The following is a 144,179-nucleotide window of genomic DNA, read 5'->3' as shown; positions in this document are numbered from 1 at the left end:
AAAAAGACAGAGTAGAACTGGAAAAAATACAACGAAGGGCAACAAAAATGATTAGGAGTATGGAAGAGCTTCCATCTGAGGAGAGATTAAAAAGACTGGGACTGTTCAACTGAGAAAAGAGACGACTGTGACACAGGCAGACGAGGAGCCAGATCAGGCCGAGCCCCTAGGCCCCAACTGAACAATGACGAATGTATCGCTGGAAACCAGTTTGGCTCACCTGTCTGATCCATTATGGCCATTCTTAGGTGCGTAAGGAGCCAGTCATCCTGTTCCCTAGTGTAATCTGGTGGTCTGCAGCAGACAGCATCTAGTATCCCACTTTGTGCTTTATTGGTTAGGACATTGATCCATTAGACATTCAAGATCCTTTGCTTCTGAACTGTCAGTGACTAGAAAACAGGAAATGCCATTTTGGACAGAGTGCTACTCCCTCTCCCCTATTGCCCACCTGATCCTTCCTAAACAGGTTATCTAAATAGCACATACTCAGTAATTTTAGCATTCCAAGCAGGCAAATCTTCCCACCAGGTTTCAGTTATACCAACTAGGCTGAATTTATGAGCATAAATGAGCAATTCCAATTCCTCGTTTGTTTCCCAGTCTCCAATCACTGGTGCATAGGCAATTCAATAATTTCTTCTCTTCACATCTGTTGGTGAGGACTTTTGTTCTCAACATCACAATTTAGTTTTAAATGAGTGCACATTCGTTCCCTCTTTTCACCCTCCATTTTGATTGTTAATCTGATGTCCTGACGACTAGTCTGGCTAGTCTGTCCCTGAAGAGATTGGTTCCTCTTCCTTGAGATGGACATAATCCAAATCATGTAGGCCCCTCTCCTCATAGAAGGTGGCTCATTATTCCACAATACCAAAACCGTCCACCCTATACCATCTACATAGCCAGTGGTTTACTTCCAAGCACTTCATTCTTCTGTGTTCCTTCATTTATGGGACAGGAAGGATCTTTGAAAAGTTCACTTGGACATTCTTCTCCTTCACACCCCTCACAGTTCCCTGAAGTCATCTATAATCTGTGAGCTACACAGTGAAGCAGCGTTATTAGTGCCAGTATGCCCCATCACCACTGGATCATTGCCTGACAACTTCAGAAGCCCGTCTAATGTTAGCGCAAAGTGTCATTTGTGGCTTTGGAAGACAGCTCACCATCCTACCGTCTGCCTGTCCCCTGCAGAACAGCTTGTCCTGTTCTTCTTAATATAGAATATCCAATAAGGATCATCTGACTTCCTTGGACAGTTGGGGATCTCTTTGTGACAAACACTGGAGCTAACCAAAGACCCACAGTTACACGGCCCTTACTGAGACACAAGCAAACTGACTTGTCTCACTTGGCCTGTTCAGGGGCCAGCACAGAGAACAAAAACAACAGAGGGACCAAACACACCACTCATCAAGTCCATCAACCTCCAAGGTCAAAATCCACGGATACTCTGTCCAAAACACCCCTGTTGGATGCTCCTCTTGTTTGACCATCTCTATTAAGGATATATGTAGCGGCATTGATTTCCACAGTGTCCGTGCATTGGATGGGGGCTTGGGTCATCTAAGGTCAAAGACTGGCTCAGCCACAGATTGCCTATGTGAGACTGGTCAAGTCACGTCATCCCTCTGTACCTCTGCTCATCAAACGCAAGACGGGGATCCTACATCACAGGGCTGTTGTGAAAATAAATACATCAGTGAGATCTGTGCCACTGGGAGCAGGATCGGTCCCCTCTCCCCTCATAGAGTGTAGTCTTCCTTGTTAAAATGTTAAGCATCAGGACAGAAGAAATTAGGGCCAGAGTCTCAGCAAGTATAAAATGAGGATAGCTCATTAGTTTCAGATGAGGTGCTGACCCTAAATCTGGCAGCAGAATACATTTTCTATGCTAAATTTGTAGCAAGGGAAAGGAAATAAAATGACTTTAGAAGCATAATATGACTTTGTACCTCCAGAAAGATTTCTATTTTTTTTTTTAAAAGGAAAACATCAGTGCTACTTGCAAAGTAGGAAGGAAAAATACATCCTTTCCCCACCCACGAGAGCCACTAAGACTGGGTTCTTGGCCAGTGGTTCTGCAGTATCATGTTTTAAAAGAACAAGGCAGGTCTCCATTTAGTACCTGTCCTAAACCTCAGGTATTTTAGAAGGAAAATGCTTGTCATGGTTTAACGAGTAAGGTCATTACGTGGAGGTCAAAAGAGAAGGATAGAAGAAGTTTAAGCATCTGAATTTATGGGTTGCTAAGGACGTATAAGACAGAGTTGAGAAAACATGAATGGAAATGAGGACATTGGCTCAGCGGAAACACAGTTACTGCTTGTACCCTGGGGATAACCTCTAAAGAGGTCTCATAAGCTGGCAAAATTACTGCAGTGTAGGCTCCAAGCCAGTCCTCTCATTCCCCTCAATGGGAGTTGGATCAGGCCCTTTGCCCAGAGGCATGATGTTTTTATTACAAAGGTGAATGTGCTCACATGCCTCGGAGGAAACGGGCAGCAGGAGCCAGCAGGAAATCCAGACCTTTGCAAGTGTCAGTGTGGGAGCCAAGTGAAACGAGCGAGAACCAAAGCACTTGGGCATCGCCTTGTTCTGGGCCATGGAGGGAGGGGTGTGTGGAATTTTAGCCAAACGAATGGGTGTAGCAGGAGCACCCCAACTCTGTAGCACCAACAATCACCCTGGCAACCTGCCAAAATGCCAATGGCTGGATTTAATTTGCATATCTATTTACATAAAACTTAAAGCGAACGTGAATCCTCGCTGCCATGGTGTTTGCTTGTCCTCGTATCTCCCCAGATAAGGCAGCTAAAACTCTGGTCAATGGGGTTTGCCCTTAACCCGCAGTGAATGGGGAAGGGAAGCCACAGGCTGTGTTTTACAATGCTGCAGGCTCTATATGACCTTCAGGCCCATACTAGGAGAACTCCCCGGGAAGAGCTTCCATTGAGCTTTGCACAGCATCCGTAGGACTGGGGAAGCAGGAAGAACCCCACAGGGGTGCCTTGAAGTATTGCTTTCTTTTGAAAAGCATTGAAGAGCTACAAAAGGAGAGCTGGAAATTATGCCCAAGAGGGTGCACATTCTGCCCCAGCCCTTGCCACTACCATCCCCAGCTCACCCAGTGAGGACCCACAAGCCCAGTGAGCTCTCTCAGAGGAAGCCAGAGCGATGATGGAGTCATGCCATGGAGATACCCACTTCCATTTGTTCCATTTCCTAGGAATCCATAGGCTTGGTCTTGCAGAAGCAATTAGCATCTGGACCTACGTTGTTTCTCTTCTTCTTGGTCAAGTATCTATTTCTCAATCATATTTCTAATGGACCCATCACCATAGTATCTAGGTGTTTTTAGGGAGAGGAATGGAAAAGAACATTTCACAGCAGTGGTTCTGCTTCCACACTTGAGGACTGCACAAATTTAACTACATTGGTTTTTCTACTCATTTAATTAAATTGGTGCAAAAGCCACGCATAGATAATTCATAGATTCCAAAGCCAGAAGGGACCTCCTATGTAACACAGGCCAGAGAATGTCCCCAAAATAATTTCAAGAGCAGAGCTTTTAGAAGAAAATATCCCATCTTGATTTAAATATTGTCAGTGATGGAAAATCCACCACAACCCTTGGTAAATTATTCTAATGGTTAATTATTCTCAGTATTAAAAATTTATGACATCATTTTAGTCTGAATTTTTCTAGCTTCAACTTCCACTCACCGGATCACTTTACACCTGTCTCTGTTAGACTGAAGAGCTCATTGTCAAATATTTGTTCCCCATGTAGATACTTACAGGCTGTAATCCAGTCACCCCTTAACCTTCTCTTTGCCAAACTAAATAGGTTGAGCTCCTCAAATATATCACTATAAGATGTGTTTTCTAATCCTTTAATCACTCTGATGGCATTTCAAGCCCTTGACCATGCCCCTTACAGATCATGGAGGGGAAACAGAGGAAAAAATGAGAGTGGATGTGGGAAATATAACCAGATCCCAGTTTAAACCCTAGTGGATAGGGTACTGGCCTGGGAAAACTAGGTTGTGTTCTCATCTCTGCCACTGATAAACCTGCCTGACCTCGGGCAAGATACTACACTTCTCTGTGCCTTTGTTTCCCCTGCCCCACTTTGTCTGTCTGTAGACTGGTGCAGGGACTGTCTCTCTGTTTGTACAGTGCCTAACACCATGCAGTGCTGATTCTGGCTGGGGCCTGACATTCTACCACTATATTGCTATTAACAATACTAATCCAGAGGCCTGGAAAGACAATTCAGTTACAGCAGGACCCAGCTTTGTCGATATTAGCCGATGAAATACTCAGTTGTTTTATCTTATAATGCTGGAGAATATTGTAGGTCTGTTTGTTTACAGCGAATAGCTCTGCCAACAGTTATAACTTTGTCTTCCAAATCCTTAATGAAGGAGACCCAGGGCACCTCCACTGACAGAATTCTCTTTCTTTGCCCAACATTAGTGCCTTTAACTGTATGGTCCCTAACACAACCCTGGAATGCTTTTAACACACAGGGCTTGCACTAGTTTAACTAAAACCAATTTAGTGAAATGGGTGCAACATTCCAGTGTGGAAGAGCCACCATTGCCAGCAAATAGTCTTTTTCATTCCTCTCCCTAAAAACATTTATCATAGAATCATAGAATATCAGGGTTGGAAGGGACCTCAGGAGGTCATCTAGTCCAACCCCCTGCTCAAAGCAGGACCAATCCCCAATTAAATCATCCCAGCCAGGGCTTTGTCAAGCTTGACCTTAAAAACTTCTAAGGAAGGAGATTCTACCACCTTCCTAGGTAACGCATTCCAGTGTTTCACCACCCTCCTAGTGAAAAAGTTTTTCCTAATATCCAACCTAAACCTCCCCCACTGCAACTTGAGACCATTACTCCTTGTCCTGTCATCTTCTACCACTGAGAATAGTCTAGATCCATCCTCTCTGGAACCACCTCTCAGGTAGTTGAAAGCAGCTATTAAATCCCCCCTCATTCTTCTCTTCTGCAGACTAAACAATCCCAGTTCCCTCAGCCCCTCCTCATAAGTCATGTGTTCCAGACCCCTAATCATTTTTGTTGCCCTTCGCTGGACTCTCTCCAATTTATCCACATCCTTCTCGTAGTGTGGGGCCCAAAACTGGACACAGTACTCCAGATGAGGCCTCACCAATGTTGAATAGAGGGGAACGATCACGTCCCTCGATCTGCTCGCTATGCCCCTACTTATACATCCCAAAATGCCATTGGCCTTCTTGGCAACAAGGGCACACTGCTGACTCATATCCAGCTTCTCGTCCACTGTAACCCCTAGGTCCTTTTCCGCAGAACTGCTGCCTAGCCATTCGGTCCCTAGTCTGTAGCTGTGCATTGGGTTCTTCCGTCCTAAGTGCAGAACCCTGCACTTATCCTTATTGAACCTCATCAGGTTTCTTTTGGCCCAATCCTCCAATTTGTCTAGGTCCCTCTGTATCCTATCTCTGCCCTCCAACATATCTACCACTCCTCCCAGTTTAGTATCATCCGCAAATTTGCTAAGAGTGCAATCCACACCATCCTCCAGATCATTTATGAAGATATTGAACAAAACCGGCCCCAGGACCGACCCCTGGGGCACTCCACTTGACACCGGCTGCCAACTAGACATGGAGCCATTGATCACTACCCATTGAGCCCGACAATCTAGCCAACTTTCTACCCACCTTATAGTACATTCATCCAGCCCATACTTCTTTAACTTGCTGACAAGAATACTGTGGAAGACTGTGTCAAAAGCTTTGCTAAAGTCAAGAAACAATACATCCACTGCTTTCCCTTCATCCACAGAATCAGTAATCTCATCATAGAAGGCGATTAGATTAGTCAGGCATGACCTTCCCTTGGTGAATCCATGCTGACTGTTCCTGATCACTTTCCTCTCATGTAAGTGCTTCAGGATTGATTCCTTGAGGACCTGCTCCATGATTTTTCTGGGGACTGAGGTGAGGCTGACTGGCCTGTAGTTCCCAGGATCCTCCTTCTTCTCTTTTTTAAAGATTGGCACTACATTAGCCTTCTTCCAGTCATCTGGGACTTCCCCCGTTCGCCACGAGTTTTCAAAGATAATGGCCAATGGCTCTGCAATCACAGCCGCCAATTCCTTTAGCACTCTCGGATGCAACTCGTCCGGCCCCATGGACTTGTGCACGTCCAGCTTTTCTAAATAGTCCCTAACCACCTCTTTCTCCACAGAGGGCTGGCCATCTACTCCCCATGTTGCGATGCCCAGCGCAGCAGTCTGGGAGCTGTCCTTGTTAGTGAAGACAGAGGCAAAAAAAGCATTGAGCACATTAGCTTTTTCCACATTCTCTGTCACTAGGTTGCCTCCCTCATTCAGTAAGGGGCCCACACTTTCCTTGGCTTTCTTCTTGTTGCCAACATACCTGAAGAAACCCTTCTTGTTACTCTTGACATCTCTTGCTAGATGTGCTATAGCGATGGGTCCTTTAGAAATACTGTCAAGAGAGAGACTCATAACCTCTGATTACCACAAGCCAAGAATAGAAGACAAGGATGGATCACTCTAAAATTGCCCTGTTCTGTACACTCTCCCTGAAACTCTGGTATGGCCGCTGTCAGCAACAGGATACTGGCTTCTATAGACCATTGGTCTGCCCAGTATGGCCATTCTTATATTTTTGTTTTTAACCAGTTGCTCTGAAGTTTCCTCTAGCATGACTACACTCTCTAGAGGGAGATAAAGGATGGCCCAGTAGTTAAGGCCCTAGCCTAGGACTTCAAAGACCCCCCTACAGCTCCCTTCTCAACCACAGACTTCCAGCTTGAGCGGCCACTTCAGAGCACTGTCTACTCAGCAGTTTTTAGAGCAGACGCACAAGGCCCGCTAGCCCAGGTCAGTCAGCTTGGACTAGGAGACTCGCTTCCATGGGCTGTGTAGGCTTACTCTTAGCTGCTCTTTGCCTCAGAAAATTGAAGGCGGTAGCGTGTCCTTACCTCACAGGGCGTTGTGAGGAGGAATCCATTCAAGACTGTGAGGCATTCAGATACTGCAGTGAGGGGGCCATATGTGCCCCTTAAAAAGAGAGGGGTAAGTTTTGCAAGTATACTTGTAGATTTAAAATGAATCACAATAAAACTGTGCATTATATATGTGCTCTGCAGTGGTCTATTTTAAAGAAGCAACTAACTGGTTAAGTGATTCTTAAGGTATGCACATGGGTTAAGAGTTCAGGTGAGCTACTCTATTCCTATTGGCCAGAGCTGTGTCTACACCCCAGAAAGTGTTAGACTACCGGTATCTATTTTGTTTTGCTGCATCCCTACCACAGGGTCAACCATTTCTAACAGCAGCCTTCAGGCAGACACACCTGATATCAAACCAGACCATTTCGGTCCGGTAGGCAGGGTTTAGAACTCCCTGGGGTCATTGCAAGGGGAAAGTTGTTTCTTCAATGGAGGAGAATCAAGTCTAAGTTATTTTCAGCCAGTTTCAGCTAGAAGATTTTTCTTCTGTAAATTAATGTGAGCTGCCAGGGACCATAGAATGGTTTCTCTGACTCGTAAATTAATCTATGTCTGATACAATAATGGGATTTTCCTCTAAGTGCTTTACAAAGGAGGCCAGTACCATTATCACCCTTTTGCAGATGGGGAAACTGAGACATGGAGAGGGGAAGTGATTTTCTCACAGTAGGCTAGAGGCAGAGCCAGGAATAGAACCCAAGTCTCTTGGGTCCTTGTTCAGCGATCTATCCACTATGCCACACTGCCTCTACCGCTACTTATTAGCATTAGTTTGAAAATGCAGGTGGCTGCTTGTGCCCCTTCATTATGCAAACATGGTCAAAGCTTAGCCTTCCCTAGCAATGTGGTGCAGCGACCGCTGGAGCCAGGAGGCTTTATGTCCTAGGTGTAGCCTCTTACAGCCTGATTTTCAAGGTGCTAAGCTCCCACAGCTCCCAAAGAAGACAAGTGGGAGCTCTCACCTCTGGCAAATCAGCACCATAGTGCTTACAGGGGCAGAGGTTCTGAGTCCACCCCACCTGAGAGCCGGGGGATGCTGTCCAGGAGGCATTGAGCATGGGCAGCAGCTCCCTGAGATGGGTGTGACAAGCTGTCTCAAGACTGATTGACTGGCAGCTGGTGAAACTGCACACACTGTCCTTGCTGACTGTTCCAAACCAGAGCTGTCACTAAGGGAAGAAAGAGGAGATGCTCCTGAGGCATACAGAGCACCCCCCCACATACACACACACACTGGTTGTAACAGAAAAAGAATCATGGTTCCTTCCCTCCCGCCCCAGGTTTTTGCACAGAGGGGACCAAGGACCAGCAGAGAGCTGCTTAGTGGGTGGATGGAAGGTTGGGGACTTTACATGCACAGCCTCACTTATCCCTGAGCAGCTCTGCTCATTACACCCACACAACAAGTTTTCCCACCCTTCCCTTTCCTTCCCAATTGTCCTCAGGGCTGTGTGGTTCGAATCCCAATTCAGAGTTGTGCTGGAGACCCTGGCACCTGCTCCTGCTTCACTTGTGTGCTTTATGATGTCACCAAACCCCCTTGCTGGAATGGTAGCCCAGTGACTCCCAGTCATCCCACACAGGGCAGAAGGCTCTGACATCATCATAGACATGAAGGACTCGACTCCACAAGTCCTGAGTGCCCACTGCTCCCAAAAACTGCAATGCTGAAAACCTCTCAGGAAAGACTAGGCCCTTCAACCAAACCACAACATCCCCCCCACCCCCCCCGATGGTGAGGATGTTGTCCAAACACATAGTGACATGAGCACTCCTATGGGAAGACCCTGGAAGAGCTCACCTGATGAAGGGTTGGCAATGGTAGACCTGTAGGGCTAGAATTTGGTTCTAAGGAAATCCCTAAACAAGGGGTGATGCCTAAAGTTGCATGGGCCTAGAAGTAACCCCCAGGAGATCTAGTTCCTCAGCACCATAGCACCCCTCTTGCCCCATGGGGGAAGTAAGTTACTGCAGCCCTTGAGAAGGCACAACTTATTACAACCCCCAAAAATGTCTGGTTACTAGTCTGGCCAGCAAGTATGGCAGCGCAGCCAATGCTCTGTCTGCTCCCACCACTCTTTGCTCCCTCTCTCCCAGGTGGAATATTCAAAGCGCAGAGGCAAGACCAGGGCCCAAGATCTGAGTAGATTGAGTGAGGGAATGGGAGCCTGCTTGGATGAGAAAAGCAAGGGCACAATCTCCTTTATCTCTTACCAACCTTGCTCAGACTGAAACCCATAGAACTGCTGACAAAAGAAGGTAGATACAGCACAATGGGATGTAAGCAAAGGTGGTAGGAGAAAGTGGCCCTTTGTCTGAACCAGGCGAAGAATCTAAGAGCTCCATGCTCCACTCATTAGACATGTTTGCATTCCTGTAAGTCTAGTGACATGTGTGACATATACATTTATGCGGACTGCGGGTTTGCAATCTGATATTTGGGATTTTTTTCCCTTAGCATCTGGTAAGAAATGTTTAGAAAGGAAACCTGCAATATATAATAGCCAAGAGCATAAAGCCAAAACCACTGTACACAACCCCCAAGCCACAGTGCTAGGCTGACAGATTTGCAGCTGTAACATACTTGTGAATAAAGAAATACAGGTAGATTCCACTCTCTCATTGGCCTCCCCTCAATTGCATTGGCCTCCTCTTCAGAAGGTAGCTGCACATGGTAGTGGATAGGGAACTGGGCTTAGCATCAGTTGGGCTTCTTCTTGACTCCAACAGTGACCTGTTGTGTGACCTTGGTCAGTCTGTGTCCCTTTCTTTGTCTTGCTTATTTTGTCTGAACGGTCTCTTAGTAAATGTTTATACAGGATCTAATATAATGGGATTCTGACCTTGGTTGGGTCCACTAACACTATGTAATATAGCCAATAAACAGCATCTATTCCTACTCCTGCTCCAAATTGCATGTCCACTATGCAGTGTCAATGAGGGCTGAGCCCTAGCACACTCCTTAGTCACTCCAGACATACCCCTTTCCTCAGCTTTCTACTCAGGAGGCACATAAGTTTGACTACAACCAGAAAAAGGCAGGCAGGTGGTTAGGGCTTTAGCATAGAACTTAGCAGATGGATCCAGGGTGAAGTCCATGCTTTCCTACAGGCTTACAATGTGACTAGAGGACCAGATTTTCAAAGGTATTTAGATGCAGATTGTAATTAGTGGAATATTCAAAAGGCACCTTTCTGTATCATTTAAGCACCTTTCTGCATCATTAAGTGCCTAAATACCTTTGAAAATCTGTCATAGAATATCAGGGTTGGAAGGGACCTTAGGAGGTATAAGAGAGATAAGTTATGAGCAAGCCAGTGCCACATGTGGAATTAACTGTATTCCAGTGGGTAGCCAACACCTGTACTGTAAGTGATGGGCAAGTTATTTTCTCCAGGGATACACATGTAGTTACCTTGTTCATCCCTCCACTCCCCCCCGCCCCCATATTGAGCCTTCTATTCGGAATAGCATCCTTGTGATAAGAAGAACATAAGAGATGTATGTTGCCTTCAGTAATGTAGGGATCTCATTGTGTGACAATAAACCTGCACAATCCCCACTGCCCTTTTGAGCAATTAGACACAGTTGTATGTGGATGGGAATACACATCCTTGTAGGAGGAATTTCATTGGGACTTTAACTTGCACAGCATCTCTCAGGATCTGACCCAACAGTAGTTTTGCTTGAGGAAGGAAGTCAGGATTTGGCTCCACCATGAATACAGAGCAGGTGAATGTGTCACAGCCCTAATACCGTATAGGCCAAACTGTAGAGTCCGCACAGAGTCCTTACTCTGGCAGAACGCTCGTTGAAATCGGTAGGAATGCCATCATTGCTTTCAGTGGGAGCCGCAGGAGCTCAGCCCCTCTGAAAATCTGATTTGTTATTTTGGCACTTAAATACAGAGTTAGGTGCCTAATATGAGGCACTGATGTGCAAAGGGCCCGATTCTGCTGCCCTTACTTAAGTTGAGTAGTACCTTACTATGCGAGCAGACTCATTATTGTCAGTAGGGCCACTCAAGGAGTAAGAAGAACAGGAGTACTTGTGGCACCTTAGAGACTAACAAATTTATTTGAGCTTAAGCTTTCCTGGGCTACAGCCCACTTCACTGGATGCATAGAATGGAACATGTGTGTGTATATATGTATATATATATATATACATATATATACACATATATATACACACACACACACACACACACACATACATATACACAAACACACAGAGAGAGAGAGAGAGAGAGAGAACATGAAAAAGTGGAGTAAGAGGCTAATTAAGATGAGCTATTATCAGCAAGAGAAAAAAAAACTTTTGTAGTGATATAAGCCATCATGTGCCAGCAATGCCCCTCTGCCATGTACACTGGCCAAACCAGACAGTCTCTATGCAAAAGAATAAATGGACACAAATCTGACATCAGGAATCATAACATTCAGAAACCGGTAGGAGAACACTTCAACCTCTCTGGCCACTCAGTAACAGACTTAAAGGTGGCAATTTTGCAACAGAAAAGCTTCAGAAACAGACTCCAGTGAGAAACTGCTGAGCTTAAATTAATATGCAAACTAGATACCATTAACTTGGGTTTGAATAGAGACTGGGAGTGATTGGGTCATTACACATATTGAATCTATTTCCCCATGTTAAGTATCCTCACACCTTCTTGTCAACTGTCTAAATGGGCCATCTTGATTATCACTACAAAAGTTTTTTTCTCCTGCTGATAATAGCTCATCTTAATTAATTAGCCTCTCACTCCACTTTTTCATGTTCTCTGTATATATATCTTCTTACAGTGTTCCATTCTATGCATCCGATGAATCGGGCTGTAGGTCACAAAAGCTTATGCTCAAATAAATTTGTTAGTCTCTAAGGTGCCACAAGTCCTCCTGTTCTTTTTGCGGATACAGACTAACACAGCTGCTACTCTGAAACCTGTCAAGGAGTCAGGTTCTTCTCAACGTGAATATATGCAGCAGAATCGGACCCTAAATGTTGGCCCTACTGCCAAGCTCCTTTCTTAGGTGGGCTTCCCACTGACTTCACCAGGAGCATTGTCTGAGTAAGAAGTAAAGGCTTCAGCTCTGCACACAGCTGAGGCACCATTCTATGCCCAGTGAAGCTAGAACATCATCTTCATTCACTATGAGAGCAAGGTCAGGTCTTTACAGCCTGGCAAGAATGAGAACAAACCTGCCTGTAAAGGGGTCCCACTCACCGCAGCTGAGCCTTCTTGTGACTAGGTCTGGGAAGCAGCTCTACGTGCTGGATGCCCTCTTCTATCAGTTACTCACGCTCTGACCCCTCTCTCTCTCTCTCTCTCTCTGAGACACAGGGTGTTTCCTCTTCATGACTCAGCCCTCTGGCCAGGTCACTATGCAGTCCCCTGCCCTTCTGGGGTAACAAAGTCCCACCAGACAAGATGTCTGGATGCCACTTTAGATGGTTTTCCAGTCCACATCTCCCACTCCTGTGTCACCTTCCCGGTGGCTGGTAGGGGAAACCCAGGCCTTTCCACTACTCCAGGTCCCAGCCCAGAGGCCCTATGACTTGCCATTCATACCCTGTTGCTGCTCCCTGGATTCCTTCCTACCCCATATCTCTATCTCCTTGCCTATCTCTGGTTTACCCCTAGAGATTCCCCTGTACCCCATAGCTACTTCATCCTGCTCAGCCTCTTGCTGGACTCCACAGTCCAGGGCAGTACCCGAAGGCTTACTCTTCTCCTAGATCGCCTCCTTATCCCCAGACAACTCACTTTCCATCTACGGAATTATTTCAGACCTCCCCCCTGCTGCCCCCTTCTACTGCCAGCTCCCTGGTTTTACAGGGCTGTCCCAGCTCTTCCCCAGCTGGGTTCCATTCTCAGTTAACCCTGGTCCTCCCCCTCTCAGGTGAGGCCAGGTGACCTAATTGGCCTCAAGGCTGGTGTGGGACGCACACACCCATCGCACTGCCCCGTTCACTTTCTTTCTTTCTTATGTTTGAATCTATTGCCTTTACTCCTTCAAAAAACCCTGTAAGGTGTAGTTACTTTTCTTAAAGAAGGGGAAAGCACAGTTAATTTTCCAAACAGCTTGATATGGTGGTAAGGATGTATACTCTAAACATCATTAGAAGACTTTGCATCATAAAGCTTCGCCATGTGTTCTCTATAAAAAACAAACATCCTTTAGCCATGTTCACGCTGCTAGCTTCCAGTTATGGGCCTGTTTGAAAAGCTCTCATTATAAATGCTCTTTGTCCCAACCACACTTCTTGTGTCAGTGTTTTTATAATGGCCCTTTTGGACTTATTTAGCCAGAGAACCTTGCAGTCTTTCCTTATTATGTGTCCTTATAGGACGCCCAGCTCCCACGGTTAGTCAGTGAATGTATCCACACTATTAGCCCCACTTGTCTATAATAGCAACCAAATGTCTTCAGATATTCAAGCACCATTTTATTTGTACTGCCCTGGCAATGAGCCTTTACATGTTAACTTTTGGCCTTGCTGGGTAACCTCTTATTTGAAAGTGATTTAATTGACTTTACCAGGCTTTGACCATTTTTCATTTCTTCCTAAAGGGCTCATTATTAGAGATGGATATCTATTAATTGGATTACTCTCTCTCTCTCTCATGCACACACATACACCTCCTTTATCCTCCCCCATTGTTCATATTACCAGTCCATACTCATATTCATGGCTTCACAGGGTTTGCTAAACATTGATGGTAATGACACAAATAGATACAGGGTTTTCATTTAATAATTAAGTCTTAGGTGTTAAAAGGGAAAGAAAGAAATGTTAAAATAATCAACCACTTAGGGAAGAGCTGTTAAAAACATAATTGCAAAATAAATGGACATGATCAGAACTAAGATAATGGACCTAATTCACAACTGTGTTAGTCCAATTTCATGCTGGTGTAATTAATTTCAATGGAATCAGAGTCTTTCAAATGGGTGTAATGCAGTAGTTAATTGGGTCCATATTTTCTCTTTGCCTTTTGGAAAAGGTGGGCTCATTATCACTTATAAAAGGGGGAAAGAATTATATTAGATTTGATTGACCTACAATGCTACAATCTTTAGGACAGATAGACAGATGTATGTGCTAAAATACAGTGGGCCAGATCCTCAGCTGGAGTACATCTATGAAGGTCTGTTGATGTCAATGGATCTATCTTGATTCACGTCAGCTGAGGAGCTGATCTGATAAATGTAAGTGTTGTGTCTGGGTTTGTTTAAATCCTATGACCCGTAATTCATGAAGGAACTTAGAATGTCAAATGTGTAGATGTGTTCTAGTCCTGTTGGTCCCAGGATATTAAAGAGACAAGATATTACCTCATCCACCTTGTCTCTCTAAACGTGCATGAGTTTGCTCTGTAGCTAAACCCCACTGTTCTTCTTCTAACTGCTGAGAAATTATGTGTGGCTTCTTTGTACCCATTTCTGTTTTAAATACCAAAATGGCTATCCCCAAAAAAAGAAGTGGTAACACCTATTATATCATCTTCATTTCCCCACCAAGACAGGATCTTTGTCTTTATTCTTCTTTTACTAGTGCCTTTTCTAATCTATGTTCAAATGCCCAAGCAATAGGGTTTGCCAACACTTTCCTATGGAGGCTATAACTCACTCTAATAGAACTCACTGTCAGGAAAAGTTTCCTGCTATTCATCTTCAGTGTTCTCGTGCTTAGTTTTATCCCATGCCTTTTATTCTCATCCTCAATAATGCCTGTTTATCTGCCTTATACAGACCCCCTTTCCCATAGCCACTCCCCTCTGAAGTAAGGAGGTGCTATTTTCCCCATTGTACAGATGAGACACAGAGAAGCCATGATGCTTGGTCAAGAAGTATGGGGGGAGCTGGGACTTAAAATCAGGTCTGTCTACTCCTAAGCCATGTCTACACTACATGAGCGTCTCCCACCGGCATAGCTACCGCTGCTGGTTGGGGGTTATATAATTATGTCAGGAGAGCATTGGCACAGCTGTGCTACTGTAAGGTCTCTAGTGTAGGCATATATATAATGCAAGGGTGGGAGCATTATCTTCCTGCTCCATACATTGTACCCCTGTGGGTACAGCTCATAGCTGTGTTGCCCCTTTGTGTTTCTGCAGACATTTTGCACCACAAACGCGAGTCTAATTTGCTGTCCACTGCTTTTTCAGCCTCTGGGCCTGATCCTCAATGTCACTGGGCCCCAGTTGAAAATCTGTGTTGTGGGTGATTTTCTCCCAGCTTATTAGCCTACTATTTTTCTAATTCGAGTATAATATATCATTTTCTACCAACATTTCTACTCTTTCTAGGTCCCTTTCCCTTATTTCCAAGTCCTTGCAGTTGTGCACAACTCCTCCCAGCTAGGAAGCATCTGCCAGTTTTATTAATGAGCTGCATACTCCTTTCACTAGATCATTAATGAAAATATTAGCTAAGACCTGACCAAAGATCCTTGCAAAACCCCACGAGATGCCTCCCACAAACATAATGCTTGGCTTACAGTCCTTTAGCCGGTTTTCAATCCACAGGATAGTGTTGGTATTAGGTGACAACAAGAAGTCCCAGCCAAGATCAGGGCCCCTTCTGACTGCACACACACATTATTAATTAATGAATCATTCATTATTATTATTAGAAGTCTGAAATGTTAAAATATCTTAAATAGATGTGTGTGTCTGGATGGGTGTATATAGATACAGATGTGTATACACATATACCTGTATATGTGGGGGGTGTTTGTGCGTGTGTTAAACACTAGGAAGATGTACATGTGTATCAGACTTAAGACTTAAGGCCTCTGTTCTTGTTCTAGGAGGAGACCTGTCCTAGTTATTCATAGATAGAGATGAATGACTGCACATAAAACACACACATATACTATCTTGTGTGTGTGTGTATGTCTCGAATGTCTAGGACAGGTCTCTGCACAAGAAAGACAAAGGCATCTCAGTGTGAGTAACTTTCAGAGCAGGGCATTTTTCGAATTTCCCCCACCACCCAAACCCAGCAACGCTGCTTACAGACTCTGCTATTAAACCCAGGCGAAAACAAACAGGCATTCTCGGGGGGGCGTGGGGGAAAAAGAAGAAAGTTCCTATTGAAAAAGAAGTTTCTGGCTATGTTGGTTTTATTGGCCTGGTGGAACCCTACAGATTAACAACCAGCAGCAGCAACCCACCCCCCAAGCCCGGACCTAAGAAATCCAGTAGAAGGTGTGACTTCAAATGTGGTGGTAGGGATAAAGAGAAAGGAAGCCGGAATGTAGGCATTTGTGTGATGTGATTGTTACCAGAAATACCTCGACATCTCCCGGCTGTCCCGGAACGGCGGCCAGTGGTCCCGTGGAGCTCAGAACTAAGGTGCTGACCGCGGAGGAGAGACACACTCTGATACCTTATCAGCAAAACTCATTGGGTCCCCTAGTAGTTACAACCGGAAACGGGGCCAGTGGCCAAATGAAACGGCTGTCAGGGGAAGTGCAGTGCCAGTACTTATCATCCATGAGCCCTCTGCCCTGGGGCCGACTCCCTGCTCAGCAACACTGTCTCTAAGGTAATGTTGGCCCGCTTGGGCCCTTGATCCTTTCCAAAGCAGAGGCCGGGGGTGGTTACCTGAGTCGCTGGCGATGAGCGAGGGGTCTTCGGCAGGGGATGGACAGAGTGAAATAACCCCAGCTGTAGGGAGAGATGGGAACTGGTTGTGAATCCCCCCTAGGGAGGACACTGAGCGCGCCGCTTTCAGTGCGGTGTTTGTGTGCATAGCTGCGCGCCAATGTTGTGTGCGCGTTTGGGTAGCGATATCTAGAGGCCGGCTTGTGTGCATCTGAATACGTTTTGGGGGCGTGGATGCGTTTGTGTATTCGTGTGTCGGGAGTGGGTTTCTGTCTCGTCTCTGTGTGTAGCTGTCTGTTTGCTCACATGTGTGTGTGGATCTGAGTGTGCAGGGCAAAAGGTGACCTGGTAAAGGTCCCATATTTGCTTCCCGAATGTATTGTTATTAATGAGTTCAACGAAGCGATTCGGAGCTCACAGGTCAGGGGAGAGAAAACCAATACATTTATCCTTGTTTTTATTTAAATGATTCCATTTACAAGGGGGGGGGGAGCAGGATAATCTGCAACAGGTGTTTTGATTCAGGGCTACTCCTTGAAAGACGAATATCACAAGTTGCGCGCTGTTTTCTTTCTTTCTTTTTTTCTTTTTCACCCCTGGATGCCAAAAGACCCCTGATATTGTGAATTGTTTAGCGTCTGAAGGAATTCACCAAGGAAAATCCATTTCCCGCTTAATACACAATAAGTGGGATCGGTCATCCGGTGTTATAAGCATTGTAATAATAAAACAGGTGCAAAAATAAAAAAAGATTCCGTTCCATGGAGTGAATTTACAAACCTAGCTGCCTGTCTGCGCTGGTGTATGGGGTGACTGTGGAGGACCTGCCTTTCATGGCTGTTATACTTCTGAAGATTGAAAGAAACCGTCTGAGTGGGGCAAGGTTGGCCCACGAAAGCGGGGGGGTGGGGGGGATGAAAGTCCTCAATGGGAATTCCAGAGGCTTTGGGATAAGAAGGAGCAGGCTGGGTCTTACAGGCTTGAAGCACACGGTACTGCTGAGGATCGCAGTTTGAGTGGGCAGAAGTTTGCTTTCCTAGCCAAGGCTTCACGTTCCTGACATACACATTCTTCTTCCTCGGTTGTCCTAAACTTGAGGGCAGCGGGACTGTTGGGTTGGTCCAGAGTCCTAGTACTGAGGGGCAGGTTGGTGGATGTGGGGGACATGTAGGTAGAACCAATGCTGCAGTCTGCTGTCTTAGGGAAGCGGTCCATTGCTAATGTCATCTAGACAGAAATTACAGAGAGGAAGAATGTCAGGGCCAATACTTGCACATAAAGCAGAAGTCTCTCGCAGGAATAACATTTGGAGTATACTAGCCAGACAGTGATCAAATATTTTCAGGGAGGTTTGGACTATATCCATGAAGTTCTATGTTTGCTTCTGTGAATGTCTAATACATATGACAACATGCAAAGGTATATTTTCTGAAAATAATGAAAGCCATTATTCATATAACCATGGGCCCAGGCCTGCGATTCCCACTATGTCAATCAATCAATCAATCAAATCAAATCAGCAGGGAGGAACTATGCCTGAGTGAGGATAGTAGAAATGGGCCATGCTTTGCACAGGTATATAGAAATATAAACATATGGGTTCAATTGAATATGAAATGTATGCAACAGATGTAGGTATGCTTAGAGATTAACTTTAAATAATCAAGACAATGCTCACAGATGGTGCTCAATCTAAGACAAAAATAATATAAACCTTCACTTTAGAAAGGCACTGTGGTATTGAATAGGCTTGTGAATATGGATGGAGAAATTAGGTGTGTGATATACACACGATATGTGTGGGTACCCACAGAAGTACAGTAATTACACTGGGAGAAAATAGTGGTACATTGCGTTGATGTTCAGCTGTGTTTATTTTGCGTACCAATCGATGTAACGACATATTAATGCGCTAAAGGCATGGGGCAATGTTTTCGAAAGCGCCTAAGTGGCAAGTCCCGTTTCTTTCTATGAGACCTCGGCTTTTAAGTGTCTGAGTCACTTTTGAAAATTGTACCCAATATCTGAGAACTCAAGGGCCCAATCCTGCAAACGCATGGGAGTCACTTTGAGTGTCCCTGTGAGCAAGCCCACGGGTGTCGCTGATTATATACTCTCGTGTGCATCAGTATTTTCAGGATCGGACCCTCCTTTTGTTTGTTTGTTTGTTCTTGCTTTAGATTTTCAAAACCCAAACATATTTTTAAAAATCGCTGTACAGCTGTAGAGGCGACCAGTATATTTCTGAAACCCTTGCCAGTCTCCTGTACCCTCCTCTTCATCTTTCTCACAATCCAGGCTGAGCAGCACCCTAGAAAACCGGGGGAATTTAAAAAACCATTTTTAACATTCGATGCTACGTTTAATGAATGAAACCTGCTTCTTTGTTTTTTGTTGCTTTGCTGGGAAGTTTGGGTCAAAGCTTTTATTTTGTGTGTGTACGAAGCCGTTGTAACAAATCGGCACCCTCCTGATTTTGAAGCAGCGGAAAGGAAACCAGGAGTGATCGCCTTCAACCTAATTTGGAGAGAAAGCCCTGTGAAAACTCTTCAGACACTCAGACCCACAAGGGATCTGAACGGGGAAAGGCACAGTCAGGACTTCTCTGCGAGGCGAGCAAGTGCATTGCAAGAGCTCACCGACACAGATGATGTATGTGGTTTAGATTATGGAAGACAGAAAAGAAAAGAAAAGAAAAGAAAAGAAAAGAAAAGAAAAGAAAAGAAAAGAAAAGAAAAGAAACGAAACGTGTTCTCCTTCTGTAAAGCAGAAGGGATTAATTTCCTTAAAATCAGATAGATAGATAGATAGATAGATTAGATAGTTTTGCTCTTGTGATTAAGTAACATAATTTATCATTAGAAAGAAACTGAATTAATTGAGGGAATAAAATGATGAATTTTTTAAATACATTGTGTGTGACCAGTGGCCTGGTTTGCTCATTCGTGCTCTAACTGAGAAGCCAAATACGATAATCAAAACAGGCAGGTAAGTATCTCCTTTGGACCTCTTCAGAAATAAGGGAGTCGAGTTTATTCCTGCAGTAACCTAACGGGCATACACCCAAACACTAAGATCAAACCCAGACTTGAATGTACCAAGGAAATCTGTAATCCCGACTTGCTAAGTGAAGAAATCATTCGTCAAAGTTACTTCGAACTCGAATTTGTAAAGCGTTCCTTAGAACTCTTCTTCCTTTCTGTGTGATAGCCGTGGAAATAAAGTCTCCCTCCTTCCCCAGCACACACACACTTGTCAGATAAATCTTTGTGTTTCTATCCTTCTAAAGGATTCCAGGTTTGGCGTGAGGGAGAAGTAAATGTAATTTCAAAAGACGATTTATACAGCCCAAACAATGGAAACCATAACACGAGATGACTTTAGAAAGTTGTCGGGAGGGATTTAGGGACCACAAACACATTTTTTCGTAACCATACAATATGGAAACTCTTAAAGAGCTGTATCTGCAGACATCTTGCAATGACTGGTCTTCCTTGTCATCTAGAGGAGAAAGGGTAAAATATATTAACTGAAGACACAATCTAAAATTACTTATACATTTTAAACATGCTGGCAGAGGTAACTGCCTGAAAGATTTCCTTCTTCTGGGGTAAATTAGTTCAAGCCGTTTCGCAAGGATCTGTGTGTGTGTGTGTGTTAGTTTTATAAACATTTTAATTTCAAGCAAAAGAAAATCCTTCCCACAAGTGCAAGAATTCAGATTATTTCAAGAAGAACATACCGGAGTAATCATATGACATATAGATAGACCCGATCCTGCAAGCATGTGGGAAAAAAGTATTCACCTGAGTAACTTTACTTACACGTGCAAGAACTGTTCCCAAGGCAGAGTTACACACTCACACACACCCCACTGGTGCACGTGAAGGTTGTGCGTGAGTGTGTACACATATACATATTATCTACCATCATATGCATGCCATATGGTTATATGTTACATGCGTGTGTCCAAAATTCACCAAATGTAGTTTTTCTCCGCAAACAAATATTCTATCCAAGACAACTTTGCCCAAGACAAACAAAAATACATGCTCGTTTGAAAACTGCCCTCTATAAACAACTAACTGCACTATAATAGTACTTCAACTAATAGATCTGAATTTTCAAATACCTTTTTCCCATTAATGCTCTTAAGGACTTTTTTATTGGAATTTCCAGTAGAGAACAGTTTAAGGAGCAATTGCTGAGCTTCTGCCTCTTTTAATATATCCAAAAATTCCCCAGAGTCTCCTAGAAAATACTTTGAGCGAAGGTGAACGGAAAGCCCCTGTTTTGTCCCCAGAACAAAACACTGCACCGGCACGTGTGTAGGGCCCCGTAATGCAGCGTATAAGGACATTTTGATCACTTTATGAAATCATAATTATTAGAGTAACGCATCCACAGTGACAGATGGAGGCTAAGGCACGGACAGAAAGTGTTAGCATCCTGTACCAAACTTTGGGGCTTATATAAACTGGTCCCGAACTAGGGGCTACGGGAAGACGTGACTAAGGCGTTGTGAGATACAAAAAAGATGGGCCACACTAGATTTCCTTACTTAGGGGCCGATCCTGAGCCTATTGAAGTCAGCCACAAAGCCTGCATTGACTTCAGAGGCGCCAGTAGCATGAGTGACCCCATGAGTTCCATGGGGCTATTCCTGTGCGTAAAAACAGCCTGATCCAAAAACCCACTGAAATCCATGGGTGTCTTTCCACTGAATTCAATGGGCCTTGGATCAGGCGTGTCAGGATCGGGCTCTGGCTTTGTCAGCTTTATCCCTACCCTACACCTCCATTTAACCCTTTTCAATTGCCAGCATGTATATACGAAAATCTCCCCCCGGTTGGTCTTCAAACTGCTTGGCATTGAACAACAAGAGGATTTTTTTAAACCTCTTTCAAGCTGAATTTATGTTGGTGTAATGAAATGCCCCTCTGTGTTTAACATTTCCAATGATCATTTGTTTCATTTGCTCCGTTGGCCCTTTATGAGAGCGCCTTTCGCCCGGGCATGTTGATCAGCCTCACTTACGTAATATTTTCTTTGGGATAGATTCACTCAGCCTAGGACCTATCAATGATTTCCTTACAGCTTCGTTGCACACCAGCTGCCTTGTTATCTGACCTTGCCCGAAAGCTTGTGATGGGAGAAAATGTTTGTTTTTTCTAGGGAGGGGGAAAAAAAACACAACCGCATATTGAGTTGAAACAGTAAAGAAAACCCGACTGAAGGGTCCCTAGCAAGCAGGGCTTGCAAGTGTCCCTGAGAGATGAGCGTGATTAAAAGGGGCTGCAATAGTGTTAAGAGGATCTGAGTCGTGTTTGAAGGATTGGGCCCAGATGTGTGCCAGGTTTCCTTTGAGAGATCTCTGCAACGACTCCAACCAGCTTTTATACCAGCAGGAGACCCGTGTACTGTACAAAGCACCTCACTCCCCCATCCCCAACAAGGAGAATAAGACCTCCACAGATTTCTATACAGCCCTTCCTCACTCCAAGCGGCCCCATTAATTCTCTCTTCAGGGGAGGGATTAGCCCCTACTAACTGTAAGGCTGGCAAAACGGAGGCTCTCAAATAACCAACTGAACCTTAGCCTCTTCCTGGAGTGAGATCAACCAGGGGCCCTATCCTGCCTTCCTAGCGCAAGGATCTACCTGGGTGGGCTTAGTCGTGCGCTCCAGTTTGGTCAGTTCCACCCTGTTTGCGCTCTTCTATCTGCTACGCTGTGGGCTGGCAGAATGAAGAGAATCTGTCTTTACAATTCCCCAGGAGAGTGTGGATACATATATATTTAAATGTGCCCCCTCTGGCTTGTCTTCTAAGCATCTAATTCTACCAAAGCCCAGCTACCACCAAGCCCCTCTGGAAGGTATATTTGGGGAAGAGGGAGGGAGAGATAACTTTACTATAAGTTTTATCAGGATCTTACATCGTAAACACGCTGCCAGAGCTGGCTTCTATTTGCCGACATTCGGGGGTGTCTTTCTTCTATTTCTTGTGTCTGCAGATTGTTTCACCACCACTCCCCCCTGGCGTATAAAATCTCCGAGCGCAGCTATTTCACTTATTGCAAACCAAAGGTGCAGCTCCAAAGGGCACCTACATTGCACCCGATCCGGCAAATGTTTTCCCAAGCAAAAGGCTCTTCGACCTATTGACTTATGGCCCACTGCAGCTATCAGGTATTTCGTGTTGCCGAAAGAGCTGCGTCTCATCGCGGCCTTATTCCAAACTCCGCGGGGGCGCTTGTTTAAAAGCTTCGCGCTGCCGCTGAAGAGGGCAGGAGAGAGAAACCTTGCAAAGAGCAGAAAAGTGTGTGCCGAGAATCCCAAACATCGGCGTGAGGAGGTTCAGGGGAAATGCATGGGGAGCCTGCAGGGGTCTGTCCCGCTCCGGTGCCCCATGGAGACGCACAATGGAGCCTTGATGGTATTCCCCCCCCCCCCCCCCCCAGCCCCAGGTTTGTCAAAACGTGCAGCGAGAGCTACACATGCTGGATTAGTATAGATAGGAGGTACATACACAGATCCGGCCCCCTTCCACCACGCTCACACACCTATGCTTTGTGCCACACACACAGAGTCACATGTAGACACACATCTGTGAGGACTCACAAGCATTCACAGCAACCACACAACCACTCGATTGGACACGTGCACGTTCCCACGCTCTTTTCACACTCACATCGCCTCTCCAGGAAGCCCTTTGGGAGCAGGGATGGACGGTGTCTTCCCACGGGATTGTACAGCGCCTGGCACAATGGGGCTCAGTGCTGCATTTAGGCTCTGCAGCAACACAAATAATAACGAACTATATCCCATGTTTCATCGACAACGTTCCCCCATGTGTGGGGGATGTGCTTTTAACTAAGCAAAATGTAAAAGTTACAACCACCTGTTAAAATAGCCCCTCCTCCAGCCATTATTGTATTGCGTAAACGTAAGCGCTGGGCCAGATCTTGCTCTATTATATCGGTGCAAATAGGACGTGCTCCGGATTTACGCCGCTGTTCTGGAAAATTGAATTGGGCCTATGGTGTCCTAAGCAGCCATAATAGGATTTGACGTGCTTTGGTAGCTGCCTTTCAGGACATTCGGTGCCAGGGCTGGGCTAGACATGGGATCGCTCTAGTGGGGATGTCCTATCAGCGTCTGGACTGCGCTCAGGTCTGCGGAACAGAGCCACAGACAGACTATTACAGCCGCCGTGTAGGGTTACGAGTTCGGGCTCTCTGCTCTCCCAATAAAAACTTCTCTTCCCCCCCCTAAAATGCCTGTTTCAGACAAACCAACAACACCACAATTTCCCTTGTACCTTTCAGTTTCGCTGTTCACGTTTTACCCTCTGGCTACACAACCAGAGAGGCTAAGTGAAATATCTGATTGACAGGCTAGATAGTTAGTGGGCTTCCAGGCTTTCTGTAATCATATTAATTCTCAGTTTAACGAGTCCGAATCATAGCACAGAGATTTTCGACTCCGAAGAGCATGGCTGAAGATTAATCAATTTAAGATACGTCTTTATGGGGGAAATGTGCCTTTGTACGTGCTATTAAGTGCGTGAGCCCCTATGTATGGGGGTCGCTTATTTCAGCGTGAACATCAATATTCCCTTGAGCCAGGCTGTGGGTTAATAGAATACATTGATTTATAAACAATGCCGGTTGAATGGCTCGATAGCGCAGTGCTTACTTCAATTAATCACCCATTGATTTAATTGGGGCAATCTCCTGCAGGACCCAAGGAGCGAGCGTCAATAAAAATTGTTTTGCAATCTATTTGCATCCGCATTATAAACCTTTGTCACCATTCCCTGAAGGTTGTTTTCTTTTTCTTTAAATGAGTACATGGGTTGAAACAACATTAGACTTGCCGCACAAACTGACCAAAGCCAAGAAATTCAGTGTTAAGACTTTCGACTTTGCCTACCGGTCTTTCCAGCGACAAAATGTGTTGGTGAGTTGCAAGTTTCGGAGTTAATTTGAATTTCCTCTCTTCTGTGCGGTTGTATCTCAAGCATTTTTATGTGCAGACAGCCATACACACTGACACACACACACACACACACACACACACACATTATTGTCTGTAATCGGGTGATCTGGCTTTATTAAAGTATTGGCTGTATTCTTTCAAACGTGTCATATATATGGATATCACACGTGCCACTCGTAAGCTTTTACTAGCGGTAGGTCATTTGATCACAAATACAGTATTTTGTGAGTGTCTGTCCATATATAAATGCGTGTGTGTGTATGTGTGTGATCTTAGTGCAGAAATAAATCCCCTAATGGATGGTTGTGGTGCTGTTAGTTAGTTAGTTAGTTTTTGTGCGGTTTTTGGTTGTCGGCTTTTTGGGTGGGGTGTGTGTGTTGTTTTTTGTCCTTTGAAAATAAAAGCACACCAGGCTCCAGTAAAGTGGGAAGCCTGTGTCAATTTCCTTGAGCAGCTCTGGCACTTTAAAATGTGGAGACTTAATTAAACATCTACACTAACAGTTGCATTATAAAAAGGCATCCGTAACCCAGGTCAGTTTCTTTGGGGAGTCCCACTAGATCTTCTGTTTTAATTTCCCAAGCTCACCCAACAGCTTCTCAAAACGAGATTATAAATAAAGCCGGGCTGCAAACGGCAGGGAATGAGGAGACATGTTTATTTTTCAATCATTGTTGGCTCCTCTCCATTCGGTGATTTTACTGCTGCAGCTTTAAGCCCATTATTTATTCTGATTCTCTGGCGGTGCCTTATGCAAGCTCTCGGGCTCTGCGATTTGTCTCTATCCCGGGTCTCAGAGCAGTGAAACTACAGGGCATAATAGAAATGTGCAAATTATAGGTTTATTAAAATGTAGGCAACGCAGCTCTCCAGCCTAAGCAGATGTAGGGTGGCTTTAAGTCAGCCCTCCTGACAAACAGCAGAACACAAAGGCAGTGGGATCATTAGAGGGCTATCCCCGCAGGGAGAGAGGAAGCTAAATCTTCCAGTGGGAGTCTGTCAAGAGGGGAACACATATTGCCCTTTAATAAGGATACCCAGTGCCATAGTTGGAGTTACTCTACCTGCCTCGGAAAGAAAGTTAAGGCTGCTTTGAGGCTAATAAGAAATGGGAAAGGCAGCTTCAAACGGAGTTCTTTCCTATTACAGATAATGATCGTAAAACAGCCAAGCCCTTTACCATGGGGCATTGGGGCTCCAGAGAAGTCAATGGAGAGGCGGGCTAGTTTGCTCCTAAAGATCCCATTTGTGAATTCAAAAACCCTTGTCAGAGTGCATTGTATCTCCACACAACTTCCTCAGAGCCACCCGTCCCGGTGGGTTTGACTAGGAGCAAATGAAAGGACGTTGGTGTTTCCCCCCTCCTCTCTCTGATGCTAGCACTGTAATAGAGTCTGGGGCACTGATTCCTTTTGGCTAATTCTCATTTTATAGTTTGGCTTTCTCCAATATTAATCACAAACGCGGTTATAGTCCTCTGGTGAAAAATAAGAGTTACTGATGGCGAAGGAAGTTTCTACAGCAACAGCAAGTTATTGAACGCACCGCGATTTTTAAGCCACAAAAGGACGTGTGTGAGTGTGTGTGTGTGAGAGAGAGAATGGGGCAAACTTTTCCAGCAATGTTAAGGGGCATAAAGATAAGAAGGGGATTGGATTCCTCAGTATATTTTCACGGAATGGGAAATTAATCAGACAAAAAAAAATCACCTCCAAGAAGGAAATGTGCATGGAAACCGAGCACAGTGCGTTTCAGAAAACACCTTCCCCCCTGTATCTTTCATCTTGCTCTCTTGATCCAGACAAGCCCGCTGGCTGCCGGTATTAGCACAAAGAAAAACAGAGATCACAAGAAATGCTGAAAGATCCCAGACTGAACCTCTGTCCTGGATGTTTCTCTGTTCTGAGCTAGTGGTTCCTCCCCACTCACGCCAGGCAGCTGGGGAATCCTGCCTCCTTTCTGATATGCTCACAATATAAGGTTTCAATATTCCAAATGGCCCCAGGCTGATTGACTTTACTGCTAAATAGGAGCGGCCATGCCAAATCTCTCATTGTTAACAAGCATGTTTTCAATCGCCTATCTTCTTCCCCATTGCCAGGTTACATACATTTGGACTTGTAACTTTTTGATTGTGTAGCAATCCGAGCAATCTGATGTTCATACAGAGCTAACCTCTCCCCCCCCCCCTGCCCTTTGATTGGACACTGCGACCACAAGCGTTGTGGGCTTTGCTACTGCCAAGCATAGCACAAAGGCAATGTCACTTATTCCGTAGCCTAGGGCCGTCGTCCCGGATGGGACGCCCAACGCATAAGGACCCGTGGCAGCATGGGCATTTGGGGTGGGATTTTCTAACGAGACAGAGTCTTGTTGAAAATCAGTCCGATTTGGGCTCCTAAAGAGGGAAACTCCACCCTTGGAGCCTGAGTCAGAGCCCTGCAAAGCTCAGGAAAAGACTCCAGTTGCGTTTAGAGCAGGCTCATGGCGCATTTCAGGAGATCCAGAGCTGCGGGTCTGGCTGCAGCCAAGGTTTCAATCACCGAACCCCCCTGACCATCAGTCAAGCAAACATGGTCAGATTTCAACACATACTGGTGCCCTTATCTAACATTTGAACTCCTGGCAATTGTCATCATCATCTTATTAACTGTGAATACAACCCTCTGAAAATCGAGCAGAAACAAGGCACATCAAGAAACTCTCTAATTCATTTATTCTAATTTCCCTTTCTTATGGACGGCCCAAAGTAAATATCGAGGCAACACCCATTATTATTACTAGGAATGAAAGGACAGATTCTGAATGTGACTCCGAATGAGTGGTAGGTACCTTATTCCCTGACTAGCTCCCATTGAAATCAATGGGGCTACTCACAGAATAAAATACTAGCCAACATGAGTAAGGGTGGGCAGAATCTGGTCCGAGGATATTACATTAAGAGCTCTACAGTTCTCACAGCGCCTAGTGCAGGGAATCCTGATCCATGACTGGGGGGCGGGGGTGGGGGCTTTAGGTAATACAAATTTGTGGCTTCCTAGATAGAATTCTGGCCTGAGCTCTGGGGTCTATTCCTGCCTCTGACAATCAGCGAGGGTGGGCAAGTCACTTCGCATCTCTGTGCCTCCATTTGTAAAATGGAGCCCATAATACTTACCTCCTTTTTAATGTACTTGTAGGTCTACTAATGAAAAGCACCGCGTCAGTGTTGGGTACTATACAAGGTTTTCAACCTTTGGGCCATTGATTCCACAGAGAGATTATTTTAAGGGCACCTTCCCATCTGTTCCAGATGATCGCAGGAACCACGCCCCTGAAATCATCAGATGATGCGCGTACATTCCTCTAGCAACTACAGCACGGGCTTACATGGAAACGTATTAGGAAAGCATTTAATGCATTCTTAGCTCCCTATATCATGCAATTTAGCAAGTCCATTCAAGGAAGAAAGCCAGCTAGGTGACTAGCTCTTCAGACCATCAGCAAGTTCTTCGTGAATCATTGTGGTCCAAAGAACATCATTTGAGAACCGTCATTTTATGGTCATGGGTTTCTAGTCCTCTTGGGAGCTTTGTTAGTCTACACCTTATCTCAGGGAGCAAGAGGATGTCATTGACTCTGCAGAATTTCATATTGAGAGCTACGACAGATCCCTATTGGTTCCCAAGTGGTTGAACATGTAAATTGTTACAATACCAAACAGCTGTTATTTGATTTCTGTAGATATTCCCCAATATTTGACAAAAAGTTGAAGCAAACATTCTTTCCAGTAAACTTGTTCACATGGGGCCCACTTTGACACCTCTCTGAGTCAAAGTGTGGCTTCATTGGACATTGGGTCAGATCCTGGGACATCTGCAGAACAAAGCAGACACAAAAGGGCACAGTCAAAGAGAATGTATTTAAAAAATCCAACTAGCATCCACTGAACATTCAAAATAGATAATAACATGCTGTAAAAATAAGCATGATTGAAAATATTTTCAGGCAATCACATGGTCATTCTTTAAAAGTCTGATACCAAGATGTCATGCCCACTTTGTAATTTTTGCATCAAAATTTACCCATCAGACATCTCAGCTCCTCTCAGTGAAACAACTGGAAATTCTGTGAATACCCCTGGCATTCTCTGCTTGCTCCACAGCGCTGATTCTCAAACTGTGGTTCAGGAACACTCACTGGTGTGTTTCAGAGGGGTGGCCGGTCACACGGTGTTGTCTCCTCCTCCTTGTTTCCAGCTGCTACATCACATTCAAACACACATTAAAAAATTAAACCCTTTTCTAATATTAGTTTTCCATGTAAGTAATTCCCATAGTTGCCACAGGGGTGGTATGTGCTCACAAATGGGAAAGGAGGTCATTCACATAACCATGAATGGAAGGGGGCATGGTGTCCACACAACCATGAATAGGAGAGGAGGTAATGGGGCAATTGGGAATAGGAGGGGAGGTGGAGCTGGTTGATGGGCTGTAATACTTTGATCTAATTCTGGTTGCTGGATTTGGTGTGGGGGTGGCTGGATGATGTTTAGTAGCCTGTGATAGACCAGGTCAGACTAGAAGGTCTGGAGGTCCCTTCAGGCTTTAAACTTTACGACTCTGTGTCCACCATCATGTGAATTAACTATAGCAAGGCTGTTAGAGGAACAATGCCCAGTTATAAGACATCCCCTTCTGACTCTGTATGGTGGGGCATGGACTAGTCTAGTCCTCTGCACTCATGGCAGGACTAATTATCTAGACCATTCCTGACAGGTGTTTGTCTAACCTGCTCTTAAAAATCTCAAATGATAGAGATTCCACAACCTCCCTAGGCAATTTATTCCAGTGCTTAACCACCCTGACAGTTAGGAAGTTTTTTCCTAAAGTCCAACCTAAACCTCCCTTGCTGCAATTTAAGCCCATTGCTTCTGGTCCGATCCTCAGAGGTTAAGAAAAACAATTTTTCTTTTTCCTCCTTGTAACAACCTCTTATGTACTTGAAAACTGTTATCATGTCCCCTCTCAGTGTTCTCTTTTCCAGACTAAACAAACACAATTTTTTCAATCTTCCCTCGTAGGTCATGTTTTCTCGACCTTTAATCATTTTTGTTGCTCTTCTCTGGACTCTCTCCAATTTGTCCACATCCTTCCTGAAATGTGGCGCCCAGAACTGGACACAATACTCCAGTTAAGGCCTAATCAGAGCAGAGTAGAGCGTTGTATTATAGAAAAGCTTGAGAACCCCTCTTTTAAAAGAATGAAAAGCTCGATGAGTGCTTTGATTTTAATTAATAGTTTGCTATCAGAAAGGCCTTTGGAATGGTGGGTTTGAGGATACTGGAAAATCAGCACCAGTTCTTGAATTAAAATCTCCATCTTCTTCTGAATGGAGGTAGGAACAGAAAGGTGCTGCTTGCTGAATGAAAATAGGCATGTTGTTGTATGAAAACTGCTCACGCATTGAACAATTGCATATTCAGTGCAAAGAAGGTCATTACACTGAAATTTTAAATGAACCAAAAGTTTGGGAAGAGGAAGTCCCTGAGACATAGTGTTAAATTGACCACCATTAACATATGAAATTCTGAAGAACAAAAGTTGTGAATTTCTCCCAGCTGTAGTAAAGATAGCAAGTTGTACAGCACAGAGCACCATCAACCTAAATTCCTTGACTGAGGCTCCTAAGTGCTACAGCTACTCCTTCTAGTAGGGAAGCAATGTTCATTCCTAGAAGAGGAGGGATTTGAGGTACTGGGAATCTATATAGTGAACCCACAGTTTTGGAAATAGTCAGCCATATACATTTTTAAATCAGCAGCCCAAAGGCTATTTTCAACTTTCCTCTGCAGCATGGGACATGGGTCACTTGTCAGGATCATCTGGGCATATCTCACATAATCAATTCCCTGTCATTGCAGGGGCCTCACACATTGGTGGAACCTTGGTCTCTCCTGTTCTCAGACTCTTGCACACCACCATTTAGTCTCCTGAGGGCTGTAATACTTTGATCTAATTCTGGTTGCTGGATTTGGTGTGGGGGTGGCTGGATGATGTTTAGTAGCCTGTGATAGACCAGGTCAGACTAGAAGGTCTGGAGGTCCCTTCAGGCTTTAAACTTTACCACTCTGTGTCCACCATCATATGAATTAACTATAGCAAGGCTGTTAGAGGAACAATGCCCAGTTATAAGACATCCCCTTCTGACTCTGTTTTACTCACAGTGAGAGCGGATAACATTTCTCGAGTAATATGGCAATGCCCTCAAGCTGAAGTTGTAAAAGTTTGGTTATGTGTACTGAGGCTGACACCTGCATTATTTCAAGGGCAACTGCACAATAGAAGGGAGATTTTGCTTCACTATTGATCTCAGCTTCCACTTGCAAAGACAAATGGATTACTCTATGACAGTCACCCAGGCTTCATAGTTGCGTTTATACCCCACAGGAAGGCTTCTTATGCCACAAATGCATCCAGGATTTGCTGGCTTCTTGTTCACTCTTATGCCAAGCTTGCCCATCCAAGTCACAGTGCAGGAAAATAACAAGGTCACACATTCTTCCATTGTCTTTCCTTCAGACACAGATGTTGGCACATCTTTGAAGAACTATGTTGCATTTTGATCATCTGCCAACAGAGGCCACTTTTGTCATGACTGTAAATGTTTATAGGTTCAAAGTCTCTTAACAACAGATCTGTTGTTACAACAATTTCTTGTCTCCATGCAATGGAAACAGTTGTCTCTGCATTAGTTTCTTTTGAAAATAATGCTTCTTTCCTGGTTCAGACAGGCATCTAAGGCAGTTTTCTTCATGATAAAGGCAATATCTGGTCATTTATACATCAGCTGGACAACTGGAGGAAGGGCAGGGGTGTGTGTGTACATACTCTGCACGTCACTTCTGGTCAATAACTGCTTTGTCCATCTTAACAGTTCATTTCCCACATAGAAATCCATCTCCTTTTTCTTCCTACCTGGGTTCTGGTTCCTCTTCCAGTTACTCATGATTTGTTCCCTGTTTTATATAAAGACAACATAGACAGAGGGACTTTATTATGTGGTACTAGATTCCTTCAGGGTGAATTAAGGCAGGATTCCCAAGGCCAGTAGTCAGAGACAGGTACAGTTAATTTGATGCAGAATACCAAGTAGCAGTGTAGCATACAGCTAACTTTTGATGGCTGGAGTATCTGCAGGCATGGTTTTGCTTCCCTCACTTGGGAAGAAGATCCAGGATTCAAGAATGGGAGGTATATAAGAGTCCATGGGCGGAGCAGAGAGGGAAGAGTTTCAAAGGAGAACCAAAATTGTTTTATAATTTGGCCCTGGATCCATCCCTATATTGCCACTGACTGGTTTGGGGCATTATCTCTATTTTCCCCTTTCAAGTGACATCACTGACCTCTTTCCATCTGATAGGATGGCAGGTAGGTGAATACAAAATACGTAGCACCAAGGAGACCTTTTCAAAGTGAACAAGTGAAACCAATCAGATTTTTCTGGAGCAGCCATGGCAGCAAGTGAAAACAATCCCCAGACTTGGCAAGGAAGTGGCAATTACACTGCTATGATACTCTTTTCCTAGTTAGATAGCTAATCACAATGCATACCTACCTATCAATCAAGTGACCATTACCATAGCATCTAAAGCATTAACGATGCGATTACTAATGATGCAAGGTATCCAGACACGTGGAAATCATCATTACATTATTAACAGGGTAATCCTTAAAGCCAAATCCCAGTACTGTACTGTAAGGTGTCAGTTTGTGACCCCACACTGTCAAATATTAGCCTATGAAATCAACATTATATAAAACTATTGATTTTATTTTACTGATTGTAGAGATGCCATGGTCCTGTTTCAGATGACAGATAAATAGATAGATAGATATAAATTCACCACTGGTGCAATGTCTAATGGATGCTATAAACTCATACTGCCCCAGGCTGGTGTAACAAGAAGTAATAAGGCTAATATTACACCACCCACCCACCCAAAGTTCCTAAAAAAACCCAACCTTAAAAACTAAGTCACCACACCCCCAACGTTATAGTATAAACGGGGGGGGGGGGAGTGGACTTGCAACTCCCTGAGATGCCTGCTAAACACTGTAAAACAGAGTCTGAGACCCAGCATTCCCAATATACACACAGGATCCTTGTCCCGCAGCTTCACAGTCAATTGAGACATGAAATCAACCCAAAATTAAAAGTTACCTTGAAACCCCTGAACATTGATCTGCCCAGGGTGGCTGAGATCAAGGACTCAGGGCTAAAGAGTTCTAGGTCCATCCCATGGGGTATTTGAACATACAAAGTTCAATCTGGCTCTTAGAGGAACACCTTGTATGGACTCCTCCACACACTGTACCTCCAAACCCACATGAAGCACCTCATGATTGCACTGAGATACAAAATGTGGAGGTCTGCCCTTATGGGGAGAAATATAGAGAATGCAATAGTAATTTATAATCCTTCTGTAGAATTCTATAGGGTGTTTAAACAGAAAAACAAACAAAAAATATAGAAAATAAATTATTCCCTATTAAATGTTGTAGACCAAGTTCTGATCTCACTTCTACCAGTGTAAATCCAGAGAACCTCCATTAACTTAACTTGTGTTGCTCCAGATTTACACTTTGGACTTTGGAAAATTCCACCAGGCAACTACCTGCACTTTTAGATGTCTCAATATGGCTCTCAGGCCCACAGTCATCTTGACACTGAACTCCCAGTCATTCCAATGGGAGTTAGGCCTCTAAATACCTTTGATGATCTGGCCCTAAGTGCCTGAGTCATAGCTGACCATGGGACCTGGCGCTTTTGAAGGTTTTGCCAAAGGTGCCAGCCTAAGCAGTTTACCCCACAGTTTGTATATACATTACAGCTGATGCTGCATTCTAAATTTACATTGGCCATTTGGGCTTCTTAACTTGTCTGTTTTGGGAGAAATTAGCCCCTGTGCAGAGGGCTTGTGCAAATTCTAAGCAATATGGCCATCCCACTTAAGGATAATGAAGGACTTGCTCTTAGGGCAAATTTACTTTGGATTTCCTGCAGTCTCCACCCCATTTTACCCCTTTCCTTCCATGTTCCCTTTTATTTGATTTTTCACACACACTCATGGCAGTGTGTGCAATTATAATGACATTTAGCTGAACTGCAATGTAAGCATATGGGTAGCCAGAACAGGACAGTACAATCTCCACCTATAAGAATGCACAAAGTAAGATGGGTGCTTGATGTCATAGCTAGATCATAATTTGACTTTTCATGTTGTCAGCTGTATTCTGGGGGCAGCGTCAAGAATGTGTGCATGTGGCCAGAGAGAGCATGAATGCATGATCAAATGAAGTTAGACTGGGATCAATTTTAATAGTTTGTGATTAGATAGATGAGATAGATGCTGAAGTCCTCCATTTATACAAAGAACATGTACAACTAGTGACTTCCAAGTTGTAGGCCTGTACCAACATATAGTAAGAGACAGTTCCTTTCCCAAAGAGTTTACAGTCTAAATACACAGGGTAGACAAAAGAAGTATTATTATCCTCATGTCACAGATGGGGAACTTAGACACAGCGAAATTCAGTGACTGTCCAAGGTCACAAGGACTCTATGACAGAGTCAGGAACTGAATTTAAATCACCTGTGTTTTAGCCCATTGCCTTAACTACAAAATCCACCATTGCCCTCTCAGTAGGCCCTACCTCACCCCTTATCTGGAGGGACTTTTAGAGCCCAGGAGGTAAATCAGTCTCTAATGCCCATTCAGCCTTTGGCCTCTGGGCTGAACCTCCCAACAAGCCTGAGACAAAGACAGTCGTGCACTAGGGACTGCACAGAGACCATGCCACTACTTCCGCATAGGGTACAGAACAGGATTTTCAAAGGAACCTAAGGGAGTTAGGTGCCCACATCCCATTGAAATTGAGCGAAGCACCTAACTCCTGTAGCTGAATTCGAACCCCCCAGTCTCACCTGCTTAGAGCGCGTCCCAGAACTGCACCGTGAGATCGAATTGCCAAAGCTCCTTGGAAGACAGAGTGGGAGCGGTAATATTAGCCCCGCAGACCCCGTATTATTAACTGACTGTATAGCTCACTGGAGGGGGAGCACATTGGAACTATGATGGGTGGGGTAAGATCTTCTACCCAGGACCCTCAGCTGTAGTTGTACCTCGCTACTTATGTGTCTCTTTGGGAACAGGGCAGAGGACAATAGACTTGAAGGCCCCCTTCGGGATTGTCACTATCAGCAGCACAATACAACACCCTGCTTTCACTGCGCTAATGGCAACGACAAAGACAAACAAACAAAATTCCAGCCTTCCAGTGGGAGCAGGTCTGGACACAGAGTTTGCAGCATAACGGGATATATGGATGGTTAAAGGGGGAAGAGCAATAATTATTTTGACGGGACAAATCTTTTCCCTCTGCTATTTCTGGGTCCTCTCTTGGGGTCCGTTGCTAGGCAGATCTGGTCAATTCCCACATCACCTGGCCATTGTTTTTAAACGGGATCAGGGGGAGTTTGGCATTTGATTTCACACGGGATCAGGATCGGGTCCAAAGCTATTCCCATTGAAATAAACAGGAGTTTAGCCATGGGTTTGAAGAGGGACAGGATCCGGGGTGGTCCCACTGCCGCTGAAGTCAATGGCAGGGTTGGCACTGATTGCAAACGGGGGCAGGATCGGGCCCGCTCTCTCTAGCAGCTGCAGTAAATCGGGGCGCGCCCCTCTCCATCCACGTCCCACCCATCGGGCTGCAGCGCTAAACAACGATGTAATCGTCACTAATGTATTTAAGCTGCTACAGAGGCTGATGCCACTGGGGGGGGGGGGGTTCGTTCTCCCGCCTCCCGTTCCCCATTTATAAGGCGGGGTTTTTTTTCCACCCGGGGCAAGTTAAAAGCAAGTGGAGAGTTAAGTAAAAGCTCTTTATTACAGAAATAAAAATAGTCCAGGTCAGCCTGGGCTGGGGGGGAGGGCTCTTTCCATTAAAACTGCCATTTAAACCGAGGTTGAACTTGAAACTTTGACAGGGCAGTGAACGTCCTACTTCAGCGATCGCTTCTGCCGGAGCACTCCGGAGTGAGACCTGTTCCGCTAAGTCCCTCGCTGGGCCCTTCCCTGGGGCTGGGGGCAAGAGGAGAGAGAGAGAGTGAGTGTGTGTGTGTGTGTGTGTCGGGGGAGGGGGGGCTGGGCTAACTCGGCCAAGTTTAGCTTCCTCGCTCAGGCCAGCATTCAGGGAAGACTCTAGCAAGGGCTTATGTTCATTCCTGTCCAGGAGGTGCTTCATCCATCCCTAGACAAGAAAGAGTTTGAGCACGTGCTTAACTTTACGCACGAGCACTTCCTTAAAAGCTGGTCTGGATTGGCGATCCTAGTCCTATTGGAATCACCATTGGCACACCCCCACTGGGTTCATTAGGGCCAGAATGCTCACCCCACTCTCATGGGGCCTGATCCTGCAGCTCTTACTCAGGAAAATCTGTTTGAAATCGATGATCTCAAGCGGGAGTGTTGCCTGGCGATTGGCTGCAGAATGAGACCCGCCGTATCCCCACCCCTCCTTTCCTTTTCGGGATAGGAGCAAGAGGGCAGAACAATCAGCACGTGTTGTTTTGGGAGGTTTGCTCTGTGATGTCTTTCCTTTCCTAATCCCCAACCCCCATTCCTGTCTAAACAATAGCTCGCCCACTGAGGTGCGTAAAGCAAAGGGAACAGAGCGTGGAATTGGCAGGGCTATTTTTCTTTCTTTGCAAAATTAAGCAAATTTTACACAGAGAGAGAGAGAAAAAAAAACCACACACAGCTCACTCATTTCCCAGGACTCATGATTTTTATTGGATAATTTGAACCAGAAATACCCTTATTTTATTTAAATGCATTTTGAGAATTTAGACTACTTCATAAAGAAGCAACAAGTGGAGCGGATTCTGGCTGGGAAAAACGTGAAACCCGGGCTCCAATGAAATCAACGGGAGAATTCCTCCGACTTCAATGGAGTCCGGGTTTCACCCACTGCCTCTCAGCAGGTCCCACTCCGGATTCCATTCATGCCAAAGGGGGCTTTGCTATTAACTTTAGTAGGAGCCGGATGGGGCGCTTAACGGACAACTGGCCTCTCTCTGCAGAAATAAAAAAGCCCAGAGAGAATATCAGGGTTGGAAAGGACCTCTGGAGGTCATCTAATCCAACCCCCTGCTCAAAGTACGACCAATCCCCAATTTTTTTTTTTTTTTGCCCCAGATCCCTAAATGGCCCCCTCAAGGATTGAGCTCACAACCCTTGGTCCAGTAGGCCAATGCTCAAGCCACTGAGCTATCCCTCAAATCGTTGCAGCTAATTGCTTGAATTGGGAAATAAATGAATTATAATTATTACATACACACACACTATTCTGGAGCTTTTCAGTACACACCAAAACAAAGAGAGAAGCTCGATTTCGCAGGACCAGCCCTAAAATACACAACCCGCAGTAACACCCCCCCCCGCCCCCCAAGCCCGGCATCTCTGAGTGTAACACTAAACCAAACCGACCGTTGAGTTCATTCAAAATTCATTAATAAGCTTATTACCAGCCGGTAAGTGTACAGGGCAGCGGGAAATGGGTCTAGCTTGGCCGGAGCAGCCCCCGCCCTGCATGGGAGCCTCAAAGCATTGACTCGGTAGTAGGGGTCAGAGTAACCTTCACACCGGGCTCTTTGAATTGGTTTGATTCATGGGCCTGCAGCAGCGATAGGTCATATCGTCCATCAATCCCCCCCCCCCTTCCCCCAGGAAAAGAAAAGGGGGCTCAGCAATTAGTTTAGCGGGAACTTTCCAAGATCCCTTTGGGGTTTTCACACTGAGTGGGACCCGATCAGGGAGTGTAAGGAAACATATATGAGTCCAATGGCCGTTTACTCTTCTGTGTAGGGGAAAAGAAAGGGGAGCCGTCCCAGGCAAAGAACCGGGACTGGGCGCAGGTCTCAGACCCGTGGTCTCCCGTACAGTCGCTCGGGAAGAAGTAATAAAGGAGCAATTAACAAACGGGGAGAGCGCGCAGGACCCGGGGGCTTGCTGGGTGCGTTCGCGAGGCTTGTGGAGCGGGTCTGTGTGGGCGTGTGTTTGTGTCTGGGCCTTTATTAGTGTGGATGTCTGTGTTTGCCAGGGTGGGCGTGTTGCGTGCACATGTGGCTGTCGAGGCGTGTTTGTTTGTGTTCCTGTGTGCTTCATAACATTGCGGAGACAGCACACCCGGGAAAAGTCAATGCATTCACACAAGCCATCATTACAGACTCAAAAATAAAACAATCGTCAGCGAAACCCTAATGAGTCCAAGGGAGGAAAAGTGTCCCATGAAGGTAAAATAACTAACTCAGAGTTAAGCAAATAACCTTCCCACCACTCCCCGCCTGAAAGAGGAGCTATTTTGGGAAGTAATCGTTTGATACCTTCCTTCAGCCGTGGGGCTGCTTCTTGCCTGTGGCACACGGCTATTTTTTGTCCGCATCTTTAGACGAAACAAAATCACTAAACTGAAAGACGTCATTTTAATCTTGGACAAACCCTCCAGCGCTGTCCTGTCTACCAGGCAGGGATGGTAGATTCGCTTTAATTCGGGATTCGATGGTTTCAGGTGATTGGTGGTTTCCCTGCGTTTCACAAAGATTGGGCGCATCCGGCCGGTTGAGGGGGCTGAATTCATTTATGACTGTTATGACAGAGAACATGTCGATCAGGCTCGATATCTATATCAAACACCGTGACTAGATCTGGCCCGTTTAGTGTAGAATGACAGACCCCACCGAGAAGTTTGGGTTCCTGTGACAATGGGGAATCTTTGACTGTGGAGCAAAGGTCGGAAAAGGAAGGTAGCTTTCCCCAACACCACCAAACTCTAGCAGGAAATGGAAACAACGTCAAAGTTTTCATTATTGTGCCGTTGATGTCACTGACAACACTTCGGTTGACTGATGAATCAATCAGATCCATACCTACCCATCCATCTGTAGAGTTGGTACAGGTATACACCCTTCGGAAAAGACTCGCTACTTTCAGATTAAGAACCTGGAGCGTGTCCCCGTTTTGGCTTTCAGTTCCCCCTCCTTCAAGCCCCTTGGGTACCCCTAGCTTCAATAATCTCTCCGTTTCTAACAGCAAAACTATTTCCCCCATGGCCATGCTGCATATGGGGTATCACTAATGAGAGGTTACAGGGTCAGGCGTCAGTAAAACGGTGGGAATAGAAACTATAAAGAAAGCAATCCGGTCTCTTTTCCGAAAAAAAAAAAAATGGAGCGGGGGTGGGTGACCAGAAAGAACACAAGGAAATCGGTTTGGACCCCACCCCCCACCCCCACTCGGCCTAGAAGCTAAACCATGTACTGCTTTTTACTACCACTATTATTATTTCTTCTTGTTATGATTATTTTAGTGCCCCGAAAGGCCATAAACGAATTTAAAAGACTGTGAGTGTATATAATTTAATGTGGTTGGCACCATTAAATCGTATGGGAGGGCAAAAGTGTCGGTACAAGACACTCCAGAGCAAAGGGGGAAAGACTGGAACTTGTCATGCTCCCAGGCTGGGAGAAACAGCAGTCCCTAGACACAAGGGTGGGGGGAGGGGGCGGAAGACGTCCCTTTTGCAGCTGAAAATAGTGTATAAGAAGAATCAGCACTTCGGAGCCCGTACTGGGCAAATGACCAATTAGGGAATCTTTGTGAGATTCAGAAAAGCCCAGATAAGTATGTTTTATCAGCCTATAAAAATACCACTTTCACTTATCTGGAGCTACCTTCGCCACACAGCTGCAAAATATAAGAAGGAGGTGGGGGCAACCCTGTACTTGCATAGAGGAGGAGTTATGGAGTGTAACTGACCCCCGAGGGGTTGGAAATAAATGTTCTCTTTGCAGGGAGATCGTTTCCCCGAGATCAACATTTCAGGATTTTAGCCACCTAAAGCTCCCACCGTTGGTGACATGTGTTTTAGGAGGTCTCCCCCAAAAGTGCAGTTCTGTCACTATGGAGGTGTGCCCTGCTCTCTCTGGGTGACTTGTCAGTACAGGAGAACGCTTGATGCCCTGTCTCAGGTCCACATACCAGACTGGGAATCAATCACACGAAGCAGAAGGGGGTGAATTCTCCAGGCAATGTAAATGTATGAGATGTATATGTGTGTAAACACGGATACACATCTTCTATGCATGGTATGTAGACACATACACTTGATGTGCCTGACACATTTATATACACCCATGCACGTGTGTACACACACACACGTGTGTATCTGTGTATATAGGCACACACACATACATATGTGTGCATATATGTATGGTATATACATACAAACACACATTTCTATAAAAAGAAAAGGAGGACTTGTGGCACCTTAGAGACTAACCAATTTATTTGAGCATAAGCTTTCATGAGCTACAGCTCACTTCATCGGATGCAACAGACTAACACGGCTGCTACTCTGACACATTTCTATGCACACATATACATGTATAAATATGTGCTTTGGTATAGACACACATGTGTCTGTAATGTATCTGTCTGTGTATATATGCACACACATATGTATGTGTGTATATATACGAATGTTGAATGCATACATATGTTTTTATGTATACACACACATACACACACATATATGTAAACATCTATGTACACATATACCTGCTCTCTCTCTCGCCACATACACACATCTCCATGTTTTAGCAGTGATAAATATATATATATATATATATATATATATATAGGTGATTATAGATAAAATATTAAATACATAATCACTGCTTATCTATATCACTGCCAAAATATGGAGCTATATGTGTCTGTATGTATATGTGTGTCAGTATATATACATATATGTCTGCATATATGTACATAGATGTTTATATGCATATATATGTGTGTATACTTACAAACATACATTTGCATTCACATACACACGTATATATGTGTACCTACATATATACCTATATATAAATATAGACAGATGCATAAATAAATATATTTGTATATATGTGCATATATATAAAAGCACATATTTATACAGGTATAGGCATGTACATATCTATGCATATAGAGACATGTGTGGGTATATATACACTCAGACATACATCTCTCACCGATACAAACGTTCCCTACGATTGTTCAGACAAAAATGTACTTACGCTCCTTGTTCTGAATGATTCCCGTCTGGTATGTGAGTTATAGGAAAGCGATCACAGAGGTTTTCTATGCGGACCATTTAACCAAGGATAACTCCAGGCAAAGAGAATCGAGAACACTCCAGTCCCGACAAAACACCGCAACTAGGGGAAAGATTGATGGAAATTGCAGGCAAATATCACATTTTCATTTTTCAAAAAACAAATTTGCCCACGTGCTGGCTCTGAGCTATAAGCAAACGTGACTAATACTTGCATGTGTGTGCGTTTAACTGTCAGTGCAATGTTCTGCCCCTTGACTGGGGGCTCCTGGGATGTGAATAACTATACAAGGACCCCTGACACCTTACAGGTTTTCAGCACAGTAGCCGGAGAGTGCAGGGTTTGCAAAGGCAGTAAACGGAAGACATTTTAAAGGTAACTTGTCACACTCTGATTCGAAGTTCTTTTCCCGAGTCTAGAGTTTGCGGCTGCAGTGCCTCTCTGGTGCAGGGCGTAGCATTTAAAAATAAGAGTTGGATGGAAAACTAAGATCAAGGTAAGTGACGCTCCCCAAATGCTGCTTTCTTTCCACTTCTGAATAAAGCAGGCTTTTGAAACCTGCAGGGAGACGGGTTGTTAACTGGGCGCTCCTTAATTCCCGTTTAGCACACTCATATCCAGCATTTACGGAGGGAATTACCCGTACTCTCTCTTTATATCACGAAGAATCTGTATCCAGCGATTAAAAATGAACCAAACAACTCAAAGAGCAGCTCGAGTGGTGGTAAAGCGTCGCAGCGCACTCTTGGCTTATGCTGGCAAGACTGGTTGTGGGTCTCTAGCTCTCTTTTACTAAATGAGAGCTCCACTTATTTCAGGATTTAGCTCTTGGGAATCAGGTTCCCGGTATTCGGAGAGAGGTGGGAAGAATGTAACATTGGGTGAGAACTCTCTCCGGGCAAAAAGAATTCAAGTAACAAATGTGTACCGCGAAATCTGCGTGTCCTTACTGAGGATGTCTCATGATGCAACGTGTCTTTTGCTTAAAAAATACCCCGGGAGACAGGAAACGGGCATTTTCTAATCACGGGGGGAAGATGTAGCCCCTCGGTGGGTCTGAGTGGAACAGTGGGGGCTGTCTGTCAGCCCAGGAGTGTTATAACGCAGCCCACCCGCCGCCTTGCCTGCCTGTCGGATTTGCCTGGTACCTTTTGCACAGCTTTGCTGGAAGGGCTTCTAAATTCTTTTCCAAATATAGCCCAGGAGCGACCCTCTTCCCTTCCGCCCCTCCCTGCGCGTGCCCTTCACAAATATAAACCGCCAACTCCTGAGTCAGGCAAGGCAAAGAGTAGGCAGAAAACTAGTAATAACAACAATAAAAACAAACACCATGCAACCCCGGGGAAAAAAATAAAGAGCTAAATATTGCTGCATGTCTGTCAAATTTTATGACCTCTGATTGTTTCCTCCCATACCCTATCCCCAACCCACACTTACTTACTTTATTCCTTGCACTGCAATCGGGCCAAGACATCCCTGGACTGTGAGTCGGTAGGTAGAATACAGTAGACTCAGAGTCACATATTCTGTGAAATATGATTCAAATGTAAGAAGAAAAAAAGAGTTTTACCCAATGTTCCGGCGGCAACCAGCAAGAAAAGCCATTCCAGTCCGCGGAAGGCAAACGCATGTGTAATTAGGCAAGCAAAGATTACATTTAAGATTAAATCTCAGATTAAAAATGTACCCACATTCTCAATCTCACTATAATAAGCTTTTCTTTTGGCGAAATAAACCCCGTTCCGGTGGTTTCTAAGGGCAGCTTCCACAGCTGCGAAATAGGCTAACGCAACTTTCCGAAGGCAAGAAATAATGTGCAGTGACAGGGGAAAATCCAGCTTTGAAGGTTTTAAAAATGCAAAGATTGGGTTGTAGCTTTTTGATGTATAAAGCGGGATCAAACTATGAACCAGAAATAAAGGGAAGGGCATTTTGAACACCGTGTATTTTTATTAAATTATATTATTTCTTTATTTGTGGTTTTCTTTATTAGTATTCTTTAAACTTCGGTGAGATTTTCTTTATATTTTAGATCCTATATATACCATATGGGGGGAAGGGTACTTAATTTATTTCAGTAAATCGGCTGATTGCGTTTAAATCATTTCTTATTCTGACCACCGAACTTAAAATAAAGACAGAAAAAGTTCTACGGAAAAGTAAAGCAAAGCAAACAAATTGCTGGATATTTTGTAGTCTGAATAAATGTAGATAGATAGATAGATGATAGGGTGTATGGGGATAGATAGATAGATAGATAGATAGATAGATAGATAGATAACGAAAGAAACACCCGTGTTATCTCTAACTACAAATATTTCCATAATCAATATTAGTTACTAATGTGGAATTAGCTACAATCAGCTGTATAAATAAACTAGTTTATTTATTTTAATTATATCCACAATTATATCCACAAGAACATTGGCGGCTCTTTTAAAAAATAGATCTGATTTGTCGCATTTCAAGGGAAAATATGCCTTTGAATAAAATCAGAACCATGAACTTTTTCAAGTTATGTGAAAGGAGAAAGAACCTTCGGGCCGCAGAAAATATCTGTTGTCTACACAGAAAAAGATCGCTATGGTCTCCTACATGTCCCTTTCCTTTCATTGTATTGACCTTCCTTAATCTGCAAACAGACAGCCAGCAAAACTCGAGGAGCCGGGTTTACACTTGCAGTGCAATTAAGCAGGCGCAGCGCTCCACAGTGACAGTTAAAATTGCGGCAGGCTCTGCCTTGGGCTTTTCAAGCGGCAACCCACCGCAGCCTTTTCACCGCCGAGCAGGGGCGCGGACCGGAGCGAAGCCTCGCGCTGCGATAGGCTCTCGTGCAGCTAGGTCACTTTTTAAAATTTATTTTTCATTATAAAATTCTTAAACTGTATTATTTCCCCGTCCGCTTTTAGAGCAAGATCAAGGCAGGGATATTTTTTTTAAAGAGCTTTTCAGGTTAAACCTCTGAAAAGTTCGCAATTTGTTTGGTGCATTTTTTTTAAAAATAAAGAAATAGTTGATTGCCCCCACTAGTTGAGGGGAATGGGGGTGGGAATTGATTCTAGATTTCTCTTTTATGTTGGGTCTGGTTTCTGGTGATTAAATTTCTCTCTTATGTGTACTGGACCTATGGACAATTGATTAATAACATGCCACTTGGCGCCAACACAGAGGCTCCAATGAGGTCCGAGGCCTTTAATCCGCAAGATGCTCAAGAGAACAGAGAGAAACAGAGCAGGAGAAAACCAAAGCAACCTACATCAGCCTGCTGCTCTCCGGATTTTTTTTTTTTTTCCTTCATCTATCCAGTATTTCCTGCTAAACTCGTAAACTTTATTTGATTTACAGCTATTTCATGAACCTGCTTAAACTAACATGTGTTCCGTCTTGTCCAACTGAACCATAAAAAACAATCTTGGATCCAAACAAGAATCTTTTTTTAATGTGTTATTAATGACAGAAAATAAGCATTGTCTTGAAAACTAGTTATCTAGGCCCCTGGCAGTCTGGAAATGTGGGTTCTACACGCAGTCAGAAGCGTTTTGAGTGTTTCAAGGTAAGGAGATTGTACCTACCAGAGGCTTATGTGTAAAAGTTTGGGATGGGTTAGGCTTTCAATGTGATCATTATTAATTAGGAATTGTTTATCACACACACACCCACAAATGCATAGCAAAACAGACACACACGCCTATATATAGACACACACATATGCAAAAATACACTCACACATATACACACACACAAAACCAGCCCCCCCCCACAAATAAGATGAAAGTGAGGATGAGGTCCTTACTAAAAAAACAAAACAAAACACTATAGCTACCTCGTGATCAAACTGTCTTACGGAGTTTTAAATTGATTTTTCCTACAGGGACATTTGCCCAAAGTTGAGTGTGTATGTGGAACGAGTGCCTATACCTACGGATGCCCATATAAGCAGGAAAACCCCGGGAGATAGGGGAGATGTGGCCTCTTAAAATGGTTTTGCTCCTCAGTAAGCATATTTTTAAAGGAATTCTAGTCTTAAACATCTCTCCTGGCCAGGGAAACGCAACACGCTTTGGGCGAGGAAAGGGTGTTTATTTTTTTCCCAAATGAGATTCCTGTTGGTTGGCTTTATAATTAGAGTCTGTTTTTTTAAAAAATAATCTATTAAAATTTGGAGGGGAAATCGGGCCTTCCACAGGGAAATAAGAGGCAAAAGGAAACACCTATGTGCTGAGGTCGTGAGGCCAGCTGAAAATTTGGTGCACTCTTTTAGCAAAAGGAAAGAGATTTTCCAAAGGTATTTATAATTGAGAGAGAGAGAGAGAGAGAGAGAGAGAGAGATCAGTTATATGTCTGAGTACATATATTCGCTCAAATATTAACTGTAGAAAAATATTTTGCCTAAATACGATTGAAACTTCATCCTTTGGACACACGAATCACACGTAATGTAACAGAAGAATTCCACACCCAGTTTAAGATGTTATGTGTATATGTATATTATTGAGTTGTTTATGCTATTTGGGAAAGAAAGAAAGAAAGAAAGAAAGAAAGAAAGAAAGAAAGAAAGAAAGAAAGAAAGAGCTGGTTTCCCCAGATGACAAAGTTGTCTGAATGACCTTCACGTGTTCTCTCCCCCCCCCCCCCCCCAGTGCTTGTCTTTCAGAAATAGCTGTACCGCAAATGGTATTAAGAGCCGTTCCTGACTCGTGTTATGGAAAAGGGAGAAAGAAAAATTGCAGGTGTCACTGGTGCAGCGTTTTTCAGTGAATGATTCTGACCACTTTACCTTGGTTCCCTCCCCCCTCCAAGATCATTACAGAAGAGATCACTCTCAGGAAAAGGCACAGGGCACTGAAGACTTTAGCCCTCATTGCCCCTTTAACGTTCTTTCTGGGGCTGGAGTGATGGCCTTATCTTATTTTATTTTCTTCTTCAGACCAAGATAAAGTACTGATTGACACTGTGTTTGGCAATAGAAGATTAGCGTTGCTATTCTGGCATCATTAACATGCTTTTATCCAGCTGTAGCGTTAGTAATTGATTCAGGAGTTGGGGGGGGGGGGGGCGGGGAAGAGAGGTTGTAATGGGGAGAGATGGATTCTATGCAGATAAACCCAACAAAGCATTACCTTAAATGACGCAAATTATTAAGGGTCTGGTTTAAATGCACAGAAGTTAGAGACATACCCTATACCTTGTGCCTACCACTGAAGCCCCTATGGGCTATGTACCCATAGAAACACTCTCCACAGGCAAAACTCCTTGAGTTATGTACAGGAGGGCAAAATTAACCCTGGTTTTTCCTGGCTTTAAACCAGACCTTTAATACCATTTGAACTCTGGTTTATGCTCGCGCGTGTATTTAATTTCCGGGGGGGTGGTTTCCTTAAGATCAAGGGAGGGAAAAATCTATCACTGAGATGTGTCTCATACTGTGCACTGAGCCAGATGAGCTCTGAATCAACAAATCCTTTATATTTATTCCAGTCTGTGTCTCTGACCCTTCATCTGAGAGTTATTGACAAAAGACCTTAACATTGGTGCGCTCTGTCCTATCAACAGGTATTTTAGTGACCCGTAATCAACAGACTGTGGATATGAGAAAGCATAGTGTCTGCTTGTGGGTTCCAATAGCCTGTGGTATCCATTTATTGTAGGGAGTCTTCTAATATGGTCAGGACAGATGACAAAGTTTTTTACATAACTATACCGTCAAAACCTACCATTAGGGGCAGTTTAGCCGTGGATTGTTGATTATTCTGGTCTCTTGGCCGGTCTGTCATATCAGTGTACATGATTAGGGACCCAATGTTGCAGTTATTGACACAATAGCCCCCACACTGTATTTCCGTGGGCCATCAGAAATGTATCCCGCAGAACCCCCGTCGCATAGGAGGAGTTATGAACGCTCTGATAAAGTAGCTACTGTATCTGTACAATCTACTCTTTCTAGCCCTCAGTGTATTTGCTATGTGCTTATTTTTCATTTTCCTAACTATGCTACAGCTTCCGTTCGCACGGGGAATTAATGGACTGCAGGAAAATGTGTTTCTAAATATATATATATTTAAGTAACAAGGGAGGAGGGAGGGAGGAGGAAAAAAAGGTCACTTGGAACCACAAACAAACAACATGTTGTCCACCTGTAATTTAAAAATGATCAACGCAAAGTGCCCTAACCCCAGAAGTTTCACTTTGGAGCAGTCGAGTTGTATACCACAGAAAAACGTGATTTTGTAATGGAAAGACTGACACGGCTTGAACCAGTGTGGGCGTTATTTCGACACAGGCATAACTGTGACTATCCTCAAATTAATGCATTAAGTCAAAGCCCCAACAATTTAGGCAAGAGTGAAGTTCTTTAAATACTTAAGGAACTTTAAAAAGACATATTTCCACCGATGCATAAACAGACAGGTGTTGTAGCCCACTTCCGAGAAAGAAAGAAAGAAAGAAAGAAAGAAAGAAAGAAAGAAAGAAAGAAAGAAAGAAAGAAAGAAAGAAAGAAAGAAAGAAAGAAAGAAAGATTGCTCTCATGTTTCGGAGAGAGTGATTGTTTCAGAGAAGTCGAAAGAGAAAATGGAAAACGGAAAAGAGCAGTAGTTATTCCTTGATACACTCCCAGTGCATTCTGGTACACTCCCTTATTTCGTGAATATCATGCTGTTCCTAAAATGTTCAAATATCACCCTAAAATGTGAAACCCCTTACCAAACAGGGGATCCCAGGTAGGCATTAGTTCTTTTTCTTGATATCTCGACCCACTGCAAGGCATCAGCTTTGCCATCTCTCTCTTTCCTTCCCTGACTAAATATTTAGATAAACAAGTAACTGATGCGGCTGACACAATATCAAGTTGTCGGATGAGCTGCATGGGTGCTGCCGCTGTTTCCAGCTAAATGGAATACCATTGCAATGTACGCGGGGCATTGTGGGCACTACAGGGTCCCCAAAGGCTCCCCCGTTCAAAGGTTATGTTTGTAGGCCTGACCCTGTAATCTTTACTCAGGCAGCATGCCCATTGAAGTCAATGGGTGTTATTGCTGGAATAGAGAAGACAAGGATCCAGGCCTGTGAATAAAGTGAGCGAATGTCACAGTATATTCAGATGTATATGCACACACACACACACCCCCTACGTATATACATACACAAAATGTGATTACCTCTGTATCTAAATATATGCGCGCACACACGCCGAGTATGAGTAAACAAATGAGCAACAGAACACACACAATGTGTGTGTGTGTAGATATAGATGTATGTGCTGAGGTGCGCGCAGGGGTGCGAACCCATAGGCACACATATATGTATCTCCTGTTGCGTAGTTTTTAAGCATATTTGACATTGTCTGCGAACACTAAAGGAAAATGATCAAAAATCTCCAGACTGCTTCAGTAGAAAGGTTCCTTGCTGGAATGAAAAGGCAGAAAGTAAACTTGTTCATTGTCAAAAGAACAGGAGTACTTGTGGCACCTGAGAGACTAACACATTTATTAGCGCATAAGCTTTCGCGGACTAAAATCCACTTCATCAGATGCACTGTCGACTCTAGCAGTTGGTCTGATTATTTTAGTGTTGGGAAGAAGGCTTAAAAAGTAATTGCAGCTACTCTGTACCACCTTCTCCTCTAGCTAATAGGAATTTGTAAATTTCAATATCTGGGCCGGGAGTGAGGGGGAATACCAGAACCAGCGCAGTGTGTGAAGGGACATTGTTTTCATTCTAAATAAAACAGCGTCAAGACCCTTCGAGATGAAGAGCACACTTAAGGTTAAAACTGAAATTGCATATATACACAAGTAAATGCCAGCCTCAGCCTGATGCAGCCTAGGGCAAAGTAGGACCCTTTGTAAAGCAAAACGTTTCTGGTGAGATTGTTGCTAAATTGTCCGACATTGGCTCTCCATGAAAAGGGACTAAATCCACTCTGGGCAAACGAGCGTGTTTGTATATTATGAACTCGATCGGGGAGCACTGCGCCGGTTTTGCTGGTGATTAAAAGCGGCGATCGCCCTGCTGTGCAGATCTGTGGGGGTGCCCCCCCCCCAGAGTTGGGGTTGCATTGCTTTTTAACCGGCCCCCACTCTGTTCTGCTCCTGGAATGCTGAAGATGGGCTTGGAATGCTGCAGTTCGCACCCGCTGCTTCGTTAGCCCAGAGCGTACCGGGACGCACTAGCCCCAATATGGTTCTCTGGGTGAAAATCTAGGGGGGTGGGGGATGGGGAGGCGGGGAACAAACTCAACCACCAGAAAAAGCCAGGTCACTTGCATGAAATAGGGGAAACTGTAGGGCAGAGAATCAGTGAAACAATAGCTGGGAAGCTCACTGGGTCTCTGCTGTATTCACTTACCTTGAAGTCCACAGATCCTGCAACAACTTCTTGCTTTGTATCTAGGGTTTTCCTGAGGGCCGCAGGGTGTCCAATTTATTTTCTCTCCTCTTGATTTCTCTTCCGATCTCTCTCTCTCTCTCTGTTGGGGGACACAATGTTTTAGCATCTTTTGGAAAATCTTTGTGCCCCAGAGAGGGTGAGGTGAAATGCAACACAAAATTGTACCAGCTTAACAGATCTGGTTTACATGCTCTGGCTATTAATTTGCAGCGACTGATTAGAGTTTGAGAGGAGAAGTAGTTTTTCGGGTCAGTTTCTTTTGTCAAGAAACAGCCTCCATTTACCACTTTTATTATCATGAATCCTGGCAGATAATAGTTCTCCGAAGCACACTCGAATCTGTGCCAATAACCCGGCTATCCTTTACTATACACAGCCCAGTGCCCTGGCTTTCAGAGACGCCTCAACATTCATTTGACAAGTTTTCCTATTAATACTAATTGTATATTTTTTAAAAGTAAGCTGCACCGTGCCAGTACCATTGGATTAAAGGAGTTGATCTTGGTTTGATAGTCATTTTCTGCTTCCATTCCAAGACAGAACTGGACTCTGATTTTCCAGTCCTTCCCCTTTAAATGTATTAAGCACGTTTGTTTGGTTATATTCCCCCCCCCCCGCCCCCCACCCAGGCTGGCTGTATTTTGCATTGCACTGAGTGGTTTCTTTGCAAAGGGGGAAACCTAGCTGATAGGGCTTTAAAGGAAAAGAAGAATACAAATTAACCTTCCATTACTGCCGCAGTCAACCATGATAGAATGGGCCAGTTGCGTGTATGATGACGTCTCTGAGTCCTATAGGTGCAAGGGCTGGTGAGATAGCAGCTATCGCCTTGAACTCTCTTTATTTTATTGGAGTATGGCTGGTAATAAACAGTAATATTTAATTTGTCTGAGACCACAAATCGGCTTTAGCTGGAAGGCTCCTTCTATATACAGTCCTATAGCGCCTGGACTTGAGGTCCTTTTCCTAGATTATTGTTTTTTCCAACCTGCAGAAGGAAATAAACGCGATTTATTTGCGTCGTTTTCAACTTTTCTTCAAGGTCCTTGAAAAAGCTAGTTTGGATTTGGAGAGGTGAGTGTTTACATTGCAATATTAGAGCCTAAACGCAGCAGCATTGCCTGGTGTTTGATCGTTATGTCCCAGGTTGTGGATTGCACCTTAGATTAGATCATCTCACTTTGCATTTCTTTCCATTCATGCTACTTTGCTGTCCACTGAAAAACAACCATTCTATGGATGCAACTTTCTAACTTTATTTTTTTAAATCTCAAATTTCACTAGCAGAATTCCTTTTCTGATCCTCACTATTTTGAGATCATGTGCAATTCTGGGATTTTATAAACAAGCGAATGGTTACAAAATATACCAGAGACCTGACATGGTGCCTCCAAGTTGCTTACCTGGAAACTTTCATCCAGAAAGCACTTGGGGGCTGCAGAAAGGCAGAAATGTCATTCTCTTTACTTAACAGCAACATAGATTTGAGCTAATCAATTTTACAAGATAAACAGCAGGCATGTTCATGCTAAGGCCAAAGAAGTAGCTTGATTTATTCTGACATTTACAATATTTATAGAATAATACTTTTTTTTGCATCGCTCTGCATATAATTTCCCCTTTAAAAATAATAAGAAAATAATATGTTATAATACCAGTCTCTAATTTGTTGGTTGTAACGGTAGGTTCAGCTATGCACAATTTTAAAAGAATTGACTACTACTTTGCTGATTCTTTGCAAGTTGCAATTAAACTGGAGGACACGTGAAGAGGTTTAAGCAGATGCCAAGCTGCACACACACACACACACAAACACAAACTTTTGCACAACGTTGTCTTATCCCCATTTCACCTCAAACTTTCATAGGAATCCAGAATTAGCACTCCAGGGGCTTGTTGGTGGAAGTCTGGGTCGATTTTTCAGCTTCCGTGAAACCCTAATTGAAAGAAAAGAAAAGAAAAGAAAAGAAAAGAAAAGAAAAGAAAAGAAAAGAAAAGAAAGAGAAGGTGGGCAGAGATCTAACCCATGCCATTTATTCCAACTCTTATCAAAAATACAACCCACCAATCTGGTTCTCTTCAGGCTGTAGAATGCGACAGGACGGCTGTTTACCCTGCTTTGACCTATTCAACTTTACCCTCAAAATAATACATTAAAAAGAGAGAGCGAGAGAGAAGGAAGATGCAGATAAAAACACATCCCCGCTTCTCAACTGACGGCTTGATTATTTTAATACAGCAGAGCCTCTGAGCTTTTGTATATATTTGCATCTCGCCGTGGAAAGGCTGGAGAATTCCTGCTCGTTTTGCAAAGGTGGGGTAGGGTGGGGGTCAAAGAGGGGGGGGGGTCTATTTTGTAAAAAGAGCTTTGATCTTTCTGCAGATACAATACAAAATGCTAGGCACCCCCTTCATGTTGTGTTAAACCCATTTGAATTTAAGGAGGTTGAATAACGAGGTGCCTTGGTTCCTTCTTTGCCTTGGGTATCCCTTTTATCCAGTCTGGCTTGGGTCAACGAGTCCCTTTTTCATATGTCAAAGGCCCCCAAGAGAACTAAGAAATATTTTTCGTGAGTTGGTTTAAAATACTAACCTATATATTCAGGGGTGTTTGGGGGAGTGCGTGTTGGGGGGATGGGAGGGAGGCCGATGTATGGTTTGTGTTAGGGAAGCCAACTGCTTCTTTGGGGGATTCACAAGCTTTGAATTTTCTCTCCGGTTGGGGAAGATGGATGGAATAGGGAGGGAGTGGGGAAGGAGGCGGGGGGGGGGGGTTTACTGGTGAGTTTGATGGTTGTCTTTGTGCCTTGTTCTTGTTTGCCTGCCAGAAAAATAAGCGGGGGGCGGGGGGGGGCTGGAGAGAGAGAGAGAGAGACTCGGAGCAGGATCAGAGCTGGTTGGACAGAAGATCTCAGCACTTTGCGAGCAAAGCTGAGCCCGACCCCACGTCACCGCACTCCGCGCTCCGCTCGGCTTCTATTTCCTATGTGCAACTCGCTCTGCCCTCCAGAGAGAGGGGACTCGAGCCAAGATCACAAACCTGCCGGGGGAGGCTGCTCCTGCTACTCAGCGACAGCCCTCTCTAAACTTTCTGTTGTCGTCTTCCCCCGCCCCTCTCCCCCCACCCCGTCCTTAGGAGGGGGCTGGGTGCGGGGGCTGGCTGGGGGAGAATCCGGATCCACCCGATCAGGCCGAGAAGGAAGGCTTTATCTCGGCCTCAGGATCCTTTCTCTGGTGCGTCTGACAACCTGGAAGTGTTTGGCGAGAAAGAGGGCCAGAGGCACTGTTGCATTGGAGAGCTTTTTTCCCCTCCAGGCTGTGTTTTAAAATAATAATAATGCGGGTCTGAACATAAATAAATGCAAGGACATGCAAACCAGAAGCCTGATGCCACTCATTTCCATTGCAAGGGGGGGAAACATTAAGGAGATGCGTTGATTGCATGGAATTCAACAAGCAAGGTAACGGTTCTTCCATTGCCCTGTCTGTCTGTCCCTGTCTGTCCGGCGGGGGGCGGGGGGGAGTGGGGAGAGACAGCGAGAGGAAAGCGCTGGCAGGGGGTCATTGTTACACAGGCAGTGTCTTTCCCAAGGAATGCCAAGGCCTGTGGGAGGAAATCAGCAAAGGGGTTTCCTCCCAGGTAACCTCCGCGGGGGGTGGGGGGGGGGAGAGAAACACAAATAAATGATGGAACAAAAGGAAAGGGTTGGGGTTGTTTTTTTTGCTAACCCACTTTGGTGCTAGCTAGTGGCGCAAGAGGCATTTGTCATACAGCGATCGAGGCCTGGTTCTGTCAAGCCCCATTTCCTCTCTGGCGCTCTTGGGAGGGGGTTGATCTCAAAGTGGGCTGAGTCGCTGTGGTTATTTTTCCACCCCCCCGCACCCCACTTCTGCTTAACTATGTTTAAAACTGGCGACGTGTGGCGCAAGCCTGCCCGAGAAATTCTTCTCCGCGGCCGCGGCCGTCGCCGTGGCTCTGGGCTCGTTGTTTCAACGAACGTGCCCCGTTTCTAAGCTCGCCGACTGCCGGGGACCGGCGCATACCCGCGCGCCAGAAGCCGAGTCAAAATGGGTCAGGGAGGGTGGCCAGAGCTCGCCGAGAAGCGGAATGAAAACAACAGCCCAGCGAAGGGAACCTTAAATGGTCCCTGCCTCTGGCGTGCCTAGCACAACATCATTGCCATTAGCGTGCCTGGGCTTTGGGGGGCCCGGTGAGACATCAAATCCAGCAGCCGTGTCTCATCCCTTCTGCCCGGCGCACACCTTCGCTGCACGGGGACCTTCCCCCTCCCCCTTCGCCCTTCAGCCACTTATTACAAACCATCTGCCTTGTGTGTGTTATGGGAAAGGAGCATTTGAAGGGGGGGGGAGAAGAAAGCCAGATAGTTTTATAAAATGATGTTTGGAGAGAGAAGTGGCATGTGTCCCCCCTTCACTTTTTGTTTTAATTCATCTGTTTCTCCCCCAAGCACCAGTGCAAACACACCACGTCGTGTCTCAATATTTAAAGGCGACTATAACTAGGAATTAATATTTAAAGAGAGTGCTTTAAATACGGTTCGAGAAGAAAGAGCTTATGGAGAAGCAATTATTTTATTATGCTTAAAACATGTCACTTTCTCCCCCGACATGGCTGTTAAAAACGGACCTGGTACTTTATTTTAAATATTTTTACATATTTAAAATAAACGACACCAAAGTTCTGAATCCTAAAAAAAAAAAAAAAAAAAAAAAAATTAAAAAAAGAGAAAGAAACCAGGCAATTTAATCGCTTATATCCCTCATTGCAACCTAAAGGACAATTTAAAAAATCTTTGAAATTCGCTTTTTACTGTTAGTATCTGACTGAAGTTTTTCCTCTCAGTTTAGGTTCTCTGGTTTTGCATTTCTGCTGTAATATTGTAGGTTAGATCAATGTAGCTGCAAGTGTAACTGACAGGTACATTTAATACATGAAATTATACAATGGCTTGATTTTATGTATTAATTCGTGACTTTGTATTTATTCTACTTCTACTGTGCCATATGATCTATTAAAGGCAACTTCCCACGTTGCTTGCACCTGAATGGAGCAGTCACTTTCATGTGAAAATGCTGATTGCTTCCCGGTTTGCTTTTGCAAAGGGACTTTATTTTTCTTTGCACGCGAGGTTATATCGTTTGCTTCACGTCTCCATGAGGTTAAAGCACCCCTGGAATGAATTCAGTTCTCTCAAGGAAACATTTTAAGCAATATCAGCTGTAGATGGCTCCATAAATGGGGAGCTAGTATAAAAACAAAAGTCAAGAGTGGTCAGTAGTTCACCAGTCAGGCTTGTGCATTTTCTTTAAAAAGGTGAAATTTGTAATGAGCTTCCCCCAAAAAACAAAATACCCGGTTTCTTAGCTTTATAGGCCTTTCCAGATATATTTAGCCAACAGTTTACTAGGAGGGCAGCTAAACTATATTGTTAATCTTTTTCGTGTGTGTTGATTAATCAAAAATCTCTCTCTCTCTCTCTCTCTCTCTCTCTGTGTGTGATGTTTGATAAAAATTTAATCTCCCCTGCGGACTGGAATAATAAATCGAGGCTTCTCTTTGCCCCCACCGATATTTTCTCTCCAAGCAGCTGAAGAGGAGTTGCTGCCAGAGGGCGTGTTGGGGGGGGGGGGGAGAAGGTGGTCTATATCTATAGCTCTCTCTATACATTTTCTTAAATGCCAGCTTTGACTTATGTCTCTCTTATCTTCCCTCTCTGCTGTGCGCGCCTGCAGCGGGAGACTCAGCGGAGGAAGCTTGTAACATGGCGGATGCTGAAGAAGGCTTTGGGCTTCCCAACACGCCGGCTGATTCAGAGTCGAAAGAGCTTCAATCTGAAACCAAACAAGAGAGTCAGCTCGGGGCCAGCAGCAAGTCGCCTTCCTCTCCCCAGGCAGCTTTCACCCAGCAGGTAAGCGGAGGAGGAGAGACCTGACGAGAAACAGTCGCTGCTCGCATGGTCTTTCCCCGGTTTGGGTTTTTGTTGAATCGTTGCCGAGATTTGTCCGGGTTTCTGTGCTGAAGAGATGGGTAATTCTAGGCATACAGGGCCAAGTGATGAGACTGGACAGTAGCGTCAGACTATCCTAGCTATAACTGCTGTAATAACAATTAGCTATGGTAATTACAAGCAAACACCCATCTAGATACAAACAGGCACACACACACAAATATAGAAACATTCACGGACACAAAGACACACACATATCCTGAAACACACTCACATATCCACGACGCACACATCCATACACACACACGAACACGTACACAAGGCACACACATCATACACATATACACAGACATGCATATTTCAGTGTCTCCCTCTCCCTTCCTTGACTTTCCACCTCTCTTCCTTAATCTGAAGGGTTTGGGGGGCGTTGGAGAAGTCCTGTGCCCCCCCGTGTTGCTGGGAAGGGGTGCTGATCGTTTCTTTTGAGACTCTCCAGCATGCACCCGCCGGTGGACTGATATTACTGTGTCGCTCTGCCTTTGAACCGAACCATTTAAGAGGAAAGTAGGCCAGGACGCCGGCGGCCCAGTTAACGGATTGTTTTGGTTTTTTAAACTCCAGCCTACCACAGGGACTCGGCTCGTGTGGACTAGAACAAACCATTGTTTGTCTAAAACCACCCCATGAGATGCAGGGCAGTTTTTGTTAAGGCTGGGGATTAAGCGAATATTCCCCTTTCTTTAAATGAGAACAGAGCACAACACGGCTGACGGGGCAAAGGCAGTCTTGAATACATGTTTAATGTAGCTCTGTGTTTACATCTCAGGTACATCTAGAAAAGGAAAATTATTAGTGTGATGAACAATAGAGGGGAGAGAGATTCTAGCATAAATCTATCCTTATTCAGATCTTAATTGTGTTTGGGGGGGGGGGGAGGCGCAAAAATCATGTAGGAAGAAGTGGATTTAAAAAGAAACAATTCATGAAATGCCATAGGATTATTATTTCTTTCGGGACATGTGTGTATATAACAATACACTGTTGACAATAGAGCACCCCGATCTTGCTTTTCTTGACCCCCCCCCCCAAAAAAAAACTGCACCAGGAAAGAAGGCTCGGGCCTCAAAACCGGTTTCCCCCCGTCACAGAATTAACATTAATACACACACACACGTAATATATATACACACACATGTTAATTCTGTGACGGGGGGAAACCGGTTTTGAGGCCCGAGCTTTCTTTCCTGGTGCAGTTTTTTTTTGGGGGGGGGTCAAGAAAAGCAAGATCGGGTGCTCTGTTGTCAATAGTGTATTGTTATAGGACTTCCATTGCAATCTGTATAAATGTAACGGGCTACACGCTCGGCTGGTCCTACGCATCGTTTGTGTGGAGCTAGGGCCCATTTACACCACTAGAGGAATTGAAGGGTGCGGGGCACCTCCCTGGCTTTGCAGACGGTGTTTTATTCTCTTTCTTTCTGTGAATCGCCTCTGCCCAGGATCGTTTTCCTTCTAGTAAACTCACGCATTGTCTTGCCCTCACGCATTGTCTATTTTGATGCATTTGGCCCCGTGCCTATCTCTAGCCCTATATCAAAAGGCTACAAACTTCTCCTACGAAAGCGGGTGCCGTGCAGAAATCCGTCTCCTTTCTGCAATGCTTTGCAAGAGCTTCTTTGAATTTTTTTTTTCCTGGAGATTTCCCTTCAATGAATCATTCCTTTGCGCTGGTCTGGGAGTTACAGTCTTTTAATGTCACGTCAGTTAGGATTGTATAGAAAGCAGAAGCGCTCGGTGCTGACATGCCAAAGTTCAATCCCTCTTCTGGGTCTCCTGTTTTCCCCCAGCTCTTGGAAAGCTCGGAGCTCGTCCTCTCCTGGGTTCACTCATTAACTTATTTATTTGCAGGGCATGGAGGGGATCAAAGTGTTTTTACACGAACGAGAATTGTGGCTAAAATTTCACGAAGTGGGGACAGAAATGATTATAACAAAGGCTGGAAGGTAAGGTTAATAAAAGAGCTCTTCTGTTTTTAAAATGAATATATATATATTGTATACACAGATGTATATTCTGTACACGCAGACGTTTATGTACAAATACACACATTCGTGTGTGTATACAGAGTTGAAAAGAAACTTTTTTATGAACATCTCTCCTATGACACACAACACACACACATATATATTTGTCTATTTGTGTGTGTGCCTTATGTATGACACACGTGTCATGTAAGAGTCAAAGTTCATTTTAAAATCAATGTAAAATCTCAATAATTATGAGTTACGGAGGCCGTTTCGCAAAATTGAATGAAAATAAGCAGGAAGAAATAAAAGAAGATGATTGCCTAATTGAAGCTACCAGAAATGTTGAAGACATTTTTCGATTTGAAGGTTTCGGAGTAGATCAGCGAGAAAGGCTGGTTGGGATATTTTCAGGAGGGAGGCCTCCAATACAGCGTATACCAAAAAGATTTGTTTCTTCTGGCTTCTTATTTAACCAGGACGGGGTTCTCCCTAATCCAGTTCATTGGAGTATTTCCAAACTCATGCTGGTTGCAATCAATTGGCCAAAATCTTACATTGTTTCATGTAATACAACTCGGTGGACGATTTTGTGGGTTTTTTTTTTTTAAATACAAGGAGTAGTTAAATATTTGGAAAAGCATATTTCTGTGCTTCTAGACATTTATTTTGTGTTCAGCTCTAGGCAAATACACACATGCAGAAACATCTTCCAGTCATTCTGTAAAAAAAGTATACAAGATCCTGAGCTACTGTTTGTGTCTCTATCTAGACCAACATAAGGTTTGCAAATCTAAGTGTACGGAGAGAGAGAGAGAGAGAGAGAGAGAGAGAGAGAGAGAGAGAGAGAGAGAGAGAGAGAGAGATCACTTCCATGGTTGGCCTGGTAAATCTAATCACTTAATAAAACCCAACCTCTTTTAAGTGTATTTGGTGCGATTTACCATTTCCCTTGATATTAATGCTTTGGGGCACTGCAGAGCCCCTTTTGCTGAAGAAGCACTGAAATAAAAGTTAAGGAGAAGAGGAATTGGTGATCGATTGAGACGCAGTATTGGCTAGCACCATGCAGACTCCCATCAGTTAACTCCGGGAATCGAAATATATTTCCCTTTGCATACTACATTGAACAATGTGCATGCCATCATCATAGGTAGGGGTTCGTTCGATACAGGAAACAAGTCACCAGACAGAAAAATAATAATAGTTCAAAATTATATTTGCACTGCAAACCATCTAGAAATCAAACCTGCTTTCTGTTCTGTTATATAGTTCTCGGTGTGGTCTCCCAAACTGTGCTTTAGAGAAACAAAGCTCTAGCCATACAAAGTTTTGCAGTGGATAACAAATAGGTCTGTCTAACGGCTCGGCTTCCCTTTGAACATATCTATTGTTGAAAAGATGGTATCGTTTTAAAAGGAGAATATTCCACAAATAAAGAGACAGGAAATAAACAAAGGGCCGGAGCTCTCTAGAACCATTAGGGAGTAGGTTTGCACAGAACAGAATTGACTAAATTAATTGTCCTACTGAGAAAAGGGAAAGGAGCAAATAGACTATAGACTCCAATGCTGTGAAATGAACCAGCACATTGACTTGTTTCAAAATGCCAGGAATAAGTTGCCTTGCAAATGATCAGAGTGTACAAAGCAGTGAAGAGAAATATAAAACACCTTGCATAAAATTCCAGTGCAGGCGTGGATAAAAGTCTCGTATGGGTAGCAGTGAAAAACATTTACAACACAGAGCTTCTAAAGAAGTAATTGCATACATCACCCCCAGAATAAACCAAATAGTTTTAACTATTTATGTAACACTTTATTTTTATTATGACATAAACATATAATTTATACAATATTTTGTTAGTTATATATTTAGGGATATAGCTATATTTCATTGTTCAGGTCTTTTTTCTTTTCCTGCAAAATATTAAATATCAGGTTTTGCTATTTTTGATGAGTAACTTTGGTCTGTATAGCTTTCTTTTTCCTGTTTTTCAAATCACTCAGTCTGAACTAACAAATGGGTCTGATTTCATATTTCAAAGATCTGAAAGCAAATATAATTTCAGAAATAAGTAAGTTTAAGTTTTTTTTTAAATTAAAGGATACAGTTTCATATGCTTATTTCTAAACATTGGGAAAGCTCAAACCAAAATAATACTGCTTGTAGTAAAGGAAAAGATTTCTAAAAGTCATATTTTCAAGAGTGTTTGCATGTTTCGAAAGATTTGTCAAGTGTGTTTATGTAGATATGTACACATAACCTATGTAAGCGTGTATATAACACTTCATACATGTGCTCAAATACGATATATGTACGAGCATGTGTTTGATTCAAAGGCCAATATTTTAGAAAAAAACATCCACTATATAATAGCTCATACTTACATAAGTGTAATTTATTCTTTGTAGGGCTATAAATATAACTATCCCTGAAAGAGATTATGTGCTCTTGTATTGTAAAAGAATGAAGAATGTAACTACTGGACTGATCACAGACAAAAAGAAGAATTAAAAAAAAATGCCTCTTAACTTTAATTAATTAATTAACTATTTTGCCTGAGATAGGAACTATAACAGCGGAGCAATACTCAGCAGAAAGAAAAAAGTCCCGGTTGGACCATAAAGGAAAAGTTATGTTTCGTGTGTCTGTGTTTGAAGGGTGCGGAATAGTTTCTCGTTTAATATTGCCGATTACCGTAGCGTATACTTCCCTCACAATTGCCTGAGTTTGCGCTCCTCTTGTCATGTTTTCTTCTCTAGATTTATGTTTATTTGTTTATTTTTTTTAGGCGTATGTTCCCCAGTTACAAAGTGAAGGTCACTGGACTCAATCCAAAAACTAAGTACATACTGCTCATGGATATTGTACCAGCTGATGATCACAGATACAAATTTGCAGATAATAAATGGTATGCATGCATGGGGGGACGGGAGAGGTGCAGAGATAGGAGGAAATCTTTGTGTCTGGATTGCACAGTTAGCAAAACCTAGTTCAAATGGGTTGAAAAATACCTTTTAGCTGTCAGTTGATGCTATTAATAAGCTAACAAAGGAAGAAATGTTGGGGGGGGGGGTTTGAGAAGTATCCTGAGATAACTCCAGTTTTCCAGCCAAACTTGGGGGGGGGGCACAAAATTTTAAATTAGCCAATGACTTGAATCCTGTTGGATCCTTTTGGTTATCGCGGGGCCAACAACTTAACTGCATTTAAGAAAGAAACTCACCATGAAGGTAAATGTTAAGAATTGCCACATGGTCTTTTCTTTGATATTTAGGAAGAGGGGAGGAAGGGGTTAAATGGGAAGGGTGGGGGGGGGAGGGAGAACCAAACGGAAAATGTGTCAAAAATCTCAATTAATTTCCAGAGTAGTGTGTGTTGGTGTCTCCTTCCCCGAAATATATGATGCGACCGTCCAACGGCCCCTTCCTTTGAAACAGACCAAAGGAGCTAGCTAGACAGACAGACAGACACGTTTCCATTCCTTCTAAGCCCGATCTTTCCTGCCCGTCCTGCGGTGGTGAACTTGCTTCGCTGGGCGCAGGCCTGACGCGGGTCCCGAGGGCTAAGCCGGCTTTGTGTCCCTTTGGTTTAGGTCAGTGACAGGGAAGGCAGAACCGGCCATGCCAGGCCGGCTGTACGTCCACCCAGACTCACCCGCTACTGGGGCGCACTGGATGAGGCAGTTAGTTTCTTTTCAAAAACTCAAGCTCACCAACAACCACCTTGACCCGTTCGGACATGTAAGTACCTTCGCGAGGAGGCGGCCTCCTCTCGCTGTTACCGACTCAGCGCTCTGGAGGGCAGAAGGGAGCCCAAAGCCTCGGGGGGCAATAAGCCTACACCTGCTTTGGGCTCTGAACTCCGCTGGTTTCATGTGACGGAGGCTCGGCAAAGCCTGGGCCAAAAAGGTTGCAACAAAAGTCTGCCAGCGCGGGGGGTGGGGGTGGGGGGTGGGGGGGTTGGCTTAGTGTCTAGCACAGGGTCCGGGAGCGAATATTCAGGGTGATTTTTTTTTTTGCACTCATTTCCTATTTCTGTGGCATCTCTGCTTGTCAGATGAAATGAAAAGTCAGAGCAAGGGGGGAGGGGGAGAACCTGGAGCGGGATAGAGGTTTAATAGGCATAACGTTGGTATTAATTTCACTAAATGGCTTTTGATGCACGCTGGTGGTTGGCAAAGTCCTAGGGCGGTTATCAACAGTTGGCTAGAATTGAGCTGTTACTCAGTCGGTTGCATTTTCAGACATTCTTATAAGACACATGGTGGTGGGGGTGGGTGTGTTGGGGGGGTGATGCTTGGTGAAATATAAATCATGACTGCATGTCTCTCTGTGCAACGTGGTAAATTGCTGGATCTGATCTGATGTTGTCCCAGTAACTTGGCAGCTGTAGCAGGACACTACAAAGCGCAGACTTCAGGCCTGTTTAGAGAAACAGTAGAGCGTACTCCGTAGGAAAAGGAAAACCTTAAGAAATACTACATGGGCCAGATGCAAAGCTTATGAGGCTGTAATGTAAGGGAATAACGCAATGGGGGAAGACAATGGAATTAATTAGCCTTTAACATAAACAGCATGTTAGTTTTTGTATCCATGTATGAAGCAAAAAATTCGTGTTCACATTCACACCCCTTTCTCCCCCCCCCCCCCCCACACATATCCTGCATCAGAGCAGGTGACTGGAGTCGATAACCTGTAGGGGTCCCATGTTTATGATTCTCTCTCTCTCACCAGAAATAGAGCACAAGAACCGCTCTGTCTCCCTGCTTTCATTTGCAAGCATGTTAGCCTCTGTGTGCATGCTGCACTGTACCTCCTATTCTGTATTGGGCGGTGCTGGACAGTTGCAAGGAGTGACGGCCCAGGGAAGTCGAGCTCATTCCCAGTGTTAGAGGGTTGGGATTGTCTCATTTTGGGGGGCAGTGGGAGAGTGGGTACATCTGAATTCATGTTCATTCTCAACGTTCTTGAAAATTGGGTATTTAGCTGTATTGACTGGGAATTGCTTATGCAAGTCCTTGTCAGGTCTTGCCCTTTGACAGTATTCTTAAAAACAGGCTGGCCAGGCCAGGCTTCAGACTATTTAGCTACCTCGTTTTAACCTCATGTGGCGCCTTAGCGCTTTAAAAGCGGCTCGCTGCCTCCGTGAAGTGGGTTAAAGGTAAAAAGCAGGCATAATTATTCAAGGAAATGCGACCGAATCTGGTTCGGGGTCTCCGATTCAAAATGGAACGAGGCTCAAAAAGAAAGACAGAAAGAGAAAAGAAACCCCGCTAGCGCTTCATATACAAACGATTTCTGCAAGACCTATGTGCGTAGGCTCAGGCACGGAAAGGCTGTGTGAATTGCCCAGCCAGGAAGAGTCATTTTTCAAAGGTCTTCCTTTGAACAAATACATTTATAATTAGACAAGAGGGTATGAATCAAGATCCCCAGTGTCTCGTTTCCAAGAGTGAATTTTCCAGTCTGCTCTCAACACTTTGATTTTCTTAAAAACGACAAATCTTGTGCCATGAAATCCATAGACAAGTGGCCTCCACTGATGGAATGAATCCTCCATGTGGACTGTAATGCAGCTAGCTAGCACAGTGAAGGGTGGACGGGACATAATTACTAAGGAAGTGTGGGGTGGATGTGAGATCACAGCCTAATCTAACCCCCCTTTCCTCCTCTTAATCGTCCTCTGGTTTATCTGTCCCTCCCCCAGCTCCCCAAAAGAGGACATACGATCTCCTTATGGTTCTTCACTCAGCCTGGGTGGAGAAACGTCCCTTCCAGGAATTGAGATTCCTGCCCAAACCCCAGGAGAGGGGGAATAATTCGTGCCCAGCACATCTTGTCCTGTGTTTGGAGGTTTAGACTCCACCAGCAACTCCCCTTTCTAAACTCCCCCACCTCAAAGACCTAGGCTTCAAAGAAAGTTCTAGGGAAGGAAGGGGGCGGCGGGCGGGGGGGGGGGGGCTGATATGAGATGCCCTTGGAAGGAAGAGGCCAGCAGCCATTTTACTCCCTGCTGCGAGCAGGCGGCGATAGGAAAAAGTCTCTTTAAACAAACCTAAGGCCACGCTAAACAATAGGGACTTCAGGGGGAAGCGGCACCAGTGGGCCCTCAATTAGAGTCGCTGTAATGAAATTAAAAATCATTAGATCGTTCACCGTTGATGTCCACGATTTACCGGGATGTCAAAGCAATTTGGCTAAAGCCCCAGGATGAGAGGGTCTGGCAGGCACAGAGGACTTGCAGGGGCCGGGGTTGGCGGGACAGACTGCGTCTGTCTGTCGCCGAGTTTTGCAGCAGTCATTATCGTTACAGACTGCAACCCAAGGAAGGGGGGAGGAAAGGAAGACAGTCTTTTCTTCCAGGATTAATCCCAGTTGAATGCCAGGCTTTCGAAAGAGACAGTATCTGGTTTTATGGTGGGCACCAACCCTGGCATCCAGGGAAGTCTATGCAAAGATGGTTGGCTGGGTTAGGAAAATCACGGAGGTCTCTTTAGCTGGGGTGAGCAGTTAAAGAGCATGTTTAGCTCTTGGGAGAAAGCAATCAGGGCGAAGGCTGAACCCGTAATGGTGGCCAGCCCAGATCAGCACCGCCGTGTATCCAGGCTCTCTTATTTTGAGATTTGTTAACATACATCTGGGCCAACTTTTGATTTTATAGCGAGAAACAATTGGGAAAAATAGCGATTCCCCCCCCCCCCGAGATTGTTCCTGAAAAAAGTTCGTGGATCTTCCGAAAAAAAATTTCCTACAAGAATTTTTGAAAAAGGCTCTTTTAATAAAGAGCTGTGGACAGGTTGACAATTCAAAACATTTCGGCCAGCTCTAACTTTTGGCTTAGAAAGTGTGGACAAGATTAAAAAGGGGGCAACAGGCGAGTCAAAGAAACAGACATTTCAGGGGAGAGGCAAGCGCTACCTTCAGGCTGTTGGTTTAAAAATAATTTCTCACACACACCCCTCCTTCCCTCCCTCCCAGTTGTGAGGGCAGCTGCTCGCCTTCACAGTCATTTCCAACAGTGCTAAATAGTCCCCTCCAGGGTCATCACTGAGACAGCTTCATCCTTGAAGAAGGCACTTAAGGGAAATCCAGTTTAGTTATTACGCCACCTGGGTCTTCATTTCAGGCCTTTCCCACAATCTGAGCAATGAATAACTTACGAGCCCCAGGAATTCTATCATGTAATTTCTGATGGGTCGGATTTCCTTTCGTACTCAACCCCACCCACAATAAATGTGACTAGCAGAGCAATAATTGTAATGCTCAGGCAGTCAAACTAAAGCAGGAGATTCCACTGCGCTATAGAACCAGTGAGCCAAATGCTTCAGTTCAGGGTCATTACATTGCAGGCGGGAGAACTGTGGGCCCAGTGGCTTTTATTAAATGTAAATATGTATGTTAGACCCAGGCACACACGCCTCCCGTAAGTTCTTTAAAGTTATGTTATTGCAAGATGATGTTTAGCGAGGAACCTGATTTATGGCCAGGCTGGTTGTAGATTCCTTGTGGAGATCAATTTTATATCCCTGGTGGAAAATATTCCCACTGCTCATGTCTGCTTCCCGTGTCAAGGGGCTGGCTTTCAGCAGAGGAGAAAGTCTGCCTTGTTCCTAAAAAAATAAGTTCAGCTATTTTTACTCCTGGAGACCCATAAAGATGACCCCCCCCAACACATTTTTAGAGGGATGTGAAGTCTATGAATGATAAAACCAGCTCACTTGGTCTCCTCAGGCGCCCCTTTCCCAAGCGAAGCCTCCCCTCCCTGCCCCCCAAAGCCCTGTCAGGGGGGATCTTGGCCTGAGGGGAGAGTGACGGATCTAGGCCTCGATGCTTGACACCCCTCCCCCCATGTGTGTCTCTTTCTTTTCAAGATCATACTGAACTCCATGCACAAATACCAGCCCAGGCTCCATATCGTGAAAGCGGATGAGAACAACGGATTCGGCTCCAAAAACACCGCCTTCTGCACCCATGTCTTTCCGGAGACGGCCTTCATCGCCGTGACTTCCTACCAAAACCACAAGGTAAAGAGGATGGGGGAGAGCCACGCAACGTGGAAGAGTCCGAGTGCCGGGGCAGAGGCTTCGCCACTAACGCACGCAGCATCCCCCCCCCCGCCCCAATCACATATAGATCCCTCCCCCCCCATCACATACAGACCCCTTCTGTCTTGCCACGCCAAGTGCTCAGAGGGTTTGCACTCTTCATTGGGGGGTTATTCCTGGCGTGTCAGCGTTACGGTGTAAAGATGGGATTTAGCACAAGGGGGGGGGGGGAGAGAGAAGTTAGTTGAACAGGATGGTTTGCTCAGAGGTGAGACGACCCCCCCCCCCCCGCAATCGGTCAAAGGCTTGTAATCTGGCGTTGGAGGGGGGCGCCCGAGCGGTAGCTTTCGCAGTTGTCTCTATAACCCAGCCTGGCGGCGTTTGCTCTTTTTGCTTTGAGAAGGGTTCCTTGCTGGCGAACTCTTCAAAGGCAGTCTAGGTAGTTGCGTGGTTTGTACCTCACCTCAGGGCTTTCGGGGCGCCTCTCGGTTCCGTCAGGAAGTCAAGGGAGGAGGGCTGGGAGGGAAACAAAAAGTCCCAGAGAAGCAATATGAAAGGCGTGGATAAAATAACGCCTTGTCTTGTTTTTCTGCGCAAGAAATCGGTGAGAGGGATGGGTGTTCGTGAAGGTCTATACACGAGTCCGTGGGCACACCCACACGGATATGCGCACACCCTTTCAGTCACGCTGATGAACGGATTTAGGCTTGTGAAGCCCCCATAGAGCTTTTATGAGCGGTCCATACTTTGTGTGTCTCCCACTGGCTCGCCCGTAGGCCACAGGATCTGAGCGCTGGGGCTTGGTATTATTTTGACTAAGTTTCGCCCACCTAACGTTTTACAGTGAAAGCGACCCAGTCCTGGTTTTTGCCTTTAAACTCTTTTGGGGAGTCTATTCCTGACCAAAAAACGCTTTCCAGCGGTGGCCAATTGCAAGTTTCCTGGGGGTGAAGTGGTCCTAGCAATACGATAGCAGGACAAAAAAAGAATTGAAGATATTAAAAGGGGGGTGATAGAAGTGGAAAGATCAAAAATTAATTTTTTTGGGGGGGCGCTGAATTTACTAAATAGCAATCAGGTGAGACCACTTATAGAAGGGCTAGTGTGTGGATCCTTTAACTAGAGCCAGATAATCCTTAATTAATGCAAATATAAACTCGTGGCAAGAGAAGAGTATTAGACTCAAGGCAAACAGATTACTTTCAAAGTAGAGGTCATGTTAAGGTAAAATTGAATTTTAAATCCTTTAAAAAAATCCTCCGTAAACTGTTTATAAGTCAGGGCGAGGGCTTTTAATTACACTGCTGGACGTGCAGAATGGTTTCATTGTGTTTAAAAAGTTCAATCGTGTGGTTAATTTCAAACCAAGAACGTGTCACTTTAATACTCCGGATAAATTATGCATGGTTTCCTGGAGATGTGGCCATGAAACGCCTGAACCACTTTAAACAGGTTTCGCTTTCTCAATGTCGTTGGTATCTCCACCAACCAACCCATTAGATACAAAAACAGAGATAGGTTTGTGAAGAAACAGCATCTCACTGTCACTAGGGAGTGAAAGGAAATAGGTCCAAGCCATTACGACCGGGAGATGTTGGCACGGACAGAACAATCAGTGCTAGCAAACTGAAGCCAAATGGAGTCTTGGCCAATTTATGGCTTAAATTATAACCCCGCTGTGGAGACTATAAAATCTGGTTGATAGGTTCACCTATATTAAAAAAATAATAACAGAATTGACGGTAATAAGAGGACAGAATAACCACTTTAAAATTGATTTCCTAGAGGAAATCAAACTCCGCTTTTGAGATCTTGAATTTACCTGCTCTTTGTAGACGCAAGGAGCGTCTTGTGAGCAAATAACACAATCCAAAGGTTTGGGTAGGTAACTGCCATAGGGAAAGAGGGCTATTTGATTGCAAGTCAGCTGCATTCAGTTGATAAGACATGACACCTGTGTCTTTGGCAGTCTGGAAACACACCCCACCCCTTTGTGTGTATCCCCTTTCTGCAGACCCACAAATTCATGGAACCGTTCAGGAACAACTAAATAGAATAAAGGCGCAATTGAGAAATTATATAACTATGTAATGATCTACCCTAAATGGCATCTCCCTCCAGGGAAGGGAATAAAGTTTGCCGACTGCCCAATAGGAGTAAGAGCCAGTTTTCCGGGACCCTGCACTAGCGGATATTTGAGTGGAACAGTTTATATTCCTATTACTGTAGTAAGGCAAAGAAAGGCGCTGTGAAAACGTGGGGCCATTTCGTTCACAGTGGGGACCGATTCCCCTTGCGGATGAGACGCGGATTGTGCAAGAGATATTTTCATGGCACAATAGTGAATATATTTATTCTCAGTCTAGGTATTTGTTCACAGTCTCACCCGTCTGTCTAGTTTACAGATACATCCAAGTCACCCCGGTGTACGTGTCCATGTCACACCCACTCCCAGGTACACACATTGCCAGAAGCATGCTGCAAATGAACGCCAGTATTAGTCGTCAAGGGCTTTTGGTGAGCTGCCTTCTTTTAGCTGTGCATCTATAGGGCATGTCGGAGAGAGTCAGTGTGCTTATACATGCTGTGGAAAGACTCCACTGATTTCAGATCCGTGGATTTATTTCCCTTGCACCGCTGCATTCCCCGTTGGATTTGGTGTTTATTTCCCCTGATATTTTAGGCAGCCAGAAAAAGATATTTAAACAAACTGGCTCTCCCCCTGCCCCCCACCTCCCCAGCCACATTAAGGGAGGGTGAGGCCATGAAGAAAGTTTGTCAGGTTTTCAGTGCAGTTGTCAGCAGCTCAGAGACCCTTCCCACTCCCCACAACTCCTACCCTCACCCCAGAAATATTTACCATTAAACTAGGTCACATGCACATTTCATTTCCTTGCCGTTTGCACAATGGTTGCATGCAATCAGGTTGATTCCCAAATATTAAACTTCCCCTGCAGTTAAGGACTATTTTGCTGCAGCTTAAATCATTGTGTTACTCGCTCATATTTATTAGGTACTAGCTTTCTGGTTAGGACCAGGAAATGAACCCTAATAGACAGAAATAATTAAAGTTCTGCCCTCGTGAGGGTTCTTTCCAAAGCAAGAATTCACAACAATTATTCTCATTAATTTTTACAACCTACTGCCCCCCTAGCTGGACCTGGGCTTTATATTGGCTTTCCCCCTGTCAGGATATCCGGTTTTATGCTTATTTTTTGGATGTGATTTAACATGCTTTATAGCCCAGATCCTGTAAAGTACAGCACTAGGAAAGAACAGCCCTAGCTAAAAAGGCAACACATACACAGCTGTGCTACAGTGCACAGAGATGTGCAAAGGACAATGCACAAGGGCACATTGTAACTCATTGCCAATATGTACCAAAGGTGTGTCATAAGGGTTTATATATACTTTAACTTATATGTACACGCATTATACTCAAAACCCTCTATTAAAATAGCACTGCAATCTTAATGAAGTCAAGCACTCAGAGGTTAGGAAATGCCAGTATGAAGGTTGCCTGGGCAATATTAATTTGGCCTCCATGTATATCCATTATTGTACTTTCTCCAATTGCATGATCACACACTATTTTTTCACCAGGCCCCTGCCTCTTTCAGTGCACATGACAGACCGTGCTCAATTATGAGCAGCTATGCAATATTTTGTTTCATACTATTGTTTATTATATGGCCCTAGGCCTTATTTACTGCGCACTGTTCACATCAGCTCTGAAGACAGGATTACTAATTCTCAGGGAGTCTATGGCACTCATCACTACAATATCTTCACCTCACAGGAGTGTAGTGAAGGGTTTGTATTATCCCCATTTTTCAGATCAGGAGTGGAGGCAGAGAGATGCTCATTGATTTTGGATATCTGATATGAGATGCCTGGGACCTGGTTTTTCAGAGTGCTTAGCATTATAGAGCATTTTATATGTTCAAAGCTCAGCAATTCTGCACTCCAAACCCAGGGAGTCAAGTCAGGCACCCAGAAAGTGAGGAGCACACAATTAATGATCACTTGTTTAAGTGACTTGACCAGCATCACATAGGAACTCGGCAGAGGCAGGGATAGAATCCAGCTCTCCAGGGCAGCATTCAACCACCTTAACCAGGAGGCCAGCCTATGCTTCTCGCAATCTCTTGCCTCCTTTACTACCTACCTTTCAACTTCTGCTACAAATGAGGCTGGGGTCCTACAGACAGCCTCCTTTCTTTCACAACCCTGATTCATCCCCAGAGCACCATACATCCTGTACACTCTGAACAAGGCCATGAAAAGAGCATCTGACCATCTAGTTCATTAGCAAGCTTGAAACCTTGAGGTCCACCTCCCAGACCTTTGCAACTTGAACTAATGAAGTAACGGATAGCAGTAGTAGGTTATCATGCTCTATGGGGACCAGCACTAGAAGGGGAGGACACATTTTACCAGCAGGTTTCACAGATATTTGCCAATAGCAGAGGAATGGTGGGACTCAAACCTTGGGTTCCATTTTGGGCGCAGGAAGGGAGTGAGCGCTACCGAGCACAAACTCTAGCCATTCCAAGCTTGAGCCCATCTGCCACATCCCCTCCAACCTGTCCCAGTAGTCTCTTCACCACTTCTGGTTCCTTATCCCAGTCTTCTTTCCTCAGATTACTCATCCCAGACCCAGTCTCCGTGTCCAGCCAGTCCTAGTCTCACTCCAGGTTCACTATAGGACTCCCAATTCTCTGTCCCTCCCCCCGCCCCACTGGATATTTCACCTCTCCCCCTTCCCACACCCAGTCCCAGTCTCCTTGCCCAGCCAGTCCCAGTTCCCACTCCAACAACTTGTCCCCAGATTCCTTGCCCAGTCTATCCCAGTTCTGTCCTGGCTCCTCATCCTATGTGTCTCTCCGCCATCTGGGTTCTTCATCCAATCTCAGTGTTCCTCCCAGTCCCTCCCTAGATCCTTGTCTAGTCACCCCCATTCCTGGCTGTCTGTCCCAGTCTCCTTGCCCAGCTAGTATCAGTTGCATTTCCACACCCCAATTTCTTGTCAGATCTGTCTCCCCTCCTTCTGCAACCCCCACCTAGTTCCTAGTCGCAGTCTTTGTCCAGCCAATCCCAGTCCCCATCTCATTTCTCTCACCAGCTCCCAGCCCCAGGCTCAGTCTGTCTCCCACTCCCTCCCATTGTAGGGTCACCAGATTCCTTATCTGAATATACTTCTTTCCCTCCCCCAGGTCTAGGATTTGTTATCTCTGCATTCAAATCAGACAGCTTCCTCTCCACGCTGCCTGGGTACCAGCAGGGGTGTCATTGAGACTAGAGGAAAGACAGGCTCCTTGTCCGCAGTTCCAGTGCCCAGCTCCACCCTGACCTGGAGCAGTTGTGAACAGCCATTACAGGGAGAGTCCAGCTCAGCCCCTGTAATTCTGGACTAGAAAATACTCAGGGCAAGTCTACACTACAAAATTAAGTTGACTTAAGATACTCCAATGTACAGCCACCACAATGATTCCATTTCTCTTGCATGTCCACAGTAGACTTCTTGTGTTTGAGGTGCATGGCCTCCCCAGGAGCACTTGCACCAATTGTGGAGCATTGGGGGACAGTTTCTGAAAGCCAGCAACAGTTGATGTAAGCAATGCAGTGTCTGCACTGACACAGTTGACCTAACTACATCGACTTAAACACTACTCCTCTCATGGAAGTGGAGTTAAGTCAGGGGAGTGGGCAAGTTACACTGGTGGGAGCTACATTGTAGTGTAGATACTTACAGAGTTAGGTTGGATGAAGTATTGTCAATGAAGATGGCGACTTCATATTTGAGCTGCTAAATTGAAAAAAGGTCTAATTAACATATGCAAACTGCATTTTTTCCAAAGGATTATAATTGGACCAAATTTGGGGAGATTTCAGAGGAATAGAAAAGGGGCATCTCCCTGTCAAAGGATGCCCTCCTGCAGAATTTTGAAACCCTGCTCCAAAATATAGGGAGTCTAGTATTTCAAAGAAAAGATCTCCAGATTTTTTTTTTTTATAAAAAAAGATGTGCAAAACATGTTATCCCCTAGCTTTGTTTTCAAAAAATGGCTGCATTCTGTTGGCTGAAACGATTTAAAAAAAAATCAGTCTGAGGAAGACAGTGGCATGGAAAACGTCAGTTCTAATGGTTAAAGTTTGGTAAAGTTAAAAGCAACTGAAAATAGGGTTTTATAATGAGAAGTGTTGGGCAACCTTAATAGGTGGCAAAACCAGCACATAATGTATCTAAAACTGTACAATATATAAATGTTTACATATACTTCCATTCTCTCAAATGTTCTATAAATTAAATGTTAGAATTATGGACAGTTTTAAAGGTGACCCTTTATATGCAAGCTCCTTCCATAAACTCTGTTCAGAAGTACTTGTGCGCAGTTTATCATAATAGAGAAGTGGGAAAGCAAAGAGTAATCTATAGGTCAGGTGAGAACTTTGACAGCAGTTTCCTTCAGTTAACCCTCTCCAAAGTAGTACAGTATTTAGAGCCCTATATTTTTATTGCATCCATATTGGATAATGCTTTCCTGGGCATTCTGACTTTGTGGGAGTTGCCTTTTTTTTTTTTTTTTTTTTTTGAAAAAGTAAAGGATGTAATTGACTAACTCACTTAGAAAGTTAAAAAAAAAATCTATCAAAGTCAGTGGCAATAGTATGCTTGTAATGAATTAAAGAGCTAGGACCTGATTCAAAGCCCACTGGTCAATGGAAAGGGTCCTTTTGACCCCAGTGGGCATTAGATCATGCCCCTAATAAGGGTTTTAAACAAGAATAGACTAAGTGACCTAAACGTCTCTTGGAGCCCAAATCTATGAACACACATTAAATCACTGCTCATGTGAACAGTTCCACTGAAGGCTGTGGGACAACTGACTCACATACCTAAGCGTTTGCACTGCAGGGCTCTAATCATTTCATGGAAATTTTGAAAGAGAATTAGTGTGTTTTGGTACCAGTATCATAAACCCCAACTTACTAGAGGACTTCACTCACTCAAGCAACTATTCCCATTGTGTTTAGCAAGTAAGAACTATTCACATGGGCATGATGTTGCAGAATACAAGTAAACAATGAGAGAGTTTAGCCACTGACTTCAATAGAGCCTAGATTTCATCCATGGATTCTTGCAGAGGTTGTGAGCTTGCAAAGACATACACACATGCTTAACTTTGTACACATGAGAGGTTCCATGGAACTCAAGTACAATGAGTGTTCGCATGTGTAAAGTTAAACAAGTACAGACTAAGGACCTATGCAGTTATCCAGTGTCAGCAGGAGCATCTATATTGGAGGCGGCATTGTCTGGTGGTAAGAGCAGAATGCTCAGAACTAGGAGACTTAGACTGTTTTCATATCTGTCATCAGGTTGTGCTGCTTTGAGCAAAAAGTGCCAGTTTCCTCAGTTATAAAATGGGGATATTACCCATCTTTATAAAGTGCTACATTAACATGCAGTGGGGAACTCTTCATGCGCTCCAGGAAGGTCTACTTGGGCCAGTTAGTGCACAACATGTGGGTGTGTTTTAGAATTTACACCCCACACCAGGTAGACAAGCCCTGAGATGACAGGCACTGTGGGTATCGGTTGATTGATATAAGAGGGGGGAAAATTTCTGTTCACTTCAGGTATGTCTGAGCAGACATACTAATAAATAGAATAGATGTTTAGAAAAATGGGTCCATAATCTTGAGTCCTCTAGGTGCTACCACAATATAAATTATTACCTTAAACCCAAATACAAAGCAATTGTCATATGAGAAAGGACTAATTCTGGTAAACCCTTACTCCTGTAAGTGTCTTTACTTTGTCATAAGGGTGGCATAATAAAGCTTAAGAAAGAGGGGTTGTTGACTGAGGACTTCTTGTCAGCTCAGAGATTTCTAATTCTAGGAAGCTCAATTTGTAACGCCTAATTCTTTGGAGTGGGAATGAAATGCTCACGATAAACCACTTCTTGTTCCTTCCTTCAGATCACCCAGTTAAAGATTGAAAATAATCCCTTTGCTAAAGGGTTTCGAGGTAGTGACGATATGGAGCTACACAGAATGTCAAGAATGCAAAGGTAAAATATTTACACATACGGTATGAAAAAGTTTGCCATTGCAGCAATTGGCCTCATATGCATTACTTTAGTTTGTCAAATTTAGTCCTCAATCCTGCAAACATTTATGTATATGCTGAACTTGATTAAAAACAAAAAACATCAAGACTGAAAATAGAAAAGGATAAGAGGTGACTTGATCATGGTTTTAAGTACCTACATGGGGAGAAGATTTCTAATATCTGGGTTCTTTAATCTAAGAGAAAGCAAAACAAGATGCAATGGCCAGAAGCTGAAGCCTGACAAATTCAGATTAGAAAGAAGGTTCATGGGTAAAATTTACAGATAGTTAACAACTGGAACAACTTAAAAAGGGACATGATAGAATCTGATGGCAATTGGAGGTCTGTCTAAAAGAGCTGCTTTAGCTCAACCACAAGCAGTTGGACTTGATGCAGGAATCACTGGATGAGGCTTTCTGACCTGTGTTATGCAGGAGGTCAGACTAGATTGTCAGAATGGTCCCTTTTAGACCTTAAGATCTAAGAATCTATTAACTTGATTCATTCCATGCACTCAGAACTCCCATGTGTAAAGTTACTCACGTGTACAAGCATTGGCAGGATCGAGCCTTAATGGCTATGTAAATCATACTGCTAGACAACGTCTCTTATGCTGCAAACACTTATGCATGTGACTGTCCAGTTGAATAAGATTAAACTCACATGTTCAAGTGTTTGTAGGCTCACGTCCAAGAGCCAAAAATAAAAAAGCCACCTTATTCTCCTCTGAATCCACCTTTGTGATAAATCAGACTGTCCTGTGACCCCTTATCATATAACCTTTCTAACAGCTACACTGATCCTGGCAGCTAGTGTAAATATTTTTTTCATACACTGAATAGTGAAATAGTTTTTCCTTCCCTACTCACACCTCCTTTTAAACTTGGACAATCATGTCCTGACAAGTTTTTGCTGTTCAGTTACCCTATAGCTTTGATGAATGGAAAATCTTGAACCTTTACATTAATTGCTATTTTTCCTTGGGGTGAAATGCTAAAGACTATTAGAAAAACCTCATGCCATATGGAAATCATGGCACATGGCCATGCTGAGCTGGTGCTAAAGTCAATAGTTTTGTGCAATCCTGTGGTTGTGGATCTAGTGAACAGAAACTCTTGGAAATATACACAGTGGGAACTGGAGTAGTTGAAAGGGTTAAGGTATTCTGCAGAGTTGGCACTGTGTATTTTCTGATGCTTAGTTTGCTTCCTAGACAGAAGGGTGGGGAAAAAAACCACACACCTTGCCATTTTCACAAAGAAGTTATTTTGGAGAAGGGTGGAGTAAGATTGTTATTTTGAAATAAAGAACCATTCAGGATGGCTTTGTAGAGGAAAATAAAAGACAGAAGAGTGGCCTGACCGTGTGTGAGAAAAACAGGTTTTAAAATGATGGGTCAGATGCGTAGCTCCATCGACTTCAATGGAGCTGCATCCATTTAGGTCAGCTGAGAACATAGCCAGACTAAAAATATCAGGCTACTGATTATAAAAAGGAGATGAAGAGATGTAAAAATAGACCACTAGAAATTGGTGACCTAAGATCCCCTTGGTTAGCAATCATCTCACTGGGTAATGTTGCCATGGACATCATTAATGTTTCATTCTGAAGGAAGGGCAATGCTATCTTCTTCTAGCTAGATCTCAGTTCTGTTGAGTTTTAAATATGGGTCTGTGGTTATTACAAAAGGACATTTAATGTAAGACAGCAGAGCTAATAGAAACACAATTTGCAAAGCCAAGATGAGGCTCAAGACAGGAGCGGAGCATTAGCTGGTTATGGATTCCTGGTTCAGGCACTTGTCCCCACATCAGATCAGGCTGGGGTTTAAGGGATCATACCCCGACTGAGGATCCACCTCAGCACAGGCCCTCCTACCCTATACATGTCCCCTGATATCCAGGTTGGAGGGGAGAGGGTGCAGGGACACTAAACAAGGGGTCTTCTCAGCTGCCCAGGTCTGGTTTCTCCCCAGCATCTTTGCACTACCAGAGTGGCAGAAAAGGGACCAAAAGGCAGGAGCAAATCTGATCCATTGGGTTTGACTTCTGAAGTTGGTCTGAGTTTTGACATTAATTTCAATAGGAGCAGGACAGGCCCATTACCACCTAAAAAACCCAACAGAGTGGGCACTCTCTTCCTTGTGGGCAACCTTAGAAAAGAGCAAGTATAGAACAGGCATGTGTCTTGAATTACCCAGTCTCTGGCAGGGTGACCTCTTCAGGTCAGGTGATACTTATGCTGGTGGTGTCATTATAGTGTGTTCTGTGCTGCCAATATCAACCTTTCCCTGGTAAAAGATGCAGGACAGGCATCTGAAAACCACTGCAGTCCTTGGAGACCTGGAGACTTTAGGGAGTCCAGGATACCAGGAGAGGAATGGGGGCTGATGGAAATGCAGTGGCAGAATGTGCGCACATGGGCGGGAGGGGGGACATGCACTACATTCCAAAGCGAATAATGGGCCAAGATCCATGGGAATATGGAGCAGGGCCTCTGTAGATCTCAGGCTCTTTGTAGAGAGTTCCTCCCACCAAATCTAGACTCCCCAAACAGCTCCCCCACCTACACCATGGTACAAGCTAAGCCTATCTTCATTTACCACTACTTCCTGCTCCACAGCTGCCTGTGTTTTGCTAAGCCCCCAACTAAAGTGGTGATTGTGAAGTCTACAGCAGAATCATGCTCCTCTGAGCAGCATTAATAGCCAAGGTTATTTTGGTGCAAATTCACCATTTGGGGAAAGGAATATGCCCATACCATGGGACTTGTCCCCCCAACTCCACTCCCAATTGCCTGGGCATGCACTTTTTCTAACCAGCCTTTCAGACACATGGATGTTTTAGCAGAGAGGGGAACGGTCAGCTATGTAGAACATATATGAGTTTGAGAGAACATCCCCCTAGCTGCCTTCCTCTCTGCATGGCATCGCCATGGGTTTGGTCTCCTCCACATACACAGCTGAAGTGAGCATATAGGCCTGTCCAAGTAAAAGACTTCAGTCAACTGGGTGATCAAGCCAACACCTTTCAACAGCAGGTAATTCATAGGCAAAGAATAGACTAGGTCTGCAGTGAGATCCAAATTCTAGTTAATGCAGGCCTCCAATACAGGTTTATCTTCCCCTCCATTAGCAACAGGACTATTCATGCTCCTGTCAGTTGCTATATGCTTTAGGAATACATACCTTGTGAGCTTTAGTTTGTGAGATCAAACAAACTGAGATCTATTACATTCATAGAAAGAAAAAGAATGTGTATATCTATCCATCTCCTTGTTTGCCTGTTGTGTTCATGTTGAAATTCAAAACCAATTCAGATGAAAGTTTGTCATTTTAATGCTTAGAAATTTTAGGCAAATTATTTCTCACATTCATACCTCAGACATTGGGGGATTGTTGGGGCATATTTCACCCTAGATCTTGGTCTACAACTCTCTAATAGTGCCCATGAGAATTAAGCCTGGAGATCACATGCAGAATGTTCTGCATTGATCCACAGAGGATGAAATTAAAGCAGGGATCTGCACTGTGTATTCCAGAGTAGAATTTTGCCCTTAAACTTCTCTATGCAGGAGCCAATGGAGATGTATTAATAAACCATATCTATGGAGTGATTTTGGAGGGATGGGGCATTGCCTAGAGTTCAGATTTTAGCTAATAGAATAGAGGGTGGGAAAAGAGTTGGTGACTTTTACTGTGCTTTAGCCCCGAACACTCAAAATGAGAGGCGTCTTAAAAGAAATTGAATCTCTTGCTGAGCACCTGCAGCTCCTGTTGACTTCAAGTGGTGTCACAGGTGTTCAGCACTTCTGAAAAATCAAGGTCCTAATTACCATTGAAACTAATTCAGTAGTTTTGAGTTTCACATTTGGGAAGGTCTTGTTTATGAAAAATTATATGAAAGCAATGCTCTGAATGACTTAAATGGCTATCACTGGCCTTTATAATGTGTGACAAAGTTCTAGAATGGGGTATACAACAGCAGAAGAGGCTTGGTGTTATATAGGGGTCTCTCTCTAATGGAGATAAAGGGCCATATTTTGCTTTCAGTAGCATAAATCCAGAGTAACCGCATTGGCTTCAAAGGCATTGCTCTGATATATGTTGGTGTTACCAAAAGCAGAATCTGGTCCAACATCTGCTATCATGGTAGTGTCTAGATTTTACCTTTTGAGAAAGAGTTAACAGAACTAAATAGGGAGATGCCCCTTGGTTTGTGCAGTAGGATGATCAACATGGATCAAGAGTTAGTGCCAGGATTCCACAGCTGAGACATGCATGTCAGTGTGTGTGTGTGTTGGTGCTGGTGGAATTTTTGGGTGAATCTGAGGACTCACCAAGGTGTGTCCGCGCAGGAAGACATGCTAACACCAAATCTGTTTGCTAGATCCATAATACCGGATGCAACTGGGGTTTGTTCCATTGCACGTTACTGCTATCATTTTACCATTGCAACTCTATATGTATTTTCATTTCCCCATGCTCTGGCTCAATGAAATCTCAGCAGCTCCATGTGTCACCTTAGACACTTCCTAAGAGAAAATGCCAACCGCTAGTGTGGGGGCCATCACCCCTGGTGGGGAGATGTTGCTCAGTCCCTACTCTGCCAATAGACTCCAATAGAAGGTTGCCTGCAGAAGGACCGAGTGCAAACCCAGGGCCTGATGCATATAGTTCATTGAAATGTGGTGTTGTGTGTGGAAGTGTTAGGTGCTAAACTACTACCTGCACCAGTCCAAACTGATCTTGTTAAATCACCTCTCAAGCCGGGGGTGGGGGGGAGATGGGATATTGGATAGCAAAGTGGAGAGGGCAGCTGTGCCGATGGAATAGTGCAGCCCTACCAAGTCTGACTTTTGGCTCATTCCATTATGTAACCCACCCACTCTGCTGCTTTCCATGGCGCTGGCCTGCTGGCTCAGGGAGGGGGGATTTTGTAAGAGATCAGGGAGTCATTTGGTGAGGGAAGGCAATGTGTCAGTTTTTCCTCGGACTTCTCTCAGAATGTAGATTAACTAAATTCAGGATCCCAGGAGATTCTCCCAAGAATGCTTCTAAGACACCTGTTTTTGGTTACACAGATAACTACACACACACAATGCAAATATTAAAATGATGCAAATTTACACTCCAGGCTTTTTTGTTGGGGGCTGGTAGGTCAATGAATTTCCTCTTCCTTTCTGCATCAGTTGTGTCTAACATCCATTCCTCTCCTGACCCCTGTTCTGAGCAATAAACAAAAAATTGGCCTAAAATCAAACATTTTTGTGCCAAATATGCACATCTGCACTTAGGTCCATCCCCAGTTTTGATTCTGCAGCCATAGAGGGGGCATCATACTGAGGAGCTGGTAAACGTAAGCCCTCTCGGCTTAAGTTAGATGACCAGGTAAGAGTTAAAGATCCCATGATTCGTCAAAAAGATAAAGGATAACCTCAGTGTCCTGGCCAACCTTCCCTTTCAATAAAACCATTCCCGATTGTCCAAGGCTGCATGTGAGTGGTAAGTCAGTGGATATTAACTGTTGGGTTTGCAGTTAGCTATTGCACTCATCTTATTTACCTTAGTAACATGACTTGTCAGACTGGATCAGACCCAAGGTCCATCTAGCCCAGTATTCTGTCTCTGATGTTGGCCAGTACCAGATGTTTTGGAGGAAAGTGTAAATCTCACAGTAGATCTGGAATAATCTGCCCCCACATCAGGTCTTGTCCGGATCTCTATTAGAGATTGGTTTAAGCCCTGAAGCATGAGGTTTTAATCTCCCTTCCAAAGTTTTGTTTAACAAATTAGGATAACTCTGGATAGTCTTGATATTTGTTGCCTGCCTTGGGGCACCTTGTAAAACTAAGTTTTACTTAATGACATGCCAGTTGCTTTCCTTCATATGAGTGTGGCGTGAACCTCACTGCAATCAGCAAAGTGGCATGACACTCACATGGTGAGGTTTCATGAGAATTCAATTTCCATTTGCAAAAATCAAGTGAAGCTGTTTGACTTTCAGTGGTGCAAACTCTGCTGGAGAGCTGAAAATCAAGTTGTGCTCCTTGTGCCATCTAAACTTTCAACAGCAAAACTTCTGGGCTTCCTCCCCGCAATGCAAAATGACCTTTAAGCTACTGTAAAGCTGTAACAGGATTCTTCCAGCATTGGGGAATCTTGGACTTAGCATAGTGGCTGTATCTGGTTTGGCTGGGGAAAGGGAGCTGGAGCGGGGACAAGAGCTTGATGCGCTCTGTTAATTTCCAGTGAGTGGAACATTCTTTAGGGACCATTCCAGCTGGAGTAAGCTAGAGCAGCCCTATGGCTGCTCTAACTTGCACCAGAGGCTAGTTTGGCCCTCCAGATGGCTTAGGATAAATGGAAGCATAAACACAGTCTTTGCCTCTTCCCTGCTCCACTGGAGCATGGAAGAGGTTTGTGGCCTCTAAGCCAGACTTTCAAATATGGCAGCATCCAACTGTGTGTGTGTATCCATGCCGTCTTCAGTGGAGGTGTATAAGCTGGGCAGAGAGTCAGTGGAAGGAGTATATACACACCATTTAAATCTCACTTAACCCCTATTTTGCAGATTTGGGTGATGCCTACACCTTAGACTGGTCTTCTGTACAGCCATGAATTTCATCCACTGATTTGTATGGCCATGCACATCCTGAAATCAGTCTGCCTGTGCACATTGGGTCTGTCATGCATAGTGCTAGCCCAGTGTCTGCAACACACACACACACACAGGAAAACCTGGCCCTTTGCAAACACAACCTAGCTGACAGTTCTCCGATGAGGCAGGAGGCACATTGGAATGCAGCCTAGTCCCCTATAGCTGCATTGGCTTTGCACTGAGGGCATAAGTGGTTTGCTAGTAAAATAAGCAGATACAATTCAGAGACACTCGGAGCAGGGATGTAGAGCAAAGAGATGTGATTTTTACAGAACCATTTTTCTGACTCTCAAAGGCGGCGATTATAGTCTCTGACGGAGTCCTTTTGCCCTCCCTGTCTGGTTTGCTCAGTTCTCTATTTACCCCTTCTTTTAAGTGTCTTCCTTGTTAAAATTCTAAATCCTTCCAAGGCCAATTATCTACTTTGCTGATAATTTTACCCTCCAGACAAAATTTCCACTGATAATTGAAATTCACAGATAGGCAAAGAAAGAAACATGTTGCCTGAGAACTCAGAGTCCCATCTTAATGCGTACAAAACCTGTTGTAGCGAATGCTGCACGAAGCACGTATTTACAGCTCTGCTAAAACGGCCAGCACCAGCATTCACAGAACTAGAGCTGCCGCTAATTAGGCAGCAGCATTCATAAAGCTTGACATTTTGGAATCTGTGTATACGGTCATGAAATAATCATCATCAGACCCGCTTCCCACCCCATAATTTCCTGCAACTATGACAATTTTCATAGATAAAAATAGAAGAATGCTTAAAAACAATCAATATAATCTCTCAATGATAAAAAGTCAAATTCTGCCAAGTTTATTGATAATCAATTAAACCAATATGGGCTTGTGAACTTCACCAGCACTTTGAACTTAAAAAGGGTGGTGAGAAGAGAGGACTTACCACTGATGCACCTGCTTGGGGCTATGGCTGGGGAAGTGCCTCTTTCAGCTCTAGGAAACAGAAAAGGAGGACTTGTGGCACCTTAGAGACGAACCAATTTATTTGAGCTCAAGCTTTCATGAGCTACAGCTCACTTCATCGGATGCTCAAATAAATTGGTTAGTCTCTAAGGTGCCACTAGTACTCCTTTTCTTTTTGCAAATACAGACTAACACAGCTGCTACTCTGAAACCTTTCCGCTCTAGAGCACTCGGCTGATAGGTTGCTCTGGTCGTCTCTCGGCTCAGCCCTCCAGCCTGGTTACATTTTAGTTCCACCCTTTCTGGGGTAACAATGTCCTTAGGAAAGGTCTTCAGCTCTGGGCCTGACACCTGCTTCTCCAGGGGTGAATAGGAGAGCCCAGGCCCTCATGACACTGGTTTCCAGTCCAGGACCCTACCAGCAACCAACATCTGCTCAGTCAGGCTCTGTGCTGCTGCTTTCCAGGCCTTCTTTCTACCATAGCCTGGCAACTGGCCTTTCCCACAGCTTCTCTCAGTTAGTCCTTCTGTCAGGGTCAGGACTCCCTGCTGGATTCCCCCAACCAAATCCCAAACCAAAAGTGCAAATTTAACCCAACTTCTGCCCTCCTCAGGTTTGACTTCTCACATTTCCCTTACTCAGCTGAACACCTCCTAGGAAGTCCAGTCCAGTCCTTTTACCCAGGACCCTCAGCACCAGAGCTTGCACCAGGCCAGAGGCTGCTCCATGTCTCTCCTGTCCAATGTATCTGCTTAGGAGAGGATCTCAGGGCTAACTGTCCCCCTGGGCTTCCTCCTTGACACTCCCAGCCCCACATTTTCCCACTTTCTAGTCCTAAAGCATAACTAGAACATTCTTTCCTAGAGCACCCTTCTCAGCCAGATGTCCCTTCTTTATAGTCACCACCCAGCTTCTTCCCCAGCTGGGCTTCATCTTTAATTAAGCTGCGCCCTCCCTCCAGGTGCAGCCAGGTAGCATAATTGGCCTCTCAGCCCCACATTAACCCTTTCATTGCCCATACAGCCTTTGCTGAACAGGCTATGAAGCTGGAGTTGAGTCTGTTGCTCAAAACATATTGCTTAAAGCTAGCCAGATAAAATTCCTAGTGATGTCGATGGGCACAGTGATGTCGATTGGTTCCTCTGAGTATGCAATAGATTTTACTAGAAATGGGCAAATGATTAATCCCAGATCATTTATTTCCCCCTCTCTATATCCTCCAAATTTCTCTTCTTCATGAGAAGAACAGCTGGTGATTTCTCTGACTCTCTGTAAGCCCTGTGGGTTGTTGCTGAGCAGTTTGCGGTAAGGATTTGGTATTTAAAAGATGAAGCAGTGGGAGCAAAAGATCTATCTGGCTTTAAGATTAAACTCGATCAGTTTATGGAGGAGATGGTATGATGGGATAACATGATTTTGGTAATTAATTGATCTTTAAATATTCATGGTAAATAGGCCCAATGGCCTGTGATGGGATGTTAGATGGGGTGGGATCTGAGTTACTATAGAAAATGCTTTCCTGGGTATCTGGCTGGTGAATCTTGCCCACATGCTCAGGGTTTAGCTGATTGCCATATTTGGGGTCGGGAAGGAATTTTCCTCCAGGGCAGTTTGGAAGAGGCCCTGGAGGTTTTTCGCCTTCCTCTGTAGCATGGGGCATGGGTCACTTGCTGGAGGATTCTCTGCTCCTTGAAGTCTTTAAACCATGATTTGAGGACTTCAATAGCTCAGACATAGGTGAGAAGTTTTTCGCAGGAGTGGGTGGGTGAGATTCTGTGGCCTGCGTTGTGCAGGAGGTCGGACTAGATGATCATAATGGTCCCTTCTGACCTTAGTACCTATGAATCTATGAGCTGATTTGACAGGGCACATATGACATGTGGTGAGTTCCCTACTCTGCACCCTCTGCACTTAGCCACCACATAGTGGAGCTGCTTTCTAGTACCGCTAGCCAGGCTGTACAGAGACATTCCAGATCCCCACCTCCAGCAGCTGCTTTTGGTGCCGTTGTCTGGCAGGCAGAAGTCACTCCAGGAATCCCCCATCCTTTGACCTCCCTGTTGCTGCTGATCAGGTGCATGGAAAAGGACCTCTTCCCCCCGCCTCCCCTCTTTTCTCTCTCCTTCCCCCCGCCCCCCTATCAAGAGGACAGATTTTAAAACAGCTGTGTAGGGTTTTAGCCATGCATCTCCCATTGGCTTTCATAGAATCTCAGGGTTGGAAGAGACCTGAGGAGGTCATCTAGTCCAACCCCCTGCTCAAAGCAGGACTAATCCCCAATTTTTGCCCCAGATCCCTAAATGGCCCCCTTAAGGATTGAACGCACAACCCTGAGTTTAGCAGGCCAATGCTCAAACCACTGAGCTATCCCTCCCCCTGGAGAGACAGGGAGGCGTTGTGGTTAGGGCAGTAGACTCAGGGCTCATCTCCACTGAAAAGTTAAAGCAGCATAGCTACGTCTCTCTGGGGTGTGAAAAAGCGATACAGTTAAGCCGGTCTAACCCCTGGTGTAGACAGCGCTAGGTCGATGGAATAGTTCTTCTCGGGGAGATGGATTCCCCACACCCAGGGGAGAACCCCTCCCATCAGCACAGGCAGTGTCTACACTGAAGTTCTGCAGCACAACAGTGTGCTGTAGCAGTTTAAGTAGAGACGTAGCCGGAGACCCAGCAGAACCAGGCTCGGTTCCTGCGTCTGCCAGAAGCTTCCTGTGTGATCTCGAGCAAGTCATTTAACCTCTCTGGGCCTCAGTTCCCCCCCAGTAAAATGGTAATAAAACAAAATAATACTGTCTTCTAGCTACCTCTTGCTTGTTCAGACTGTAAACTCTTTGGGGCAGGGACTGCCTCTCCCTATGTGTATGTACAATGCCTAGAAAATGGGGCCCTGACCTCAGTTGGGGCCCCTTGGTTCTACTGTAAAACAGTAATAAAATACAGTAACTGAACATTTACCTTTCGTCCTTTCGAATGCTCTAAATAGCTTCCCTCCTTGTAAATTCTTGCCTAAACCAGCCTTTTTGTATACAATGTTTAATGTGAAAAAAAGTCCTACATTAACATTGTAATATAAAAGTAGATCCCTGGCATTCTGGCTGTATGACAACAGTATCCCCTTGCCGCTCAGAAGGCCGAATACACTCGCCAGTAGCATGCAGCCTTTCACGTTCCCCTGTCCCCCTTCATGCAGTTATTTTTGAAAAGCAAAAGTCCTATGCCTGGCAATCTTTCTGCGCCAGCAATAAGTAAAACCTTTCGTTCCATTAAACCTTTGGCCTATGATTACAATTGGCTATTTTTGGAGCAGTCACTTTTCGGCACTGAAAAATGTCTAATGCATTTTTAAAGACCAAGGGGGCAATCTCAGATGATAAATGTTCACAGTACATATCAAGTGTGCTCTGCAAACATTAATAAATGTTTCAAGACGACTGCTGCTTTAGATGGTGCCAGAGAAATCTCTTTGTGAGAACTTAGACACCGCAGGGAAGACCAAGATATACATTTGTAGATGTCTGTCTGGACAGATGGATAGATAGATGAGCAAGTTGGAAGAAGGACATTTTATATAGAGCTGGTCAGAAAGTAGGGTTTTTCCCCATGGGAAATTTTGAGGTTTTGGCAAAAAATCAAAATAATGTATATTTGAGCTGAAAACCGAAACATTTCTGTTCTGACAAATGCCACTGAGGTGTCACATAGGAGTTGTATTTTGAGTTCTTTCGACAGGCCAGCTTCCCTGGCCAGACTACATTTCCTCTGGGTCTCCTCTCTCTGTAAAGGGAGCTGGTGCCTCATGGAAATGGCATGGCCATTCTGCATCGTCAGGAAATAAAGTCTGAGTGGGGAGCCCAACCCATAGAGGAGAATAGGAGCATGAGATACCCAAATTACAACTCCCATCAGGCACCGTGGTGGAAAGTCTGAATAACAACATCCTGATTTTCAGACATTTGGTTTTTCTTAACAAAACAAGACAAAAATCAACACTTTCTGCTGAAAGCAGACACTTTGGCAACAAAATTCATTTAGTCAAACCCCCAGTTTTCCATCAAAAAACAGATGTGACACAAAATTTTTGACCAGCCCTAATTTTCCATCACTTCCTCTCGAAGGTAGTGGTCTGTATTGTCTGTGTGTGTATATGTAACTTCTGTGTGAGTGTGAGTTGTGCCTGTGAATAGAGAGGGATGATCCATTCCTACACAGACTTACCTACTCTCTCATAATGTGCTGGGGACAAACACAATGGAAAGTCACCCCTGTGTTCCCTAAAGCAGCCAGAGAGAGGGAAATGAAGCAATGTTGCGTTGTCCCCCCCAACTCCAAGCTCCAAGCCTAGGGGAGCCCCTCCCTCCATATGACCATGCACAATGGAGGCTCTCAGGGTATGTTGGGGCACAGGGAAAAGGGACTGGGGATCAGGCACTATATGCACCATACTTTCCTCTGGATTCAAGGAGAAAGGCAAGGGAGAGTTAAAGTGTAAACTCTTCTTTGGCCTGCCGAGAGGGGACAGAACACTGATGAAGCATTGGGAGCCACACTGCCAGTGGGTCGAGCCCACTCCTCACTGGCAATCTGTGTAATCACCAGATGGCTTCCCGTTGTGAGGGGTCTCTCGCACGATGCAGGCACACTCAGCTGCCGGGTCCTTAGACTCTGGAGGATCCATCTTGTCATGTAACTAATAAATAGAGTTCTGAATTACACTTTATATCCCTGGTCTCACTCTGGTTCCTGGAGGCTGCAGCATACACAGGACGAAAAAACTCTTGGCTGCTGACTGTGCTCGAGAGGATGATATAACCTGGAGTTGGGGATCCCTGAGCTCCATGATGTTTGGGGGCCATGGCCTCTGGACCTTCCCTCTCCAGAAGGCAAAACCCTTCCCCTGACAAGACCACGGGGCAGAACCTGCACAAGTTAATGCCCACGGGAGTGGAAGATGCATCTCTGAGCCCCTAGCAATACTCATTGGCCATTGGCTTCCCTGGGAGGGAAAGGTGCTGCCACATCGGGCCAGTGCATTCATACCACTCCCTTTCCCTCTTTCCTATCCTGTACAGCCTGGGTCCCAGGCATGCGAAAGGGGCCTCTGGCCTTCAAGCCCTTCCCAGCAGCAAAGCTGGGCTCCTACTATCCCTTCCCATGGGCTTACTCAGGGGAAGGGACCCCACCTTTGCAATACTCTCTGCTTGGCAGACGACCAGAGCCCAACATTTGGCCGGCTCCAGGGCACGACGTGAGACACGTTTGTTTGGCGTTGAGCTCTCGGTTGACTTTTTCCTCCCCATGACAGCGTGGCTGCTAATGTTTCTGGCAGCAGCAGACGCAGCGGTTTAGAGGAACGCTGGCTGCTGCAGGGAGTTTTCTATAATTGGCTTTGTTAAGTTTTGTAAATAAGCTTCTAGTTGCCACAGCAATGGGTTCTCTCTAAGGGGCCTGATCCTGCATAGGGCTCCATCCTGCAACCAGAAGTCCCTTTCCTCACACAAGATGTCCCACTGATGCCCCAAGTCCCACGGATGTGTTTGCAGGATCAGGCCCAGACTCCAGCTCGCAGACCTTAGTCACACGAGTAATCTCCATGTACACATCAGAGGTGGATACAGCAGAGGACTGGGAGACTGAAGACCTGTGTTCTATTCTGGGCTCTGCTACTTACCTGCAGGGTGAACTTAAGTAATTCACTTCACCACTCTGAGCCTCAGTTTCCCCTTCCACTCTGTGTCTGCCCTATCTATTTTGATTGTAAATTCTTTGAGTAAGGGACTGCCTCTCATGATGTGGCAATTAAAGCCTCCTATGCCCTCACAGACAGACAATGTGGCCCTGATCTTGGCTGAGGTCTCTGGATGTGTCTGTTATACCAGTAACACAGTGGGTGCAGCTGAACTCAGTGGAGCTGCTCAGTTTCCCAGAGGGTAATAATCATGCCAACTCACATTTCTAAAGTGCTTTGCGAACCATGGAGGAAAATGACTATATGGCCTTGTCCACCGTGAGGTTTTTAGCTAGCAGTTTAGCTACAATGATGCTTCAAACCAGGTTAGCTGCAAGGGAGCAAGTCCCGGTTTACATTGGTGCAGCCTGTTTGCACTGGGGGTTTGTGTTGGTTCAGCTACACTGTTTTGCCCCCAGTCTGAGGCAGGCCTCCGTGCTCAGATAGATTATTTATAATTGATTATTTATTTATGGTGGCATCACTGTATGCTGTGTGCTTTCTAGACACACTCTGCTCTGAGATCACAATCTGAGGACAGACAAACCTGCGAAGGTTGGTGGAAAGGAACAGAAACAGCAATAGGCACGCAATATATAATTTACATCCAAGTCAGCTTGATTCCCCATAAACAGCATGGCAGAAGTAGGTCTGGTGATTATTATACATATATAATAGCAGTCACAGTGGGAGATGTACATGTTTAAAGAGACCTAGAGGGAAGAAAAATAAGCGTTGCTCTGGCCCCCTGTAGCTTGTTGTATGGATAAAGTGCGCATAAGGCGTTGATTCTGGGGAGGTGGTTCTATTGGAAGTTGGAGCAAATGGACAATACTAATGTGCTGCATTTTTTCACCTGTGTTTTTCAGTAAAGAGTACCCAGTGGTTCCTAGGAGTACGGTGAGACAAAAAGTGGCCTCTAATCACAGCCCTTTCAGTGGTGAGACCAGGGTTCTCTCGGCCTCCTCCAACCTAGCATCCCAGTATCAGTGCGAGAACGGGGTGTCTAGCACCTCCCAGGACCTGCTACCGCCTGCCAACCCGTACCCGATCTCCCAGGAGCACAGCCAGATCTACCACTGCACCAAGAGAAAAGGTCAGGCCCTGGCAACTTCCCCTCATCTTGCTCATTGGTTTCCCGTACAAAAATGGATGTCAAACCCATTTGGCATTCCTCACCAATACCTGATTTCCCCAGCCATGGTTTAAAGTTAAGTCCTTTGGATGGGCAAAGGCTTGCTATTGTCAGTGTCGCCTGTGTTACATGCATTGGGCCAGATCCTCCGATGTTGTAAATCACTGCAGTGCCACTGACTTCAGGAGCAATGCTGAATTGCACTGGCTGACGAGCTGCCTTGCTGCTCGATTCAACTCGGTTAGGAAAGAGCAGCTCAGATGAAACACAGAGGTGGTAACACAGCTACAAGTCGAATCCACATCCAGAAAGATAGCCAGTGACTGAGATAAAGAGAACTTATCCATCTCTATAGCCTCTGAGAAGGTCTACGGGTTAATCTAAACATGCACATACCTAGATATTCTGGGTTTCAGGTGGTGTTTGCTGAATACAGTCTTATATTTGGGTGCAGCCTGCATGGAGCCTATGCTCCTTTTATGTCTTTGGTCCAGTGAATAGGGAACTGGACTGGGAATCAGGAGACCTGAGTTCTTTGCCACTGACTGCTGTGCGACCGAAGCCCAGTCCTTCCAAAGCTTTACTGGGAACCCCGTATTCAGACTGAGGAGCAATTACAGAAATGAGTAATCCCGCTGACATCAATGGGACTGCTTTTGTGAATAGCTGTGCACCAGCAGGAGTAAGGCATATGTAGTCAGTGGGGAAAAACTTGCAAGACTGAGCCATGCCAGAGGGGAAAAAATAGTGACCCCCCTAGCACTGATTCCTCAGGCATAAGGCTGCTATAGGTCATTTTTAGTAGCATTATGGTAACACCTAGCAGGTCCAGCTGAGATCATGCATCCTTTTAGCTGCTGCACATACATGCAGTAAGACGTGGTGAATGCCTGGAGGATTTTATAATCTAAGCAGAGCCAAAGTCACATGCAGCAAGTCAGTGGAAGAGTCAGGAACAGAACCCAAGACTCCTAGATCATGAGTCAGCACCCTGTCCGGGAGACCATCTCCCTTCATAGCCAGACTCTGCCCCTTCAGCTCACTTAGTGGTGAGAAAGCTGCCACCCTTTCCCTCCTTAGTTCGAGCCCTGCCTCCGGTGCATCTGAGCTCCGCTACATTGCACAACTAGCTTAACCTTTGCCAGACCCTCTTCCCCTGTGCTCTGTTTTTAAAACAAGAAAGCCTGAACAACAACAAACACTCATGGCAATCTTTGACTGCTGTGTGTCCCGGCCACACAAAGCAATTCATCATCAGCCTCCACATTGTAAAGTGATAAGGAATCAACAGAGGTTTCCTTCCAGTTTTGGGATTCCCGCTAAGTGGTGGCTCCATGGGTGGTTTCCCTCAATCCCCCAATTATCTCACTTCCTCTTATTGTCACAGAAGAGAAGATATCTCCTCAGGAATAAGTTCACCAACCCCTTTCGGCAGGCATGGCCCTGTGAAAGTGCAGGGGACTGGCAAAGGGAGCCCTCGTCTGGGCCGCTGCTGTCTCCTCGCTATCTCTCCAATGGCTTGAGTGGCACAAGCAGTTAAGGGCCTTTTATGAAAGCCGCCAAATGCTTTAATCAAAGAGTGGCAGTGTCCTGTCAGATACCACCGACTTCTTCCGTGAGCCCAGAACTGTACCTCTCAGGAGCCTGAATCTCTGCCTTCCTTTCTGTGCTCCCCCCCCACCCCATGCATCTAATAAATCGAAAACAGCCACCAGGGCTTAAAGAAAAGAAACAAGAAGTTAATGGGAAACAGAGAGAGCGAACATAGCTGCCAAGTGGCTCTTTGCAAAGTGAGATTAATTAAAAAGAAAAGTAACGAAGGATGAGCAAGCCAGTTGGGATAAATCAGAACCTGACCCGAGCTTTCACCTGAATCTCAGGCTGCATTTGTCATGGGCCACTTTCTTCTAACACTGAAACAAGGAACTTTATTAGAATAAGGAAAACAGTATCCCCCTAACATGTTCTCTCTCTTCACTTCACTGTACTTTCCTGGATCCAACTCCTACCTGGCTTCCTGCTACAGTTTTAAGAACACAGTGCACATCACTTCACATCTTCCCCTCCCCACTCACTTAATCTTCTTTATAAATAACTTTTAATGAGCTTTAATACTTTACAAAAATATAAACTCCCCAGATTCATTATTAACCCAGCTCTGCTCAGCTTCTGGTCTTGAGGAGGGTTTTCTTCAACTGATTTACTTGGATCATCAAATGTGCAGAGGCGTCAACTCCTGTATGCTAGCTAGTCTCAATAGAAATATCTCAATATCAAAGCCCTGGATAGAAAGGTGATAGAAATATCACCTTTCAGCAAGGCTGTGCAGTGGGTACTAAGGTTACTGGGATCACAGGGCAATCCAGCTGGGTTCAGAACTAGCTGACTGGCCACTGTCAGAAGACAGGATACTGGCTAGATGGACCCTTGGTCTGACCCAATAGGGACATTCTTCTGTTCTTAAGCTGCTGCCTGTATGTTTCTGTGCTAAACACTTTGATCAGCCTCTACCATGAAGACTGTCAGGGTGTAGCTGCAACAGCTAGTCATGTCCAGTTTTTTTCCTTATCCATTTATATCAGGACTGGGTCTCTTGATTTATGCTTGAGTAAGTTTTGGGCTGTATGCCAACGGCTAAAGAGGAAATCCTGAGGTATCTCACACCTCCTGGCCTCTCAACCACTTGCTAGGACAAAGATTTGCCTCTGTGGTTAGTAGCATTGTTCTTATCTGTTGAGCAAAGATGGACTTACCCTGGTGACTGATATGGGGGTTCCCCTGTAGATGAACAGCTGGGCTAATGCGGGATCCTATTGCTGTAGTATTCTCTTAACAATCTATGCTCCTCAGAGACCTCAGAGTCCTTCCTCTCGTGGGTGATGAGCGCTGGAAGTACTAGGAAGACATAGTTTATCCCAAAAGCTTAGACTTCAGAGCTGGGTCCCATTGAGACAAGTTCTTTCAGAATGCCAAAATGAGAAAAAAATGCCTTTTAATATTCCTATGGCCCATTGACTTGTGTGTCTATTCAGAAATAGAATTTCTACAAATGTAGAAAAATAACCAATGGTTCCCAGGCATGTAGGTGCCTTTTTGTCACATAGGTCAGGTGCTATTTTTTTCCAAGCCCTTCTGGATAATGGTGTAGGTACAAGGGGTTCTTTGACTTGTGTTTTTCTGGTTATCCCAGGATTCTACCTTGTTTTTAAGCACCTGCCCTACTCAGGGCCTCTACACCAGCATTTGGACCATCTCCTAGCATTTTGTGAAGTCCCTTAGGTACCCTTTCTAATACAACATCCTGCAAAGACTGAAGGACTAGAGTACATGTGCCATAGATAATCAGACCATCAGCTTTGACGAGTTCTCATCTTATTCCATAGGAGTCACATGCTGGGTGAGGATGCCCTGCCAAGTAACTGGTCTGACGGGTCATCCATATAAAATTGGATACAGTTTATAGTTGTTTATCAGTGCTAGTAGTTCTAAATTTCAGTGGTGAGCCTGACAAAAGGGCACCTACATGAGCTTCTATATCATACCAAGCCTCTGGAAAACCTGGGTGATCCATGGCACTCTTAAATATGGTGCCAGCCACAACAAGGGGCTTTGTTGGGGCAGTATTCCGAATAAACCTAAATCTTAAAAAATGTAGGTACCATCTTAGGAGGTATGACTAAGTTTTTACTGTTTTTAATAGCATGAGTGGCTTGCAGTCTGTTATAAGTTTCATATATATAAGACCCTGCAAATATCTTGTGGCCCTCTTTGCGTGCACATACACACAACAAACAATCTCTCTAGTTGGGCATACTTGATCTCAGCATCTGAAAGTCATCTGGAATAATATGCTACAGGCTTCCAGTCATCTTGGTGTAACTGAGACCTTTGTTGTTTGTGTCTTCTGAAACTGCCGTAGACTTGAAATGCTCATAAAATGGCAGCACTAGAGATGAGATCAACAGAGTTTAGTTACTTCAGCGCATTCCTGTGCTTTATCCACACAGAGTCTGTTTAACGTAGTTCAGAAAGAGAATGGTTTTTAGATGACAGGTTCGCTACTTTTAGCTCCAAATTGTTGCACCCGCGAAGTTGGAGACGATGCCGTCCATGGTGGAAAGAATATGACTTTCTCTCCTTACTGCTTCACCAAGCCTCATGAGGTCTTCACAGATATGGAAATCCCCATTTTTCTCGTAACAGGCACCATTAGGGCACATGCCTCTGTCGATTCAGAATTGCACTGTCATACCGTTCTTTTTCATCCTACCTCTTTCTTCCTTCACTCTGGGAAGCAGCAGGATTGTTGTCCTCTCTGCATGCTGGACAAATTAGCTACAGTCCTGTTTTTCAATAGAATCCACACAAGTTCTCCTTTAAGGCCTTTTTTTTTTTTTGCCATACCCCATGCCAGCTTCTGTGAGTTTTAGGAGGCCCAATTCAGTGGCTGTTTTTCAGTCTAAGGGGTTACTTAAGGTTATCCTATTAACACTAAAGGCACCAAATGCATACTTCCTGCCCTTGTAGCAAATAGGGGCTTCGAACTGACCCTGCGAATTTGTCTGTCTCCATAGGATATTGAACCCTATGATCCAAAGCTAGTTAAGTTAAAAAAAGAGGTTGTTCACCCAAAACCCACCTGGCAGTAAAGTTGCAAGGCCAGAGTCACCTTTGTGTTTCATAGTTTACAATCTTTTACAACCCTGGGATGCTCCAGCTTCGGGCTCTCTCCTTCAAAGTCTCCATACAAACTGCAGCCATCTCTCCTCGGAATCTATTTTAAGTTTAACAGAAGCACTGCAGATCTTGAAATTGTTGGACCAGTGGAGCGACGCGGATTTATAGGAGCGGAGAAATTGGCTCTAAGTCCATTCGTGAGTCCTTTCTTTGGACCCATTCCCCAGGATACAGGCATCACTCACCCTTGCTTAGGCCATTTTTAAAATGGTCCTTCCCTTTTCCTCACAGGAATTTTTTTCTTTGCTACTTCTCGTCAGCCTTATAATTTTGGCTTGTTATTTAAATCCAGGGAGCGTAAACTAGATTGGGTAGAATAAGAATAACAAAAAGCATTCAAGCCTTCAGCATAAACTCAAATTGAGCCTACCTGCATTTTTTTTTTTTTGAGCCTGATGAATGTGGACAAACTTTTTCTATAAACAAAAACAGGGCCCAATTCTTTGTTGCCTTGAGTCTAGTGGACCGGATCCTCAATGACTTGAAAGCAGGAACCCTGAGGATTTGACCCACAAGATACAAAACCACTCATATAGTTTACATTTTTGTACCTGATTCTGGATGGGACCAGTGGTAGAAATGTGCAAATTCCATTTAAAAAACTCTTCTTGTGGTATTTACGACCCAGCTGGAAGTCGTAAATATGAAAATCTTGGGTCCAATTATGCTCAAGTCCTTTCAATAAAAAGAGCACCAAATTCCTTGCGAGGAAGCCAGTTCTCACGAAGTTTCCAGCTAATTTAGCAGTCTCCGTTTTGCTTGGATATACTTTGGAGAAGCTTTGCCCAAACTTTGGCTGCTTCTCCAAACTCAGCAGAACCTTTAGTCCTTTGAGGTTTGCCTATCATAATAGACTGATCTTGTGAGATGATTAGCACCGTCAGTTCCCATTGATGGTAGCCAGAGGTCAGGGTGCTTGTCACCTTGCAGGACTGGGCCCTGCAAGAATGAATACATTAGAAAGCTATCAGGTTATTAACATCAAGGAAAAAATCACAGAAGACCAGTTCCTCAGCTGCTGTATTTCGGCCCACTTCCACTGAAGATAATGGTCAAGATTATCTGCTATGTTCACTTTAGGCTGGGAAGTGGGGGAGCTGTCTGGATAAGGATTATGGCCCTTGGATTCTGTGTCCTGGCCCCCAAACAGTTTAGAGCTGTCTTGGGGTTGCTCTAAACTGCGTTAGATAGCAATGGCTTCTTAGGATCCATTTGACAGCTGTAGGGAGGGAGGCACAGGAATCTGATCTGTCAGCTCTGTGCCTGCTCAGGACTCCATGCCAGGTATACTCCCAGCTGGAGAGCTCTGGGAAGACTGGAAAGGGAGCAGAGCAGACCAGAGAATCTGGCCCCATGGAATTTTGCCAGTTTACACCAGCTGAGGAACTGGCTTCCGCACTGCACAATGGCATCTATTTTCAAGACGAACCTGGCATTTTATTCCTTACTGAAGAACTTGTTCAGAGGGTGAGCACGGGTGGGGTTGGGAAGATGGACCAAAGGGCAGACCGAGAGCAGTTGGGATAAACTATAGAATTCTTTTTGGGGGGCTGGTATCATACTTTGGGGGAAATTGAAGTGTGGAAGTAGAGAGCCTGTTCCTCAACTGATGTCAAGCAGTGTAGCTTCAGAGGATTCATAGGCACTATGCCAGCTTACATCAGCTGAGAATATGACCTATACTGTCCTGATTTTACAAAATGAAAGTCAGGTTTATTTTTTCTCTGCACCTGACAGTAAATCTGGAAAAGGTCTATAACTTGGAGAGGTTTGCCTGGTTATGCTGTGGCAGGGAGAAGAATGTCCTGACTAAATGGAAAAATCAACAACCTAGGGTTGTAACTCAAGCAAATTCCTAGTACAATGAAAAAACGCAAAGTTCAACTATTTTTTAAAAGGAAAATAAACAGTAAAACCCAGGGCTGGTGTTTCCCAGTGCCAGCAGAGCATGGCTGGGGCTGTGTTACAGTTTAATGCTGAAAAATTTGTTAGCAGAACAATGCTTCATTTTACAAGACATTTTTCAGCCCTAGTGTTCTTATTATTCAGTAGTGGCTCTTGGGACCAGAATTTTGAAATATTCAGGAGGGTTAGACAGGATGTTACTCTAAAGCCACCTCCTGATGAAGGCCCAGATTCAGCAAAGCACAAAAGCATGTGCTTAATTTTAAGCTTGTGCTTAAATCTCATTGACTTCAAAAGGACTTAAATTTATCTGCTTTGCTGAATTAGGGCTATCATGTCCATGATTCCCTGACACTATGTAAGCTTTATTCTAGTACTAATTTAGTACTAATCTAGTACTTGTAAGGTAACTCCCTTTTCTTCATGTGTCAGTATATTTATGCCTGCATCTGTAATTTTCACTCCATGCATCTGAAGAAGTGGGGTTTTTTTACCCACAAAAGGTTATGCCCAAATAAATCTGTTAGTCTTTAAGGTGCCACCGGACTCCTCGTTGTTTTTCTAGTACTAATGAGATCCATCAGATCAATGGTAATGAGAATAATGCATGTTTATACCCAAGGAATAATTGTTTAACTGATTTTAAAATGTCACCAAATTTCACCCAAAAATTGTGCTGTTCTCTTCTTCTACTCTCAGATTTAAGTGCAGCTGAGAGTGTAGAATATCCACTGATTGTCAGTGTAAGCTATCTAGATCTGTATCTATAACTAGAGATTCAGATTTCTGATGTTTGCTTACAATGTGGATTTCAGTGTTGTAAGATGGGATCACAATCCTCCAGAAATGAATTTGGCCCCAAGTATATGAATTTGGATATACAGGCAATTGTATGCAAAGTTAAGCACCCCAATTTTCAAAGCGGTAAGCTATGGGCAGGCCTGTAAAAGTGTGTTTCAGTGGTTGCACCAACGAGATCCTACATTTGTATGTTTTCCACATGTCCCCATTTTTCTCTGTGGGCTGGGAACTGCAGCAAAAGAACATCTGCCACAATGCAGCATGGCCAGGGACTCCCATGATGCACTGCGGTGGCCCAGCAAGAGGGGAGCCCATGGTGCATCATGGGAGATGTAGTCTGACAGCACATGCAAATGATAGGATTTGCAGGCACCCAGGGTGCACAGGGATTTTTGCAGGCCCATTATGTGTAGACTTGTATTGGCAGGAGCGCGCACGCTTGCAGAGAGGATAGTTGTACATACATTTTGAAGGTAATATGTGTGCATACATATTTTGGTTGGTACTTGCATCTTCGCATGTTCACTCTTCACTACAACTGGTCTGATAATGTCCATTTCTGCCCCTTCCCTTCCCCCCATCCCCATGAAAATTTTGACTTTTTGGCAAAAAAAAAATCCAACCCCCAAATTTTTAGGCCAAAAACTGAACACTTTTATTTGAAAAAATGCTGCTGTGGTTCCTCCTGGGAGTTGCAGTTTGAGGGCCTCATGCCCTGATTTCTCCTCTATGGAATTGGATATCAGGCCAGCTTAAACTCCCATGATGCACCACGGTCTTCCCCTCCTGCTGTGCCACTGCAGTGGATCAAGGGAGTCTCTGGCCACCCTATATCATGGGAAATGTAGTCTTGCTGTGTAACCCAGGCCATAGAAGAAAATAGGATCCTGAGGAACACAAAATACACCTCCTGTGAGGCACTGTGGGGACAATTCCAAGTAGAATTTTTTCAATTTTGAGCCAAAAACTGCAAACTTTTCTACTCTGAGGTGTTTCATTTTTCAATGAGAATTCAATTTTTGTGTGTGAAAAACAGAAACTTTTCACAAACAAACCTTTGACAGAAAACTGGGTTTTTAATAAACTATTTAGATGGAAAGTTTTTGACCAGCCCTCATGTTTGCATCCTTCTCTGAAAACTCAGCTTCAGAAGTCCACTTTTCTAGAAATTTTCTAGACTTTATTTAAAGCATGGTGGGTTCTCCATCACTTGAAGTCTTTAATTCAAACAAACTGATTAGGGGACTGGAACACGTGACTTATGAGGAGAGGCTGAGGGAAGTGGGATTGTTTAGTCTGCGGAAGAGAAGAATGAGGGGGGATTTGATAGCTGCTTTCAACTACCTGAAAGGGGGTTCCAAAGAGGATGGATCTAGACTGTTCTCAGTGGTAGCTGATGACAGAACAAGGAGTAATCGTCTCAGTTGCAGTGGGGGAGGTTTAGGTTGGATATTAGGAAAAACTTTTTCACTAGGAGGGTGGTGAAACACTGGAATGCGTTACCTAGGGAGGTGGTGGAATCTTCTTCCTTAGAAGTTTTTAAGGTCAGGCTTGCCAAAGCCCTGGCTGGGATGATTTAGTTGGGGATTGATCCTGCTTTGAGCAGGGGGTTGGACTAGATGACCTCCTGAGGTCCCTTCCAACCCTGATAGTCTATGATTCTGTGAATTCAAGAATGGATGTCTTTCCCAAAGAGATGCTATAGCTCAACTATAGCTCACACAGACATTATGGGCTTGATGCAACAATTACTAAGTGAGGTTCTATAACCTGCATTACGCAGGTAGTCATGCTAGCACACAGTCTACATCATCAGAGAGGTCCCATCTGGTATTAAAAATCCTCTCTGAAGGGTGAAATCCTCTCTGATAGAAAGCAATGGGAATTTTGCCACTGGTTTCAGTGGAGCCAGGATTTCAATCTATGACTTAATACATATTTATTTCTTTAGTATTCCTCCTGAGATTTGCATCTCAGCTGTTTCTCTTATTCCTCTTGCTGCAATTAATTCAACCACTGATGCTGCAGAAACCAAAGACAGCTTTTGCTTTTGTCACACTTGATTTAGGGGTGTAATTGGATGTTTCCGATCAGGCAACAGTAATATAATCGAGGGAGGGTTTATGGTAAGCTCCATATTTATAGCTGAAGTATATCATTATGTATTATTTGGATTACAATAGCACCCAGAGGCTCCAGCTATGATCAGAAGTCCATTGTGCTAGGCACTGTATATACACATAGCAAGAGAGCGGGTCTCTGAATCAAAGGGCTTGCAGTCTAAACAGAGAAGGCGGAGAAAAGGTGGGAAGGGAAACAGAGGCACAGATGTCTCATGACTTACCAAGGGTCACACAAGGGATCAGGGGCAGAGCCAAGTGATACAAGCCAGGTCTCCCAGTCCTAGGCTAATAAACTATCCATTGGACCATACTGTCTCTCATCACATACCTACACATAAACTCGGACTCTAACAATGAAAATTTTAAATTGCTACTGTCCATTTCCCATGCTCATTTCTAAAGGATTTCGCTGAGACTAAGGTTAAGGTGAACTGTAAGCATTTCATGTGGAAAACCTAACATAGCAAAGAATTTTGTTACATGTTGCTAAATTCTGTCCTGGCTGTTCTCTGGTTATCTTGTAGTCTGTTTTCCTTTCTAGAATACGAAGTAGGGATCTGGGAGGTCTGGAAATCTGGAGCCAAATGCTATTCCTGGTTTTACCAATGTAAATCTGGGTCATCTCCATGGAATAGCTCCAGCTTTACAGCTGTGCATCTTGAGAGCAGAATTTGACCCAGCTGTGTGTAACCGTGGGCAAGTCACCTTGCTGTGCCTCAGTTTCTCCTCTGAAAAAATGGGGATAATGATGATACTGACCCATTCTTGCAAAACACTTTAAGATCCTAGGATGGGAGGCTCAACACAGGGCAACGTGTTCTTATTTATAACTAAGCATTTTATTTCTCAGCAGATGAGGAATGTTCCACCACTGAGCATCCGTACAAGAAACCCTACATGGAAACCTCACCGGCAGATGAGGATCCCTTCTACAGGTCCAGTTACTCCCAGCAGCAAGGACTGAATACCTCATACAGGACTGAATCTGCCCAGCGCCAAGCTTGTATGTATGCCAGCTCTGCTCCCACCACGGACCCCGTGCCCAGCCTGGAAGACATTAGCTGTAATACGTGGCCTACCGTGCCGTCTTACAGCAGTTGCACAGTGACTGCAATGCAGCCTATGGACAGATTACCCTACCAGCATTTCTCTGCCCATTTCACCTCTGGTCCTCTTATGCCCCGTCTCACTGGTGTGGCCAATCACACATCACCACAAATAGGGGACACACACAGCATGTTCCAGCACCAAACATCTGTCTCTCACCAGCCCATCATCCGGCAGTGTGGACCTCAAACGGGCATCCAGTCTCCTCCCAGCATACAGCCAGCAGAATTCCTTTATTCCCATGGGGTGCCCAGAACCCTTTCACCTCACCAGTACCACTCTGTTCATGGGGTGGGCATGGTGCCAGAGTGGAGTGAGAACAGCTAACAAGGCAATAAGGGAAATGCAAGAAATCTAGCCATGAAAAATTGAAAACAAACAAGCAAACAAGAATATTTTGCAAGACTCCTTTAACTGAATGTTCACAGTTAGCACTCAAGAGATGGACACTGATCCGATCAGCTGTTTGAAACCACAGATTAAATAGTAATTCATTGTGACTTTTTTCTATTATTTTGTTCCAAAAGAAAATCGACAAAACAGCACACTCCCCCCCCCCGCCATTCCCTTCCCCAGACACACTCGCACAACTTTTGTGTTATTGCTGCACAAAACTTGTGCCCTCATTCCTTCCGTTCTTCTGGTTTTCAAGGGAACACACAACTCCTGCTGCCTTTAACACAATCAGAGTGCTTGGACGAAAACAACTAGGATGTTACTTTTTTTTTTTTATGTTGACATTGTTATATAATAAATAATAATAATATATATATATATTCTTGCAATTATCTCAAAAAGACACTGCCCTTTTTTAAAGAGGCCTAAAAAGGGTGGATTTCAGTGTGTGTTATTTTTTTTTTAAACAAAAACAAATGACACCCCCACAAATCAGAAAAAATAGGTATCTACCTCTGCCATGTGTTGTTTCATGATTGCAATTACTCACTGCATTGTGCTATGTTCCAATATAAATGCGACATGCTTGAAATTTGTCTCCAAAAGAAGCAGTCTAGTAAAATAATTTTCTTGCCAAGCTGGGCTCTGTATTTCTCTCCTTCTTCTTCCTTTCACATCTCTCTTTCCTCCTCTTCAACTGACTGTCTCTTATTTAATCCCTATGTCCTGGGATACCTTAAAATTTGAAAGCCAGGTTGGTCTTCAGGAGAACTCTTAACAGCAACAAGAAAACAAGGCCTTGAGCCAACCAAGGAGTCGCAGACAGCAAAAGAAATTTAGAAAGCCTGCATTCTTAAAGAATGGTGAAAATGTAAATGTGTAAAATCATCTCTTTCTTTTCAGTCTTTATTTTTCTTCCTCTATTAAAGGAAGAAAAGAAAAAAGAAAAAAGAACACTTTCACATATGTTAAATGAGACACTGAACAAAACATGTTTTAAAAGTGCAGCAAACAGTGGGGTGGCAGGGAAGCAGAAAATGTGTATAAATAAAACTTCTATTGCAGGGTTCTTCAGATGTAATATTTTACTGGTACTATTTATTTATAAACAGGAGTTCTAATAAGTAATAACAGGTAATAAAACCAGCAAAGCAGCTGGTTGAGAGTTTTTTATTTTATTGATACTCTAATTCAAGTATGGTTTCTTTTCTTTTTTCTCCCCCAAACTGTTCTCTCTCTATATATATTAATTAAAAGTGACCCTAATTAAGAGAATAGGGTATACGTAATTGTGAAGGGGAATGAGGATGTGGGTGAATGTGTGTGAGTGTTGGTGTGTATGTGGGAGTGTCTATAGAAATGTGAGCACATCTATGTTGCTAAGAAAAAAATATCCCTACCTAACTCGTTGTACCATATTCTTGTGTGCCAATTTATGTCTAATAAATACAAGGTGCTATGGATATAAGGTACCCAGACACCCATTTTCTGTTCTTTCTAGCAAACAACCACAAGCTAAATTATTATTATTTATTTGTATTTCACTATCATCGATAGGCTCTGGAAGAGATTGAGACCCCATTTTGCTGCACATACATATAGTAAAAGACACTTCCTGCCCCAAAGAGCCTACAATCTAAACAGGCACAGGGTGGGACAAAGGAAATGTTATCACCCCCATTTTGCAGATGGGAAACTGAGGCATAGAGAGGCTAAGTAACTTGTACTGGGTCACAGAAGGAGTCTGAGGTTTAGGAATTTAACCCAGAGCTTTCAAGTTCCATTTCTATGTCTTAAGCACAAAACCATGCTTCCTTCCAAAATATAAAAGGAGTTTTAATAACAAGTGATGTTTGGTTTAATATTCTTTTATTTTGCGTCTCCTTCTTCATGTTCTTCCCTCTTCCAATTCAATATCCAACCTATAATCCACCCTTAGCATCACACTGGTGGAGGGCCAGTGGCAGATAGCCGCCCAGAGGCTAGATTCCACCAGCTTTACTCTGCGAATAGTCTACTGAAGTCAGCGGGACTAGTCCTGGAATCAGGTGCTGCTCAACATGAGTAAAGTTTGCAGAATTTGGCCCAGTGAGATTTATTAGGCTGCAGCATGGCTCACTAAAGAAACGGCAGAAGCACCATCTCTTAAATAAGACGCAAACTAGCGCTAGAAAATATATCGTAAGGAACAAACAGGAATCGCCTCCCCCAGTGGAGATGGACTGAGATGACCTGAAAGTTCTTCTCCATTTCTAATTTATATGGGCCTCATTCTGCTCCTGTTATCAGCAGTGGAAAAGCTCCCTCTAACTTCAGTGGAAGCCTGTGACTCCCTGGAAAAGAGCCTGAACTGGATTGCTGTATTCACCTGAAACAGACTCCCAGCAATGCTCCTTCCTAGGCCTCAGTCCTGTAGTTGTGCCTCTCTGAGTCCTTTTTACGCACTTTGGAAAAAATTGACCCATGCACAGAGGGACAAAACAAGACCTACTGATCACTTGAACCTTCTTCTGAGGGCTTGAGTGGGATTTAAAGTTATATGCAAAGGCCTTTGCTGGTCTTCTTCATAGCAGTGAATCCACCCATGGGAATTACTCAATTTTTATACTACTTCATAAAACCTGTGCTAGACCTCCAGAATACTCAGCACCTAGATAGTCCAAGATAAATTACTAATTAAATTGCATCTTAAAGAGCATTAGGGAAAATAAACCCACATTGGTCGATTATTTCTCATGCTTCAGAAGAGAAGTCTTAGGCTTTTGATTTGACTAATTTCCTTCCTTGTTTTGTTTATCCTCGTTTTCCTTAATGGAAAAAAAACTGAAGTCCCTTCCTGGATTCTGGGAAGTTGAGACAGAGTTGATTACAGTGTCTTATATATTATTTATTTGAATTATGGCAACACCCAGAGGCCACAAGCAAAATCAGGGCCTGCTTGTGCGAGGTACTGTACAAACACAGGGAGAGAGAGAGACGGCCTCTGCCCCAAGGAGCTTGCAGGCTAAATGGACAAGACAGCCAATGGTGGGCCAGGAAAGAAGAGCTGGCTTGACTTGCTCAAGGGCGTACAGCTTACTGCTGGCTCTTGGCCCACTGCCCTTCCTTAAGAAAAAGTGGCTAGATTCCCAAAGGGGACAGAGCATTTCAACGTCTAACTCCTTGGCACCCTACTGCCCCTTGGTATTCAGATCCCCGAGTTAGGAGCCTGGGCACTTTTCCTAAGAAAGGGATTCCCAGAAGCTGAGCAGTAAGTTACCTAAGCTAGCCAGGAGCGAAATGCAGAGGAAAGGAGCAAGTGCCCAGATCCTCAAAGCTACATAAGCACCCAAATCCCATTGATCTAGCCCTCAGATGCCTGACTGACAGACCAAAGAAAGTGCCCACCTCCACCAGAATCCTCTTCTTGGAGTTAGGCACCTAAGCCAGCTCAGTCCTTTCTTGCAAAAACTCCACAGAGAGACCCCCCTCCTCATTACAAACATGAACCCAGTGGTTAGAATACCCACTGGGGAGGCAGGAGATCTGTTCGCAAATCCCTGTTCTGCCTGATTTGGAGCAGGGGCTTGAACCCACATCTCCCACACTGCAAGGAAGTGCCCGAACCTCCAGGAGACTGGCTATTTTGCGGGGTGTGTGTATGTGTGTGTGTCTGTGTGTGTTAAATATTCATTAGGCCAGAGAACGTGAGATTGCCTCTGGTGCTTAGGGTGGTGCCATACGGGTGGGGAGGGTATGCTCTGGGAATATGTATGGGATCACACCTTGCAGGTGAGATAGACAAGGAATGCCTCGCTTGAAAATCCCTTCAGGTTTTAGGCATGAGCTCAGGTGCCAAGCAGTGTGGTAGCTGTGGGATGGATCAGGACTTAGGCAGCTTGGTGCATGGCCCTCAGCAGAAATGTAGGCACCTATGGGGATTTAGGCCCCTTCAGGGTTCAGCAGCAGCTGCATGGTGGTTTTGTGAATGCCAGTGGCACCTAAATGCTGAACTAAGATGTCTAAAGAGGCAATTCAGTGACTAAGTTCCTTTGCAAACTGGCCGCAGGCCATAGTTTTCATACTTAATGCCCTCCCGCCTGAGACTAAGGCCATGTCTACACTAGCACTTATGTCAGCAAACCTTTTGTCGCTCAGGGGTGTGAAAAACCCACGTCCTGTAGCGACATAAATTTTGCCAGCATAAGCGCTCATGTGTACAGCACTATGTACTGGGCATCACAGAATGGGGAAGAGATGGCCAGCCCTCTGTGGAGATAGAGGTGGTTAGGGACTATTTAGAAAAGCTGGACGTGCACAAGTCCATGGGGCCGGACGAGTTACATCCGAGAGTGCTGAAGGAATTGGCGGCTGTGATTGCAGAGCCCTTGGCCATTATCTTTGAAAACTCGTGGCGAACGGGGGAAGTCCCGGATGACTGGAAAAAGGCTAATGTAGTGCCAATCTTTAAAAAAGGGAAGAAGGAGGATCCTGGGAACTACAGGCCAGTCAGCCTCACCTCAGTCCCTGGAAAAATCATGGAGCAGGTCCTCAAAGAATCAATCCTGAAGCACTTACATGAGAGGAAAGTGATCAGGAACAGTCAGCATGGATTCACCAAGGGAAGGTCATGCCTGACTAATCTAATCGCCTTTTATGATGAGATTACTGGTTCTGTGGATGAAGGGAAAGCAGTGGATGTATTGTTTCTTGACTTTAGCAAAGCTTTTGACACTGTCTCCCACAGTATTCTTGTCAGCAAGTTAAGGAAGTATGGGCTAGATGAATGCACTATAAGGTGGGTAGAAAGCTGGCTAGATTGTCGGGCTCAACGGGTAGTGATAAATGGCTCCATGTCTAGTTGGCAGCCGGTGTCAAGTGGAGTGCCCCAGGGGTCGGTCCTGGGGCCGGTTTTGTTCAATATCTTCATAAATGATCTGGAGGATGGTGTGGATTGCACTCTCAGCAAATTTGCAGATGATACTAAACTGGGAGGAGTGGTAGATACGCTGGAGGGGAGGGATAGGATACAGAAGGACCTAGACAAATTGGAGGATTGGGCCAAAAGAAATCTGATGAGGTTCAATAAGGATAAGTGCAGGGTCCTGCACTTAGGATGGAAGAATCCAATGCACCGCTACAGACTAGGGACCGAATGGCTAGGCAGCAGTTCTGCGGAAAAGGACCTAGGGGTGACAGTGGACGAGAAGCTGGATATGAGTCAACAGTGTGCCCTTGTTGCCAAGAAGGCCAATGGCATTTTGGGATGTATAAGTAGGGGCATAGCGAGCAGATCGAGGGACGTGATCGTTCCCCTCTATTCGACACTGGTGAGGCCTCATCTGGAGTACTGTGTCCAGTTTTGGGCCCCACACTACAAGAAGGATGTGGATAAATTGGAGAGAGTCCAGCGAAGGGCAACAAAAATGATTAGGGGTCTAGAGCACATGACTTATGAGGAGAGGCTGAGGGAGCTGGGATTGTTTAGTCTGCAGAAGAGAAGAATGAGGGGGGATTTGATAGCTGCTTTCAACTACCTGAAAGGGGGTTCCAAAGAGGATGGCTCTAGACTGTTCTCAATGGTAGCAGATGACAGAACGAGGAGTAATGGTCTCAGGTTGCAATGGGGGAGGTTTAGGTTGGATATTAGGAAAAACTTTTTCACTAAGAGGGTGGTGAAACACTGGAATGCGTTACCTAGGGAGGTGGTAGAATCTCCTTCCTTAGAGGTTTTTAAGGTCAGGCTTGACAAAGCCCTGGCTGGGATGATTTAACTGGGAATTGGTCCTGCTTCGAGCAGGGGGTGGGACTAGATGACCTTCTGGGGTCCCTTCCAACCCTGATATTCTATGATTCTATGATGTCGGTGTGAGACGCTTGCCCGCCGACAGAGCTACCACCGCTCACTGAGCTGGCTTTATGATGCCGATGGGAGTGCTCTCTCCCGTCGGCATAATGGGATCCACGAGTGCTCTTACAGCAGTGCAGCTGTACCAGTTCACCTGTGCTACTGTTCGCCTGTGAGTGTAGACATGGCCTAAGACTGATACGTGGATCTTTAAATATATGGACAGTTTCTCTTATGTTGCCATATTTTGTTACTGATTCCCCTAAATCTCCCTTGATTTATATTCTTGAAGGACTTAAATTACAGCAGGGACATTTTACAGTAAATGTTAGGAAAATCCGCAGAGGAACAATTTAGGCCATTGAATAAAGCAGCCAAAGGAGGATGTGGAAATCATCATCTCCAAGGCTAGATTACAGAGTAGCAGCCGTGTAAATCTGTATCCGCAAAAAGAAAAGGAGGACTTGTGGCACCTTAGAGACTAACAAATTTATTAGAGCGTAAGCTTTTGTGGGCTACAGCTCACTTCATTGGATGCACAGAATGAAACATATAGTAAGAAGATATATATACACATACAGAGAAGGTGGAAGTTGCTATGAAAACTGTAAGAGGCTAATTAATTAAGATGAGCTATTATCAGCAAGAGAAAAAAACTTTTTTAGCAATAATCAAGATGGCCCATTTAGACAGTTGACAAGAAGGTGTGAGGATACTTAACATGGGGACATAGAATCACTTGCCCCATAACCTCAGCCGTGCTGAACACAATGCCATCAACAGCCTCAGGAACAACTCTGACATGATAATCAAAAAGGCTGACAAAGGAGGTGCTGTCGTCATCATGAATAAGTTGGAATATGAACAAGAGGCTGCTAGGCAGCTCTCTAACTCCACATTCTACAGGCCATTATCCTCTGATCCCACTGAGGATTACCAAAAGAAACTACACCATCTGCTCAAGAAATTCCCTGAAAAAGCACAGGAACAGATCTGTGCAGACACATGCCTACAACCCCGACCAGGGGTATTCTATCTGCTACCCAAGATCCATAAACCTGGAAATCCTGGACGCCCCATCATCTCAGGCATTGGCACCCTAACAGCAGGATTGTCTGGCTATGTGGACTCTCTCCTCAGACCCTACGCTACCAGGACTCCCAGCTATCTTCGAGACACCACTGACTTCCTGAGGAAACTACAATCCATCGGTGATCTTCCAGAAAACACCATCCTAGCCACTGTGGATGTAGAAGCCCTCTACACCAACATTCCACACAAAGATGGACTATAAGCCGTCAGGAACAGTATCCCTGATAACGTCACGGCAAACCTGGTGGCTGACCTTTGTGACTTTGTCCTCACCCACAACTATTTCACATTTGGGGACAATATATACCTTCAAGTCAGCAGCACTGCTATGGGTACCCGCATGGCCCCACAGTATGCCAATATTTTTATGGCTGACTTAGAACAACACTTCCTTAGCTCTCATCCCCTAACGCCCCTACTCTACTTGCGCTACATTGATGACATCTTCATCATCTGGACCAATGGAAAAGAAGCCCTTGAGGAATTCCACCATGATTTCAACAATTTCCATCCCACCATCAACCTCAGCCTAGACCAATCCACACAAGCAGTCTATTTCCTGGACACTAAGGTGCTAATAAGCGATGGTCACAAAAACACCACCCTATACCGGAAACCTACTGACTGCTATACTTACCTACATGCCTCCAGCTTCCATCCAGGACACACCACACGATCCATGGTCTACAGCTAAGCTCTAAGATACAACCGCATTTGCTCCAATCCCTCTGACAGAGACAAACACGTACAAGATCTCTATCAAGCATTCTTAAAACTACAATGCCCACCTGCTGAAGTGAAAAAACAGATTGACAGAGCCAGAAGAGTACCCAGAAGTCACCTACTACAGGACAGGCCCAACATAGAAAATAACAGAATGCCACTAGCTGTAACCTTCAGCCCCCAACTAAAACCTCTCCAGCGCATCATCAAAGATCTATAACCTATCCTGAAAAATGATCCCTCACTCTCAGAGACCAGTCCTCGCTTACAGACAGCCCCCCAACCTGAAGCAAAAACTCTCCAGCAATCACACACCACACAACAAAAACACTAACCCAGGAACTTATGCTTGCAACAAAGCCCGATGCCAACTCTGTCCACATATTTATTCAAGTGACACCATCATAGGACCTAATCACATTAGCCACGCCATCAGGGGCTCGTTCACCTGCACATCTACCAATGTGATATATGCCATCGTGTGCCAGCAATGCCCCTTTGCCATGTACATTGGCCTAACCAGACAGTCTCTACGCAAAAGAATAAATGGATACAAATCTGACATCAGGAATCATAACATTCAAAAACTTGTAGGAGAACACTTCAACCTCTCTGGCCACTCAGTAAAAGACTTAACGGTGGCAATGTTGCAACAGAAAAGCTTCAAAAACAGACTCCAATGAGAAACTGCTGAGCTTGAATTAATATGCAAACTAAATATCATTAACTTGGGTTTGAATAGAGACTGGGAGTGGCTGGGTCATTACACATATTGAATCTATTTCCCTAAAGTTAAGTATCCTCACACCTTCTTGTCAACTGTCTAAATGGGCCATCTTGATTATCACTACAAAAGTTTTTTTCTCCTGCTGATAATAGCTCATCTTAATTAATTAGCCTCTTACAGTTTGTATGGCAACTTCCACCTTCTCTGTATGTATTGTGACAGGGTCGGGCCAGATGGCTACAGGAGAGTAATAGAAGGCAGATATATTAGCCCCAGGTTAAGTAGGTCCCTTTTCCCTGGGTAAGGTAACTGGGAAGGTTCCAGAACAATCAGGAACCTTCTGGAGACAATTAAGACAGACAGGCTGATTAGAACACCTGCAGCCAGTCAAGAAGCTGTTAGAATCAATTAAGGCAGGCTAATCAGGGCACCTGGGTTTAAAAAGGAGCTCACTTCAGTTTGTGGGAGCAAGAGGTGCTAGGAGCTGACAGTGAGAATGCGGACTGTTGGAGGACTGAGGAGTACAAGCATTATCAGACACCAGGAGGAAGGTCCTATGGTAGAGGAGGAATTTTGTTACAGTATATGTATGTCTTCTTACTATACGTTCCATTCTATGTAGCCGATGAAGTGGGCTGTAGCCCACGAAAGCTTATGCGCTAATAAATTTGTTAGTCTCTAAGATGCCACAAGTACTCCTGTTCTTTTTAAGGCTAGATTAGATATTCTGCAACTGGGGATACTTGGGCATAATGAAACTCATCCTGCTTTGGGGCAGGGGACGGACTAGATGCCCCAGCAGATGGCCATTCCATGATTCACTAAATGGGGGTTAGAGTCTCTAAGAAGACATCAGACGGGCCAACGCTGGTTTTATACAGAGTGAGGTGAGGATGGGGGAAATGAATGGCATAAATAAAACTAGACAAAAGTGGAAGTTAAGTAGTGACCTAGATGGTGCAGAGTGCTCACCCCTGAGTCTTGCAAACTTGGACTCAGTCTTCCAAGCTGGCTCAGGCCGCAATGGAATGAATTTGATGGTCTCAAGCCCATCCCCAGCACACACCATATTGGCTTTTGGAAAATGATTAAAGTTGGAACTTGCAAAGGGTCCTAAGGGCATTAAATGCCCAGTTCCCCCTGAAATACACTGGGAGTTTGGTTTCACTCCTTCGAAACAATAAACAATAAATTATAATCTAATCCATAGTTTTCAAAGGCCTCTCGGTTTTAGGTAGCAAAGGCGAGAACAGAGCCAAGCCTGGTCCATCCCCTCGAAGGAGGGTATCATCCCAATTTACAGATGAAGAACCTGAGGCACAGAGAAGTTCCATGGCTCAATCAAGGTCACAGTAAGTCAGCATCACAACCAGGCATAAAACTCAGGACTCTGGACTCCAAGTCCTGCACCTTCACCACAACACTGTCCCCTTTGCTGGCATTTTTGGAGTGAGCGATCTGCACAAGTGAACAGCTGGGAAATAAACCTGGTGCATTACCACTGGGTATAAACCAGTGCTTTCTATGTTAATCTTGATCAATACATGCATTCTGCTCTACCCCTGTAACTGGAAAAATGTGTCTTTAAACATTGCCCAAGCTGTGGTTGTGAGCTTTCTGTTTTTTCAGCTGCCTTCCTGGGCTAAAATATTCCCTGTGTATCACACAATTTCTGCCTGAAGGGGATGAGGAGGCACAGAGGGGGCAAACACAAGGCTCTTTGTTTGCTTATACCAGCCTCCTTTCTAACGTCAAATGCCAATAGCTACAGCTCCATAGTTGTGGTGCAGGTCTCCATTCCCTGGGCTATCTGCTGGAGGTGGCAGCTCTAAGAACATGAGTGACTTTCTTTATTTCATTCCTGTAATGAACACAAAAGCAAGACAACTTACACTTGTCTTTGATGGAATGCAAAACACTGGAGTTCTCTCTTACAGAGTTGCTGACTCTCACTATTTCATCACAAGTCTCAGGATACTTGGCATTTTACTTAAAGACCCAGCTCCCGGAAGCCTGTGATAAGGTGAGAATCTCAGCTGCTCTTCTTCTCTAAAGAAAGTATGTTTCTAGCCTTCATGACTGTGGAGTAAAGCCTGAAAATGCAACTTGAGTGCTGAAAAGTCAGAAGTCAAATAAAGAGAACCCCCATAAATTATTGTTAAAAAAAATCTTGTGATTTTGAAACCAATCTCATGTTTTGTTTTGGAGGGCTTTTTGGTGGGAGGTGAGAGGGTGACTGACTCCTGAGTTTTAAATGTTTGGGTTTGGAAATATTGATTCTATCTACAGACGATCCTGGGTCACGGAGTTTGTTTCTGGACTTTCCCAAAGTTCAGGGATGCTGGGATCTGTTAGAGACCTATGGCCCAGTCATGAAATTGAAATCTGAACTTAGGTCCAAATTTGAACTTCCATAAACTCTGGGATTGTTTGGATTTTGTTTTGCAATCTGACCCTTTAGAAAGATGGGTTCAGAGCTAGATCTGAACATCCCTAAATTTAGAGGGGGGACTTGAACACCATGTTCTGGATCGAGCCAACTTCTGAGTTTGGCTCCATATCAGCAAGGTACTTAACAATATGGTTAGGGCCCACCAAATTTACGGCCATGAAAAACGTGTCATGGACCATGAAATCTGGTCTCCCCTCATGAAATCTTATCTTTTGTGTGCTTTTATCCTATAATATACAGATTTCAAGGGGGAGACCAGCATTTCTCAAATTGGGGATCCTTACCCAAAAGGGAGTTGCAGGGGGGCTGCAAGGTTATTTTAGGGGGGTTGCAGTATTGCCACCCTTACTTCTGCACCACCTTCAGAGCTGGGCAGTTGGAGAGTGGCAGCTGTTGGCCAGGCGCCCAGCTCTGAAGGCAGTGCCCCGCCAGCAGCAGTGAAGAAGTAAGTGTGGCAATACCGCAACCCCACCTAAAATAATCTTGCGACCCCCACCCCCACCCCACAGCTCCTTTTTGGGTCAAGATCCCTACAATTACAACACCATGACATTTCAGATTTAAATAGCTGAAATCAAGAAATTTATGATTTTTAAAATCCTGTCACCGTGAAATTGACCAAAATAGACCATGAATTTGGTAGGCCCCTAAACATGGTGAACTTTAACTTAAATGGGACTACTTAGGTGCTTAAGCAGCTTTCGGCAATGGAGCCTTTATCATTCCAGATCATAACATAATAATAGTTAACATTTACCATACACAGCTTTCATTTTCCAAGGTGCTCATTAATTGGGGGTCTCAGTTTGTGTGGTGCCCAACTTCAGACACCTTAAGGCTAATTTCCATGGGTGCTAAATGCCTGATCCTCTCAATAATTTCCACTGGAATCAAAGACTTAAAGCATTAGCTACAACATCCCTTGTGGAATATATGGACATTCTGATTCTTATTTTACAAATGGGGAAACTGATGCAGAGAAGTGGAATGACTTATCCAGAGCCAGAGTGGCTGAAGAGAAGAACCAGGATTGGAACTCAGGACCACCACATACTTAGCCTTAGCGCACACACCCTCTCATGCACAGCATTTACCTAGAGTTGAGTGAAGCCAATTGTTTTTGGTTCACTGAGGTTAATCTGAACATGTCCTTCAGTTCTGAGCCCCCTCTTTTCACACTCACTGAGAACTGCTTCAAGTTTCAGACTTGAGTAACCCCAAATAACTCAGTCAAAAACATTTGAGTTCCTTTTGGCTTTGAAGGGAGATTGTGAATGAAGTTGGCTCAAAAATAAACCAAAGTTCCCTCAAAAAGCTCATGAATGCCAGCAACCTCCTGAAAAATGGATGTGCATTGAATTTGTAAGGAAATTAGAAACCAGGTGAATGCCATGTGTCCTGGGGTTTTGTTTTGAACATATCACTAAATTCTGCTCTCTGTGATGATAGCTAGATAGCAAAAACTCTTTGTTACAGCTTTGGTGTGTAGGTAAATTTATTCCAGAAACATGTATTCCTTAATCTAGCAAGAAAAGCTCCTTTTCTTTTCATAGAAAACACTGATATAAAGTGGCATTCACCATATACACTGAAGTGACAGGTTTAGTTTCGACTAGCCCCGCTCCAGTTATACACAGATTAGTTGTGTCAGGGTTTCATTTGGCCCAGAACTCTCAGCCCAGGTGCTAAAGGAATTGGCCGGGTTTCTTGATTTTTAGAACTCATGTGAGACAAATATATATTGTAAATGCTTTTAATTGCTGCTGTATGGTGCATTTCCTTATCTGTAGTGAATGAGGCAGGGGAGTGGACTGTGCATGTTGGGGGGATTATAGCATGCTTTCAATGTTAGTACAAAGCACAAAGCTAAAGCAGACTGACTTTTTGACCATCTCAGTCATGCAATAATCCCCTTGAAATGCATTGTCCCCTGAGGTCTGGGAATTTATGTACAAAAAAGGGGGAATAGCCAGGCGCTGCGCATTTCCTGGCAGTTAGACACATGGGGATAAATCCTGAATTCTTAAGCAGTCTAATCTTCCATTGATTTCCATAGGGAATTTTGCCTGAGTGAGGACTTCAAGATTTGGTCTATGGATATTACAGCTATGGAGTTATCTGAGTTGTAAAAGTAGTAGTGCAGTATTGCCTACCTTAAGCATTCAAAAATCATGAGTCATCCCCCACCATCCAACCCAAATTTATGAGATAGACTTAAAAATTATTGTATTTAAAAAAAAAAGATTTGGCTGTTTGTCTGTGTGTGTGGGGGAGGGGTGTTTTTCTAATTAATTTATTTATTTTGCTTTTGGGTTTTTTAACCTTTGGAGGCCACTTGCTTCATGTTTTCAAGCTTTTTTCTGCAACCACAAGGGCTAAATACTTGCATTGTTAAAAATGAAAGCTGAGATTCTCAAGTAATCACTTGCCTCCAGGAGCTGGGGATTTACAGAAAACATCAAATATTGCAAGACTTGCAACAAAATTTAAGAGTTGGCAACCGTCTTTTATTCTGCAGGAACTGTGGGTGGGACTTTCATAAGTACACAGCGCTGGCTTATCTCTGCTCCCACTCAATAAACTGCCAGGGAGTTCAGAGGGAGCAGTGTTAGGCCAATGCTGCGTGCTTCTTCTAACTCCATCCTGTACATGCGCATATGCTGAACTGTATCATAATCAATGACATTAAAACAGTTTTAAGGCCATAAATCTCTGCAGACCTACCTGGCCTGCAGCCCAGCTGAAGTAAAATGAGTTGCAGGAAGTGTAGTTCAGCACAGAATTGGGTTCTGTGGGACCGACATGATCCCACACAAGCCAGAAATTCAGGACCAGATCCTCGAAGGCATTTAGACACCTAGTTCCATTGCAGTCAGTGAGAGTTTGGCCTCTAAATACCTTTGAGGAACTGGGTCTCAGTGTTTAACAGGTTTCAGAGTAGCAGCCGTGTTAGTTTGTATCCGCAAAAAGAAAAGGAGGACTAGTGGCACTAGTGGCATTATGCAAGGCACTGGAGAGGAAATCTATCAACTTCATTATTTAGGTGTCACTAGGGTTTAATATTTTATTCTAACTCCCTGTCCCCAATGTTTACATTATTATCAGGACGTCATTCCCATTAGAGATGGACCCCAAAAGCTGTCGGAAACTTACGAGGGTTTCCTGTCAATATGGTAATTTCGGCTCATGTCAATAGGCAGTGACGGATTAAATAATTTTGGGGACCTGAGAACAATGGAAATTGGGGGACCCCCAAATTCACTCAGATTTGGTGCAGTCAGCCCTCCTCCCATCACATTGTAGGAGTGGTCAGGCTAAACCCTGAGACCCCATGTGCAAGGTTGCAACACCACTGACCCACGTCTGGTGGCCAGGGCCCCCCCTGATATGGGGGCCCTTTGCAAGAGCACGAAGTGTACATTGGTTAATCCAGGCCTGTCAATACGTTTTCTCCCATACTGCGACATTAGGTCAGTATGAGTTGGATCAGATTATTTGTACCAGTCTAGAAAGCATGATCTTTCTCTTGCTCACCATACTTACTAACATCCTCCCACCCCTGAAGCATTAGACCACTGCTGTAGAGCTACCGTTGTACAAAAGGTACCATTGCATATGCTGCCCTTTGCCCCCAGGATGATTGAGATGTTATACCTTTGTAAAATATTGTAGATAGCTGGATAGAGAGAGATACACACCACATTACATATATTTGTCCATATACACACCCATTACTTCTCTCTATAGAATACACATAAATATAAACACTGCATGAGTGAGAATCAGGTACATGATGCTGAGAAGGAAACTGGCTTTTATGAATGGGGTTTCTATGTTACCAATGTAATAGTCTCACTCAGGGGTGTCTAATGTGTTAAAAGCCAGGGGAAGTTTGGCCTCAGCTTAAGACCTAACAAATGACTTTTAATCCACCTGAAGACAAAATAATGTCTGAATTCTAATCGAATGGGGCAGCCTCTAAACCGGAGGGGGAAGGGAGAGGAACCTGCACCAGCATTTACTAAAGCCTTTAATACAATCTGACCGAGGCCACTGCCTTTATTCTCATTCACAACTCCTGTCATTTTCACCTCCTTATTGCTGCACGTGGCTGACACATAATAATTATTATAACTACCCAGGTCTCCTCTGCTCATAATGTTTCCCCTTACACTCTCTGCAAAGACTTACCCATTTCTAGGATCAGGGCTTTAGACTATAAGCTCTTTGTGGAAGGAATTGTCTCTTGCTGTGTGTTTCTACAGCACCTAGTGCCTCACCTCAGGTAGCATCACCAGGCACTGCTGGGAAACAAGCAGGGAGAACTGGAAGTCCTGGCACAGTCAAGGAATTATTATGTGACTGGAATAAAAGAGACTTGGTGGGATAACTCACATGACTGGAGTACTGTCATGGATGGATATAAGGAAGGACAGACAGGGCAGAAAAGGTCGGGGAGTTGCACTGTATGTAAGAGAGCAGTATGACTGCTCAGAGCTCCGGTATGAAACTGCAGAAAAACCTGAGTGTCTCTGGATTAAGTTTAGAAGTGTGAGCAACAAGGGTGATGTCGTGGTGGGAGTCTGCTATAGACCACCGGAGCAGGGGGATGAGGTGGACGAGGCTTTCTTCCGGCAACTCGCAGAAGTTACTAGATCACAAGCCCTGGTTCTCATGGGAGACTTCAATCACCCTGCTGGGAGAGCAATACAGCGGTGTACAGACAATCCAGGAAGTTTTTGGAAAGCGTAGGGGACAATTTCCTGGTGCAAGTGCTGGAGGAGCCAACTAGGGGCGGAGCTCTTCTTGACCTGCTACTCACAAACCAGGAAGAATTAGTAGGGGAAGCAAAAGTGGATGGGAACCTGGGAGGCAGTGACCATGAGATGGTCGAGTGCAGGATCCTGACACAAGGAAGAAAGGAGAGCAGCAGAATACAGACCCGGGACTTCAGAAAAGCAGACTTTGACAACTGCAGGGATCTGATGGGCAGGATCCCCTGGGGGAATAACATGAGGGGGAAAGGAGTCCAGGAGAGCTGGCTGTATTTTAAAGAATCCTTATTGAGGTTACAGGGACAAACCATCCCGATGTGTAGAAAGAATATTAAATATGGCAGGAGACCAGCTTGGCTTAACAGTGAAATCCTTGCTGATCTTAAACACAAAAAAGAAGCTTACAAGAAGTGGAAGACTGGACAATTGACGAGGGAAGAGTATAAAAATATTGCTTGGGCATGCAGGAGTGAAATCAGGAAGGCGAAATCACACCTGGAGTTGCAGCTAGCAAGAGATATTAAGAGTAACAAGAAGGGTTTCTTCAGGTACGTTAGCAACAAGAAGAAAGTCAAGGAAAGTGTGGGCCCCTTACTGAATGAGGGAGGCAACCTAGTGACAGAGGAAGTGGAAAAAGCTAATGTACTCAATGCTCTTTTTCCCTCCGTCTTCACGAACAAGGTCAGCTCCCAGACTGCTGCACTGGGCAGCTCAGCATGGGGAGGAGGTGACCAGCCCTCTGTGGAGAAAGAAGTGATTCAGGACTATTTAGAAAAGCTGGATGAGCACAAGTCCATGGGGCCGGATGCGCTGCATCCGAGAGTGCTAAAGGAGTTGGCGGATGTGATCGCAGAGCCATTGGCCATTATCTTTGAAAACTCATGGCGATCGGGGGAGGTCCCGGACGACTGGAAAAAGGCTAATGTAGTGCCCTTCTTTAAAAAAGGGAAGAAGGAGGATCCTGGGAACTACTGGCCAGTCAGCCTCACCTCAGTCCCTGGAAAAATCATGGAGCAGGTCCTCAAGGAATTAATTCTGAAGCACTTAGAGGAGAGGAAAGTGATCAGGAACAGTCAGCATGGATTCACCAAGGGCAAGTCATGCCTGACTAATCTAATTGCCTTTTATGATGAGATAACTGGCTCTGTGGATGAGGGGAAAGCAGTGGACGTGTTGTTCCTTGACTTTAGCAAAGCTTTTGTTACGGTCTCCCACAGTATTCTTGCCAGTAAGTTAAAGAAGTCTGGGCTGGATGAATGGACGATAAGGTGGATAGAAAGCTGGCTAGATTGTCGGGCTCAACGGGTAGTGAGCAATGGCTCCATGTCTAGTTGGCAGCCGGTATCAAGTGGAGTGCCCCAAGGGTTGGTCCTCGGTTCAATATCTTCATTAATAATTTGGAAAATGGTGTGGATTGCACCCTCAGCAATTTTGCAGATGACACTAAACTGGGAGGAGAGGTAGATATGCTGGAGGGTAGGGATAGGATATAGAGGGACCTAGACAAATTAGAGGATTGGGCCAAAAGAAATCTGATGAGGTTCAACAAGGACAAGTGCAGAGTCCTGCACTTAGGACGGAAGAATCCCATGCATTGCTACAGACTAGGGACCGAGTGGCTCGGCAGCAGTTCTGCGGAAAAGGACCTAGGGGTTACAGTGGATGAGAAGCTGGATCTGAGTCAACAGTGTGCCGTTGTTGCCAAGAAGGCCAATGGCATTTTGGGCTGTATAAGTAGGGGCATTGCCAGCAGATCGAGGGACGTGATTGTTCCCGTCTATTCGACATTGGTGAGGCCTTATCTGGACTATTGTGTCCAGTTTTGGGCCCCACACTACAAGAAGGATGTGGAAAAATTGGAAAACGTCCAGCAGAGGGCAATAAAAATGATTAGGGGACTGGGACACGTGACTTATGAGGAGAGGCTGAGGGAAGTGGGATTGTTTAGTCTGCGGAAGAGAAGAATGAGGGGGGATTTGATAGCTGCTTCCAACTACCTGAAAGGGGGTTCCAAAGAGGATGGATCTAGACTGTTCTCAGTGGTAGCAGATGACAGAACAAGGAGTAATGGTCTCAAGTTGCAGTGGGGGAGTTTTAGGTTGGATATTAGGAAAAACTTTTTCACTAGGAGGGTGGTGAAACACTGGAATGCGTTACCTAGGGAGGTGGTGGAATCTTCTTCCTTAGAAGTTTTTAAGGTCAGGCTTGCCAAAGCCCTGGCTGGGATGATTTAGTTGGGGATTGGTCCTGCTTTGAGCAGGGGGTTGGACTAGATGACCTCCTGAGGTCCCTTCCAACCCTGATATTCTATGATTCTATGATTCACTCATCAGCATCATGGGCTAGGTTTGCTTGGTCCTGCCTCAATACAGAGGCCTGGACTCAATGACTCTTGAGGTCCCTTCCTGCCCTATGGTTCTATGATCATTATCATTTCATGATGTCTCAGATATTCAGCTAGGTTTCAGCCGGCTCCCTTTTCACTGGTGGGTTACTCTCCAAAATTATGTGTGCATTTTAATTCGAGCTATGCAAATATCTTATTAGGTCGCTGACAGTCCTGAAAAAGATGAAAGATATTGGTGCTGATAATGATCAATATCAATATCCCTATCTTTTGGGTCAACCTGAAATAATTTTTTAAATTTTTTAATTTAAATTTTTGGCAAATGAAAAAGTGGAAAAAAAAAAGCATTTCGGGTCAAACAAAATGTTTCACTTCAATTTTGAGTGTTTTTGTTTTAAAAAAAAACAGTTAAAGGAAATTTTTAAAGTAAAGGTCATTTCTAATAGAAAAATCAAAACACTTCATTTCAAAAATATCAAAGTGAAACATTTAGTGGGATTTTAAAAAAAACAATTAAGTGAAACTGACATTAAGTCATGAAACAATTATTTGTCACTGAAACTGCATTTTTTGCTGGAAAAAGTTTCATCTGAAAAATTTCTCCCAGCTCCAAGTTGAGCTCCTTCAGTGACTGGCAAGTGCAATTATTAGTAATTGGATCCCTCTGACAAAGACGACCTTCCCATTGGCAATCACATACTGCCCCAGTGCTGACTACAGCAATTTCTTACATGGGAACTTAACAGTCAGATGGCACTGGATGTATTTTTAATTGTCTTTCAATGAGACGTAGCAAGGAGGAGAAACAACACCATTTGATTCAATGTCATCAGGTATTGATGACCTCCTTACAATATATATGATTTTTTAAAGAAGATTTGCTGAGATTTGGTTATTTACGCACCTGCTAATGGAGGATATGAGAAGCAGGGGATATTCTGTAATTGCACTGGGAAGCAGTTAAAGCACTGTAAGTAATACACCCACTCCCACACAATTATGACCACTTCGGAGGCCCTCCTTCTTATTAATAATTAGTTAATTATTATTACTGTGGTAGCACCTAGGAGCTCCAGTCATGGGCCAGGACCCCATTGTTCTAGGTGCTGTACAAATATGTCTTCCTCCTACCCCATTGCTACATCCTGACCTGAAGTTGCTAGGTCAGCAGGTGGAATGACTTTGAGTGAAATTCTGGCCCCACTCAACTCAACGGGAGTTTTGCCGTTGACTTTAATGAGGCCAGGATTTCACCCTTTCTCGTGGTTTGCACCAGTTCCCAGATCCACTGCTCTTGTTTTCCATGCCCTTTTTAACATGATAGACTCACACAGAGTATAAGAATCAGGAGATAGCACTAATGATGAGAGATGTGATTAGCCCAGCTAGGAGAAGAGCAGCAGTGAGAGAAAAATCAGGGGAGAAATGGAGTCAAATGAGGAATTTTCTGCTAGGTCAAGAGGAGATTTAACAGGTGAGCACTGAACAAGGAACAAGCCAAGGTCCTTAACTCCTCAAAAAAGTGTTATGTTTTTAGTTTCCACAGACTATACTGGTTCCGTGTATAGTGCATATGTGGGGAGGGAGGGCTGAAGGGGAAGGGCAGGGAATTGTTCAGATAATCAGATCCTATTCTTTATCAAAATTAACATATTTGTTTAAATCATCAGTCATTCTCATTTGTTATTTACATAGCATGACATTTAAGCCATGCACAAAATTCAGGATCTCTGCCCCAGGGAGCTAATAATCAAAGTGCCTGATCCTGCCGACTCGTAGGGAATGTCTTGACAGTCATGCTCTCGCTCTGTTTGAGCCAGCACACTTCAAACGAGCAGTGTGGCCACGGTGGCCTGGGCGAAAGCTCAGACTAGCCCCCTGAGTATGTAGCCAGGGGGTCAGTCGGGTTTGTACTCCAGCGGCTAGCCCAAGCCATCCCCGTGCTACCTCAGCGCGAGCTAGTGCTTGTCTGCCTACCCAGCTTCCCCTGTCGATATACACTGTAGTACCTGTGTCGACTAGCCCAATGAGTAAAGTTACCCACGTCTGTGTTTGCAGGATCGGGTCCTAATGACACACATGTTCTAAGAGACTGAGTCTCATTAGGAGTCATATGTATGTATGTAAGCCAGGGGACGGTGTTCCCTGAACCCAATGCAATCCCAAGTGTGCCCTCAAGGGGCAGGAAAAGGGATCATTTAGCAGTACGTTAAATGAAGCTTGAAAATTAATTCTTACAAATGCTGCAGGGATGGGGAAAGGAATGCAACAGCGTTAGTTAACAATAACAACAAACTGTGCAGAATTACCCCGTGGAACTCACTGCCACAAGTTATCACTGAGACCAATTGTTTAGTAGGATAAAAAGTCAGGATTAAAACAAAAACAAAAAACCAAGAACTTTGGAAGGGATATAGGCCCTCATATTTTGAGGCATAAAGTCAGAGTAATTTTTTCCTGTGGGCAAGTTATTCCATAAATACCTATTGCAATGCTCCATGCATCTTCCCTTGAAGCATCTAAGACCCCACTGGAGACAGTAAACTGGACAAGATAGACCACAGATCTGACGCATGAATGCAATCCCAATGTGCCTAATTATTAACAGAATTAATAATGAATATGAACTCATTATTACCTGTACATTCAGGAGATTTTGCTCTGTTTCTTGAGCACCCTCCACAGCATGAATGAAAATTGTTTGTGGAATTTGCAGCCCTTTCCCCACTCCATCCTCTCGATTAAAACAGAATCGAAAAATCTTCATTGCAACCTGCCTCCATTTCTTGAAATGAAGGAGATGAGGGGAAATGGAGGAAAGCCCCTTACATTGCTGTAATTTCTAAAACATAAAAGCTTTTCTTTGAGAGTAAATCTATTTTTTTTCCTTGTGGTATTAAGGCTAAAGAAATTCCTCAGAAAATAATTTGTCAAGACCCCGACTGATCAAAGACACATATAAAAGGACCCTTTTTTTAAAGGGGAAAAAAAACTCCTCCGAGCTCAGAATGAATTGGCAATTCATTTACTGACTGTCAGATAAAGTAGCTCACTCCCTATCACGTCTTTAGCTGGAGCTGTGGCCAGAAGGAAGCAATTCCCGGCCCACTGTGCGTACATGTTTTGGGGTATGTTAGTGATTAGGGTATTCCTGCCTGGGGGATGCAGAAAAATATGATTCAGATTCGCAAAAGCGCCATAAATCTCCCTCCTTTTATTCAAAATGTGTGTTTTATAGCCATTTCCTGGCCAATTGCTGCCTCGAATAAATATGTAACATATCTGTGTGTTTAGCTTTTAGGTCCAGAATTGGGCTCTGTCTCATGAGCTGAAGTGCATTCATGTTTGCTAAGGCCAGGAGAGAGTTAGAACAAGGTTCTCCGCTGTTCTTTTTGCTCCCACAAAAAATAAATATTTGGGGAGCTTGTGCTAATTGGCTCAGTTTTAGTAGAATCGCACCTGCTAATAATCTCTCTTCTTCTCTCCAGATGAAACTGACCTCTGTGCAGAGAACCAGCACAAAGCCTACGCATCACGTAAGTCTGATTTAAGCCCTATTTTGAGGGTTGATGTAGAACATAGGTAATCACAGAATCACAGAATAGAAATGGAGGGCTGGAAAGGACTTAAAGAGGTCATCTAGTCCGTCCCATGCTCTGAGGCAGGATTGGGAATACCAAGACTATGCCTGATGATAATGTACAGGTCTTGTGTTGGCCCTCAGTACAGAGGTGAATTTCAATCTCAGTAAAAAGCAAACTTTGAAAGCTTTGAAGGTTCTGTTATACTATCTCACCCAAGCTCAGAACCTTGCCCAATACTTAGATGTATGAACCCTTTTGGTCTAGAAATGAGGCTGAAGATCTGAGCAGAACAGGGTTTGTGGTCGTTCTGGTAGAACTTTTGATTCGGAATGGGAGAAGTATCTTCTCTCTGGGTGATTCTGTATTTCTGTTTCCCATCAAAACAAGTAATTACAGATGCTCATGGAGATGTCGGCAAATAGAAAAGAAAGGTTAACCAAACTTTTTTGATCCTTGAAGCCAGGGCTGAGTTGAAGGTGGAGAACAGTTCTCCCTTTAGCTGAACCAGGGTGTAACAGGAGTGCTTCATGTGTATATGTATGACAGTATTTAGTAAAGTGTCAATAGATGTTGCTCAAGAATATGTAGCATAGTTATGGGGTTTTGTAGGCCCAATAAAACTTCCTGCTGTGCATTGCAAATGCCTTCCTCTGTGTAGCTCAGTACATGGAACGCATAATACAGGTGCTCATTCCCAGTCTACATACACCTGTACTCCTGTACCAACACACACTCACTACTACCAGTTGTAGCTGGATTTTCCAACCATGTGCAGAGAGAAACCAGACACTGCCTTCCTATGACTGTACCGTTAAGAACAAAGATGCAGAAATGCCGACAGAGTGGTCAGAATTAGAATCAGAGCTGGTCAGAAAACAGAGGTGGTGGGGAAAGGGAAGTAGTTTGGAGAAAACTGGTGTATTTTTTCATTTTTATTTCTCATTGAAAATTTTCTTTTCATCAAAAATTTCCAACCAGATCTGGTAAAAATTCAGGAGCTAATAGAAACCAATTAGCAGGGAGTCACATCAACTCTGGAGATGTGAACAAACATTTCATGAGATACAGCACAAAGACAAAGGGGATATTTCACCCCTTTCACATTTCTACCCTCCAGCATTGCACACAAGACATACAAGTTGAACTGTTGAAAATCAAAATTCAAAATGTTGATACATTGTTTGCAAAAAAATTGAATTTCAGTAAAAAAAACCCCAAACAAACAAAAACCCCGAACAAACCTGAAATAGTTGTGAAATTTTTCACCAAAAATTTGAAACCATTTTTCAACCAGCTCTGCGTATAAGTTGATCCCAAGAATGGGTCTCATTGGGATGGAAGAATAGAGTGTGAACAGCTTGTTCAGAGATGACAATATCACATAGACCTTCTAGTACAGAGAGTGAGTCTTCCAACTCCTAAAAAGGACAATCCCCCTAAGAACAGCAACAGGACAAAATCTCCATGACAAAAGTTTGAGACCCTATGATAGCAACACTTTATCTTTAGCCCTTCTTCTGATCCTTTAATACCGTTGTTCTTGTCTGCTTCCTTTTCCCTGAAGCAAGGAACTGCAAGTACTTTGTGCCTGACCCAAACTCTTGAAGTCAATGGCAAAATTCCCATTGATTTGAATGGGCTTCAGATCAGAGGTAAATATTATGTGAGGAAAGAAGGATGGAAGCACAAAGTTTATCTAGTTGAGGGCTTAATCCAAAGGCAACTGACGTTGATGGGAGTCTTGCCAGTGACTTTAATGGGCTTTAGATCATGGCTTTACACAAAGCTGTTTCTCTGGCCAACACAATATTTAAAAATTTTAAAAAGATCACATGCATGATTGCAAGAAACTGTCCCAAAAGTTTGTTAGACTTTTGTCCAAGATTAGAGCTCCCCTCACCCATATGACATAGCAGCTAGAATTCAGAATAAAACAAGAAAGACACAGCAAGGCAATAGCTGGTGGAAAATGGCAATTACAGAATGATCAGACACATAGCAACAGAAGGATGTTCATTGGCAGCAAAACAGTCATCCACACTTACTTTCTAAAGGCTTATTTCACCTAGGGCATGTAGGGAAAGAAGGTCCTTTATGTCAGCCAGAGAATGTTTTCATCCTTCTCCAATTTGTCTCTGCTGCCTCTTGCTTCCTCTCACTGACCTCCTCATTCAGTTTGCTGCCCTTGATTCATTCTTCTACTCACTATGAGGTCACTCCCTTGACTTTGCCTTTATCAACAAAATGTGCATCTCGATAGCCAAGCAACCCTGTGATCTTCCTTGTAATTAGAGCAGGTGGGGGAAATTTCATCCAAACATTTTTTTTTTTTTTGGTCAGCATTTGCCAGTGTGTTAACACTGAAAAGGAGTGCAGGGCAGGCTGCCCATGAGCTGGGGCTCCCAAAAGAGATGAGCAGAGAATAGGATTCTGTTTCACTGAGAATTTTGAAATTTGGGGGGTAAGTTCTGAATTGGAATGAGACCACATTTAGAAATCTCAAAATTCTCCGCAAAAAGGAATTTCCAGGAACTGTCCAGCTCCAGTTGTGATCTTTGTTCTCCTCTCCCTTTCTTCTTTTCCTGATTGGAGTACTACGAGTAGTCCCATTCGACCCAGAGCAGTGCTCCCAGGACTGGGCCAACAGATTGTAAAAAGAGCAAGGAGCATGACTTTTCTGTATCCTGTCCAGGGTCCGGCATGCTTCCCACATGACGGGCCTGATTTTCAGAGGTGCTGGGCTCCCACTGTCTACAGATAAGGGCTGGTGAGAAACTGGAATTTCCATCCCATGAGAAACTTGGTTCCTTAAAAAGAAATTGTGTCTCAGGTGGGGCTAGGCCCATCTCGCCTTACCCTGTGACAATAAATATAAATATAATATAATTAATATAATATAATTAAAATGATAAAGTTGAAATAAAACATGAACTTCTTGAAACAAAACATTTCAACAACAGAACAAAATGAGAGAGTCAAAATGTAGTTGAAATTGACATGCTCCCATAAAATGTTCCAGTTTTGACAAAACTGCATTTTTTGATGGAAAACTGTTTCGTCAAAACTTTTTTGATGGGCTCTGCAACAAACAGATCTGTGAGTGCTCAACTCTTCTGAAAACCAGGCCCTATATAAATTATCATAGTAATTTTCGAGACTCCTTTGTCTGTCAGAGATATCAGGGTTTCTATACAACCCTCTGCAGAACCTACCAACACAAACCTTTACTCAGCCAAGTTTGCTGTGGGCCAAGATTAGAAACTTTAAATAAAAGGAGTACTTGTGGCACCTTAGAGACTAACAAATTTATTTGAGCATAAGCTTTCGTGAGCTACACCTCACTCACAAAAGCTTATGCTCAAATAAATTTGTTAGTCTCTAAGGTGCCACAAGTCCTCCTTTTCTTTTTGCGAATACAGACTAACACGGCTGCTACTCTGAAACCAAACTTTAAATAGGGTATCATTAAAAGACACTTACTTATGCAGAAAAAAAATCAACCTAAAACCCATAAGACATTTTAACAACCATTGGACACTCTGGGCAGCCCTATTTCCACCTAAATTAAAATTTCAGTCATTCTAAAGAGGCTTTGGTTTGCTTTTATTGATGTTTTAAAATACAGTGAAGCTTTTCTCTTAATAATTAATGCCCTCCTCTCACAGCTTGCACCTCCCCTGAGAGTTAGTATGCCTGTACTGTAATATCTTTGGGGTGGGACCATCTCTTCGTTCTGTGTTTGTACAGCATCTAGGAGAATGGGGCCCTGATCCATGATTTGGGGTCCACAGGTGCTACTGCAATTCAAATAAAAACCAAGAGCATTTGAAAAAGGGGGAGATGTCCCACTCTAAGAGCTCACCCTCCAACAGGTGGGGAAGAGTGGCTAGTAGGAGCTAGACTTGTTTTACTAATAAACCATCAATGTTCAAAGAGGAACTCTCTCACAACTAGGCCCAGAAGAAGAATAGGGGAAGCCTGGATAATGCTGACAGGATATGTCCTGCAGCAAGTTATCCCATTGGAAAAGTGGTTCTTCAGCCTGAACAGAGCTAGGGGAGGCTTGTGGGGATGAAGGTGGGGAAGACCTGCACTGTTTCCCTGCTCCTGTTTGTGAAAGAAAATCAAAGATATGCCAGGAATGTTTTTTGACACCTCCCAGGGCACTGAGGCTGCAAGTGTCAAAGTTAAGCAGTATCCCCAAAATGATGAGATTGGCTTAAAAATCATGAGGTTTAAAATAATAGTAAATAATATATATTTAATTCTTTTTATTTGCTTTCTGGGTTTTGAGCAAATCACATTTGCAGGCTTGTCTCTGCAACCATAAGGACTAGAAACGTTTTTATTGAAATAAAAGCTGAGACCCTCATGTATTCACATGACTCCAGGAGCTAAGGCTTTAAGAACACCAAATATTGTGAAATCATGAATGTTAACCACACTGTAAGAGGTGACCAACTCTCACTGAAGGCTTATAACACACCCAGAGGCAGAACACTCTGCTTGTGTGAATTGTCATAGCTCCATTGAAATCACTGACAGCTGAGAGTCTACCCTCTCAGCTCCATTTTGAGGGCTTAAGTAGGACTTAAATGGTGCCTTGGGCAGATCCTCTTGGGCAGATTCAGAATGACAATTGTGCCATAGCATGGCCAATTGGTGATAGTTTGAGACTTGGGAAACTCAGGTTCAGTTCCCTGCTATGCAACCAACTTCCTGCATGAACTTAATCAAGTCGCTTAGCCTCTCTGAGCCTTAGTCCTCAACTGTAAAATGGGAATAATAGTACTTCATAGATGTGTTGTGTGGATACAATAAAAGGACTGTAAAGTTCTCAGATATTATAATGATGAAGGCCACATAAATACCTTAGGTTGAACTTATGGAAATGAAATCATTTTCTCCAGTGACCAAAAATTAGGATTTGAACATAGATGAGAAACTAGTGGCAATAACATAGAATCATAGAATCTCAGGGTTGGAAGGGACCTCAGGAGATCATCTAGTCCAACCCCCCGCTCAAAGCAGGACCAATCCCCAATTTTTGCCCCAGATTCCTAAATGGCTCCTTCAAGGATTGAACTCGCAACCCTGGGTTTAGCAGGCCAATGCTCAAACCACTGAACTATCCCTCCCCCCAAAACTATACCTCAAATCCAATTTCAGCAAAACAAAGGGCTTGGTGTAGGTGACTGATTACCAGATATCCCCCAGGCCCTCTTATTTTTACATTATTTTCATTCCACTCTTTTTCTCCACCAAACCACTAATTACGAAGGAGAGAGAAACAAGAGCCACAGTGGATTTTCCAAAGAAAGGAAGGACAGAAGGATAGCTGGTTCATATGTTGACATCTGAAACACTGACAAATCCGAATTCTGAAATGTGAAATTCAAAGGGGGGGGGGGAGGGAATGTTTTTGATGACATGTTTTGTGATATTTTTTTTTCTCCTCATTTTCTGACCAATGATTCAGCTGGGGAAAATTTTCAAATCTTGAAATTTCAAATTAAAGAACAGAAGAGATTAAAAAAAAACAAAACAAGCAAGCAAAACACAACCACCACCATTTCCCCCTTTTGACCCGCTCTAGAAAGAAAAAAGATTTTCGCCAGTGGTTTGTTACACCCTCGGTTCATTAGCTACAGCCGAGTCTTACTGGGATCATTTTTTGATTGTCATACAGACAAAGGATTTTTTATGTACATGTTTCAGTAACTCAGAAACTGAGGAAGCAATTTAGCTGGAACTGGAGATTCTATTTTGAATTTTTTTTCAGAGTAGCAGCCGTGTTAGTCTGTATTCGCAAAAAGAAACGGCAAATAAATTGGTTAGTCTCTAAGGTGCCACAAGTACTCCTTTTCTATTTTGAATTTGCATCCAAGTTTTACACACTGTGAGCAATCTTCCAGTTTATGATAATGTATTACTATGCTATCACACAGAAAACTGGTTTTTCAGCTGCCTCATGGCTCGATTCTCCTCAGTGGGCTGGGATCCACAGCTAGACGTAATCTCCCATGATGCAACGTGGCTATGGGATTCCCATGAGGCGCTCTCTACCCTCATCAAGAGGGGAGACTGAGGTAAGCCACGAGAAATGTAGTCCAACCAGGAAGACCAGCCTAAAGAAGAAAATAGAATCATGAAGCACCCAAACTACAACTCCCAACAGGCACTGCGGTGGCATTTCTGAATTGAATTATTTTTAGATTAAATATTTTGTTTTTGGATGATATAATTCATTTTTTTGATTTTTCAACAAACCCCCTAAATATTCCATGGGGGGAAAAAAACATTTTCTGACCAGCTCTAGTTTGTGTGATGTTTCCAGTTAATTATTGGTTCATCATCAGTGCCTTAAGAATGACTTAATGACTGGGTAGTTGATGCTGCTGAAAGGTTTTGGATTCTTGTCATTCAACCGTACTGAAGAGAGATGAGCAGAGGTGTATAAGAAAGAGAGGCTAAGTCTCCACTCTGTTGAAACCAGTAAACTGGTTGCTAATAAGGATGATGAAAAAGAGGTTGTGACACTAGAGATCTAGAAAAATAAGCCAAATTAACTCAGAGTAATAAGGAGAGGGATAAAAGGAAAAATGTGACTGTCAAGCTCTAGACAATATTTCAATTGACATTAAAAGGTTCCTCAAAAATAACTACAGAAGATAGAGAAAAACAGTAAAAAATAGTGATGAATTGGATATGGGAACAAAGGAATTGTTAAACAATTATTTTACTTCTATCTTTATGAAAATGTAGATAGAACTGGTCAGAATTTTTTTCTTGCCCATAGAAAATTTAGACAAAAAGACGGGAAAAAAAAGTTTTAATAAAACACACACACACTCAAAAATAAAATAAATGGAAATTCAAAAATTTTCATTCAAAAACTCCTGAAAATTAAGAATTTGTCACATTTGGGGGGGGAGGGGGTTGGTTCACTGATGAAATATCAATTTTTTATTTTAATTTTATTTTGAGGACAACAGACACTTTCTGTGAAAATTATGTAGTCAAAACTTCAGCTTTCTATTGGGGAAAATAAGTTACAGTATAAAATTTTGACCAGCCCTGAAGGCTGTTCCCAATGGATAGCCACTCAAGAAGAGTACATCTATTTCCTGGTACTTGATCATAGGGAAGGAGGAGTTATGAGCACTAAGAGAAAAACTGAAAAGATTTGTTAATAAAGAAACAGTCTAGAGTCTTTTCAGGTGGTCAGATATTGAGGTAGAGAATCCATAATGACATCCAACCAGGAGTTATAATCGCATATTGTAACAAGTTCTCTGAGGACAGTTCCGATTTCTGTGGACAGGCAAGCAGCAAACAAGACACTATCATGCAAAGTAAAGTCAAAGACTTGGAGCACCGCAAGCAATTACTGACTGGTTAAAAATCCACATTGCAAGGAAAGCCTTCCAAACAATCAGGGTTTAGTGAGGGAACACCTGGAAAAGATTGATTAAGAGACAACCAATATGTGTGTGTGATTTATGAGGAGCAGGCCTCGCTTTACTAGGAGTTCTTTAGAGATATTGCTGCCATGGTGCCTGAGGGAAAAGCTCATGGATGTTCTATAGTTACTAGATTGTCAGAAATCACTTGATAAGCTTCCACAACAAAGATTATCAGCTTAGTGTGAGAGAGAAATAGAATACAGGGTCAAATAGACTGTGGGATAAAAAACTGTCTGAAGAAACTGGGACGATCTATCTATCTATCTAGGTTCTTATATGGCACCCATCACTCTAGTATCTGAGCACCTCCCAAGATTTTAAAACAACAAACATCAGTCCCTCTCTTTCTTCCTTTCTAGCAGGTAGGAATAAATTACTTGGTTAGATTGTTGGGGACAAGAGATAAGAAGAGGGAGCTTTTCTAGCTGGACGAAAGTAACTACTGGGACACTCCCAGGGTCTAACTTTGGACCTGTCAGTTATCACACAAGTAAATGACTTGGGCAGAAACATCGCCTGTAGGATATCAAAGCTGGCTGATGATACCAAATAGATGGCTTGTGTTTTAAGATGCAGCAAGCAATGAGTAACAGCCTGATTCAGAACTATGTAGATTTTGTCTGGGATTTTCAAAGAGAACTAAGAGAGTTAGACACCCAACACCCACTGAAATTCAGTGCAATTTGGGTGCCAGAGGGACCGATTTTCAAAGGTATTTAGGCACCTAAAGATGCAGATAGGTGCCAAGTGGGATATTAAAAAGTAACCAACTTAAAAGTATAACGCCTGTTGATTTCAATGGGATTTAGGCACCTCATCTGTTTAGGTGCTTTAGAAATGCCACCAAGAGTACTCTATACACCGCCATAAGGAGTGTGCAGTGTAGACATAAAATGAGGCACAGTACTCTCAGGCTATGATCAGAATAGAAGCAATAAGAAGATTTGAAATAGATTAAAATAAGGAAATAATTCTCTCGGCTGCGAGTGGGAAGGAGAGTGGATAGGAGATGTCTGATCACCTTTGCTTTTCAACTTGAGCAATGGCATCAAGGGCCTGCTTTGTTCACACTGGAGAAACGTACAGCAGTGGAGGAGTGGTGTAAGAACTCACAGGGGCGAACACTCCTGAAAAGTCCGAAAGACTCCATTCTGTCTGTTTTACTAATTGCAACTTGGAAACTAGCTGCTAGATTTTTGTTCTGAATTTTGCAGTTTTTATGACATTCTGAATTCTGAACTTTCCAAATGTGAAAAACAAATCGGGGACAAATAGATGAAATCTTCTCCCCCTGCCCCACTGCCATTTAATACCAACTAGAGAACTGGCTGCAATTTTCTAGATTTAAAAGTTCTGAAATGTCAAATTTTGCAAAAGGATAGATAGATAGATAGATAGATAGATAGATAGATAGATAGATAGATAGATAGATAAAGGAGGTGTCTGAGGAGAGATAGGGTGTATGGGGATAGATAGATACATATATAGATAGATTAGATAGATCGATCAATCACTCTGACTCCTGTTCTTGCTCAAAGAGAGGGTTACCACAATGCTCCTTTGTGTTCTACCCTTCTTCAAAATCCCACGTGTAGTCAAATAATAAGATATTTGTCATTCCTGATCAGCAATCACTCTTCCCAGGACAAGCAAAAGTACATACATCTGACATCCATATGATAAGGCATCAGAATAACTTTCAAGGTTGCATTGAGAAGCCAGCATATTAGGACAAAGGGAGCAAAAAGAAAAGGAAGGGATAAAGTCTTTTAATAAATCACAAAAATCTTTTGATGCCTTCAGCTCTGTCTATGGCTGCTGTGGGGGGAAAAAAAAGATAAGGAAGAAAAGAAAGAAACTAGGATATTGCGGCTGCCTCAACCAAGGGATCGGATGGAAACCAAAAGAGGGGATACGGTTACTGTATTACTGTGCAAGCCACAGGTTAGACCACATCTAAAATAATGACTGCATTCACTTGTGGTCATAAGAAGGATATTACTGACCGGAGGAGAGGGGCAACTAGGATGATTCCAGGTTCTAAGGAGACTCTAAGGAGAACTGAACAGAAGTTTTCCAAATTAGGAAGGGATTGAATGAAGGAGAACAAGATAAATTGCTCTCACTAGTTTTGGGGAGGTGGGGGGGAGAGGTTCAAATGCTGGGGGGACACAATCTAACCATTACAAAGAGGGAATTCCAGCTGCAGCAATTCCTTGACAAGGCAGTAAAACTATGGAGTAAGCTGCCAAGAAGGCCATTGAAGCAAATAATATAAATACATCTAAGAAAGAGCTAGCCATTTCTATAGAGAAAGAATGATGGCGGCGTGGTGGGGTGGGGGCAGATTGAAAGAGACAGGAAGAGGGGCTGCGATAAGGTGAGCTGGATGGGGACATATGTTGGGGCCTGAACTCCTTTTCAAGAGCTGCCTTTCACAGCCGGATTCTGAGATCTGAGTCCCAGCAGAATTGGTGACCAGTGGAAACGGCCTCTGGCAGCGTTGTCCGGATCTCCTCATTTCTGTGTGGAACACTGTGTACCTCATACCTACACCACATGATGTGGGCTCAGCTGGCCACTTCAGAGAGGGCCGAGATTGGAATAGCAGGGGGCGCTATGGATTGGGGCTGACAGGGACTGGCAGAGCTGTCTCCACATGCTATACCTGGCTCCAGCCCCAAGGCTATGAACCCTGCGCTCCCACACACATTAACATCACCAGCAAATTGATAAAGAACTTGCACCAACCCACCACCATGTGATGCAGATATGTTCTTACACAGGCCATGGGAGCACTCAGTACCACACTGGCAGCCCTCAGGTACCAGAGACCTGCATAATCATGCAAAGCTCCAAGAAGTTTCATTCATCTTTTAGGGCTGAATACTGTTTGCTGAGCCACATGGTAGATTTTGGCCCCCCGATACTGTGCACTCCCTCTGCATGGAGAAACCCATAGCTATTAATAGGATCACATCCAGCTTTCCTTGCAGTCAGTAGGAGTTTTCCTATTGATTTCAACAGGACCAGGATTTAGCCCATAGCAAAGGGAAAATATCACAGTCAATACTCCTGGATACTACGCTCAGTGAGGAGATCAGCTGCCATGCTCACTTATCACGGCGACTCAGGCGCTCAAATAACACTGTGATGAATGCAATATAAGGCTGGAGTTTACTAAAAGACTCACAGGAGTTAGGCCCTCAAATTCCATTGAAATTGAATGGGATTTGGGTTCCTAACTCCTTGAAATCTCATCCTAAATAACTAGAGATGGAGCAACCGAGAGATCAGTTTCTGCCACCAGACACAGCCAGCCAGTTGTCACTGAATTCAACGGCAGTTCCATACACAGGCATGTGTCTGATGTGGATTGTACTTTCTTTTTTTTTTTTTTTAAAGCAAATACATACATAAATAAATTAAATAAAGTAACAACTAAAGCAATACAAATTAAACCTATATATTACTGATAACATCCCAGCTCTGGCATGGGACTATTAACTGGTTCCCTCGGCCATCAGTCATGGAATTACAATGCTGCATGGTAGTGAGCATGAAAATAAATATATGAACTTCTACATGCTCATGTACAACACAAAGAGCAAGAGCTCTACCTGCCTGTAAAGGGAAACTGAGCAGCTGGAGATTTGCCTCTTGGGTGATTCTCTCCACCATTTGACGAAGAATACACACTCAGGGCCTAACGTAGTGGCCACTGAAGTCAATAGCTATCCCTCCATTGATTTCAATGGGCATCTGATCAAGCCCTGAATCAGGAAAAATTGTTTCCTACTGTAACTGAATAGGCTTGGCTCAGGATGTTAGCAAGACAAATGTATTCATGGTGCAACTGTACCTGAGTTGTAAGCCCTTTGGGACAGGGACTATCGTTTCATTATTTCTGTGTAATGCAACCAAGGATCTTCTCATTATCCATGGAAAGGTTTAATCCATCTTTAAATCCTACTCAGCTTAATATCTTGTGGCAGCAAGTTCCATAGACTGTGCTTTGTGTAAAAGTATTTCCTTTTATCAGTTGGAAATAGAGTGCCTTTCACAGAAGCATGCCATTCATGTTAGCCCTTTAGCCTTGGCCCACCACTGAAACTACCCCCCACCTTCCCACACACTCACACACACCACAGAGAGAGAAAATCCCATCCGAACCAACATCTGCAGAAGCTGGCAAGAATGTTGGAAAGGGGGCGCAGGGTGTGGAATTTCCCCATCAGACTTGGGCTTGGCCAGGCAAGATCAAAGGAGGCTGCCAAACTCTACAGTTTCTCTGTGCTTGGCTAGGCACACAAGAGAGACAGAGAGCCTGTATAATTCAGGAGAACTGGCTGGCCTCACGCAAGGAGTAGCCTTAGAGAAGTTTCCATCATACAAGGCCCCAGTCAGCAAAACACTGAAACACATGCCTAACTTTAAGCATCTGGGTGATCCCATTGAACTCAGTATAAATACTCAGTGCACTTACGGTTAAGCATGTGCTCAACTGCTTTGCTGGATTGGGACTCAAGGGTTTAGCAACAAGAGAAAAACCTCCAACCTGTTTTTTCCCACAAGTTTAAAATACTTTGTATGCTCCTGAGCCCTTAAAACAAAATATCTGGACATGCAAGAGTAAGGAAAAGAGCTGCCTTCTACAGGTTGATTTTTTCATTGTTCTTTTTTGGGGTGGGGGAAATGGGTGGTAAAAAAGGAGGGGTTCTGACCCTGGGAAAATATGGACAAAGCTTTCTTCCACTGGGAAAAGTGAGTTGAAAGGAAGAAAATACCATTTTGACTTTTTTTTTTCCTGACTTCCAGTCTTCGGTGACCATGAAGAGCAGTTCAATAGGGAAAGCAGTAGGAATGTTGACATACAGTATATGGAAGAACTTCAATATCTAGGGTCTGAGTCTCCATTGTCCTGACACTTTTGCAGTCATCAGTTTACAACACACGTCATTTAGACTCTGAGTTGCTCAGCACCTCTGAAAATCAAGCCTTAGGCGGATATAAGGGGAGAGCGGTAGCATGGAATCCATTGTGGTGAAAAGGGAGCATGTCAGAGAAATCACCATATGGCCATTAGAACAATGTTTGTCACTAGCAGCCGTGGCTGGATTCAAACCCACAACCTAAAGGTGACATGCTGTGCTCATTGCCTCCTCTTTCTCACCAATCCTTCCACGGCTGGATGCTTTCACGAGTGGAAAAAAATGTGGAAAATTTTCTTAAAGTGAAAAGCCCTGTTTACATGCAGATCAGGATCCTGATGGACTCTACAGCTGAGAGCTCCACCTACTGTCTGGGGAGGCAACTGAGCCTTTCACAACATGGAAAGACATCCGTGGCTTCAAATTCAACAACAAAGAACTTCTCCCCGCCTGGCAGCTCAGGCAGACCGTGAAGGGGATCACAGAGAAATCCTGCAAGGTAGCCAATTCATGCCTGTAAAGGCTGGTGGCTTTTCTATTGCTTTGTACCTTAGTATGCCTCCAATAATGGAGATATGAAATTTCATGTTTTGGGACATAAGATGATCACCCGTGGAGACTGGGAAGAGATTTTGTTTCTTTGCCCAACAGGGTAGGAAGGGTGGTCTAGTGCAGTGTTTCTCAACGACCGGGACAGATCTCCATGACACAGTTTAGGAAGGCAGCAAGCTGGTCCCTGGTGTCAAAAAGGTTGAGAAACACTGGGCTAGTGGACAGGGCACCGGTCTGCATTTCTAGAGGCTTAGATTCACTTCCTGGCTCAGCTCCCAAGTTCTTGGGTGACCTTGGGCAAGTCTGCCCTGTGTCTCAGGGCTTGTGTACATGGCCCTGCAGTTTAGACTATGGGGGTGTGAATTGCGCAGCGCTCTAGCATGCTCTGCTGTAACTCCCCCATGTGGATACTGCTGGTGCAAACTACAGGGTACCTAATGCATGTTAACATCGTCCTGTCTGAAAGAGGATTACGTTCATGCAAACTAGGTACCTTTTGTCACACCAGCAACATCCACACAGGGGTGTTACAGCAGAGCACGCTAGTGTGAGATGCAGTTCACACCCCCATAGTCCAAACTCCAGGGCCTTGTAGACAGAGCCTTAGGTCCCCGTCTGTGGACAGCACCTCCCTACCCCACAGGGTTATGTGAAGATACAGTGCATTAATGCTTTTGAGGTGATACGGCCAGGGAAGAGGACCATGTAGGGAGACAGAATAGTGATGTGCAGCTGGCCAGCTCCATAACTGTGTGCGTGTAGAGGGTGGGTCATCTCTCATGGGCGATTGTGTCCTGACCATCCCTGGAAGCAGGATGTTGGGTCACAAAGACCAGTAGTCTGATTTGGAAAAGCAACTTCTACATTTCTAATACATATCGCTGGGCTCACCAAGCATTTATGTCTGTGCTACGTCTTTCCTGCCTGCATTCCATGGGCAAAGTTTGTGTTAGCCAAACAGCGCTTCCAGTGCTGCCCTGTTGCCTCACCTGCCTCGGGCGAAGCGGTTACTCCCATAAATCACCACAAAGGCACAGTCTCTTCTTCCACCCACTAGCAGTGAAGAGGCATGAGGAGGCACCGGAGTCTGATGACACGTTTCCCCCTTCGAGGTCCACTTTTTTTTTTTGGATTTCAAACTTTGCCCTCGGCCTGCTGGGACGTTTTGGCTCCTCTGGTTTCCCACCCCCCACGTTGCTCCCTCCTTCCATAACATTTTCCAAAGTGCCTTGGGAGAAGCCAAAACACCTGCTCTGCAAACGCAAGTGCTCAGGGTAATTTGCCAGGCATCTTCCTCTGGGAATGTTTTGTCTAAAATAATAGGTTGGTGTGAACTCTCTCTCTCCCTCTTGAATCACACACAAATATGCTCTCATACAGGTCTCTTCCTTTTCTTTCCCTCTCAACGGTGTCAATGTCCCACTGCGGTATCTGACGCAATGGCTTATTAGCTATCGCAGATTCCACTCTAGGCAGCTCCTTGACTTTTTCTCACTGCATACTAACCAATGTAATAGCGAGCAAGTGGGCACGCAGGGTCTCAAGGAGAGTCACCAGAGCTCTCTGAATCAGCCAGCCGATGACCCTCCTTTACGTATGATCTCACAGTAACATATGATCTCACACCCTTCAGCTGCCTGTGAAAAGCTCACTGCCTCCAGGATGTGCCTGATCTCTACCAGGGAATGACAAGGTCACTCCCAAAAGCCCCCTGTTTTGTTCAGGATAAATAACTACATCACTTGATTGTGCCAGCTCCTGTTTCTACTCATCAGGTATTGATCAATGGCTCCATGTCTAGTTGGCAGCCGGTATCAAGTGGAGTGCCCCAAGGGTCGGTCCTCGGGCTGGTTTTGTTCAATATCTTCATGATCTGGAGGATGGCGGGGACTGCACCCTCAGCAAGTTTGCAGATGACACTAAACTGGGAGGAGAGGTAGATACGCTGGAGGGTAGGGATAGGATACAGAGGGACCTAGACAAATGAGAGGATTGGGCCAAAAGAAATCTGATGAGGTTCAACAAGGATAAGTGCGGAGTCCTGCACTTAGGACAGAAGAATCCCATGCATTGCTACAGACTAGGGACCGAATGGCTCGGCAGCAGTTCTGCAGAAAAGGACCTAGGGGTTACAGTGGACAAGAAGCTGGATATGAGTCAACAGTGTGTCCTTGTTGCTAAGAAGGCTAACAGAATTTTGGAATGTATAAGTAGGGGCATTGCCAGCAGATCGAGGGACGTGATCGTTTCCCTCTATTCGACATTGGCGAGGCCTCATCTGGACTAGTGTCCAGTTTTGGGCCCCACACTATGAGAAGGATGTGGAAAAACTGGAAAGCGTCCAGCGGGGGGCAACAAAAATGATTAGGGGACTGGAACACATCACTTATGAGGAGAGGCTGAGGGAAGTGGGATTGTTTAGTCTGCAGAACAGAAGAGTGAGGGGGGATTTGATAGCTGCTTTCAACTACCTGAAAAGGGGGTTCCAAAGAGGATGGATCTAGACTGTTCTCAGTGTTAGCAGATGACGGAACAAGGAGTAATGGTCTCAAGGTGCAGTGGGGAAGGTTTAGGTTGGATATTAGGAAGAACTTTTTCACTAGGAGGGTGGTGAAGCACTGGAATGCGTTACCTAGGGAGGTGGTGGAATCTCCTTCTTTGAGGTTTTTTGGAATGGGGGAAAAAATAGCAAAACTAACCCTGTGCAGGCCCTTGAAATGGACTCAAATGAAACTGAAATCCTTGCCTGGAATGAGCTTTGGCCTTACTTTCCCATTTCATGTCCAAAAATGACTTTAAAAGATCACATTAGCCAAAGCCCTGGATCTAGTCTGCTCTGCATACCTATGCTGCAGCCCAGAATTACGGGAGAAAGAACAGACCCAGCACGATGAAGAGAAGGATTTAATAATGTGTTTTCAAAGCCTTCTCTTCATTCAAAGAACTGAAAAAAAAAACCATCTATTTAAAACACACAGAAAATGTTTCCATTGAGCAGCAGGAAGAACCTGCTTGGACACTGCTCAACCTAGCAGCTTTCTAGGCTTACAGCGGCAAGGAAGTGTCGGTTGTAGGCTAGGAACGCTGCTAAAATCATCTCCTCGGTGGGCTAGCTTTGTATGTTTAAAGGGGCTGGGTCTAGGAGATCAAAACTGAGTTGAATGAAATGCTTTAAGGGAGGCCAAGCGCTGGATCATGTTTTTACGTTTCGGGTTATTTTTAAATGAAAAGCTCGTTTTCTTGTCAGAATGGGCTCTGCCTATAAACCTCCCACACGCAAGCCTGCTATATGCTAGAGGCAGAAAAACTCCCTCTGACATCTATCATTGCCATGCATACCCCTCTATCTAGCTGATAGCTGTACGGTATCATTGTCACTGTCCACCTACGGCTCAGTTCTGTCTTGGACTGCACACCCATGCAGGAGTTAACTGAGGAATAAGACCCTCTTTTAGGCTCCTGTACAGCTTTCTCTGGCCCTTGCATCCAGACGTACATGGAAAACACATTCTGAATACCTACTATTTCATCCCAGGGCAGGGAGTGGGTGGAGCCTAGCTTCTGCCCCTTGCCCACCAAAGCACCTGATCAACTTTAGACCAGTAGCAATTTATGACTTCTTTGGAGCCAGGGGAGACAATTGTGCTACTTTGACTGCTACCTTAAACTAAGTGCAAGGAGGAAATAGCCTCTGGGAAAGCAACACTGTGGGGCAGAGGATGAAAATACATTGGAGCTGCCATCATCAAGAGCTTCCATGCCAACCACACTTTTCCAGCCACTCCGAAGAGTCTATGGAGACACCACTGGTGGCTCGATTCTGCCAGCCTTGCTAACATGGGGCTAAGGCCTTGTCTATACTGGCAATTTACAGCACTGCAACTTTCTCACTCAGGGGTGTGAAAAAACAATCCCTGAGCACAGCAAGTTTCAGCGCTGTAAAGTGCCAGTGTAAACAGTGTACCACTGCTGGGAGCTGCGCTGGGAGCTATGTCTCTCATGGAGGTGGTTTATTTAGAGTGCTTTAACTCTAAATCAATGGGTGTAACATGAAGCTAACACTGAAAACAATGGGGCTAGTGAAACAGTCAAGGGGCTCCCCAACATGAGTGAAGGTGGTAAAAATTGGATGACAGTGAGTAAATGAAGGGCTAATTTCTAAACTCAGATAGATATCCCATGTGTCAGTACAGCAGGGTGACCAGACGCGGCTAGAGCAGGAGAAGGCACGGGCTGGACCAGCAGCCATCCATCAGAACAGATAGCAGGGAGCATCCCCAACAAGATAGCAACACTGACTGGCGAGGCTGCTTCATTAAGAGACTATACATGTACCTTGGGGTCACCTGGTTAGACCTGGCTTGTGGATTGGCTGGGCCCTTAGGACTTGCAAATAATTATCTCAAATGGCTTATCAGGCTCAGAGCATTCATCACACCATGGCCCTGTCATAATCAGGCTTCTTTTTCAACATTCTGGCCTCATAAAGGACCCTCAGAGATGTTAAATTAAACTCCCACTGCAGGGCCCCAATCCCCTGGCAGTATGGGGTAAAGGGGCCTTAGTATAAATGGGAATCAGGGTTAACATGTGCAGGCACAAAATGTGCCAGGTCCCTTTCCATGCCAGCTCATGCACTGGATCCAATGGGGAGAAAGAGTATGTTGCATCTCCCAAAAGAAAATGCCCCAGACACACACTGTTTGCCTCTGTCCCACAAAGAGAGAATACGTCCAGGTCCTGCTCCTAGTGTGGTGCCCTTCCACACCATCATATATGATGTGGTGGAGAAAGCCACAGCAATAATTCAAAATAGTCTTATCATCTCCCTCACTTACCTGCCAAGAGCTGAGCCCCAGACGCTGTGTTTGCAACAGCCAGTGATTTCAAAGGGCCAGATTTTTGCTTTCAATTTTAGCTGTGTAAATGCAGGTAACTCAATTGGCTTCAGAGAGTCACACCCCAATTACAACCGTGGAAGTGAGATGAAAGTCTGGTCCATTACCATTACTTAAACTAGCTGCACTGATGAGTTGGGTGATTGTGCTATGGACTCACAACACTGCAGGTGAGAGAAAGAACTGTGATTGATCCACAGATAGATAAGGTGACAGATCAATAGAGATTCACCTCTGTTACATGCATATAACTCCACTGAATCGAACTCACACAGGGCAGTATCTTATAAAAGCTTTGAGGTTCACCTTTAATAACAACATCCACCTATCAGCCATGTAAGTGTTAAAAACTTCCTGCGCATGTACAACTGTGGAACTAATCTGAGAAGATGCAAGGAAATATTTCCATCTTCAACTCTGATAAGGAGTGAAAATGTGCAACTCATTCCATATGGTGGCTGAGAGCCATGAACCCAATGGAAAGCCACTGAGTCTGCCAATGTGTAAAAACTTGCAATCCTGATAAATGAATGTATTGCTTTGGGAGAGCCAGAGCGGAGTTCAATCTGGAATGAAGAAGCAGCAGCAGCAGAAGAAAAAAGTTAGGGGACTTAAAGAAAAGAAAGAAAGAAAGAAAGAAAGAAAGAAAGAAAGAAAGAAAGAAAGAAAGAAAGAAAGAAAGAAAGAAAAATTGCAAAAGTCCAACCATTTTTTCTTGTTTGGTGGCAGAAAGAATTTACAGAAATGTCTCAGAAGTCAAAGATTTAACCAAGCTGGAATGTTTGAGGATAAGACATTATGCAAAAAAGCAGAATAGGGGTCTATCTGGTCTCCTGCTTTACAGACTGATTCTGGATATAGTGCCATATAAAACAAAACAAGACATCTTTGTAAACACCCAAAGCAGCTACTGGTAGAAGTTCTTTTTATAAGAAGTCCATCAGGACTCATGGCACTCCACAAGATTCAGTAATGGCTTCACACATACCAGCCCTGCAGCTGCATTTTAAAGGCATGTCTTGGGAAAACTTAAAAAGCCTAAAAGTTGGCATCCAAAGAGGCTGGCTGGCATCATCACTATCCACAGAGCACGATTTCCAAAAGGCACGGAAATGAGAGCCCCATTTCATTTTTATGAACCAGATTATAGATCATATGAGAAGAAAGATTTGATTTGCAAGGCGTACTTTAAGAGATTTAGTGGGTGATGCATGTTTATGAGCACTGAAGGGAAAGCTGATGGCAGAAAAATACACGGCAGAAAAAGAAGATCTCGGATGGACGATGTGGTGTCCTCGGTGGCTCAAAAGGAGAATTTATCCACAAGGAGATTAGCAGAGGATCATACAGATTGGGCTGCCATGACTGCAAACCTTCAGTAATGGAGATGCCACATAAGAAGAAACACAACTGAGTCACTTGCGGTCTCCTAGGGCGATCACAAAGCCTAGGATGAAGTGTGCAACAGTTGGGAACAAAGCATTCTTGGTGGAGGGGATCCAGCTAGGGAGTGAACTTCCAGAGATCAGGTGAATTCAGAGCCTGACCATCTTTAGGAAATGCTGCTCCTTCGAAAAAGCTTTTCTACCATAGCAAGAATGATCCTCACAGCATGGACACCTTCTATACAAACACCCTCCCCACAACAAAACAAAATCTGAAACAAACAAATCAACCAAGCAGCCAGCCAAAAAACAAACCACCCATATCCCAAAAGGAGATTTTACCCATTAGGGAGTTTAGTATTGCTATTGATTTTATATGGAAGGTACTCAAATACTATAGATGGATAGACAGATAATTTGCAAGTGCAGTTACTGCAAATTAGGGAATGAAATTGCATTGCAAAACAAGTAGTTGCACACACAACTGTGCATCTGAGGGGTAGTTGTACCCATAGATACCCAGTTTGCCACACAAGCATGGTAATGGCACACAAATGAGGCATACAAATGACACATGCATTTTGCGAGCCTAAAGCTTTGAAAAAATTAGATCAATCCACAAAGAGTAAACAAACTGTAGGGCTGGATGCAGTTATAATATGAGGAGGTATATAGCAACTCCACTGCTCAGCATCCTCTGTCTGGGTTGAAGGAAAGAATCCCACTATTCAGTGATACCAAAAGATTTTCCTCCTCCCAGAATACCCTATTTTCCAAGTACAAACCATTCATTTACATTCACTTACATGCCATGACTTGAGTTCATGAGTCTGCGTTTCTCCTTAAGCCACAGGCGCCGACTTCCCCTCTTTCAAGTGGGTGCTCAACCCCGCCTCTGCCCCTGGCCCTGCCCCCACTCCACACCTTCCATGAGGCCCCGCCCCTTCCCCGCCCCATTCCAACACCTACCCCAAAGTCCCTGTCCCAACTCCGCCCCCTCCCTGCCAATATTCCAACTCCTTCCCCAAATCCCCACCTCCTCCCCTGAGCGCACCACGTTCCCGCTCCTCCCCCACCTCCCAGAGCATGCTAATGCTGCCAAACAGCTGTTTGGCGGCAGCCGGGCGGGAAACGCTGGGAGGTAGGCAGAGGAGCAGGGACGCGGCACGCTCAGGTGGGGGGAAGAGGAGGTGGGGCGGGGGGAGAGGAGCTTGGCTGTTGGTGGGTGCAGAGCACCCACTAATTTTTCCCCATGGGTGCTCCAGCCCCAGAGCACCCACGAAGTTGGTGCCTAGGCCTTCAGCTCCAGATGACAATACTGACCTCTAAGGATACATCTACATTGGAGCTGGAGCTATAATTACCAGCTCAGGTAGATACGTACATCTTAGCTTTGCTTGAGCTAGCACATTATAAAACAACAGTGTAGCCACTGTGCTGTGAGTGCTGGGATGGGTTAGCTGCCTCTTTACAATCCTGTCTGAGATCCTCGGTACTTATGCCCATCCCGCTGCTTGTGCTGCCATGACTACACTTCTATAGCATGTAGTGCACGTATGTCTACCCGCACTGGGGATGACATCCCCCAAAACATGCATGGAGAGCTGAAAAGTGCTCCTCAGTCTGATTTCCCAATATTTTACGTTAGAGTTAGGTTTTGTGCCAGGCACTGTATAGACACATACTAAGAGACAGGCCCTGCCCTTGAAGAGTTTGTAATCTAAATATACAAGACACATGGATGATGGAAGGGGAAAGAGAGAAGCAACGTGACTTAACCAAGGTCACATAACAGGTAAGTAGAAGAAGCAGAGCCTAGCAGCACACAGGTCTCCTGAGTTTCATAGCCCAGGACCCAATCCATCAGACCGCATGCTTCTACTGTAGCACAGTACACACTGGTAGATATTTGAAAAATTCTCTCTAAATACCCTGCTGACCTTCATTATTTTTCAGGATGGGAACCGGGAAGGGTCCTGTTTAAGATTGGTTTAAGTCACTCATCTTCCTATGCTTCAGTCTATGAAATACCCCTCCACCTCCTGACTCTGCTTTGAGGTTCCCCATGCTGTAGCCCATTGATGGGGCTTCTCCAATGTTAGTTAATTTGGTTATAATTTAAGAAAATGCTAAAGAGGAATTTTGGTTTTGATGTCCTAAGCAGTTGCCTCTTTCTTTCCCCTGCATCCATCATATTCTAAATCACCCATCACTGAAGTACATTAGTACTAATCTTAGGGCATGATTCTCCATTGCCTTGCATCTCATGCTGTCATTTATGCCTCTGCAAAATTAGTGGGTATACCACACACTCCCCAAATCACAAACTCCTGTGTCTAATGCCAGTCCTGTTCCCCTTTCCCAAGAAAATATCTTAAGCTCCTTGTGGATTCCCCAAGTCAGTGCCTAGGAAATTCCAGATCACCTGATCCCCTGGCTGGGCTGATTTTTCTCTATCTATTTCATGACCTGTTGAGGAACCAGTGAGAGCTCTGTACTGTCCATTACACCATAACTAATATTAATCCAATCAAAGGCGGCTTCAGCACGACAGTTCTAAGGAATTGGCCTCTTTCCTCTTGTTTTTCATTTCAATCGGATGAAATTCAAGGTCGCTTAAATATGTTTATAGGTCTTTTAAAATGCCTCTCAGTGTGAGTAACAAATCCATCAAGGCCCATCCAGGATGAGGATAGCTGTCAGCTCCGCTTAAATGGATACCCGTGGTGTGCAGTAAATCTTTCCCCTCGTACAGCTTTATCCTGTCATCCTAGCTGAGCAGTTTCATGCAGACGTTAGCGAACAGCTAAACGTGTTCCCTCCAGAGGATTATTCTTCAACATGGTATGCAGCGGAGACGTAGCAGGTCTCCTTGTGAAGAACTCAGCCGAGAGTTCCCACGGACTCCTGGATAGATCACGATACCTGCTACTGATCAACCCTGGGAAATGATGCCTTGGCCCTCACCCAGTTTACCCCAGCTGAGGATCTGGCCCTGTTGTTCTTTGGAACTTTGCTTTAAATGAATGATCTTTTCCTACAGTGTTACTGTAGTCCACAAGTGAGTAGGTAAAACGGCTACCTTCTTACTCCTCGTCTGCTCAGCGCATAAAGACTCAGGAATCTCTGCAGCAAGTGGAACCTGACTTGCGCAGCTATGTTCCCTGCTTGCTGTGATGCTCTGGGGCAGCAATGGGAAATTTTGTCTCAGCTTCAAGTTAATTCAGGAATGCTTCAGAGGTGCAGTGTGACCTCACAGCTAGGACAGTGGACTGAGAATGAGGAACACTGGGCTCTATTCCTGGCTCGTCCCCTGACCTACTGTGTGACCTTGGGCAAATCACTTCACCTCTCTGTGCCTCTGTTTCCCCTCCTGCCCTTTATCTTGTCTATTGAGTCTAAATACTTTAAAGCAGTGAGTGTTTGTATAGCACCATAGTACATCTTGATCTTGGTTGGGAGCTCTTGGGACTACCATAGCACAAACAATAGATGATAAAAAAATGGAGGTTTTGTTGATTTGGGCCCTGGATTCAACAATGCACTTAAGCATGTGCCTTAGGTTGTCTTCTTTGGGCTGCTCAGCCTGCACCCTAGATCCTTTTACCTTCTGCTGGGCTCCTTGGGCTTTGTTCCTTCCTGCCTGGGAAGAAAAAAAAAGCGTTCTCCCAAGCATCACCCGCTCGTGGCTGTCATTCCTGGTAGATCACAATTGAAGATCTTAATATGTTCACCTCTTCTTTCTTATGTACTTTGATCACGAGTGAAATGCTAGCATTCAAATGATCACCACTGAGCCTCTGAACTAACCCCTTGCTGAGATGGGCAACAGAGTTCACCCTTCTGAGAGAGATTGTTTCTGGTTCTCTACAAATTCCGGCAGATCTCACTGCTTTAATTACATCTGCATCACATTTTCAAAGTTTCCTTTGTAACCATAACAGCTAGAGGGTTCACTTTAAAAAAAAAAGGAAAACTCAGATTCTTGGGCAGAAGGTATTTAGGGTCATAACTTCCACCGAAATCAATAGGCCTTATGAACATATGTTTATAGCTTGGAAAATGCCACCAGACCAACACTTCACCTTCCACTGCATTTTCATGGCTTCTGCATATGGTTGAGAACATTTTTTTTTTTGATTAGTTAATTTTCCTCTTAATCCAAGTCATTCAGAGGCATCTGAAAAGGAGAACTGCAGCACAGACCAGAAGTTGCTGCCTTCAGTACATAGAATCTCAGGGTTGGAAGGGACCTCAGGAGGTATCTAGTCCAACCCCCTGCTCAAAGCAGGACCAACCCCCAATTTTTGCCCCAGATCCCTAAATAGCCCCCTCAAGGATTGAACTCACAACCTTGGGTTTAGCAGGCCAATGCTCAAACCACTGAGCTATCCCATCCCCCCATCAGACAGAGCAAATGAAAGCACTGGTTTCCGAACAACGTGAGCCAGTGTCATGAGAAAGCTGAGATGAGCAAGGTCCATCCCAAAATATTTAAG

General features: G+C 44.2%; 1 protein-coding gene across 5 annotated transcripts; it reads left to right on the top strand.

Moving 5' to 3' along the window:
- The first annotated feature begins 50,089 nt into the window (after positions 1 to 50,089).
- Positions 50,090 to 99,425, top strand: TBX5 (T-box transcription factor 5). 5 transcript variants are annotated; one of them, XM_074972780.1, is made up of 10 exons: positions 50,090 to 50,315; positions 51,109 to 51,248; positions 54,996 to 55,171; positions 57,119 to 57,213; positions 60,029 to 60,148; positions 60,833 to 60,980; positions 65,111 to 65,263; positions 73,274 to 73,365; positions 87,587 to 87,813; positions 98,272 to 99,425. In XM_074972780.1, the coding sequence occupies exons 3-10, from the start codon at positions 55,025 to 55,027 to the stop codon at positions 98,850 to 98,852; spliced, it is 1,563 nt and encodes a 520-aa protein (XP_074828881.1). In that variant the 5' UTR covers positions 50,090 to 50,315; positions 51,109 to 51,248; positions 54,996 to 55,024; the 3' UTR covers positions 98,853 to 99,425. The 5 variants fall into 5 exon arrangements, with proteins under 5 accessions (XP_074828881.1, XP_074828882.1, XP_074828883.1 ...); XM_074972781.1 differs by lacking the exon at positions 51,109 to 51,248; XM_074972782.1 differs by lacking the exon at positions 50,090 to 50,315 and having other exon boundaries at positions 51,024 to 51,248.
- The last annotated feature ends 44,754 nt before the right edge of the window (positions 99,426 to 144,179 follow it).

Source organism: Natator depressus, chromosome 15 (genome assembly GCF_965152275.1).
Source record: "Natator depressus isolate rNatDep1 chromosome 15, rNatDep2.hap1, whole genome shotgun sequence".
NCBI lineage: Eukaryota > Metazoa > Chordata > Testudines > Cheloniidae > Natator > Natator depressus.
This window is presented reverse-complemented; position numbering and strand designations above follow the sequence as displayed.

Coding starts and splice junctions, on each gene's coding strand:
- TBX5 (XM_074972778.1), top strand. Junction 55,172..57,118: donor AGGCAGCTTTCACCCAGCAG/GTAAGCGGAGGA, acceptor ATTTATTTGCAG/GGCATGGAGGGGATCAAAGT. Junction 60,981..65,110: donor ACCTTGACCCGTTCGGACAT/GTAAGTACCTTC, acceptor TTTCTTTTCAAG/ATCATACTGAACTCCATGCA.